Source organism: Phyllopteryx taeniolatus, chromosome 17 (genome assembly GCF_024500385.1).
Source record: "Phyllopteryx taeniolatus isolate TA_2022b chromosome 17, UOR_Ptae_1.2, whole genome shotgun sequence".
NCBI classification, from domain to species: Eukaryota; Metazoa; Chordata; class Actinopteri; order Syngnathiformes; family Syngnathidae; genus Phyllopteryx; species Phyllopteryx taeniolatus.
Window position 1 is genome coordinate 21,496,053 of NC_084518.1, and position 124,797 is coordinate 21,620,849.

At 40.2% G+C, this 124,797-nt stretch overlaps 1 protein-coding gene across 5 annotated transcripts; it reads right to left on the minus strand.

The window, feature by feature from the left end:
* Positions 1-508: 508 nt before the first annotated feature.
* pcdh1a (protocadherin 1a) lies at positions 509-78,314 on the minus strand. Of its 5 annotated transcripts, none has more exons than XM_061752170.1 (5): positions 77,710-78,309; positions 68,934-69,748; positions 66,524-68,707; positions 22,964-23,183; positions 509-4,307 (listed from the first exon to the last, which is right to left on the minus strand). In XM_061752170.1, exons 2-5 carry the CDS (start codon positions 69,726-69,728, stop codon positions 3,937-3,939), a joined length of 3,570 nt encoding a protein of 1,189 aa, XP_061608154.1. In that variant the 5' UTR covers positions 69,729-69,748; positions 77,710-78,309; the 3' UTR covers positions 509-3,936. The 5 variants fall into 5 exon arrangements, with proteins under 5 accessions (XP_061608154.1, XP_061608158.1, XP_061608156.1 ...); XM_061752172.1 differs by lacking the exon at positions 509-4,307 and adding an exon at positions 10,915-11,572 and having other exon boundaries at positions 77,710-78,313; XM_061752173.1 differs by lacking the exon at positions 509-4,307 and adding an exon at positions 13,719-16,746 and having other exon boundaries at positions 77,710-78,312.
* Between the last annotated feature and the right edge of the window lie 46,483 nt (positions 78,315-124,797).

The window sequence follows — 124,797 nt, forward strand, 5'->3', positions numbered from 1 at the left end:
TCTTTGTAGCTCATACAATACCAAAACAACAAACCAATAAGGGATAATCAAACTAATAGGCATACCTTTTCTAAAGCTGTTACCAGGTCAGAGATCATCACATAGTTTTTCTACCAGTTACATTACTGTTTGAGTGAAATCCCACAATATCAAGACGACTATGTGATTTTTGTACTAGACCGATTTTCTTTACTGCCTGCACCATTGTGTGACATGCAGTATACACCTTCAGCGTTGTCTACTCTGTTTTGTCCTGTCCCGGGTCACAACACAGAGGCCTCAAGATGAAAGTGCAGATTACACCATAGACTTCTCTCTAGTCAAACTCATAGTGATTGTGAACAGGGCATTGAGTGGGAATCTATTCTATACCAGGAGCACGACAGTGACCTACCGATACGTACCACCACACTGCCAAATGGCTCCATTTAGTCTATTAGTTCTATTTCTCCAGTCTTACCCTACGCGTGACGGGTGGCTTACAGGACAAACCACAGACAGCATTAGGTTGTTTTTTTTTCTCCCTGAAGTCATTTTATTACAAAGTTCATGAGGACAGTATTACAAGAAAAGTTGTCAACATGCTAAAACAGAACAAAGTTGAACACAGGAGTTTAACAAACTGGTAAGATAAGACAATCCACTGTTCACAATTATCATAACTTGATTAAGTCTTCAGGAGATGGGAGCCAGTCAATGACTACAGTGCAGGCATAGAACGGCCACATTCACACCGACTCAGCAAAGGTCAATCCAACCAAGGCAAAGATGTGCACAGCTCAAGAAAACATGTTACAATTTTTATATGCCATCGGCTTTTCTCAGAACTTTTAGAAAGCATCACTTGTATGTACATAAAACTGTACAAAAACATGGCATCACAAGCATTTTTGTCCTATATAAATATACCAATAATTAGGATAACAACTAGATTCTCTCTTGCAAAGACATTCTCGAGGCAATTGTCTTTGTTTTCCATGGACTGTGAAAAACATGAAAATATATGTGCAGTTCAATTTCTGTTTGAAGAGTTTGGAACTTTTGGAATATAAACCAGCACTGACATGTCAGAAACTGAAAGAAAAGAAACAGTGAACAGTTTCTACCAATTATCTTTGGAATTCATGCGAAAATCCCAGCCTGCTTTGACAGCAGACAAAAGGTCGTGGAGATCTATGTACACTAACACCACCGACAGATTTTTTTATTTTCAATTTTTTTCTTCACACAACCGCTTTGCTAAGAGTTTTTGACCGACACAAAAACAAAACCGCTTGCCAATTTCAGCACAGTAATTTGTCCATCTGTCCACAGAAATGATCACTTTACAATACAGACTACAGAGAGGCAAAATATACTCAAGTGAATTCAACATTAAATCAATGCAAAGTACAAATTAAACATTATTCAACATAGTTTGTGTATTTCAGTGCTTTGTGACCTCCTATCCTTTTGATCACGGTCATCCTCTTTCTATTTCAGAGGGGTCATATGAGTGTGACTTCAAATCCAAAGGTGACATGAAGGAAAATTTAGTTCCAGGAGCAAAATGAAGGTCCGACTCATCGAGAGAGAGAAAGAGAGAGAAAGAAAAGAAAAGTGTGACTTTGTGGACGACGCACAGCAAATCAGCCTCCTGTTATTCCATTCAAAGCAATGCCTGATCATCCCTGCCCCAATTTGGTGATCAAGGAAGAGATACATTTCAGATCTGTGCCAGTGATAAGCAGCGACTTAGGCTGGGATCAGGTTAGGATTAATCAGAGAAGAAGAAGAAAAATATTGATGCAAAGCAGTTCCTGAATAAATGAGTCAATACACATAAATGGATAAAAGTTGTGACTGAGGCGATGTGGCATTGGCTTTATCACTCCTTAGCATCTTTCAGTTCGTCGTTAATTCCGGGTCAGTGATCGCACCCGCTGCTTCCGGGCCATGAAGCGACTATCCGAGGGATACTCGTGGGGGTTTAATCACAGTGCATCATGGCTGTTGTTTGAATTTGATTTCAGTCACTAAATGGCTTTGAAAATGGCATAATGCGCTCTCTCTCTCCCTCAAGGCAGGATAATCGCGCACATTATTTAATCATGGCCATGTCCAGTAATTTCCATATGTATTCAGTTCAATTACTCTAAATGCAGTTTTCAATGGCGACGTGATGAGGTAAGTGCTGATATCCTTTTAACTGATTGTAGTGCTGCGGGTAGATGTGCATTATTTGGTGGGTGCCTTGTCCTGGGGAGGTGCCTCACACATACACACACACACACACACACACACACGCCACAGCTCAGGATCCATTACTCACCCTAATTAGGATGCTTCTATTCGGGGATCTTTCTTGCTTACTTAGAGACACAATCTCACCGTGGAAATTTGCTGCAGAGGTGAAAGGTATCTACAAGTCTAATCAAATCAATGTTTGAATCAAAGACACCGCCTGGCGCTGTACCATGTTGCAAGACAGGCTAATGTAGTCTTTACTGCCTTCCAATTACTGAGTAATACGAAGTGTCCTTCAGGCATATCCTTCAGATTGACTTGACTATGGAACCAAATCCCTACATTTTATTTTTGTAGCCAAAGGGGGAAAAAAATATTCACTGATGTATTGCTGGATTGAAAACAAGTCTGTTTATGTTATGCTAATTACGATCTACTTGAATGATGTTCCTCAAGGACCACGCACCTTTCTCCCATAAGTGGTGACATAGCTGACACTGAATTTACCTCTGAAAAAAGCTAGCGATATAATAAGATACTTTGGGAAAGACAAAAAAGTGCTCAGAATGAAGAGGACTACATAAGTGCAACATGAACTCCAATTCACTACTTAAGATTCAAGTGTTGTTTTTTGTATTTTTTTTTTTTTTAAGCACTGATAAATAACCTTACATATTCATTGACTCGAGCCACGTCCTCATAGCTTGTGAAGGGAAAGCCCTAGCAAGTCGATTGTCTGGATTGAGAAGAGCATAAAAACTCAATAAAAATATAACACTGGTATATTTTGAGTGAGTCACAAGGATTTGAAGCAAAAAAAAAAAAAGAAACCCAATCCAATTTGGTGTTTGGTCATTGTGACTCCAGGGGACTGTGGCCAAGTCAAGCGTTCCGATGATAAACTATAGGTCACAGTGCTGAGAGTCAATGGAACATAATGTCTGTTCAAATGTTGCTGCAGAGCTTTCTCCACCCATGGTGAAACTCTGCGGGGAGCAGAGGTAAAGGCCATTTTGCTATGATTAGGGGCTGAAGGTGTGTGTGATTATATGAGGCGGATAAATGCTTTCCACAATATTGAGCTCACCTCCTGGAGATGTTTTCAATCAAGTTTTAAACAGCAGCAGCAGCAAAGAAAACCTTGACGACGCCAAAATTCTGAGCCAAATGACTTTTTTTGGGTTTTTTTGTTATCAGCTTCTGCCAGACAAAAGTATGTAGAGCACACCATTCAAAATGTATTTACAGCACTATACAACAAGAGAACATTTCATTTGATTGTTAGTTAAAAGCAGAATGCCATCTGATAGGGCCGTATTGGCTATCTATCAAAATTCTCTAACAATGGCACAAGAGCACTGATCACAAGTTTCAAATTGAAAAGATCACTCGACAGCGTTGGACTTGGCTAACTACGACAATTATTAGTTACTACTTTAGTAGTAATGACCAACTCATTTTGATCCATGTCCTTGTGAATAAATAAATTAGAGTATATCAATTAACCTTGTGGAATTTGTAATAAATATGCTAATAAATTATTAGACGGTGGCGATGGCAAATGACCCAAGTGATCACGCCGGTAATTGAATGAATCACTGTCTACTGTTAATTTCAACTGGACCCTGGCATTGGCAGGAGGGCGGCTTTATTTGTTCTACTGCCACGGTTGATCTTTTCTTCATTTCTGCACTGATTGGAGGGTGATATTCACAGATAGATTTCTCTTTTAGGAGTGTGGGCAGACGGCGAGGTGGGCGGGAACTCAGAGGTTACACTGAGGGGCATCTCCTCCAAGGGGCAGTCCTGACTGGCATCGTGACCGCTGCTAGAATAGGCACTGCGAGAGGGTGGAAGGCGTGACCGGTGCTCTTCGCCTCCCAGAATGGCGCTGCCATTTGCCAGGCGTCCCAGACTCCCTCTTTCCTGGTAAGGCACAAAAGTGGAGAGTTTCGGGGGGTTCCTCGTCCTGCGTACAGGAGAGGGATGCCCGGGCATCCAGCACGCATCTGAGTGGCCCAATTCGCTGCACTCATTTGTACAGTTTCCGGTCATTGCCACATCGGGAAGCGAGCGAATGTCTGTAAGCAGAAGAGAGAATAAAGCATTGTTAGTTTGTTATAAATGAAATATAAAATAGCATATTAATCATACACCAACATCTTTAAGATAAACCTCTTTAAACTCTATCTCCGATCAGAAATGGTGTCATCCAAACACAAAGAATCCTCCCTCCCTCCTTTCTTTTGAGGTCTTTGCAGCTGTTGCTAAGCACTGAGCAGCAGTTGCTATGTAGCTGTTGCTATGGTTGTGTAATGAGCACTACTGTGTGTAGTCCACTAGCTGATGTGATCCATTCAGGAGATGGCGTGCTGTGTTTGTGTCATTTGCGAGTATTCAGCAGCAGTTAGTCTGGCATGCTTGAAATACTACATCACCGGACCATTAAAGGTTTCAACAGCAGCCTATTGATTTCGATTACTTAGAATTTGTATTCTGAAAAAAAGGCCCCCCCCAAAAAATATGCCGGCATTAAAAAATTAATACATTCGTAAAAGAAAAGGACAGCGAGGATGTGATGCCATGGACACGAAGAGCAGCAGCGATAGATTTCTTGGGGCAAAAGTATTGTTATTGATTGACAGCACACACATTCTCTACCCTTCATTAGCAGCCATTTCTATTCAGCTGTTCCGAATTAAATAAATGAGTCCATGAACCAGTGACCTCATTTCCATAATTTTCATAATAATTTCATTTCCAAAATAACTCCTGATAAAATAACTATGGTACATCAGTAGCTTTTCTTCATCCGTTAATCTAAAATCTAATACAGAACGAACTAAATAAATACATACATAAACTAGACAATGACTTATGACAATGCCTTATTAATAAAGGCTTCTAGAATTCTTGAAGGTAAGCTAAACCAAAGTACCCAATCCTACGTTTGCGTGAAATTTAAATTGAGGTTAAAACCTCCTAGTAATAAACAATAAGCCATTTCTTTTACAAATATGTATTTTTGTAAAATGGCTTATCACACAACATACCTGTTGACAGACTACACTTTTGTCTGCGGTTAAATACAAACAGTTCGGTATTTGTCTTTGTTATTCCTTCATGCTCTGACAAGGACAGGCAATCAATGTTCGTAAAGCAACGATCACACAATATCACTCTGACACGAGCCATGCGCAACGTTTAGATTGCTCTGATAAATACCTTCGTGTGATGTGATGTGATGTCATGCCAATGTCGCACGTACAATAAAAAGAGCATGCCCATCAGTGATGTCAGAAACAGGGCAGTGTTGGAGTCAATATATTTGTTGGGAATGCATTGAGCTTTGTGGTTCGGGGGTAAACCAAAAGCCAAAAAAAACAAACTAACCAAAAGGCTGCATGTGAATGATGCAACAACAAGAGATGGCGTAACAGAGGCAATTCAAGCAGTCCATAGAGGAAATGCCATGTTAACAGAGATTCTCCATCAGTATTATATTCTTGACCGGAAAACGGCAAGATAATTATCCCATCAAATGTCAGACCCCTGTGGTTGGACTCTGGCCCGCAAGGGCTTAAATCAATCAAACGGCTTGAGTTGTCTAAGCCTGTTTTCAACCTATGTTCGGTTTTACATCTCGAAGTACCCATTTCAAGTAGAAATAGGCGATCCCTCAATTATGAAAATGAATTTAAAGCACTTCTTGTCAATATAGTTTGCAAGAGATTTTGTTTATCTGACCGTGGGGAAATTAGATATTTGCCAAATGTTTGAAAGACATTTGCTTCTAAACAGCCCCAAAAATGAAGGCTTATGACTATTTGGTTCAAATTGTTCTCTGGCATGAGTAATAAGCTCTTTGCAAATGGGGGGAAAAAGCGGTATGTTGCATAACATTTGTTTTATAATTCATTAATAAATCTCTTGGTCGGACGGAAACATCTGTTGAACATCCTGTAGCTAACTGAATTCGAGCTGCAGAGAATGGAAATAAAATACATGCTCATGAGAAGCTGAGAATTCCAAGCCAATGAATGCACATGCGAAACGCTCATGAGCGTTTTCTGCGTTGGAATGTCCTGGTTTGAAATAAACACAGAAGTTTGCTCCAGTTCAGCAGTCAGCTGACACTCGCTAACATGATGTGTCCTAGTTGGTCCCCCAGTATTATCGACCACAACGGAAGGCGATACAGGGTTGCCATGGCGATGACAGATGCGCTTCTCTTGTTTCACACACTATATCTCTCTAATTTTGCAGCTTGTACTTGAAGGTAAAATGATCCCACGTTATAGTTTTAATATACACAATAATCCATATTGCATGACCAATTGTTTGTCAAAACCATAATTACTGTTCAAAGGCTTTTGTTGCCCTTAATCTCATTGTTCCTCTAATCCTAATTGCTGGTTTTAAGGCGTCTCAAGGCATTTGAGCCACAACTAAGCAATTCTTTTTATATTCCCTCTTAATTACATCGTTCAGTTACAATTATAGTCAATAAAATGATACTTTTCGAATTAATTCAGCCCAAATGTATGCCGGCATGAACACAAAACGCATGAATGTAAGGCAAGGAAAACAATGTGAGGCTGTATATCTCATGCATGATAGACTGGAGTTTATTTCTCATCCCTTCCAAGAATATTGTCTGCATGCATCACTTTGGTGAAATGGACCCCTGCTACAAAATATATTTCAAGGGAGGAGAGTTGGGCAAATTGTTGAGCGTCAGAGCATGAGCACATTTGTGTAGGCAAAGACTCCAAAAGGATTTCACACTTGATTAAAACCTCTCTACAACTTCCAGGTTTACTCCACACCAAGCTCCCTCGTGTCAAATTCTGCATGGCTGCAAAACCAAAGATCAGTCACGCATCTTTATTGAAACCTGTTTTTTTCATGCTACAATTAAGGATATATCTTCCTTATCACTGTATATGTACACACATTTATCTTTAATGTGCTGATGAACTCCAAAGAAGGTAAAAACTTTGACACATCTTTACCGATTGTCAGTTTTACTAATTGCCTTCTGATTTTAAGGCACTGGGCATGTTTAATGAAACTAAAAGCAAGCATGTAATGCATCCTGATGCCAAGGACCACTGAGTGCTCATCAACATCAACAGCCATAAAATAAGCAATGACAGCTAAATACACTGCATAGCCTGCCAAAGTCTGACGTTTTCTTCTTGCAATGTCAAAGTGCATATTGCAGCGCACCAGGAGACAACATAGATGTTCAAAGAGCCGCTATTTTAATAGCATCTCTATTTGTGTTTCATTTCAGTTCACACATGGTTTTATTTGTGAAATCGTGTTGATAATCAAACGAGCAAGAAGGTCGAAATTCAGCGGTTTTCAACACGCAATAACACTAAATCAAACGGTGCTATGAACTTTTTCCCTTTCGTTAATGCACTGAAAGAAATTAATAATTCAATATTAGATAGAGGTTGACTGAGGTACACAAAAGAGCATGAACTGCTTTGCTCTTCAAAGCAAACGCCTAAGATGGTGATCATAAAGGTTAAATATCTGAGGATGAGGGTGATGAAGTGAATGAGACAAGTATGGGAGTGAAAACAGAGTATGGAAGGCCAAGGTCAAACCTATTGTGGAAGCAGCGAGAATTAACATCTTCCTGAATCATGGAAAATGGCCATGAAAAAATGTGTCTCATCTTCCATCCATCCATTTTCTACCGCTTATCCGAGGTCACTTCGCGGGGGCAGTAGCTTTAGCAGGGAAGCCCAGACTTCTCTCTCCCCAGCCACTTCGTCCAGCTCTTCCGAAGGGATCCCGAGACGTTCCCAGGTCGGCCGAGAGACGTAGTCTCTCCAGCGGGTCCTGGGTCGTCCCCGGGGTCTCCTCCCGGTGGGACGTGCCCGGAACACCTCACCAGGGAGGCGTTTGGGAGGCATCCGAATCAGATGACCCAGCCATCCCATCAGAGCCCAAACCGTGTGTGGAGACGAGCCCGACTATATCTAGTCAGAACTTCTCGACCTCACGCACCTCAGAGGGTGGCCCCGGTGACCCGCGTCCGGGCAAGGGAAACCTCAATCCATTAACATCCTTCATCATAGGGGTCTTTTTGCCGTGCTTTGTCTGGTCCCTCACCTACGACCTGTTTGCCATGGGTGACCCTTCCTGGGGCGTGAAGCCCCAGACAACTTAGCTCCTAGGATCATTAGAACACACAAACCCCTCCACCACGATAAGATGACCGCTTCCAGGAGGGGTCTCATGTTCCTTTCAATGAAATAACAACAAATAGTAAACATGCTGTACATGAGAAATCCTATACAGGAGCTGTTATGAAGCGCACCTTTCCCACCATTCGACCCTTCATGAAAGTGGCATTCGTGAAAATGGATGCCTTTAATTTACACTGCTGTATATTTTTGCCATCTAATGTGGCCAGGTAAAATGGTAAAAATGTTCAGTTACCAAACTAGTGCAAACAACAATTAATCATAATTATTCCTAAACATTAACTCTTAACTGATATTTATGAATTTATATAATCAATATCGAAAAATTGAATGTTACCTTCTCCAAGATGTTACCTTCTCCAATAGCAACACCTTAGTTTTGCCGTTTGTTAGATTGTTTTGTTTATAGCGCAGGTAGGTAGTAAGGCACGACATTTACTCTGTTACATTTACTGAAGTAACTTGAATAATTTGTACTTGTCAGAGTAGTTTTAGTACAACAAACAACATGTTGGCGACACGGTGGACAACTGGTTAGCACATCTGCCTCAAAGTTCTGAGGACCGGGGTTTGCATGTTCTCCCCGTGCCTGCGTGGGTTTTCTTCCCACATCCCGAAAACACGCATTAATTGAAGACTAAATTGCCCGAGGTGTGTATGTGAGTGTGAATGGTCGTTTGTTTCTATGTGCCCTCCGATTGGCGGTGGACCAGTTCAGGGTGTACCCCGCCTTTCGCCCAAAGATGGCTGGGATGGGCTCCAGCACCCCCGCGACCCGAGTGAGGATCAGCGGAACAGAAGATGACGAACAACACTTTGCACTTTTACTTAAGTATTTATGTGAAGAAAGGCTACTTTTACTCCATTACATTGAGCTATATTCAGCTTGCTACGTTTATTTTTTCATCGAGTTATTATCTCTTGCACGATCTGTTTGTTTTGGTTCGCCAGAGATACGTGTGCCCCGGGTGCTGTCACATGACGCTGTTTCACCTATCCGACATAACCACTTGCGATGTTTGACTCCATGTCACCAATCAAACAGGGCCAGGCAGTCACACGAAACACAGAAGGAAAGCTTTCAAAGTGCCTAATTTGCGTGAAGCGTGGGACTCACTGTCACAACTACAGACTCCAAACAAGAACAGCTGCATGTTGTCATTGCGCTGAGCTGCATTGTTCCTGTTTTTATATGTAATCTCTGCCTGTTGAGCCTAATGTGCTCTTTCACAATTATAAATAAAGTTCATTTAAAAACCATTTCTTGTGGCTCATTTTGCCCTCATTTATAATAATTCCTAATAGTTCAAACGATATTTTGGGGGAAATATCTGAATTTGCACATTCCTTTTTTATGTTTTCTTTCTATTGTCCATGTCTGATTAAAAACAAGAGTACATCAGAAGTTACTCACCAGTTAGCACTTGAATGTTTTTTTTCACTGAATACTTACTATTACTCAAGTAAACATTTGGAGGACTCATTTTTACTTTTATCTTCGTCATATTATCCAAAAGTAACAGTACTCTCACTTGAGTAAAATTTTTGTCTACTCTACTCACCTCTGATTAGTAAGCATTATGATGGAGAAAATACATTTTTTCATGTTTGTAAAGTGGCATACATATCCAGAGGAATGATTCAATCAAATTTGAATACACATGAAGATACAAACAGATGAATTATTTTCTTTTTGCAAAATAGTCCATAAACCAAGTATGGATGGAAAGAAAGCCACAAATAAGGCATGCCGTGATTTGTTTAGTTTTTCTTACAAGAATTCACTCTCTCGTTTTATACTTTTGGTCCTGATTGATCGCTTCCCACTGGCTTGGAATCCCAAATTTTTTTTTAACACAAACCAACAAAAAAGCCAACTTGACAGTAGCCAGGAAGCAGACTGGCATCAGTTAATAAGTCGTTGCAAATTATTTTTGCACAGTGGGACTCACAACGTAAATGTGATACAGACTTTGTAATGAACCATTAGATTGTGCGTGTACCTAATGTTGTGGCCGGTGAGTTTCTTCTTGAATTATTTAATGGAAGGAGCGTCAAAGAGAAATGATAATCGGAAATAATTGCAGCTCTATTGAGTTGATTCCAGGGGGTTTGTGATTTGGCTTTAACGAGGAGTTGTATTTCTTCCAATATTGATGTCGCAAAAAAAAAATCATTGGAAGCAAAGGTACCTGTACCACTCTCCATTTATGTTCTCGCTGTCTCATGTGTAATCTGAACGCGTGCATCCCCCCAAAATCTTTTTCTCCATCCCCACCACCGCATCACCAACTCAGTGTGCACCTTCGCAAAGCCCCTAAAAACACCTCCGATGCAGTGGCATAACATGCACTCTGCAGCGCAGTCACCGGGGTAGGGGTATTCGCACAGCTTAACAACACCCCCCCTCCCTCATTCCCTCCCACCCCACCCGTCGGCTGACTGATGCATGCGAGGGGTGGGTTTGCATGCCGCTTGCATCAGGGTGCCAGTGGGAGGTGTCGAGTGTCTGAGGCAGGCTTCCTCATCGTCTGATCCCCTGCCCAAAGGCATTGGGAGGTGGTGACGGTGGGGAAGCTGCCTCTTCCTGAGATTTCACACTGCTGCTCTGCGTTTGATTGCAAATGCTGCGTCTCCCCACCGGCTGCTTTCTCGTGCGTGTGGGCACGCGGCTATGATCGATGGTGGAAAAAATATGAGAGAGCCACAGCTCATAGAGGGATAACAGCCACTATGGTTTGGGAGCGTGTGGGTGAAATTAATGGGTGTGTTTGTGGTCCTTGCTAACAGTTTATGTGGCAAATGACTAAAAAAGTTCCAAGAAGCAAAATACTCCACATCTGAGCAGACATTAACGCCTGGTTCTGGCTGTCAGTCTCGTAACTGGCTGGGAATGCAGACTGTGTTTGTCAAACTTGGAAGAAAAACAACAAGAAACCAAGGTTTTGTATATCTTTAGCCGTGACATGTCAAGCCTTTTTTGTGTTCAGAACAGTTTCTCACAGCAAGTTGAAGGAACCAAAAACAGCCTTTTCTTCTCCAGATGGGTGCTTGTGTCGCAAGACACAAGCACTGCAAGCACACACCCAATGCTGACATGTGTACACACGTTCTCCTTGCTGAATAATGGAAAATACAAAAACAGGATGATGGAGTTAGACACCTGACATTTGTACTTTGACATCTCACAGGCATGATTAAATTGTTTTCGGTCAAAGAGATTGTCACCCCAACTTGCGAGACAAGCAGCCGTTTACCTATTTGTTATAATGTTGAAGTGTTACTCTGCAGATAATTGTATGCATTTATTCCCAAACATGCTTTGTATACAGCGGCTCAAATGCAAAGCATCATTTGCCTTTGACAGCTTTTTCGGTGTAGAGTCTATTTTTAAAGCCTGTAACATATGCGCGCACATTTCATTGCTGGTCGTGTCGTGTCTTTGCTATTTGTTTCAAAAACCAAAAAAAAATGTAAATGATTCAACATTTTGGCAGAAACAAGTTGACAATTAGTTCTCAGTCAGTCAGTGAAGGGCTTGGTCGTTGTTTGGATAAAAAGTTTAGAGCAGCAGTACTAAGGACATGTGATCAGTTCTGCTACAGACCAAATTATATGGCTCGCGAACGGCTTTGACGCTGATCCAAATAAATGGATGCCCATCGACCAATCGATATCAATGCTTATTCCTTTATTTTTCCATGTATATTTACTAGGAAATCAGGGGAAATTATATGATATTTATAAAAAGTTAAATCAATTCTGTGTTACTCTATCGCAACCCTCTTATTTTCAGTGGGAATTCGTCAACAATAACAAAAATTGATGACAGAATAATGTAGCAACTTTCTAAGCATTGCCAAGGTACCCTTGAGCAAGGCACAAAAGCCCAACCAAGCCCATTTCAAGCCTCAACCACATAGAAGGAACAAAAAGGGGCAAATGACAACTCATGATTGATTGTGCAACCGTTACTAGATTTTCCAAACTAGTGTTAAGTTAGTGTTGTTTTAGGCATTAAACCAAAGAAACTACTGCCCAGACATACAACCTGAGCAATCATGTCGTGACTCTCACAGTCAGTCGGTGTGAGCTCTTAAATTGTTATTCTCGTTTTATTTTGAATGAACCTTTATTTATCCGGGTCAGGCAAATTGAGACCACGTTCTCAATTGCAATGCCACAAACTGTACAATGTTCTTTGACCTAAAGTCCACATTGGTATGAAATGCCACTTCTAAAATTGCACTTAATTGTGCTTGTGTGTGGATTCTGACTGCGTCAAGCGAAGCTCCTCTTCGGGGATTAATAAAAGGATCGTTCTTCTTCACTTTATGGATACAAGTTTGTAGTGTTGGCCTCCCTTAGCAGGGAAGGCCGCATGCTGACAGCGCCTGATGAGCGGACATGACGGCCAGCGGCACGTCAGGAAGAGCTGCTGTGGATGGTTCACTGAGTGACGGTACAACACCTGTCAGTTCTTCCGACATGCACAATTTTGTCTTATAAGACCTTTATTTTGAAGACTGCTTTGTGAGGGCTCGCGTTTGACAAAGTCTTAGCACCTTCTGACAGATCACGCTATGCACTGGCTCCTCCAATTGAGGAGTTGATATGTGATGTGTCAGGCAATACCACTGTTGGGCAAGCTACTTGGAAAATGTTGTGAGTTATTGTATATTGAATGAAGCTTCACGACACACCCGAAAAATGTAACAAATGAAGCTACAAAAGTAGCTAAAATACATTTTTTTAAAAAGAACAACAACATTTGTACCATTGGGGTATGAATGAACACTTATAGCAATATTATGAACCCCAATTCCAATGAAGCTGGGACTTGTGTAAAACGTGCATAAAAAGAGAATACAATTATTTGTAATTGATTTTCAACCTCTATTCATTTGATTATGCTATCCATTATGCTTGAGTTGTAAACATCCAGCAAAATAGTTTCATTTATCTGTATTGTTTGGATGTCTGTGCATTAAAAAAAAAAAAAATAAATAATATATATATATATATATATATATGTATATATATATAAAAACTAATTACTATGAATGTGACCTCAGTTTTTTTCCCCAGTACAGATTAGATACTGCAAATATTTCAGACTTATTTGGCTTTTTGACAGCACTAATGTTGGACCTCAAGATACACCTGAATAAAATAACCGGCAAAAATGTTGTATGATTCTTAAAAGGTTTATTTCAGCAAAATACTGCCATGATTGTTAAACAGAGTGTTTAATCACCCAGGGCTTTGCTGATGACTGTGACATTTACTTGGAGAGACCAAGAATGTCTAGTCCTCTTGTTTTTTGTTTTTTTCTTGATTGGCCCCTGCCTCTGAAGCATTTGAAAGCTTTCAGGTGTTTTATGTCTTCACTCTATTGACCTGTGTGCCATAGTGACATCACCCTACGGCTCCAGCAGATCCATGATGCCTCAGTGTGCAACAACTGTGTGTGTAACCCCACATACAGTGTATTTAGGCCTACTGCTAATGTGTTTGTTTCTTTGAACCAAATGTCCCATGCACTTACAGTACACATACATTGATTTTTTTCTAGTTGAGTGGCATTGGGTTCATGTTAATGTCATTCCGCAGTGCTTGCATTAAAAACACACACAAACACACATTTTTCATTTATTAAAAAAAAAAAAACAATCATCATCAGCATCATCCAATATGCTGTCAGAAAAAAATCCCTTTTAGAATTCCAGGGACAAAAAGCTGTCTCCTCCTCTATCATTCATTCATTGATCGTGTCGACAAAAAAAACATGTTTTCCATGAGCCATTTGCTTTTTTTCCCTCCCCCATATTGATCGTCACGTATCCCTTGGTTAATTCTACCTTTGATCGCAACAGTGTGAGACCCCATTAACACATGGATCTACCCACCTCCAAGCTGTCTGAATGGACTACACGATGAAGAACAGAAAGGTTTCAACCAAATGGCCTCGATGTATATTGAGTTGTAGCTCTGGTTATTCCTGGACAACCCATCATTTGATTATACCTCATATCCTGAAACTAGAGGCCAAGGGGTATATATATATATATCTTGTATCTGGATATATCTTCACATTAGCAACAATATTCAAACAATAATTGTCGCACTATTAAGACTCACACAAAGTAATTAAACAACTGTTTCAGTGTATCGTATTACATGAAATGCAAAAACAGTGTACAATCATCTCAACTTTCTCTAGGGAACATTTTTATTTTCTTGATGTGGCTAAATTCATTTTAGAACATTACATCATAATTAGATTTTCATTACGTAGTAACCATGAACCAGTTTCAGAATGTCACTTCAATACTGGAGACCATGGTCCTCCGTCGGAAAAGGGTGGCATGCCCTCTCCAGTTCGGGGATGAGATCCTGCCCCAAGTGGAGGAGTTCAAGTATCTTAGGGTCTTGTTCACGAGTGAGGGAAGAATGGAACGGGAGATCGACAGGCGGATCGGTGCAGCGTCTGCAGTGATGCGGACTTTGTATCGGTCCGTTATGGTAAAGAAGGAGCTAAGCCGAATTGTGCTTGTGTGTGCATTCTGACTGCGTCACTTGGGCCACTTGGGCCACAATCTTCAACTCTCACTGATTGGTTCACAGCCGAGTGTGGAAAAAATTAATATGAGAATCAGCACTTCTAAATCCGAGACCATGGAAACACCTTGGGATATCGGTGCAAGAACTGGTCAAAGTGGTTGAGGAAATGGAAGTCTGACTCTGCTTATCCTGTTGCCCCCCCCACCTCCCCCCCATCAATAAAAATAAGATGTGTTTTTTTGTTGTTTTTTTTTTTAATAGCAACATGAGTATCACTTGACTGCCACAACACGCTCCACAATGGTGTACGTACTGCATTGAAAACAAATATGACACCTGCACTTTAGTCCCTGTTTTAAGGAGCATTAGCATGGCTATATACTCGTACATGTTTATCAAATTAGAATACCAGCAGGGGACATACCACACTTTTGGAGCTACTAAAAAGAAACGTTAATCATCATGCATATATTTGGTCATGCACACTGGATTAGATTGCTTTTTCAAGTGTGATGTCAATGTTGACATTGTGGCCATTTTTAAAAATAATAGTAAAAAAAAAAACAACAATGGTAGACAAGTTCGTAAGTATTTGAATATCTCTATACCTGTAGTACATTAAGGTATTCAAATAAAGATGTGGCAATAAACAAATGCACAACATGAGTAAACATCAGTCTTTTTTATGGCTGTACTTGCCATCTGTTCTTCAGTGCCTGTGTATGATGGCCACCTCATTTCCCTGCCAGACACAGTAGATAGCTCATCAAGATGAGTGACACGTGTAGATGCCTTGCAATGCACCGCTTAAAGAGCAACAGACCTCTGGCTTTCACCGATGAATTGCAAGAGCCACAAGAATCTCTGACAGAAACCCTCACAAATCAGTGACAATATTCCAGTGTCATGGAGTTGACTGCCTAATTAAAGCAGACATTCAATAGAAAGCTGGCATGGGAAGAAAGTTTCATGATAGAACATTTCTGTCAGGATTGTTGCAGAACAAGAACTCTTCAGGGAGAGCTCATGTGAAAAAGTATGCTTTGAAAGACAGACTTTTCAAACAACAGCCAAGGGATTAGCGAGTGAGATTTGACACTGTTAATAAATAAATAAATAAATACATAAAATAAGATTGTGGCATTTAGTTTTAACTGCACAGTAAAACAAATGTGATGGCACCTTGGATGCATAACATAATAACATGCATTGCACGTAAGCTTTGGAAGACACATTTATTTTTCATTTCCTCTATTGCTTGAGGCGTGTTGACTATAGATTACATGAACACAATATTGTAAATTAGTAATTGATCCTTTCACTGGGTGCTTATTTTCATCTGGAAGGAAATGTACAAGAACATACTGCTGCGTTACATTACTTTTGACACTGTGTATAGTCATTATGAAGTATGGAAGGCCCTTGAACTGCAATATCCTCCTTTGACTGTGAGAGCATCTAAAAGACACTCCATTCTACTCGAAATCAGGGAATTCATGTCACAGCGATACAGTGTGAATCCAATCCCTCAGGTTCCATCCATCATTAAGGGTCAGAACACTAGCGAGAGCGAGTTTCAGTAGCTCTTGGTCGCCGACAACGTAGTGTGGCGGGATGACACTTCAGGGCTTTATTATGATGCCCGCCTGAACTGCTCGACAAAGTGAGGTCGAAGAGGGTCTGGCCCTCCACTAGCATTGCCGCCAAGACGCATAGCACTCTCCCTTGTCTGCAAATCACATATTCGATGATAGTTAAGAGAGCAAACCTCTAAAATCATCCTTAAAGTTTAACGCCACCATCTCATGATTTTACCAGTAGACACATAGCATCAAGGACCACTCATAACCACAAGAGATACCAGGGATACTTACTTACTTTCTTCACGTACCATGTACCAGTACTATAATCATGACGCATCAGCAAATGTGTACTTTCAAGCCCACGTTCCAAACACACTACTAGCTCCAAACCTGCTGCTTCAGTACACTGTTGCTCATGTATGTGCTTAGAGTTGACAATATAATACTATCGAAATTCATCCCAAAATAAAGCAAGCCATTCCTATTTGTTACAGTAACACATGAGCACATCTGAAGCTTAGGGACACTGATTAAGGCACCGCTCATTCAGTTCACAAGCTTAGTGCAAAACCCCGAAATGTTGAGCAGCAATGCGGTGTTGAAACCACATGAAGTCTAATGTCTGCTGTTATTTTTTTTGTTTTTTGTTTTACTTAGCTTTTTTTATTTGGGGGGGGGGGCAGTAATTCCGAACACTAATCATGGATTTCATCATTTTAATAAAAGCCAGTGTTAATCAACATTTACTGTAAGTGAAGGTGCTTTAACTATGCCCCATGAAGACATTGCATACAGTATATGATTTTTTTGAATGCCCTTTCTTTTCTCTGACATTGCTCAAACAATATTACATTCAAACATTACACAAACATAATCAGTATTTTCATTTTTTCATCATAATTGTCAATATAGCATTCTTAACAGTAGGTGAACTAAAACCCAACAAATGTCAGTTTTTTTTTAACCCCCCCCCCAAAAAATATAATCATCTCTATTGTTATTCAAGTCAGCAAGACACAATGATGAAACCACAGAGAAATCACTTTAATGCACAAATGAACGAGGAATGAATTTGGAGGGGGTAGATTTATTGGGATAATGGGGTTTCTATTCTGGTCCCCTCTAGATTTCACATGTGGCTGCAATCTCCGCTACTTTAATCGATGTCAGCTCATATTTAAAATCAGCCAATTTCATAATTTGCTTCAGTTAATAGTTTGTGTCTCACATTACCTCATTCAAAGGTTTGGCCTTCCTGCTGTTGTTTGGCAATTACGGTTATCTGCTGTCAGGACCACATTTTCAGTGTGTAGTCACATTTGCTTTGCGATCACACAAGCAAGATATTTAAATTCAGGATATTGTGAAGACTTGACACATCATTGGTTTCATTTCAGACCCAGACGTGATGTTGCTGAAGGCCCCTGGTAAACTAGGGTGATGATAAACCATTGTCTCTCTGTGGTGTCAAAACCTAATCCAGGTTAGAAAGTTTAATTCTGCTCCAGTTAGGCTCTTCCAGTGACCTATTTGCTCTGCAATAAAATTACAAACAAGCGGTGGGGAACGAACAGCAGCAGCACAATGCGTGTGCGAGAATGATCTCGGAATTATAGGCGTACTCAAGACAACTTGCCACAGGGGATCGCTTGATGGGGCTTTTTTCCCCACAAACGTCTCTAACAAAAAAACAACTTGTCCTTTCTGGTCGCAGATCCAGCAGTTGGTATTGACATAGTCCGCTCCATTATCAGCTAGAAAAAAAAAAGACAGAACACCTGTTTGAGGACACCTCCACCGGTGTATTAGTGTGATATTATGGCACCAGGCAGGGACCCAAGATGTGACTCACAGGACAAAAAGCCCCATTAAGGTGACATTCTCTATCAGCACATTGTCTTCCTCTACAACTCTTGAAGATGCTCACTTGCTTTGCTCATTATTTTACTTTAAACAGAATAGAATTTTACCAGGATGAGGCAATGAGCGTTGAAAAGGTTGATTGCGGCATGATACTGGGATGGTAGCCATTAAAAGCAGAAGAAAATCCCTGACAGGAGTTCAAAAGGAACAAACATTTGACACTACATGCATCATCTGAGAGATCTAAGACTGAAAAATCAGACAGCATTTCTAAAGAACCTCATTATCATGCAAATGGAATTCATGCCATTTAATCTCACCCTACTTGGTGTCCCACATGGCAGTGAGTCCGTAAAGAAGAACAGACAGTGAGACCGCATGCGAGGCAAGCATCCATATGAAAATTCCTCCATCTGTGGACATTATTAGTCTGTCGTACAAAGGTACTTACAACCAGAAAATGTAACCAATGATCAATAGAAGAGTTGTTATGCCCTTACATTGTGTAGGCATGACAAAATTGGTGGTCTAAGTAATGCCCCAGCAACAGAGCAAGGTCAATTATGAGTCATACACAAGGTTCAGCTTTGGAGCAGCAAATCTATTTAATTGTTGAGACTTTGCTTGATGGAAAGCAATGGAAGTTTAAATTCTCAATAAATCATTTGTTTAACAAAAACAAACAAAAAAAACTATTTCTAAATTAACAGCCATTTTCTCTTGCTAAAATCATAAAGCCGATCGGCTTGCTGTCATTTTCAGTGAGAAATGTGACCTTATTCTAATAAAACTCCTTCTATGTTGTGTGCAGCATCTAAACCACATCTGTAACTGCTAGCGCTAGCTATTCAAAGGGCACTGCATGGTCTGTTCAACATCAATCGTATCAGTTTGACTGTTGGTCAGATCCAGCTGGCTTGTTCCAAGAATGTCGGGTAGAGAAACACTGGGATTAAAACTAATTAACGGTGCCCGATAATATCATGGGTGAACTGTATAATCTCAACTTTAGCTGGTAGCTGTATAATTTTTTTCTTCCTCACAAACATGACAAAACATGCAGTGTGTATTATAGTAATCCTAGCAATAATGACTGGCAGAGGCAAAAATGTCAAAGTATCTGTCCACTAATCAATATGCACTGTCTTGATAGTGGCTGGACAGATGGGGGGAGGGAGAGGGGACACATCACAATCACAGACAAACCATTCTCCTTGAGAACAACAGGAGATACAAGATTGGATGTCTCATGGTTTTCAAAGCGAGTTGTTTAAGCAGAATTACTGAGGGCAATGATTGTGATGAGAGTTCATTAACGTAAAGTAGCAAAGCAATCAAAATGATTTGGCCATTCGGGGGTGTGGTGAGACAACCTCCTCTCCCTTATGTAAATACACCCCGCTCCAAAAGAATGGGAAGAATGAGAGTGATCTCTTCATTTTTGCTGAGACTTTATATGATGGTGCACCGCTTCCCACTCTTGATATGCTGGATGGTGAACCGGAGTTTCCTTCGAGCCATTGGGAGACATTCTCAATGGCCTCATCGAACTAACTACTCACCAGCCTCTGTGACCACCAAAGCTGCATTGCTCTTGGCCTGCCGATCACCATCAGCTGCCTCGGTGCCTACCATCGGGTTCAGGGATGATCGCCATGATAGGCACCAAAGCACCTTTCCAGCCACAGTTCAGGTTGATTGCCTCCAACAATGGAAGCACGCAACATGGCCCACTCAGACTCGGTGTCCCCCGCCTCCCCTGGGATGTGGTCAAAGTTCTGCTGGAAGAGGGACTTGGATGTCCTTCTTACAGGGGACTCTGACAGATGTTCAATAGACCAGACCCCCCACAATACGTTTGGGTCTGCCAGGCCAACACATGGTCCATGGTCACTGCCTTCCCACCTACAGGTGATGAGCTCAAGGAAAGATGGACACCTGTTGACTCCTCATACTGTGGTCAGGTGGGACCCCAAGGGTGCAGAGCCTCGCCATCGAGTTCAACTCCAGGCCTGGATCCAGAGGGCAGCCCGGTGACCCGGGGCCAGGCGAGGAAAAACATAGGGTTTTCTGAGCTGTGCTTTGTCTGGTCCTTCACATTCCACCTGTTTGTCCTGGGTGACCTTACCATGGGAAAACGTCTCGGGCAACTTAGCTCCTTGCATCATTTGGAGGAGTGAACCAGACCCGTAAAACATTTTTGAGTAAAATTTGTATCCAATTCCCACACCTAATTTTTTTAACCTCTGACTAATGCCACACATTTGCATCAGATATCACTCTTTAATATTGGCCATAGGCAAGCTACATAAATATACTTGCGACTGTTAAAGTTTTACTTATAATGGAAAAAAAGGCTGTACATATTCGCGTGGCCCAGAGATGTAAAGGGGGACAGTCTGTGGTTCATATTGCCTTTGATTTAACTTTAATAGAGTGACACATCATGCGCCCCGCCTCATTTTATGCCTGCCAGTCATCTCTACAGTGATGAACACATCCCTGCACCAGTGCAGCCTGTCACTCTGTCACTCAAATGCTTAAAAAAAACTTTGTCACTATTCAGGTGGAGCTGGGGAGAATTTCAGCTGTCTCTTTTGATTTTCTGTCTAAACCTTCCTTTTATCTGGGCTCTGGGTTATTTCCCTGAAGTGGGAATCACATTTTAATTAGGTCTATCCTTGGTTAGCGCTTCATTGTCACATCTCCCTATCCTATGTGCATGCCCTATGGGTTTGCATGTCAGAGACTCTTAGTCCCCACTTCCTGTCACAATCTAACATCTCCTGCATCTTGTGCCATCTTTTCATTCTGTAACGGCTCCATCTCCATTCACAGTCAGGCTCTCCTGCTGCTGACAACAAAGAGTACCCTGTCTGACTAAAACCTGCATTCTGCAGATGGGCAAAAGAGGAGCAGAAAATAAAAACTAAAAAAAGGGAGAGATCATATGGAAATATATCAACAGACTGAAAACACCAAGTGTAGATGTATCAGTTGAATTTAACTTAAGCAAGGTTTTATTTTCTTATTTAGGAGCATTCGTTAAGCCAAGGTAATGCAAAACTGCCGATGCAAAACAAAGTAATGTGGGATCATGCAAGGAATACATGTTGCCATAGGTAAGATGCACCCCAGCATACTTGCGGTTTGGTACCCGCGGATTCACCTATTAGTGGATTTTATTTTATTTTTTTATTTAATGTTTTTACAATTTTCAAAAAAGGTAAAATAATATTTTTTTCAGTTCGGATTTTTTCCTTCTTTCTTTCTTTATTTTACTTTTGGGGGGGGGGGGGAACCAACCCCAAAAGCACATTTTGGCTGTTTATCCCTACTTGAAGGATTTTCTTTGGGGGAGGGTGGGGGGGGGGGGAGTGAATTTTTTTTTCTTTCATGTAATGTGTACCAATTATCCACTGATTTTAGCTAGCAGTGGTCCGGCACGGTCCCTATCCCCTGCAAATAGCGGGCATCCACTGTATAGAGGTTCATTAACCAAAGGTACAGCTGAATATTTTATAACTGTCAAAAAAAAGAGGACCATGTGTATCAGTGGCCCCGCTAGGCCTGTTTAGGGGGGGCTGAATCCTCCTAAAAATGTCTTAAGCCCCCCTGAAATTGTTGGGTTGTTTGTGGTATGTCCAAAATTTACCCAGACAAATACAGAATTTCTTCTTTTTTTTTTTTTTATCAGTCTCAATGTATGTATGTGTTATTCCATGCATCCATCTTCTTTACCACTTATCCTCACTAGGGTCGCGGGGTAATGTGTTATTTTTTCAGCAATAAAAAATATATATATAATCAAATGTGTAATAGCTCTCAAATCTATTTTAAGCATTAAAAAAAGAGCCGACCACGTTTTTAAGATAAAACTATACATTACCACAGATACAAAATGGAATTGAAAGATGGCAAATGGTCTAGGTGAGTGGCGAGAAATGTCCAAGTAAAAATTGGTTGCCGTTTTAAGATCGACTGATATGATGCTGAGAACAACAATTTTCCTTTTTGAAGAACAAATGTAGATTTGGGATCCAATAAGCAAAGGGGCTACTTGTTGTGAGCCCAGTGTTGTCAGATGTCATGGTTCGAATTTATGTAGAGGGCAAATGCGCCATGAGATGGCTTATTAATTAGCACTCTTGTGAAAGAGGGTCATTAAGTATCCCTGACCTGCTGATGAAGGGGACAGAGACCTCGCTAACTCCAGATTTGATACCACGTTCAGACAAGGGTTCCTTCAAACAAGGGTTCACCTACACAAGCAACAAAACAGTTGAAAATAAATAAAATAATTCATGCAAATCTTCGATAAACATGCCAACTTAACATTGACGGTGCCAAAACATTTCAACTCTTCAAATTGCCAGGGAGCAAAAAACAAACCTCACACAAATGGCTCCATACATACACAGGCAAAACCCCTAATGGATCCATTTGCATTTAAATACATATTCATAGGAGCAAGAATGAAAGGGGGTGTTATCAATGTACCGTTTTCAGGGTGCTCGCTCTCTCCAATGCTGCCATCTGGAGTGGTTCGCTCATAGTGGTCTTCAGGCAGGTTCAAGGGTCCGATGCGAGGGCCAGACGATGACTTGCTGCTGGGTGTCTCTGATTCTTCCAAGCCGCTGTCATAGTAACTGTGCTGAGAGGCATCCTGCAGGTCCTGCACAGGGTTGGTGGTGGAGAAGGTCACTCGCCGATGGGGATGCTACAAAACAGAGACATACAGTAGACACATGATCTTTTTTTTTTTTTTTCACAGCTACGCTTATCCTTTTGTTTGCGTGCTCCACTGAGAGACACAACAGGTTGCACGCTTGCAGTTACAGATAAAATACACTGTATAGAGAAAAGTATTGATACACCTTGCTGTTGCACCCACAGGAACAGAAAATGGAAGACAATATCAAGTTGTTGTCCCCTTGGCGGCTATAACAACTCATATTCTTCTGAGAAGACTTTCTGCAAGCTTTTGTAGGTGGAAACTGTAAGAGTTTTTTTCTCAACCTGTGATTGATTAGTTAATTTAGCAAACCAAAGGAGTGTGTCGCGATACCTTTGACCAAATGATTTATTTGGGAATATGACTGAATGTTTCTCGCTCTAGGGAATTATGCTTTTTTTTTTTTTTTTTTTTTTTTTTAGATTGTGACAGTATATTAAAGGACATAGTCTTTTATAGTCTATGAACACAGCAGTAGAAATTGAGATAATTGGAAGAAGCATACATTATTAAACAGAAACTACCACATTAAATGTAAATGTCTTTTTATTTAAATGTGCTCTGAGATAATGTTTCCATTTTCAATACGCAACTAGACCATGTGAGAGTCTCAACTAAAACACTAACCAGACCTATCCTGCTTCACAATAGAGCGGGCAAAGTTTTGTGACGTACCGTAAAAGGGTTAGTCAGTGAGTCAGTCAATATATATTCCCAAAACCGTACACTACCTCTGGCAACATTGCATTGACCACATCAATTTTTCCATTCAGTTTTTATTTTTATCTCAGGTGAGTCTCATGACTGTATCTTGCACAGCTATGATTATATTTTGTGAAGTAGAGTACTTTTGTAGTGACAATCATATAAACTCCTGCTTGCACCCAAGTGGCAAAATTTGGATGGTAATGTTGAGAAAAAAATATCTTATTGTCAGATCGGAATCAGAAATCTTCAAAATATGGTGAAAATCCGCTGTGAAGCGTCTATCTGCTTATGCAAATGCACTGTAAATGGATAGTTCGGATATACCGTGCCAATGTGTCATCACGATACACAGATCAGTGATGGATGAACATCTGCAACTACACAAACTCACCATCTGTGGTGGGAAAAAAAACAAAAACAAAAAAACCATCTGTGACAACAAAACAAAGTATAGACTGTTACATTTGGAACAAAATACAGATGGCAGGCCAGTGGAGTTTACCAAAGTAACTTACTTGCATTCAATCAGAATCACAATATTTTCTCTAAGTTTTTTAAAGCAGACAATTATTTGTACACAAATACAGTCATTGAGTCTGGAGTCCCCACCCCCCCAAAGAGTATGGAATAAAAACAATTTCTGAAAATGTGTCTATTATCGAGAATTTTGCTAAGTAAGATGTCACAATGGTGACATTGGCTAAGCCTAATTGCCATAATAACTGGCCCCACCCAACAAAAAATGGCCATTGTCAGGCGACGGTTGGAGTCTGGTCGTCAGACGTCATGTAAGCACTTTCATGTCAAGCCAAAATGTAAGCAGAGCTGCAGTGTTAGGACAAACGGCATGCATAAGAACAGTGTTACCGTTGGTACCGTCAGATAATCGGCACTTATGCAAATATTAGGCTAAGTTGTAAACGCAGGACGGGGGATATTTGTATTCGCTCATGCACGGAGCCGCACACAAATTGACAAAGTATAATTTGGCGGCTGATGAAGTGGTGCCTTCACGAGTAAATATTCAATCAAATATTTATGGGGGCTGTCTGTATGGGGGGAGTTATAGTTAAATTAGACAGTGGTGCTCTTCGCATGAACGAGATTAATTTCAAGTCTGGATGCTGAGGGGTGAGCATCTTCTGCCTGGAAGGAGTCTCAAAATCTCCCAAAGTCACCAATAACACCAGAAAGGGGCTACAGTTGTTGTTAATTGCTTTTATGAAAACTAGTCCCCTAAAGGGGTCTGAAAAGTTTCGAAGTTGTTAAGTTGGCAACACTGATGAACCTTCGCTTCTTCCAATGCATTGAATTCAAGTTGTATTCTGCATTCGCTTGAGACAGAACTATCTTACCCAAAACCAAGTGATTTAAGTGAAGTTTGCTCTAATTCTTTATCCTTTGTGTATGGGATGTAATGTTTTCAATGTTATTATTTATTGACTATTGCTCAATTCTATTGTTTACTGATTCTGCTCAAAACAGCCTCAAATCTTGGATTATTATTAATGTATTTTTTTGTGTATATCTTACTACTATTCCGAAAGCCCAATGAGAATCCAAATCCCCATATTAACATACTTTTCCACGGATTTTGAAGTTTAACAAAGCAGAAAAGGCAGGAAATATTGCTGTGATTTAGCGGAAAATTAATCCTTAAGGTCTCCACGCTTGGAAAACAGGAATAAAAAGGAGCATCAAAATTGTACTTTGTGACAGTCACGAGTTCCTCGTTACATGCTGATGAGATTTGATGAACGAATAAAAGACCGAGTGCATGAATGCAAGTACCAATGGAATCTTGAAATGAATGGCTTGAGGAGGAACAGGGCGGCAAATAATAAATCATTCAAGATCACACCCTTTATCAAATTGAATGGATTGTAAATACAGTTAGGGGACCATTAAATCCTGTCTTCTAAAGATCAGATTACTAATGGCGACCTACTGCCGATCGACAACAGAAAGATGACTCTGTACGCTGCACGTGTAATCGAACTCCCCAACCCCACATGCGCATCTCAGGAAAGCAATGAGACAGCAGAACAGGTCTGCCTCGGCGGGACCGGTCGGCCTGGATCGATACGACAGGTCTCTGCTTTCCATCGTGTAAACCACTTTTCTGGCAAACGCAAACCCCTGTTGGAAATCACGCAAATCATTATTCCTTTAGTGCAAATACCAGATACGGAGAAATTGCTTTAGAGTGTCGCTAAGTGCTATGAACATTATGTCCTTAATATAGTTCAAGGGCTTCAAAATGTTTTCTGTTCATCTTTGGCTATCTCAGCTTTATTTTCTCCGTCTTGTATACTTTCATCTTATGTGAGTTTTAGTGTGCATCATATTTTTTTTCTGCAAGTAGTGCTGCTATGTTCATATAGCAAACACAGTTCGCAATATGAAGCTGTCTTCGGCCTAGCCGTGATAGTTCAGTGGAAACGAAGGTGTGTTTCCAAAGAGAAGTGAAGGATCCTTGAGCAAACAATCGCTCCTTATAGTCCTTATGATTTGTATGCATGGTGCAACATCAAGAAAAGGGAGTTGAGGTTCATATTGACCAATAAGAGTAAACCATTTGTTTTCCTTCAATTATATCGGGCCTTTTAGGCAGTATGGTTGAACAGAAACATTTTCGAAGCAAAATCTGAGGGCACTTGAACTAAGTGTTGTAGAAGGGTATCTCTTACAGAAGAATCACACTATCATTACTTTGAGAACTTACCATCATTTTCCCCAAATGCCCTCCCGTATCATTGATTTTGTGCTATTTAATCAGACATCCCATGCAGTCGACCCAGCAATATGTATTCTTTTTCAGTGGTGCATTCTTAAGATGATGCTACGGCTCAGTGACTATTTAAATGTGAACGTAACATTTAGTTGTTCAAATATGGGTTCTTACTTAAACTTCTCCTCAAGGCTTCACTCCACAGAGTCAGCATGTTTCTAGGCTATGATAACTAGCAAAGGCTGGCGAGATGGGAAATAGATTCTCTTTTTAGACCGAGCACAAATCCTTTGCCAGGCCTCAGGGCTGCAGGGATGTGGCAAGACAGAAGGATTGGAAGGGGAGGCCGGTCAGGAGCGGAGAGTTGGTCAGGCAGACAAAGACAACACTTTGGCTGGAGGGGACAAGCAGAAGGATTGGATTCTGGGAGACTGGAGGTGGTAGTGGGGGATTCTTTCGGCATTGTGGGCAGCAATGGGACAAAGACTGAAAGAAGGAACATTTATGATGACAACTACACTCTCCCTCAAAAGTATTGGAACAATGAAGCTAATTCCTTTATTTGTGCTTTGAACCCACCAAAAAGGCCTGATGCAGTTATTGCAACCAAATCTAACCATATTCACTTCAATCTGTGTGAAGTCTATTTGTTACAATACTTAACATTTTGGTGATGTAGTGGTAGAGTGGTTCACTTGCTTGGCTTCTGTTTAGACATTTATTCTGAATGGGGTAGGTGGTAAACAAAATGGATGGATGGATAATACTCTCTTCTCAGTTGGTTATCAGGCTCACAAGTAAATGCCTGGCCATAAACCGGAAATGTTGAGCGTAAAACCCAAATATAAAGGAATTGGCCTCACTATTCCAATACATCTGTAGAGGAGTTCAAATGCATCCCAGTCCCTCCAAGTAGCCTGATCTTAAATTGCTTCATTGTTCACATAATATTTGATTCTAAAGCAGGTAGAAGGATGGTGTTTTTTTACGAGGAGGCCAAAACACATTTGAAAGTAGTAATAAATACAAATCATGCTCAGCCTCGTACACAGAGCTCCCACAACATTTAGAGATTGTTTTTATTGTATTTCTTTTTTCAGGTCACACTGGCAGGAATTCTAGCCGCAGCCTTCTGCGTTTCCACGAGCACATTTATATTACACACCGCCCAAAAAAGATACTGGCTGCGACTATTTATCTTTTCAATGTATTATTATACACATATCAAAGTCATGTGCTGACAAGCAATCAGATGATATTTTTAGCACATGTCCACCCCACTGCATTGCATTTAAAAAAAAGATTTAAGAATGATTGTAAATTGTTATATTTTTCTGTCATACATAAATACCTAAATAACTAGCATACCATATACAAGACCACACAGGTATCAACACTCATAGAGGGAAAGTATTCTTCGATTTACGCTCTTATCCTTCTTTCTACATCATCAATTTCACACATGTCATTAAAAATATATATATGCACTTATCAGCCTTATGTAATAGGTCATCATATTTTCTTAATCATTTTTACTAACAGCTTGAAAGATTACACAACTGTAAATGCGCAAATGCGTATTGTACCGAATAGTACCATCGCATTCCTTGTGTCTACATATGTTGTTTCCACATCTAACATAAATGGTTATATGCGACTGCATGTAAAATATAGTCTGGGCCGTGTGCGGGGTCAGATTTGCGGACCACGCTCTAAAAGAAACCATTTTGGTGACAGTGGAGAATCTGTACTGCGTCTGGTGATTTGCACTACTGGTCCCGAGTGGGACATCGGACCCCACTGCTGCCGTGCTTTCCCACCGCACCAACTATTCAGTCCACTTCTGAAAGCCCCCGAGCTATCGGACACCACTCTGCCGTCAGGTGCCCTGTCACTCAGCCAAGCCTCACTGATCCCCAGCACTGAGCTGCCGGTACTTATGCAGATGCGAAAGCTTTTTCATCAACTCCATCACCTTTTTACTTTCAGCAGTGGTCGGGGAGGTAGACTTAGCATTTGAATCTCTCATGTCGATGGGACTGCTGTGGAGAGAGTCAGCAGCGCGGTGTATCCGGGAGTACACATTGTACACCTCAACCACCCATGCCACAGCAGTAACCAGGAAAGCACAACGGTGGCTTCATTTATACCACTAAGTCGGGGAAAATGTTCTTTCCAGCACACGTCGCTTGCTACAGCACGCACCCTAACACTCAGTTTCACTTCCTGGTTCCGATTCTCTAGCGTTTATATAAAATCAGTCAGGTAGAATAGATTGAGCAGCCAGCATCAATATAAGGCGGTATACTTATCTGATTTTTTTGTTTCCACATATAGCTTTATGCTTTTTTATTAACTCAAAACATTGAATACACAAGTTTATTCCATCATACCATCTACTAATATTGTGTTGTACACCCTTTAAGGTCCACAAGACAATTCAAACCTTCAAAGAGGCTAATCATTAAGACATGGAGTCAAAACGAAAGTTCGTGTAGTTATTGTTTTTTTTTTTTTTTTTTTTATGAAGCTCACATTCCAAATGTTGTTTTATTTCTTAACAAACTATATAATCTGTTAGATTGCAGGGCTTGTGAAAATGATTGCGTGACCATCACACTTGCATATTGCATTTGATTCCATTTGGTCTTCTACATGTTCGAAAGGAGATATTTTGTAGTGCTTTTTTTTTCTCCATGCATCTTTATTATGAGTCTAACAAATGTTATGCAGAACAGTGATACTCTGTATGCTGTAAACATAATTTCACTAACATGCTCAAAGCACAACAACGCTTCATTACCCTGAACAATAACCAACACTGGAAGTGCAATTTCCAACTGGAAAATACAACTTCTGCAAAAACAACTTTTCTTCAAATAAAAATTAAATGGGGAGCTTCAAGTTGAATATTTCGAATCTGTATGACTTCACACAATAAGACAGGTGAATGTATAAGATTGTGAGCAATATTCTATGACACTAGAGAGGGCCCTTATCGTTTTTTTAAAGCAAAATAAAACAAAAAAGTGGTAAAGGATATTCTTCTGTAACACACTTAAGATGTCAAACTTGAGAGAACCTATGTGGCCTTGTTTATCAACCTTCAGTTGCAGTATAACCAGTGTGTGGTAGAGCTGGAAGCCAGCCATTTCCTAGTGATTCATGGTTATGTGTCACTCAGATATTATGGAATGGGTTTCCTCCCCATGTTAAAGGAAACAACGGATGTCTCAGTGCCCCCCGTGATATGAAAAATTCAATTTAAAAGGGTGAGAAAAAGAATGGCGCAAGGCCTATTTTCATTCGTCCCACACTGAGCGATATGAGAATGATGTTATATTGTGTGGAGGGAGTGATGCCAATCGTACTGCAGAGAAATTCCTTCATAATTCAATTCAATTTCTTCAAAATCCCAGTGGCAAGCTCCCGTGCCAAAATGAGGCGGTATGATGGAGTCAAACAGGGAGGGCTGCAGACAAAGATGGAAGAAGAGCAACTACAGATTGAGACGGAAACAACGGTGAAAATAGCAGCTGAGTCGCAGAGAATAGCCAGACCCGCTGAAAGGTAAAAGAAGGCTTGTGAATCAAAGTGGAGGAGAAGTGGACAGAAGAAAATATTTTAGCAATGATACATTTTGACCGTGGCGCAATTCAAGAACAGTCAAACTAATTACATCTGTGAAGCATCTGACAGCCATAGGAGTACGTAAATCCATTTTGTATAGCTCTACAGTATATCGGAGAAGCTGTTCCAGGTTATATCCGACAGTGCTTAAACCAGGGGTTCCGAAGATCATATTTCAGGCGGTATGAACACTTGGTTTTGGAAATGTTCCAATTATATCATTACTGTGTATTTCTCTTTTTTTCACAGTTACCAAAAGCATTGTCCACTCGAGGACATATCTTCCTTTTAGAGCTGTTCATGCTCTTCGTATGCTACAAACATGGTGTTCAATATCCAAACGGCACACTGGTTATGTGATTCCAAAAACAATGTATATACAAAAACTAATGAATGGAAAACTTTGATTGAAACAGAATTGCTTGTTTTAGTCATAGAACTTCAAAGAGCTTAGAAACAAAGATATTATTTTCATTAATTATGACATCTCCAAAATAACAGAACGTAATTTATGGGTTTAAAACAACTTACTACAATTATAAAGTTTTTTTTTTTTTGTGTCAGGTGGTAGACACCAGTTACAAAAACCTACTGTGTGTTGATGTGGAGTTAGCTTTCTCTGGCATTTACTGTATGTATGCTGGGGTCATTGATGAGCCACCTGACAAGCCCCAGAAAAAACTCAGTTGACACTTTTTAAATGTATTTTTAATTCCACCATCACGTACTCCATTCATATCCCTTCCACTGCTCTCTTGCCTCTCCTTAGACACGTCTACACACACGCAAACACACAACACGGTTGTTTTTTGTAGGTGCAATAGCTCGGAGGCAAGCAGTGTGGAATTGGAGTCTTCAAAGAGTCTCGGATTATCAAAGAGACACAGCTACCAGAAAACTAGGGGACACACTGCAGAGGGGGAGGGAAAGAACATAAGCGAGAGGCGGGGAGGGGAGAAGAGTGCAGGAGAGTCAGCATGGGTTTGGGTGGAGGATGAAGTGATCAGACAGGGGGAAAGGAAAGGGAGGTGGATAAAGACCAGAAGTCCCTTTGTTCACTTATTGTTAATGGAGAGAAAAAACGGCCAGAGTGAATACATTAAAAAACAATCACACAGGCCCTAATGGTCTTGATAGGCAAGACTGAATTCACATCCTTCCCTGTCTGTGTCACCACCTATTCAGGAATGCTTATTTTGCACTAACCCCCCAACCCCAAAGAGAATTTCATTTCACTGGAAGCACTAGCCTTGAAATAGCATAATGTTGTTACAGTAAAATCAAGTATTACTGCAGCGGGACCCGCCGAGTGTGAATATAGCTGCCACATCTAATGACAAATTGGAGCGTTCACGCCATTCCATGACAGGATGTGGGAGTGCTGCCGTGAATGCATCAACCTTTGACAAAAACCTCTTCGTCAGCCCCTCTGTCCTGCGATGAGCAATGGATGTCGATTCTCCATTACAAGGACACGTCTCACTGTGGAACACATTTCAAGCCAGTGCGGAGAAAATATTCTGGTTGGTTTATTGTTGTGAGCTGCGGGCCATCATCTTGTAATGATTCCGGCCCCCCTGCTCCAGAAAACTCATACAAACCTCCCAACGCTGCTAGCTCAGTTTGAAGTAAGTCATAATAATATCTGATCAATTGTGAAGCGCACAATGGAAAAAAAAAAAAAAAAAGGAATATTTTCTCTGCAAGAATAAAAAAAAAAGTGGTTTTCTGTGTAAATATATATCGTACATCCATGGTCTGACACAGGCAGGACGACAGCATGTTTGGGCAGATGTTTGATGTTTTTTCGTGGCAACGGTTGGAAAAAGAAACCAAAATAAAGGACGTTCAACAAGTTTGTTTTCGCTGAATAGCTGTTGGATGCCCAAATGTGTAAGACGAACACGAAAAATAATTCCGACATTTACATTTAGCCAGTTGATTAATTCATGAAAAATGCTGTTTCCCACTAACAACATCTGTTTTGATTGACACACAGTCCTCTCCATTTTGAATCAACTTTTTTTTTTCAAGCTAATGATTGATTTTTAAGACTTAATTGCAATAGTACTGTGTGTCAAGATCCCTTTCAGCATGTTGTTGCCTTAGCTTTGGAAGTTGACACGAGCGCTTAAGATTCATGTTGCTTTTGCCGCCTTGTTCCCCACATATTTTAAAGTAGAAGTTTATAAAATGAGGGTAATCAGGGTTAATACTGACAAAAGTAGCGGATGTCCAACTGGACTTTCACAAAGTTCCTCAATTACAATAAGAACACTAACATGCAGTACCATACATAATTTGACCAAATTGAATGATTCAACAATACAGTATATTTCCATTTTTACTGATTGCACTCCGACTCCACATGATATATACCTTCAAGAATTGCATCTAATGTATCAAATAAAAAATGGGAATCATAAGTTCTGCTTTTTTTCCGTGTCATTTTGATTGTATTGATGTTACAATTTAACAGTAGAGTAGGACAACACTGCATTGCATGTTACAATATGGCTTGCCCAAGATTAGATTCTAACGATGAGTCTGTTTAAGTGAAGACGCATTGTCGTTAAGAGCCAATTAACAACACAAAAAAATAAATTAATTTATATTTCTTGTGACAAAATGAAATGAGATGATGGGAAGTGGTAGACAAATATAATATGCTTTGGTGTCAGGGGAGACAGGCGCTGTCAGCTTTTGGAAAATGTAAAAAGGATCAGTGAGAAAACTTAATTGGGAAAAGCACAGGATTAACATTTTGATTAGTTTTTGGGTAAAGAAAATGAATTCCCTGTTTTTATGTGACCCTCATTTTCTGAAACAGCAGGGACCAACTATGCTTATCTGAGCCCAAAGGACAGGAAAAGTCATTACTTGAGGTTTGTAGGCAACATGCCACTACATTCTAAAAAAGGATAAGTCCTCAGTGCAGAGAAACAAAAAGGTAAGACACCAGCAAAATGGATGACGAGATGGAGAAGGTAAAAAAGAAAAAGGAAAAATTGCAGAGAAAAAAAGGAAACTCAAGACGTCACTGTCTGCCAGAAAAATCCAGAGAGGTTGACAGATTGCCATGGTGATATGATGTGAGAAACTATTGTTTATGTTTCAGACAAGAGGGATGTTATGAAGATGAATAACTGAAAGTTTTGCTTGTTCTGCTTTGAATTTGAACACCAGCATTGTTCATACCTCAGACCCATATAAGACGAGGCAAGCACGACTCAAGCGGCTTTTGAAAGAATAAATACAACTCCAATTCCAATGAAGTTGGGACGTTGTGCTAAACAGAATACAATGATTTGCAAATCATGCTCAACCTATATTTAATTGAATACACTACAAAGACAAGATATTTAATGTTCAAACTGATAAACTTTATTGTTTTAGCTAATAATCATGAACTTAGAAATTTATGGCTGCAACACTGGGACAGCTGGCAAAAAAGACTGAGAAAGTTGAGGAATGCTCATCAAACACCTGTTTGGAACATCCCACAGGTGAACAGGCTAATTGGGAACAGGTGGGTGACATGATTGGGTAGAAAAGGAGCTTCCCTGAATTGCTCAGTCATTCACAAGCAAAGATGGGGCGAGGTTCACCTCTTTGTGAACAAGTGCGTGAGAAAATAGTCGAACAGTTTAAGGAGAATGTTCCTCAATGTACAATTGCAAGGAATTGAGGGATTTCATCACCTACCGTCCATAATATCATCAAAAGGTTCCGAGAATCTGGAGAAATCACTGCATGTAAGTGGCAAGGCTGAAAACCAACATTGAATAACCGTCCTGTTAAAAATAAAGTTTAATCCCCCCACCCAAAAAAAAATGTGGTGCATGCAAGCAGGTGAATGACAATCTTCTCTATAGCAACTGTCTTGAGTTAAAAAATTTTGCGTGAAACCCAAATGACCCAGTACGACTAGTAGAAGGAGATGGATCACAGATTTGTTTTCAAACCATACAACTATATTCAAATAGATTAAAACATGAAATATAATCAAACATATAAGAATGATTGAAAACTTATTGTCAACCAAGGACAAGAGAGACACCAACATTAAGACTTAAAACGTTTGCAAGTGTATCTGAGAAGCCATGCGTAGCATTTAAAATCGTCAGGCACAGTAGAAGGCTGTGACGGAAAGAGGTGGAGGTGACTAAACTCAACGATGATGAGCTCAACCTAATTACTATCGTGTCTAATGTCTGCGCAGAAAAGTGATGATCAAAGAGTGACTTAAGCACGAAAACCAAAGAGGAATTGAACAGAGAGCAGGTAATCACAGTGGCTACTGTTCATGGTGAAGTCCCCACTACAATGGCATAAGCCAGTGAGGAAATATGACTCCAACTGTATCATAATTTGGTTTTAGGAGAGAGGAGAGAGGAACAGTGTGGAAGGTGGCACATTAAAATAGCTGCATGGCTTAATTTAGCTGAATTTAGATTTAAGAATATTCTCATTACCATCCTTCATTCCTACCGTGTTTATTAAAAAAAAAAAAAACACACAACTGGGAGGAAATCAGGATATTCAAGAGAGTTTAAAAGGATTGATTGATTGATAAATGATTACTAAAGTGATTCTAGAAGCCAGAAGAACCACTACTGTCTTATCAGTCAGGTACATTACAATTGGCATTTACAGTAATTTCTCGTGCATAATGCGCACCCATGTATAATACGCACCCCCAAAGTTGACCTCAAAATTCTGGAAAACGCTTCTACCTATGTATAATGCATTTTTACAATGCATGATTTTGCTTCTACCCATATGATCAAAAAATGAAGTATTATCTGTATTTTGTTAGTTTTGTCAAATAATTATTCTGAAGTTAAGCACTTTATTTGAACACATCATCCTTTTTTTAATTGACTTGCTCTTATTTTGAAATTCACAGCCCTACTTTTATTTCGTAAATGAGAAAACACACAGTTGTGATCATATGTTTGATTACCGAGGCAGAATTTGTAAGATGGGTACAATTCTTTCAAGAAAACATGAAGGACCAGGCAAAACACATTTTATTTTATTTTAATGGGATTCAAATTAAACGGTCAAGCATTTCAGAAAAGTATTATCATTAAACAAAACATAATCATAAAGAAATGAATGATGGTTGTAGTTCAGTCATCAGTCTTAAAAAAAAACAATATTTCACAAATTCTCCAAGGGTATGTAAACTTATGAGCATAAATGGACATATATGCAGTCATATGTACCCCTGTCATATTGGAATGAAAGTGGAGGCTAGACTTTTTATATAACCACGAGGTGGCAGTGGCATTTTAGAATGAAAGTGTACAGCTTTTTCATAACCACTAGATGGCGGCATACATTTTTAAAACTGAAAGTTTTTTTCCATTTGCCCCTATGTATAATGTGCACAATTGACTTTTGACAATTTTTTGGGGGAAAGAAATGCGCATTATACATGAGAAATTACGCTAAATGAGCCATCTGATTATTCTGCAATGTGTGCGTAAATGTAAAAAAAAAAAAAAAACTACATATATGGCCTGTATACACTTTGTCAGTGTGTTTATGTCAGCAAGTAATACTGAACTGATTTGAACAAGGCTCGCTTCAAGGACTTACCTGAAGTGTGTACTTATGTAGAAGATTGCCAGTTAGCCTCTTGCTCACACACCACTCAATTTCCTTTGATATTTAGTAAAATAAATCTTCTACACAGACTATGGAAAGAGTAATAATGCCAGGAGGGAGGTAAAAACAAAGAAGAAAATGGGCTGTAAAGAATCAGACATGAGAGAAATTAATCCTCAATATCCTCTCCCTACTGGATACCTTATTGCCTCTCAAAGTTCCCATCGTCAGAGTTAATATCTATTGCTGCAGCATCTGGATGAGAAGCATGCATACACTTACGTTTTGTTTGAACTAGAACATAATTGGATTGGGAGAAGGGATAAAAATCTTTCAACCGTGCTTAAAATTTTGTTTTTCCCCTCTAATATTGTCTGCATGTGAGTCACTGTTTCACAGTGCGTGTGCATGCCTGTGTTTATGCTGTGCTAATAATAGTATCTTTTATGGTCTTGCTTGTCAAAATTTGTTACCCTGTATTCCGATTGGCAATACATTTCGAGTGTTGGATTATTTCGGAAGTGTGTGTGTGTGTGTGTGTGTGCGTGTGTGTGTGTGTGTGCGTGCATCTCATTCTTGCATTCAGTGTAATTATTTTGACGCAACTAGATGGGGAGCCCTCGTGCTCCTTGATTTTATCAAGTTGCTGGAGAAATAAGATCACGCTTAATTAGATTCACAATGACCTTTTTCACATCTGGCTGCAAGCGTCCAGTCAAGGCAGGAGGAGGATATGTTTTCAAAATTCCACCAGTCAAGAAGAATCCTGTGCCGTGAAGCGAGGCAGGAAAAACAACAACTTGTCAATCATCAGATGAAGAGATTAAGCCATTTGAGTGAGCTGCTTTGTGTGTTTAGTTTGTGGCCTTTAGGAGCGAGAAATCTGTAATCCAACTATTGCATCTGAAATCATCTCGGAAAAGCAATGGAACATAAGCAGGGAGTCCTGCCCTCTGCCTCACTGTCTTCATGCAAATTAAATCCTACTGCGCTTCTCAATGACTGCCTCAAATCATTTCCCCCTCTTGGATCCAACTACCCTGCTTCCCACCAAATGCAAGGGAAGCTTCACCCCGTCGTGTTTAGGGAGTTAATGAACACATATTTGATGCATGCCCCATATTGCCTTCGATTCTCAGCCTCAGCTAAAGAGATACTATTATTTATGCCACATTTATCCCAAAAAATTATAAAAATAATTTTATATATATATATATATATATATATATCCATCCATCCATCCATTTTCTGAGCCGCTTACCCTCACAAGGGTCGCGGGAGTACTGGAGCCTATCCCAGCTATCATCGGGCAGGAGGCGGGGTACACCCTGAGCTGGTTGCCAGCCAATCGCAGGACACAAATAAACAAACAACCATTCCCAGTCTTCAATCAACCTAGCATGCATGTTTTTGGGATGTGGGAGGAAACCCGGTCCTCAGAACTGTGAGGCAGATGTGCTAACCTGTCGTCCACTGTGCCGCTTATATATATATATATATATATATATATATATATATATATATATATATATAAGACATCTAAGTGGACTGCCTTGAGCATATTAAAAGAAGCGCTCATTTTGAAATGCTGAAAAAAAAATGTGCGAGTAGATCACAGACCTTCTCAAGCTCTGATACTGTGAGGGGGATAGACTAGACCCAGTTGATACAGATATGGTATGATATTGATGACAGATCTGATTAATCTTCCGATGATTTTTTGGCAGAGTCTTTTAAAATGGGCTTTAGACAAAGCCCCAAAGCAAAAGCATCTAGCATGAATACTCCATTGCCATCTCCTTTCAGAGCTCATTTGAGTCAAAACTGACATATTTATGGCTCATCGTGCCGTATCGTAGACATCACAGTACAAGCACCATGAACCTTTTAAATACTCAGGGCCATGCTGTCATACTCTGTTAGTAACATATGTCTGAAAGATTTGTAAGAAAAGGGAGCTCAGCTAGATTTCTCTGATTATGTTCCAGAAAAAACCTAAAGCATAATGTCGGTGAATTTACTGGTAGCAAATGATTTTGTGAGAACATCTATTCAGCGAAAACAAACTTGTTGAACTTAATAGATTGTAATAGTGACAGCAGATACAGGTTTATACATTAAGTCTCATCTGGACACCAATTGTGCCCTTTTTCATTAAAATGGAAAAGTTAAGAGAAGCTCCCAAGAAATCTATAATGATGATTTTTTTTGTGTTGCTTGGCAACAGAAGTAGAGCTCGGCAGTGAAGGAGGTGTCAAAAAAAATGTAAAAACATTTAGAATCCAAAATCAACATGGATTTATTCAGAATACTCATTGAACAAACGGATATTGCAAGGTGTAAAAATTGGAATTTTGCTTGACTGTGATTCAATGATTTTCAGAAGCTCAAAATGAAAGCCAACAAACTAAATGTCCTAGTTTAAAATAGTCATCCTTAACGAATGCAGTAATACATTGCACACATATGGAATACAGTATATCACAGGCACGGACATGGAGCTGATAGACTATGATAGGATATAGATCTATAGATATAGACCTTTGTCCTCTGAATTATTGATTTATTGAGCTGCTGCTTGAAAACACATTTCCTGTTTGCTTACGACAACGGAGAGTTGGTTGACATATATCGCCTTAAAATGGGTTAGCGGCTAATATCTATTGAGTCCAGATTGCTTTATGGATATACAAGATGGAAAATCTCCTTTTGTTATTTCATGCTAAACAAACTGGAAATTTACACCAAGGGACCCAAATGAGCATTTGATGGAATGGCAGAATCAGTACTGAGCAAGCCATCGCGCAGCCTCCCAATCCCACAAATGCATCTTTAATATGTTAACCAACATCAATTGGAGTTCCTCATCCACTTTGTCAATGGGCACAACCACAATACAAAGTATGTGGACAAACTTGCATAAACCCACCATGCACAATAAGACACAATGTAGCCAAATCCTCCCAGGACTGTGAACTAACAGACCCTGCCCTCTTCATCATGGTTAATACATCAAGCGGAATTAGCTTCCCAGATTCCTGAAGCTTAGACAGACATGATTCTGACAGTACACGATTCCCCGCTACTTGCTGCCTCGTCCCTCCAGCATCTCCAAACTTATTTTATGCCCTATGAAGTCTGTTTTAGGTGGTTAGAGGACTTGCTGCCAAAACAGATTTCTTCATACGCTACCTCTTCTTTTTGTGAGCTTGCATAACATGTTAAAAAGACATTTCTATGATAGGATACAACTCGCTTTGGAGCTTTACAGACTTGAGTCTTTATTTACAACCCCAATTTCAATGAAGTTGGGACATTAAAAAAAACAACAGAATACAATGATTTGCAAATCATGTTCAACCTATATTTAATTGAATACACTACAAAGACTAAGCATTAACTTAGAATTTTATGGCGTTCCAAAAATGCTGGGACAGGTGACAAAAAAGACTGAGAAAGTTGAGGAATGCTCATCAAACACCTGTTTGGAACATCCCACAGGTGAACAGGCTCATTGGGAACAGGTGGGTAGAAAAGGAGCTTCCCTGAATTGCTCAGTCATTCACAAGCAAAGATGGGGCGAGGTTCACCTCTTTGTGAACAAGTGCGTGAGAAAATAGTCGCACAGTTTAAGGACAATGTTCGTCAACGTACAATTGCAAGGAATTGAGGGATTTCATCATCTGCCATCCATAATGAAGAAGAAGAAGAAGAATCATCTTTTATTGTCATGAACATGCATGCATGCACATCACAGTGTTTTCACAGATTGAACATGAAGTATCTTGTCTTTTTAGTGTATTCAATCAAATATAGGTTGAACATGATTTGCAACTCATTGTATTCTGTTTTTATTTATGTTTAACACAACGTCCCAACTGCATTGCAATTGGGGTTGTAATATATGGCATCTATGTTCTTTATTTTACACACAGTATAAACACATACAAGCTAAGAGTGCGGTAAGTTGAAATGAAATCAAATTTGGCAGAAGAGTAATTGTTAGAACTTGTTGCAGGGGAATTTCAATGTTAAATTTCAATGAAATGTGGAATATGAACCTGGAAGACACTTGGGTTTGCTTCTGATACTGTATACATATCGTACATTTGATTTGATTTGTTTTTTACACATTTTTATTTCAATCCGATAAAACTGGACAAATATTTTTCTGAAAATTAATTACAATTTTAATTAAAAAGCAAGAATTATTTTTTTTTGGGTTGAAACTTGGTTAGTCATCATGATTATAGAAAAATGCATTGACAATTTACACAAAACCTTTGCAGTGGGGGGTGGGACATGGCCCAGGAAATAAATCAATCGGTGGTGGCATTGCAGATAAAGTTGCAAATCTTGTTGCAAATTTGTACTTTCATATTTTTTCATTGAGGGCACTGGTAGTGTACATGCTGCTGCCTTTCATTCAGACAGCGCACGTTTGATTTCCAGCCTGTGTCCCATTACCCAGCCACTGCTGGTCCCAAACCCCAGGAAGGCCATACGGTGTAAAAACTGTGCCAAACAAATCAGCCCAGTGACTTGCAGTGGCAACTCTTGATAGGACGTCACAAATTCTGTTAATCAACCATTTGAGCAGACTTACCAAAGATGACATTGTAATCAAATGGACATCCACAGTGGTATTTACCTTACAAAGTGCTCAGTAATTGATGTCCCTAGGTTTCACTGTGCTTTTTGCTGCATATCGACTTAAACTTGACAATCTGGATGGCATTTGTTTGTGGAAATTAAAAAGCAAGCATATTTGACTGTGAAGTAATAGAGCTCAAATGTTTTTTTTTGTGCCCAGCTTTCACTATGGACAACAAATGCATGCCTCACTCATATCTAGGAAAACAGACATTTTTCGCACAGTTGTGTCACAAGCTTTAATTATTAACTTAAAACAGAAGCCATAAAGCCATTTGGTTGTTGATGTTACCATTCTATAGTTTTCCAAAGAGCGTGTGTTCAAATGAAACATACAACTATGAAACGGTGTCCCTGCACATTGATGACAGCCCACTGGGCTGCTGACAGTGAGGCTTAAGTGCAGGGAAACTCACATGTGATCTGCTATACTGCAAATCCTCCGAAAGAGGATAAAGAGGCTTTAGAATCACATTTACAGCACAGGAACAGTATCTTGCTGATAAATACAGATTGTGGTGTTTGACCCTGTCCGTCAGCATACTGAAAGGCTCATTACAACTACATGCTCTCAGAGTAGCCGGGATCACTCACAAACGCAGGTTGACAATGACTCGAGAACACAAGTGCAAGTTGTTGTCAGCCCTGAAAATGTATTCTATTGGTTATCGCTACCATTTCCATGCTTAAGAAACAGCAAGTTTCACTTCTCAATAGGTCAGACGGCACATGCTGTTGTTGACTCCACTATTGAACCTACATAAACGTATGTGGGTTGGTTCCTGTCTCTCCAGTAGTTCGTGCTACATGCAGCACTAATTAAAGTTATCTGTGTGGTTTCAAAGCTAATGTTCAAGCAATGCAGTACTTTCCATGTCCGACTGTGACCTCATGTCTAAGTGGAAGCTAAATGTAGGGTCAGAATGTCTTGTCAGGGGAAGTAGAATCATAAATAAATTTGATGGTAAAATACCATATATGAGTTGTGTGTATATATACTGTTAATACATTTTTTATAGGACAGATATGCTGCAAAGGCAAATGATATTCCCTCCATCCATAGGTAACTGGAGCACACACACACATATATATATATATAAATATGTATATAAAAAATCTGATGTTACACAATATTGTATAATGATTTAAGACAGGGCGGCACGGTGGCCGACTGGTTAGAGCGTCATCCTCACAGTTCTGAGGACCCGGGTTCAATCCCCGGCCCCGCCTGTGTGGAGTTTGCATGTTCTCCCCGTGCCTGCGTGGGTTTTCTCCGGGCACTCCGGTTTCCTCCCACATCCCAAAAACATGCATGAATCGGAGACTCTAAATTGCCCGTAGGCATGACTGTGAGTGCGAATGGTTGTTTGTTCCTATGTGCCCTGCGATTGGCTGGCAACCAGTTCAGGGTGTACCCCGCCTCCTGCCCGATGACAGCTGGGATAGGCTCCAGCACGCCCGCGACCCTAGTGAGGAGAAGCGGCTCAGAAAATGGATGGATGGATATTATATATTAGGCCCGCGACCCTAGTGAGGAGAAGCGGCTCAGAAAATGGATGGATGGATGGATTTAAGACAGCCTTGACAAAAGCGATTATCCCATTACCTTTATTGTACAGTATTTCTGCTTTTTTTTTTTTCCTCAAATGAAAACGATACAATACAAATTAGTTTAATACAGTGTGCAATTATATATTTTTTACACTATACCTATAATAGTTTTAATAGTTGGATAACAAGACAATATGATAAAAATAAGCATGTATGGAGCATGCCAGCTACATCAGACACGCTAAGCTACATTGTTTATATTAGAAATCTAAACTGAACAGAAAAGCAATCACCAGATATCCCTGGTTTGATAGCAATGTTATTTGACAAAGATAATGAACAACCGCTGCAGGATTTTTCAACCGTTCTCCTCGCTTCAAACATTCGAGGCTTGTGAGAAAGAAACAGCTCAATTTCCCCAGTGGCATTTTAGTGACATTTTGATGCGAAGCAGAAATCTGGTACAGTATTTTTATACGTTCAAACAAAAAGTTGTTAGTGCATGATAACCATCTTGTATCATCAATCTCAGATCGATTGCAGCAGCCAAAATCCCGATGACCACTCTAAATCAATAAAACAGAATTGAATGCATGCTTCTTATCTAATCTTGAACCAGGTTTCCCCGTAAGCAAAGAGGATTGTGTGTGTGTGTGTGTGTGTGTGTGAAGATTGTAATGGTGACTTCCTCTGTTCTTTGTATAATGGAAGCATGTAGCGATCATAGAGAGAAAGTAACCTTCTTCCATAACAGTGTAAGGCATTCCCTCAAAATGCAATCAAATGCAATCCAACGTACATGTTCATAGAGCTAACATAAATACATGTATAACAAAATGAATTGGGTTTTTTTCTCGTTTTTTCCCCCAGTAATACGACAAGGGATGGGAACTGATAAGAATCCAGAAACTCCGGTTCCATTATCGCCATTGTTTATCAAGCCGATTCCTTATGGATCATCAAAGACAATCAGTTTTCGCTTCCCATCCTTAAATACAGTGAGCCTTAGATACTGTATATGAAATGTTATGATGATCTTATATCAAATAGACAATGTTTATTTAGCATGAACAGTCACCATCACGAGGACTATTGACTATTCATTATTCACAAATTCACCCATTCATGTTTTTTTTTCTGTCGAACTCCTCCTTAGCTATTTGCTGAAAAACTCTCCTAATTGTAGATGTAAGGATGCCACAAGAGGGAGCAAAGACCCTGACTAATAGGAAAGTAGTAATTGGTGTCAAGGAGGTACATTGAAATGATGCATCTTAGCTGAGAGACTAACAAAGTTGTATGTCAAGGAGAAGCTGAGTAACGCCTGGCTTGTTACCAGAAATTACGGAGCGTCTTGCACATGCACTTCCAGTAAAAAATTTTCAAACTCAAATAATTTGTGAGCCATTCATTTTTAAAGGGATTGTAGTAAAATTAGTTTTAATTAAATTATATGAAAGTGTTTTGGGATCATAGTTTGTGGTATGTTTATGGTTAAAACCCTAACCCTATTCATATAGGCAATTGGAAAGATGTTTGAGGGACATCACTGATTTACAGCTTTATGCTATAGCAGCTCGATCCCTAGCCCCTGTGAATAGCAAGCGTTTACTGTATAATATTTTCATTGACACATAACATTTTTGAAATGACCACCATATTTTATAAAACATATGCTTGCAGGATTGTAATTGTTTGTGTCTGAGTGTTACTATGATGGCTTTTGCACAGAACTTGCAAAGGTGCAGACACTGATATCACTGGAAACAAGTCACAAGTGCCTCTTATGTACATAATAGAGAGCTTGTTTTTTTTTTTTTTTTTTTTTTTTTTGGTACAAATTTGCTCACCAAAATGGAAATACGTAATGGGAGGTCTTGGGTGGTTTAAAATACTTTTGCACCATCTCAGAAGTGAACGGGAGCAGACCTGAATGACTCATTGGCACGACAGCAGTAAGTTGCTGCTTTATTTATGAGGGCTGGTGGTTTTTCTCCTGTGTGTCTCCAAGGCTCAGTGATTCATAAATGGACTAGACTGACTGAGCCTTCAATAGTAGAGGTGCATAGGGAGCGGTGGATATTCAGGATTAATTTCTTTCGTGTCATACTATTATTCGCACCCCGCCTTCCCCCGTGCACCCATCAAAATCCATCGCTCTCTTGTACTCTATCTGCAAAGCATTTCCCATTTCTTGGTTTGATAGCGCAAAGCATAATTATTTGTGACTAATGGTCTGAGCATTAATTTTCCCTCTGATATTTGGCAGTAGATATTTGGTTGTTGCGGGGTAATGATTTTGACGCTACCACTTAAATAGTAGATATGCTGCGGCAGACAAGATTTCATTACCTGACGACACAGATATTTTGTTGGGCAGGGTGATGCAAACTGATGGCTTAAAGATTCACTGAAACAGAAGATCTGGTGAAGAATGCTGCTAAAATGAATCATGTTGTGACTAAATTGCGTTCTGCTGGTGGTAAAAGAGGGAATTGCCCACTCATTTGATTGGTTTCAACAGCCAAAAATGATTCTGCTTTCTGTCACAATAGGAACTGTTCGAGAGGTAACTTCAAATGTAGCCTGTGCCTCTCGTTTCAGTGACACAGTAGGAGTCCAGAGGGCTCTTTGAAATAGATGAATATGTCCTGGTTTCAACAGACTAAGTCCCTAGATATTCCATTTTGGCACATTGTTAAATATTCCTTTCTAAGTGATGTTCCTTCTGCATCCTGACCCACAAAAATCAAACCATAAAACAAACAGCTATAACCCCATTTGGGGTTATTTCAGCAGCTGTTGATGGTTGCTCTGTTGCTGACATGCCAGTCAATCACAACAGAAATAGTCTGAACCATACAACATCTGAAACAACGCCTGCTGTCTGCTGGGGGAGAGTGCTGACATTTTGCATTTCACCTCACAAAAGACAGTTTGTTTTGTAACGATCCCGAGCTAGAATTCATTTGTCTTTGCCTGATGCATCGGAGCGTGATAATATCCAAATAACAGTTGTAATGCCTCACGAATGCACATGTAGCGTTGGTTCAGAAGGTTTCTTTAAAAATAAAACTCTTACTAGTTGCAGTTTTGTGCACATGCATCTATATTATGACACCACTAAAATCAAGCATTGCAAAAAAAAGAAAACAAATTCCCAGCAGACCAAAATATGGGGTTTGCACTAACTGTAAATGCAGCAAAGTGCTGCTAACGTCAAAAGACTCATGATGCTATTTTCACCAGGCCTACTCATTGTTGTTGTAGAATGGCTTCCTGGTAGATCAATGTGCTAACTTGATTTCTAAAGAACAAGAGGTATTGAATTTTGTAATTACCAAGGTTGAACAAAATAACTGCAGAGATGCTCTGAGCACAACCTCAGAAAGCTGTTTTTGCCGGCTACCGTTGCTGACAAAACAGGAAATTGTACTATGTATTCATATAAATTAATGGCATTTTTAGTTTTTAGCAGTCATTGTATCACACAGAGATTCATTTCATATTTCAGCAAATTAGTGTTATTCACCGCTGCTTTCCATTGTTGAACTGTCAGAGAAGAGAGGAAAAAGAGAGAAAGAGAGGAATTCCGATTCCACATTCACATTTCAGTAACTCTTACTTTTATATGATACACTAGTGGAGCTAACAACCCTCAAAACAACACATTATGTGCCTCTTTTCTTATGCTGTCATGGTGAAAATGGAATTCAAGAGTGCCTGTCAACTGTTGACATTTTGCTGGGGTGTTGCATTGCTCAGACAGGAGAAGCAGAGCACAACACATCACTCTCGGAAAAATCATCACAGTGATAAAAAATGCCAAGGGAAGTGGTGACACAATCCCTGCAACTATAATGGAGAAAATTTGCCTCCGATTTGTCAAATGATTGATATTATTGTTTGCCATTAAGAGCGCTAAATGGACTGTGTTTAATATGTCACTTCTCCACTTCACGATATTGAAAAGCGCTTAATGTTAAGACTGGCTCCTTTATAGTCACATTTGTCACACACATTGAGTTTGGAGGTTGCAGGGTTCAGTAAATGCCAAATGTCAAAACGCTACGATGCTCAACAGCTGGCATTATTTAAAGCACACTCATCTCTTGCTGTATCGCAGATCACTTTTTGCAGCTGGATCGCACATTTTCTTTCATTGGATTTACATCGCGGATTATTATTTCACGGGATTTTGCAGTGATTATTTCTCCACACAGACTGTTACTGCAGAGTATTTCGGACATAAAAGAAGCTCACGTGAAATTTGCCAATTGAAAAGCGCAACTGTCTTAAATTGCACTACTGCAGACCTATGCTGAAGTAAACATTGTTAGCTAATTCTCTATAGCCTACCACCGTTGTTGTATAGTTAGAACTACTTGAAATCCCTCCACCCGTAGAAGGATAGACACAGCCAACTGCCCACTTTCAATTGCTTTACTGAACTAAGGTAAGACAATAAACAATAAAGTATAGCCACATGATCTGCCGTTTGCTACAACTACGCCGAGTCACTCACACAGCGTGGCTAACAGTTAGCTAGTTAACAGCCAGCCAAGTCTAAATTCACTGGGTCTCATGTCACTCAACAGGCCAGGCCCCGCCTTCAAAAGCCACACGCATTCAGTCACAGATACAGTACTGCAGAGTGTGAGGACGGCGACCCCAAGTGGACGTAACGTAATGAGAATTTGGGTCCCAGGTGAGAAACGTTGCTTAGACACCATTTTTACTTTAAACACAATGCTAAATGTGTAGCTGACGTTCGTCCAGCTGCCCCACCAAAATTCCCACCAATTGCCCCACTGGCAACCACCCTGTGAGTGACTGGAGACCAATGGCAGGGTGCAGTCCGTCTTTCAAACAAAGACAGCTGACCAGCCCCTTGTGTGGCCCAGAACAGGATAAGCGGTACAGAAAATGGATAGATGGATTGATGCTGTTATGGCAACTAACTTGTGTGTGTCAGAATTTAGGTTATGCTCTGCACTCTCATCCTTTCCTGATTAATAGAAACCAATACACAAATTATTCTTTGGTCAATAGATTGAATTAAAACATTTGAAAAAAGTCCTGGGACTTAGTTCTTAGTCTCTGCACCAAGTTACACACTCACAATTAGTTTTTGAAGTCATCCATATTTGTGTAATCTCTGATTAAAGTGTGGGTGGTAATAAGCTATTGCTTCCTTATATTTCTACCAACCCATTGCGTTCTTGCATAAACAAAAGGTAAATCACATGAAATAAAACCTTGGTTTCTGCTTTATTCCTAATTTGGTTAAGCGTTTTTTTTTGTTTTTTTTTTGTTCTGAGCTTTCATTATTTATCTTGCAGGCGCTTTTGCCGTGCCTTCCTCACTATAAATTCACAATGGCTCCCTGTGTAGTAATGCTTTGAAGCTGCCTTTTCTGGAGCTTGGTGACAAATAAGACAGACAACATGCCTTTCACTAATATGCACACAAAACGCATGCTCCTGTTAATTAAGAGTGACATCTTTACAGCTAGCCATGCCAGCATCTCCCGCTAAATGTAACATTTTACCCTGTGCGCGGCCTAGCTAGCATGTTGGAGTGAAACACGGTTGAACAAACTTTTAAACTGTTGTTATTATTATTATTGTTGTTATTATTGTTATTATTATTATTATTGTGGTTGTAGTTTGTAGTGATAAAGAACTGCACCGCAGCTTACTGAGAGTTGGTCCAAATATTTGCTTGCTATGTAGCTTGATGAAGTCAACCAAATATTATGGTAGATGTAGCTCGATTGTATTGTCGTTCTCTTAATATTGTCACCGGACATTACTGCAGAAGTGGGGGCATCAATTGTGTGGGCATCCTTTGCGATGACTGTGGTCTGTAGAATATTCAATATCTACTAGTTTTCAACGGAGTTGGGTCCATAAATACATGTATATTGCTGTATTTAAAAAATAAATCAATAAATCAGTATTGTGCCCATAGTCAAATATGTTGGTTGTAGTTGTAAATGTACCAAAATTGCTTACAAAAAACACAATTCATACTGGTTATTCTTGCCATGAGTAAGGTTCAGGTTATGATTTTTGTTTGTTTTCTTGTCTGTTCCCTGGTTGATGATGGTTCATTCCAACACACGGGAGGTTTTGAGGCATTGTTTTGCACACACTGGGGGATGAGACACTGCGCAATAGATAGTCAGTAGAGAGCTGTGAATTGTTATCCCCGGCTGTGTGGGAAGGACTTAGTACTCTGTTTCTGTACGACATAAACGCATTATTGTACAAAAGCATTGTCACTTTACTCCCTTATATTGTAACAAGTGGATAGGATAGACAACATGAACAATGAGGTGTTTCTCCATGTGTCAAAAGGGTTTGATTAGTGTTACACATGCAGCAGGTGCATTGAATAAAGCCAGCCTAAGTGGCACCAAATAAAAGATTGCATTATACATTGCACATAGCCGTCACAGTTTCTACTCTTAAGCATGTTTATTTGCACTGCTGATGAAAAGATTCATTATTAAAAGAAGGAAGTCATCCCTCTAATTCAAATTTTATGGCCCAGGCGATTCGATCTTTTCTATCATTTGTTAGATTCGCAGAGTATCTGTAAATACTATATCTTTCCTCAGTCTGCCGTCAGACCTAACTAAGGAACCCGGGGGGCTTTGATGAGAACAAAACCAACAGGACTTGGATAGCCCTGGAGCTAACTGTAAGCTTATCCTAAGATTAATATTAGATAAAAAGAAGGAACAGCAATGACCTAGCCACTCTTTCTCATCATGATATCTTCTCCACGGCCAAGCAAAATAATAAGTTAGGACTCCCTCTCTTCTACTTTCAGTGTCTCACTCACTCGTCTCGATGCTCCGTCGCTCACTGTCTTCAGTCTGCTGGGTGAATGAATGGCTGTCTTGACACATTTCCATTAGTGAGAAGACTATTCAGTTACCATAGCTCACAATATCACAACCTTGCCAATTCTGAATGCATCTTGAGAGATCTGATAAGGTTCTCCTCCTGATTTTTTGGATTAGTGGAATTTTGTATTGCCACATTGCCATTTTCTTTCTTCATTTAAGTTCAACATTAATGTATAACCCATTAAAAATATTAATTAAAAAGGAAGTATTCTTGAAATACTCAAAAACTAAAAAATCAAAACGGAAACTCACACAATTAAAACATGGATGATTGGAATATACCGACCGACTATACAATGTGTCCATGTTGTTTTTGTTAGTTAACCAGATGATGCAGAAACTCTCTCAACCACAATTTACACAATACTTGGAGAAGGGTTGGAGCATGAGCGGAAGAGGAACTCATCGAACTTTTGTGATCTTGATAATGCTGCAAATGCAGGAATGTGTGCAATTTGGTGCTGATCAAAACCTGGACAGAGGTTTGCATAAGCCTGAGTTCTATGCTAGTTTACTAATAAAATATTTTTTTTTCAACAGATTTGTAAATTTCATTATGCTATGCAGGTATCATTAAGACAACACTGCATATCATTGTTGTTATTACACTGGGAGTTCCATCTTGAAGACTCAAAAAGTGTCCAACAACCTTGCATATCATTACTAATGTTACTACACTGTGGGAGTTCCATCTTGAACACTCAAAAAGTGTCCAACAACCTTGCATATCATTACTAATGTTATTACACTGTGGGAGTTCCATCTTGAACACTCAAAAAGTGTCCAACAACCTTGCATATCATTACTAATGTTATTACACTGTGGGAGTTCCATCTTGAACACTCAAAAAGTGTCCAACAACCTTGCATATCATTACTAATGTTACTACACTGTGGGAGTTCCATCTTGAACACTCAAAAAGTCTCCATAGATTACATTTTTTTCCCCACCTAAACATGTAATTATAGTTGTCTTCATTTGGAATCAGCAAAATAAACAGTGTGTGATTTCAATCAAGAGCATGTTATCTAATTTCCTGTATCCTAGCAACAGCATCTGCACTTTAAACACCGGTAGTAACAACCGCAACATTCACACACAATCCGCCCACTCCGTGAGCCCACTCATGTCTCGGTGCCCTCTGCACCTGCCCGAATCCCCAGGTGAGCCACTACCGCCGATCTCTGACAACAGTTTTTCTTCACCTCAACCCACTCACTGCTGCTTTTTTTTGTCTTGATGCCGAAAACATAATGTGCGTTACCTTTTCCCGTCTCTGTCTCCCTTCCCTTCCAGTGCTGGGCACCGTCTTTATATAGCGAGCTTGTTGCCATTTACTGTACGGCTGCTGCTCGAGTACCGCTTGATGGAAACAAACATTCTATAACATTCATATACAAGATAATCATTTCTTTCATCCTTTCCAGGAACTCACAAATACCGAGACACTGCTTTTATATTGTGATGAAAGAAACACAAAACATGCTGGATTGTAAGAGCACAATGGTGTGTATAAAGGTGTACTGATAGACTGGAATGGCAGTTGGCTCAAACGGCTTCAAGGGAGAGTCATTCTGGTTAAGTTGGACATTTCAAAATGTATATTTTTTATTGTTTTATTAGTCTTTAACGGCCCACCGTAGCAATGCAATTACACAATTCATTGGAATAAAACACATTTTAGTTATGTAAAATCATGTGAGCGGCACTAGAATGACTCCACACCAATTCGTTTGGACACGATCTGGAAAAAAGCCCTTTTTTTTGGAGAACGCTATGAATTACTATGTTGTGTTAACAATATCAAATGTTGACTTCGGCCTTCCTGTGTGGAGTTTGCATGTCCTCATCGTGCTTGTATATGTTTTCTCTGTGTACCATCCCATGCGTGTGAGCTTAATTGATTGGTTAGGTGCAAATGTGGTATAGAAAATGGATGGCTTGGTGTGCTCACATTACTGATATATATGGAGAAGGTATGGAGAAGGAACCGCAAAAAACTCTCGGGCATCATACAAGAGGCCACCGAACCCCTAAACTGAAGTTGGAATAACGATCAATCGCTTATGAAGAAAACGTTTTTGCTTTTTTTCTTAATGTGGCAAAAGAAAAACGCATCCAAGCTTAGAATTGAGATCATATCGGTGTCAAGTTTTCTGCAATGGGATTGGTGCATCCTCGTGAACATATGACATCTTTAAGTGAATGAGGAGCATTTCTTTTCCAAACATATATTGCATCACCATCATTGTAACCAGCAGGGTACAAACACATTTCAAGGCAGAGATGGACAAACATAAAGCCTCACATTTTCTGCTCTTCGGTGCACAAATGGAAACGTCTCTATTTAGGGGCGGCTGAATAGAAGCCAACAGCATTCATACACTCGCGAACACTATGTGACACTTCATACAAATGAAGCAATTATCTGTTATTAATTGTGAAATGAAATTAATGTAATTTTGTTATTGTTATGTTGTAAGAGTAATTTTTCTGAGGCTGACAAGCTGTCAAACATTGAACGCTTCCAGCTGGAAAGGATCATTAAAAAAAATGCAGAATTTCGAAAATGAGCCTTATAATAGATATGATAAAATGCATACCAGAAGATTTTTGAAAAAAAACAAACAAAAAAAAAACTCATTTGGCAGGATACAGTAGCCTTTGACCCTTCGTGCACCTTTGGCTAGATACCTTTAACAATCAATTGGGTTCTTGTTGACAGAGCAATCATTCCAGGAAATTTGAGATCAAGGTAAAGGAAAAATAATGATTTTTGACCTCTACTAACCCTTTCATCTGTAGTCAGATATCACTGAAAAAAGAGGTTTATCTTTGACATAGAGACATGATACCTGAAAGACAATTGGTGGAGAATCGTAACTAGTAGATCACTATAACCTCAATAAATAGCAACATTTACAATGTAAGTCCGCCACAGAGCACATATTAGAAAAGTTGATTGTATTAAAGGTGCTACGACCTTAGCGTAACATGAAATGCAAATAAATCAGCTTAGCTGATAAAAGACACACCGTAACAGACAATAATCCATAGGCTTTACGAAAAAGAAAAAAAAAAGCACGCCACAATCAGACGCAAGCGCTTTATGCGGGACTGTAATCAAATGTGGGCCTTATCACACATTTGCAGAACATTGATCTGATACTTATGCTTATCGAGCACATACAGAAACACTTAGAAATGCATGCATTTAGTCAAACCTTTTCTTGGATAAGACTTGGATAGACTTTTTTTTTTTTGTGCAAAATCTGTTGAACTGTTTAGTTTCCTGATACTTTATATTGTGAGCTTATCTATCTTAGCAGACTGTATAATGTCTTAACAGGGTGGAGAGACAAGGTAAAGGGGGCACTGCTATGTACTGGTGGGCATACACGTTCTCTATCGGATCACATTTATTCTGTAATGGCTGTTTCTTTTATGTTGCTTTCAAAAGAACAGTAATACCTACGTTTGTACTCTTGAGACATGGTGGAACCTTCCAATATATATTTTTTTCATAATAAAGCAATGAAACTGCCCGTTTTGGGGCACTATAACTTAATTACTGAAAATGTGCTGATAAGCGGTGATGCCTTTGTGAGTTCAGTGTAACCAGTGCTACCATTGTTTTACGTGCAGCCAACATGAATGGCCTTTACTGAAATTGGTCAAATGAGCCTTCTGTGTGAAATGTGCTGAGCACTCAGTTCTGCCTGAGATGTTCTGTTGTTTTTTTTTTTTGTTGTTTTTTTTTTTTTTTCAATTCATGCAAATTCAAGGCTAATTTACACAAGCCTTATGGCTGGTATTGCATATCCCATTCACATTCTCTCAGTTCGCATTCAATTTCTGAGAAGTGTTATGAAAGCTCAAGAGCCAAAAGCCTCTGGACAAAATTGGATAGACGAACAAAGAAGCCACGATTGATTGATTATGCTCAACCTTAAACACGTCCTGAGGAGAATATGGAGTAGTTTATGTGTCTAGCAAAATGCAATGAGAGATGGCCTCATCTGGGAAGATAAACAACAACATTGCCTTCAAAATTATCTGGTTTTGGTATGTATTCGAAATAGGAGGTAAATCCAGTGCTCATTTGACTAAGCGGAATTATTTTTTGCGTAGAATTTGACACCAGCTTTTCCACATACTGTATTTCAGTTTTAAACATGGATCCAGATGTTCAATTTTATGATAACAACTTTTTTTTGGAAGAAAAGCAGACCCTGCTATTTGCACTTTGTCCATCTGTAATGTGAACATTTTGGACCATGCCTCCAGCATGGAATGAGAATTCACGTATCAATGGAGGACAAATATCTAAGAGTCAAGGTGGGCCGGTGCAACTCGTTACTGAGATTATACATTGAACTGTAAAGCTTTTTCATCTTTTCAAGTTTCCTGAATAAAAACATGGTGGTTGACCCAAGTACCCCTCTCATTTGTTTTATTTTGCTACATAATATAAGGCATGTTGCATTGATCAGTACAGCTTTCTTTCTGCTACACAGTACTTTGCTCTCGATGGCGCAATGAGTATTGAGATGCAAAGTGCCGACCTCCTCTTTCCATGTATGACACGAATCAGACAAAATGTTAGCTAGTTTGATCAGCCTAATTTGCTGCTGCGACGATTGAATGGCAGACTCAGAATTTGGCAGAAGCAACATGAAAGTATGCATCTCTCTTTTCTCCCCATCAACGGCTCATGCTGGTGGTTTAATGTAGGATATTTTCTCTTGTTTCTCAGCATATCTATTCCTTGAATCGTTTCTTCTTTTTAAACACGACAATGAGCTCAATCGCCTCAAATGGCCTTCAGAGTCACCCGTTATCAATCCAATATGTGAGGGACAAGCGATTTGCATCACAGATGTGCAGTCCACAAATCTGCCCCAACTGCATAATGCGATCACGTCAATTCTAGCCTGTTAGTGAATCTATGCCAGAAAGAATTAAGGCACTTGAAGATGACAAGAGCGGGGTCCAAACCGGGACAAGCAAGGTGTGCTTAATAAAGTGTCTGGTACTGTGGGGTTCTTGCAACGGCGCAATCTTCAACCGTTATATGATGTGTTGCTCACTTGTCTCAACGACTGTAATGCGGGTCGGTGCCTGCAAATAAAAGTAGACGCTTTGCTTAACGAAGTCACATGACAAATCCTTTTTCAACTGACTGGGGCGGGAGTAGCTAAGTCTGTAAGGCCTTGGGCTTGCTGGCCACCTTCGAGGTACCCTTGAGCAAGGTATCGTCCCCACCGCCTCAGCTCGAAGGGGCCAGCACACGTTGCTCACCTCTTTCACTCCGACTCTCTCTCTTTGCGTGGTGTGCTGCAACACGGCGCATACAGTTAGTGTGAGAGTTGCATTTTCCCTTGAGGGACACAAATGCGTAAAACAAATTCCCCCTCAAAAATATATTTTTAGGTTGTAAGGTTATGCCGATCTGCAGCACATACTATTTTAAACATCAATAGCATTTTTATTGAACTTTTTTTTCCTTTTCTTTTTGGTGTGGTTAAGGGTCTTTGTTGGTAAGCCGGCACTTGCACTAGCTTAAATGTCTACTAGATGCTAAAACAATGCACGTGTTTCCTAAAGTGAGTCTCTTAGTCTAATATGGAGCCAAATTGTTCTATACGAGGTGTGGCATTAAAAGTAAAATGATCACAAATGGGCCTGAAGATCATACCTTTAAAACCAACGTGCCATTAAAAGAAACAAGCCCGTCTGACATTGTGACATAGATTTTGTCGCAACAAAGCTACCAAAAAAAAAAAGGAATGTGATACATGGTCACATCATTATTGTAACAAGGCAGCTAACAGTTATTCTGACCCGAAGACAGAAATGCTCGCAGTAATTCTTCTGGCAAATAATTAGTTTTATCTCCGAACGACATGGGTCACCCGTAAGGGGCTCAATTATAATGCGGGAACAATATCAGAAAATGTGCAGCTCAGTGGAGCTTTCAAAGGGGATTGCTTCTTCATATCTTGTCAAATTTCAGATGACATTTCATATGGCTACAGACCAGAAACGGCCCTCTTCCTGCGTGAGTCACTGCAGCTCCAGAGTCATTATGTGGAGGGCTAAAATTTCACACTGCACTACTTTAACACATTCATATGTGTTAAAGTAGCAGAAGGAAAACATTAGATCAGATTGGTAAATCAATTATGTGAGAATAATATATTTTAACATTATCCATATATTCACTATCCACAAAAAATACTGAAACTCTTGGCAGGCAATAGGAGTATGGTGCGTGCACATTTAACTGAATGGCAGTATTTATTTGAGATTGTATTATTTATCAGACTTTTGATTACCGGCTGCATGCTGTCCTCTCGATAACACTGCTACATTGTGTGTGCACAAATGAACATGGTGTGGTAAACATTTTGCCCTTTTCTTATTTCGTTTTCGACTGGATTCTAAGGTGTACGTACGGTGTTGACCATTTGTTGAATAGCACAATTACATTCGGCTCGCTATATTTCTTAGCGCTGCCTGACGGATTTGCACTCATTTATTCTGTGCTATGTACTGCTGCTTAACAGACTCACATTTGCATCATAATGATTTAGAAGACCGATGCATTTTAATGTTCATAAACAGGAATGTGTGCAGTATTACACCAGCATTCAACTGTTCATTTGGCGGCCGTAATTGTAGCAACTCGTTGGTAGGATATTGATATTGTCATAAGACACTAAAACACAAAGATGAATGTTGAGTTTAATTTTAGGTGTGCCACTTGTTAACAGTTGAGTTTAAATTATTGGTCATTAGTGGACCACCTACGATAAGAATATATGATTGCCTTTGGTTTTGATACCAATCATCTTTTGAAGGCATTTGTTGCATTTTTCAGACCTTTTCAAAATCACACTGATTAGTTGTTTCCTGCAAGCAACACACAAAGTCCTGCACGCAGCCGCGACCAGCCATGTGACCCACATTAACAATGCATTGAGCATTTTAGATGCAGATCGGCCCATAGGGGAAGCTTAGGCCTTTCATATGATAATCGACAGTATTTATTAATAACCTGTCACTAAACTTGTACAGATTGCACAGAGCCGGAATCATAAATTCTACTTCATGATGTTTTGGCCCAATTTGACAAAATATTCTTGCTGGAAGGAAACACTGCAAAGATTTTTTCTAAATGAGTTCCATCTATATTATATATATATATATATATATATATAGTATATTTTCATACAAGCTGTATATGCCATTGTGGACCTTGAGTATTTGGTATTTTGCTCCAGCATATCAAACAGCAGCACAGGGCCACCTGACTCAAACAATGCACCCACAATAAATTCAAGATAGAGAGATGAGTGTCTGAAGGTATTAGGGTGGCCCTAAGCCTTTATCTTAGCAAGTTTCAGCCCAATACACATGAGGATGGAGGCAGGGACAAAAGGAAGCCAAGCAATTAATTGTCTTCTCTACTTGGCATCTCATTTCAACAGCCCAGAAGGTCTATTACAGGAGCAAGACAGTCATTAAACCTCAACAATAATCACTGCTGAGCTATTCCTTCATCCTTTGTACTACTTCACCGTCTCCTGTTTAATGACACTCTTCTGTGTCAATCCTACTCGCTAATACAAGTTTTGATGCATGGAATCAATTTATAGGCTGTAAATGCCATGTTAGTTGCATCAGTGCTATTGGACAGAGCCTGGGAAGATCTATTAAATGGACAGGATAATCCAACACTATATTTTATTATTATATTGTTGCCATCCAAGGAGCAATAAAAAGCTGTTTTACTGTACCGTATTTTATAAAAATACTCTACCAACGACTGTTATGTGAACGATTTAGCACCAGAAATACAGACATTTTCAAAGCAATCATTTTATGTTGTGTGTGCGTACATTTAAACCTTTTAGTGTTGTTATTACTTTGAAGCAGACTCATAACTTTAAACGGGAGTTGGCAATAATAAAAAAAAAACGTCTTGTCACATTTGTTAAAATTTGACCAGACAGTAGTACAATAGTCAAATTATTTGTAAAAAAAAAAAAAAACCTGCCCCTCTGGCATCATCTTGTACCGATGTGGTGTCACGCTGACCTCTTACTTTGGGCTTCAGGAGCTTTGCTGAAACCACGGCAGAATGTCCACCACCAGAAAATACAAATGTAAAAAATCCCATCCTTTGTTTACCAACCGCTGGGCATCAGACTAGCAAACAGAAGCAGAGCGAAGAAGCAACAGAGGAAGGAAATGGTGACCGATCCCGAGACAGAACAAGGATGAACATAGGAGTTGCCTTTCAGAGTTTGAGAAAACTCAGGCGGCCGAGAGGATTCAAAAGCGACGCGGAATTATCAACATTTTTGCTCGAAGTACTTTCATCACCTCTTTTTGAGTCATATGTTTGTGTGGCTGCAGACTGTATGTTAACAGGACATGCAGGAGAACACGTAAAATGTAAGATTTTCGCTGGAAAGTGACATTATCCAACATGACGCATCTTCTGGTGCAAGGTAGTCCAATACTTTACAAGCAAAAAGAAAGGAGAGAGGCGAGGAGGGTTGGCGATGGAAGGTAGAGATGTGAAAGAGCACCACAGAATGTACAAAGTGAAAGTTAAAAATACGTAGCACAGAGTGGAGATTGAAAGCTGAAAAGCTCTCAGTAGGTAAGAATAAAGAAGACTTGAAGAGTTGAGGGCGCTTAAGAATAAAGAAGACTTGAAGAGTTGAGGGCGCCCAAGAAGAAAACAGTGGGTGGGTTGTGAAGAGACTCAAGTTGAGAGGCATAAAAGTGGCAGTTGGGGGACGTGGGGATGGTTCATTTGTCACTGTCACATCAGTTATAGTTTCTCCTTCATAACTGCAAGGACGGGATCTGGCCCACGACCCGGGCCTGGATCTCCCCAGCATCTTCCATCCTCCAACCTCTGCCAGCACCTGCCCCGTCTCCTCTCACTGGGGGGGGGGGGGGGGGGGGGGGGGGGTCCATGCAACAGTGCACTCTCTACTCACACAATTGTGTCTGCCTGTGTGGACATGTTCATTGAGCTTCATCAAATGCATGTCCGAGCAGCAGCCGCAACATATAGCCTGAAGTTAAATGATCTAACCAATGACATGCCTGACTGATGCGAACATTTCTTTGATGGGATAAATTAATGTGAAATGTTTGTCCTTTAAATGACAGCGATATAAACAGATATTACAGTCAGATTGCATACCATGTAACTACAGCATATCGTGTTATACACAATGTAACTTTTCTTCAGAGGCAGTAGCATGTTGACAAAGTCGCAGAAAAGCTTTTATTGGCCGGATGTCTACCCCAACCCAGGGCCTGTAATGCATACCACGGTGGTGCTTCCTCAACAGAAAGCACTCGGTCAAAGGTTTCAAAATGCTCTTTGGCTTAAGAAGCGTGATGCTGGAGGCAATTATTTTGCATGCTTGTTCGCCTGTGGAAAATGTGTGTACGCAGGTGCAATTGACAGGAATTGTCTTTGGTATGTCGGAATGCCCGCAATTGCTGAACCCACATGTAACATTTTTTGGGATGGATTTTGCTACTCCTGCATTCATCTGGCAAGCAATTTCCAAATAGCCCATGAAATCACATTTTCCCCAAATATAGCTAGCTGTTGGTCTGTTTGTCAGCATACTATGTCTCGCTTGAGAGTCTCACTTTCCTTTGACGCGAGCATTTTTCCCAAAGCACCTCTGCCATTTTGACAGCGGGACTATTCATTTTATAAACATTCATTTCTTTTTACCATCGCTTCATATACATTGACATTAATCTCTCCTGCTGATGATTTATTCACAGTGCTTATCTTTTATTTTCCACCAAACATCAATAACACAGCCATGGCCGCTCTGTTGCTTGGTAAGAGGAGCTTGTTTATTGAACAGCTCTGAGAAGAATTTGGATGTGACAGCCAACATCAAATTACTATTTAGAGATTGTTATTTGTTCATTTACTAGCACAATATTCATTATTCCAGCTTCCCCCTTACTTTACAACACCATTTTACCCGCCTACCCGCACACGCACACAGTCATTAGTGCAGAGTACTTTGTCAAAACTTTTCCCCCTTGATCTAATAAAAATCATTTTGTGAGGTGGTAAACCAATACTTCTGTTTTGATGGGAGCATGAGGCATTTTGAACTGCTGGAAAACAATATATGCACATTAGTATCTGTTCTGACAATGTTTATTCATTTTATGTCCGAAAAATACCCGCAAATACCCAACAGTAAAGCGGATGTCAACAAAGGCTCCCCGAAAAACCGCATCAAATCTGATTCACAGCCAAGCCAGGTTTTCGCTCTTGAGCTGATCTAGGCTTTACAAATTTAAAAGTCGCTTTGAATAATGTGTGGGTCTGTGGAAAATTTGGGTCAAGCTCATCAAGCAATAATAAGCAGCGCGCCAGTCACGGTGCTGAAACCTCACAGCTGCATGGAGTCGTTCCCAATAGGGGAGGTGACCGAGCTGGAATTTGCTAAAGAAAATGCTCGGAAATAATAAAAGAGTGTGTGAAATCTCAGATGGGATCTATTTAAGCGCAGTAATTCTTGCGCTGATTCACATTTTATGATATCGTGCATTATGTACGGCCTTTCTAATGAGAAACATCATTAAATGAGTAACAAGTTAAAACAGCTGTCGCCTAACATCTTTGATTTTGGAGTGATTATGACCCAACAGTTGCATTTCTGAAACTAAAATGCTTTTTGATAAACTACCACTGACACACTGTTGGGTATAAACATAATAAATGACATTTTAATGGCAAATCAAATAGATTTTATACCATGTGTAATTGTGCACCTTTGAGGCTGACCGGCCTTAGAGGTGTCTGTGGACCAGAGCGCTTCCCTAATGGACCTTAATGGCTTTTATAGTGCGGTGCAGACTTCTAATGGGGCGCTATGTCTGATGGGGATGCTCCTCTCTGGCCCTCCTGGGCCATTTCTAGGTTCCTAATGTGACCTGAAGAGAAGGATACATAATGTATCAGTAGTTTCCCTCAGTGAGAGGGTTAAATAAAGTGGAAAGTGTTGCGGGAGTGAAAACACAGAAATGGAAGGTTATGAGAATTTGTAATAGTGGTGGCGAGTTGCGGGGGGGAGGTGAGGGGGGGGGGGAACACCTAAAGAGACATTTAAAGCTGCCAGAGGAAGAAAAATACCATGGCGTATTATTGAGGGACACTTTGGTGCTAAGCTGCTTATTGATAAAAGCAGTAATCTGCCTGGCAGAAGGTAAGGAGGCTGGGATGGGTGGTGATATAATATCGCAGCTGAGGGGAACGCCATCAGAAGGCTGAGCCTTCACACAGCTTTACCTAAAGGAGTTGCTTGTTTGATTGATTGATTGATTTTTTTAGCATAAAAAGAGAGAATCTGACATGTTGACAATCACCCCAAATCATATGAACCTGAGGGTTGGGAAAAAAACAAAAATGAGGACTTTTATATTTATGGCTTTCCCTTAGACTTCATCAATAGCGAGAACATTTTTAAAGGTAGCTGTATGATTCAGTGGTATCACGTTAAACGATTGCAACGATTTTATTTTTACTTGGAGTACAAAAGATCTTGGTTACAATTTTCATTGTTTTTCATTTTGCACTGGAATTATTCCTTTGTCGAAAAGTAGCGTGTACACAGCTTCGACTAACAAATTTTGACTGAGCGGTGTTGGGACGAAAAGCCCAAATGGTACCACATGCTATTTTGCATTGTGTTTCTCGAACATCTGTGGACATTCCAAATTCCACAGTTTGTTTTGTGTTTTCCTGCAATGTTCTTATAAACTTTGCTTCACTTTGCCAACGACGAGAACACAGTTTGTCATCTCAGACTTTTCACAAGGCATTTATAAATAGTGGTATATGCCAAGGGTATGTGTCTTTGAAAACTCTAAAACAGAACTTGACATCTATGGTCACACAAGGCTAGTTTTCATGGCTTATGGCATCTGAGTTATTAGGAAATATATTGACATGAACACACAGTCAAGTAGGGAACGTGAATCAAGACATCAGCAAAAGGGTAAAAAAAAAAAAATGCTCTGAGAAAATGCAAATATGCTGAGTATAACAGGCGGTCGGTCATCTGCATAATAGAGAGCGCTCTTTTATGTCATGAAAAGCCAGAGCCCCAGTTGACGACATCATCGTGCATGACTCAAACACACGCCTCGCCCATCTGCCCGCAAACTTCAAAGCATGTTTGGCAATGCGATGCGAATATTTGGGGGCTGCTCCGGCTGCATTAAATAGAAGACTTGTTAACATTCTTAAAAAAATGAAGTTCAATTCTTCTCACTTAGCACTCTTGTTGTAGTTAGCTATTGGTAACAGTGCAACACATCTGTGTTGTGGGTGGAGATTATTGAGCTCAGATAAACAGTCTTCAACAAGTGATGGGGGACATGTTCAAGGATTCAACGAATTTATTTGTCACACCGTTCCTGGCTCAATTAGAATTGATATTTAAACTGTCCTTTTCATTACGCAATTCGCATTTCGACATCGTGAGACCAAGATAATGCCGAACATTTGATCAACATGTGTCATGTGTGTCGCCGTTGTGAGGCTTCAGACAGGATGTTCTGAGGGGGAAGTGGCCACTGAGCTCAGGGTGTCACTGAGTGTCATCAGCAATTAGCAACGCACATACAGAAAGACTGAAAGCATAGAAATGTACGTCCTTGGAAATGTATCGCTTGATTCATGGATTGTGATTGTGAATTTTGCTCTTCAGCTCCTTGTGGAAGAAAAGCAACTTGTGCAAAAAGTCATGAAACACTGAACAGTTGGACATGTTCAAAATGTCAAATGAAGTTCACCTGTAATGGTTGTAGTGCATTTAAGTTCATCCTTAAATTTCACCCAAAAGCTATTGAATATCCATAAGGTTTTGTGAGTCGTGTATATCATTGTAATATGAATAACATCACCAAGGGTTTGGGCCCCTTGTGCAAAGCATGAATGTATTATCGCTATTAAGATATTCTATTGCTTTTAAAAAAAAAAAACAATTATTCAATCATTATGTTTTTAAAACAGTTAGCTCACTTAACAACGCATGTATCTCACCAGATCTGGTCAGTTTCTGACTCAAAAGGGTGAATGATTTGAATCTCCATCTGACGTTTCCAAGGTGTCCATGAATCCAGATGAGGATGAATCCTCTGGCTGGTTGTACACAAGGCGAGGTTACACACTCACTGGAAACAGAGCAGACTCCAATCTTTTGGTTAATTAACTCGAGCTCACCAGAAAGCGATAACTTTAGTGAGTGAGTCATCGTAAGCATAAAGTTAGTCCATAAAATAAACCAAGTTTACCAACACTATATTGCACGGTGTTTTTGATTGATCTTTGTTCACATTTGGGTGGCAGTTTGTTGTTGTTCAGGATATTTATTACCTCTTCCCCTCAGCCATTATCTCTAAATGATTCCCACCTTAAAATTGTGGTAGATTATACAAGCATTATCTGCTTCTTTGATGGCTTTGGAATTACATGTTACTGGTTTGATCATTCACAACATGACTATTATGCAAGATGACTGGTAGTGTAGTGGTACACATGGGCTGACTTTCCTTCGCCCTAGTGTGGGACGGATTCCTTCTCAACGACTTGAGGTTTGAATGCGAGTGTAATTGATTTGTAGGTGGAGACTTTCTGGACATTATGGAAAGTAAGAGGATTTTAAATACATCTAAAAGTATCTTTGAACTTTAGCTTCCTTGTCCAATACCCTGGTTTTTGTTTTACACAAGTCACACGGGTTCAATTCTTGGGGGAAAAAAATGTATTGAATTATAGTCCTCGAATCGAATGGTCGTCTTGAATTGTTTGAGCAGGATAACCGTTTTGAAACACATTTAGTCTATGTAAAATCCCCAAAAGAATTGTACCACACCTCAGTAGCTTGCATATTTGGGTATGTGATTATTCTGCACTACTTCCCGGTAGCCTGACGAACCTTTGAGTATCTGTAGAGGGATAGCCACTAAAGAGCTGCTTTACATTTCTGGAGTAGGTCAGACATTTGTCTTGCTCGTCCTAGTGCCTGCCCGGAATGGTTTGTTTCCTGATTGAACTGCCTGCATCCTGCTCATTAACTGTTCTGTCACTATGGATGTCTGCATTGTTGATGTCTCATCCATCCTGCCTGCCTACTTTGCCATATTTAACTTACTATAGATTGTGTGAGAGAAATTAGATGCTCTATGAGACACAGAGACAAGTCAACAGTGTACGTCACTCTAAACCCCCATCGATGGTTTGTTGTTCAAAGACAAATATTACTAATTGAAATCATTTAAAAGGTACAGTTTGAAAGCTTCCCCCTGAGAGTCCGCATGTATCATCTTTACGATCGTGTGCCTTAGAATCCGCCACACGACTCCGTCCACATTCATTGATTACCGATCTATATACTCGTGTCTATTTGTATTACTTACATAATATTTAGGTATCTCAATTTATATTATCAGTAGTAAAGTTGGGTTCCACTTCTGAACCACTACTACTACTTGATATTTTGTACAACTGGTCTTTTTTTTCCCCCCCAAAATACAGCGTGAAACATGTTTCCCCTCGCTGTGTCAGCATTACGAATATTGTCTTAAATGCAGAATTTCATAGCTCCGTTTCACTCACTATTCTGTAAACCAAACTTTGCTGCTCTAACAGGGTCTGCCATGATACATTTTGGTTCGTATGGATTTGGTACCCTTGTACTCTGTAACATTGGCCTACAAAATATTCGCTATTTTCAATTGCACCACGGTGAGTCACAAATTCACATGTTGTACAAGCAACAACCAGTTGGGAAATTCCTGTAAGCATATCGTTAGTGGAGAATGAGCAGGGCGGTCAAAACATTCATTTCCACTTTGCAGTTACTTTATAATAATGCCCAAAATAAAACAGCTTCAGCAAACAATGTATAGTTGAACTAAAATAATCAAGGAATTCAAAATAACGATTTAATTTGAAGTCTTGCTCCATTTACGACACAGCTGGTACTTTTTTACTGCACTAAGACTTCTTGTTCCTCGCTTTTTAGCTCGCCCGTAGAACATCTTCGATGCTCGATCCTCGCGCCTCGATCCACATTTAAGACAACTGAGACGCTCCTTAAAATGGCGGTGAGCGAACAATTTCCACGTCACTGCACTTGAGTATTTTTTTCCACTGAGTACTTATTAACTCTTACTCAATTAATTATTTGGAGGACTACTTTTTACTGTTGTTTGAGTCCTATTTTTGTGAAGAAACAGTACTCCTTGAGTGCATTTTTGGGGTACTCTCCCCACAACTGGAACTGGCCATTGGTCTAAATTTGACATCATCCCAGTTTAAAGGAATGACTAAAGTGCCCAAAGTTCCCGTTGGCTTTCGGGAACAGCAGGAAGGAAATTAGATGAACATCCAAAGTGAAACACCACTCCTTGACTTGTGATTTTCAAGACACATGGTTTACACAAATGTGGAACTCTCATTAGAGAGGTGTGAATAAAAGGTGCGAGCGTTTGGACCCAACAGGGCTAATTATCAGCTTCTAATTACTGATGTGAGTCATGGGTTCCTGCAGCAACCATCTTACAATATCACACGTTCAAATGTGTTCAAAAGGGAAAAAAAGTTGTACAAAGGTAGTGGATGTTAGCCATCTCCTTGGTTGTTAAAGCAATTTCTAAAGCAATGGTGTGATAACCTCATATGACACTTGTCATCCATAATGACGAAAAAGTAACTGCAGTTCAAAAAAATGTCGCATAAAATGAATCACAGGTTGATTTGAAAAAGAATCCCTCAAACTCAAACATAATATAAAATCTGAATAAGTCACATGCGGACAATTCATCAGGTACACTTGCACACTACATTAGCCAGAGAGGAGCAGTGCATCATTAACACAATATAATCTGCAAGACATGTATTGTACTATACATTTACACCTCACAGCATATAAATATATATATTTTTGAATTTGTATTTGTTTTACCTTGCCCAGACCTGAGGAAAACTCCCAGTGTCTCCACTTTAATTAATATTACGCTAACAGATTAACAGATACGCTTACCTCATATTTGTAAGTCACTAAAAGATTGCATTCCCTCACCCAATGTATAGCTTCAGTTTACAATCTCAACTATGCATTGATTTCGTTTTTCATTTAGCAAACTAAAGACTGTAAGTGAACCCCTTTTGCAAGACGATGTATAAACTGAACACAGACCTAAACATCGTTTTGGGACAAACAAACACTGAGACACAATAGCGCATTCACCATAAGGAACAACACGGTTAATATTAAAGTAAAGGGCACTGGGTTACATCTGTCACATTACTTGGCAGTTACTTTAATTATATATTTTGGTCAATCTGTTCTTCCTGATGTGAGATGGGATGCTGTACATGAAACAACATCTGTAGAGTTATGTCACAGAGCTTCAACATCTGCCTGTCAGTCATTGGGTATTTTCTCATATGCCTTGATGTTATCATATTAAAAAAGCAATGTCAAGTGCTGAGAGCTTACATCTGTGCCGCAGTTTCATCTTACACTCTTTAACTAAGAGACACATTTACACGCAAAGGCTGACACGACTCACGGAGACACACCCCGTGGCTTTTGTTCCCTAATGTTGTCATTCAAGGTGACAGTGGTGATTGTTCGCTAAACTGACACCATCCACAAAGACTTGTGATCGCCTAAGATGTCAGGTAACATCTGCTTAAAGTATCAACCAAGCCAACAGTGAAACTGGGTCTATTCATGTCTTTGTTTAAAAAAAATCTAATCAAATGTCTGTTGTCTATTTTTATGAGCCATTTTTTTCTTTTAAATGAATAATCCCTAAGGGAATTTCAGGGGATTTTGAATGTTACAGTATTCCATGAAGTTAGAGAGTAGTTGTGATGTGTAATGTGACAAATACTGTATTGGATAATATTGTGATAATGACTTCTGCGAAGCGAATTGTGCAGAGAGACAATCTTTTGATTGTCATTTGCTGGTTGGTTAATTTGATATTAATTTTTAAAAAAAATCAGTCATGCAGTCACATAAATATGAAATCCGAACTTCTGTGTTTTCTTTTTTAGCACTAAAAGCAACATTTTATAAATTAAAGGTGCTCATGTCAACTTCACCCACTTATAGTTTCTACTTTTCCAGTTAAGACATATGTGTATGTACTGATGTAAGAAACACACAGGCTTTTAATCCCAAGATCATACTTTTCTTTTCGTAATCCCCTCTGATTCTATTAATAATTCTGTTTCCAAGGTAATTTGCACCTTGCCAAATACTGAAAAGATAAGTGGATAAGAAGGGCGATATGAGCCTATGCGTAGATATTATAACACACACACACACACATATATCCAATATGACTATTGAGTAGAGTAGGGGCATTAATTTGCTGGTGACTGACTTTCTGTTACATGTGATCATGATTATCCAATGACCTTACCTGTTTGTTGTACTTGGGTTGACTGGTCTTGTAGCTGTAATCAGAGTACTGGTCTGACCCAGTAGAGTTGTCATCTCCTCCAGTGCCGACAAAGGTATTAGTAGCCGGAAGGTCTTGGACTGCCTGATGTTTTTGTGAGCCCGAGGGAGACTGGGCCTGTAGCTGAATGGAGGGCAGCGGGGAGTTGGAGCGATAGTGCCGACCTATATCAGGGCTTTCTGGTGAGTAAGTCAGGGGCAGATGTATCCTTGGGCTATCATTGACTGCGTCAAGGTTGAATTTGAGGCTTTTTTGGAGGCTGACCTCCTCTTCTTCCCCAAGTGGTTTTGGGGATTTCTGAGGTTTTCCTTTCCTACCTCGTTTCCCTTTGACATTTTTTGGTGCCTGTTTAGGTGCGTACAAGTCCTTTGTTTCCTTCTTGCCCGCTTGATATCCACTCTTTGTTTCTCTTTGGATGCGGTGTCGAATAAAAACCACCACCAAGATAAGCATCACAACACCTGCCACCCCAGCAAGGCTTCCAAACAAAATGTTGCTCCGTTGTGCAGCAAAGCCATTGTCAGGATCACCAGCAATATCCCTGTCTAGCGGAGTGTAGAGACTGTGTCCAATTAGAGCCTCCACTAAGCTGACGTTTGAAATGGTTTCATTGACATAGATATGGACCAAGGCAGTGGCATGACGTGCAGGCTTCCCTCTGTCAGTCGCTTTTACCACCAGGCGATGGAGTCCGCCATATTTTGGGGCCATCTCCTTTGCTAGCGTAATCTCTCCACTGGACGGCGAAATGCGAAATAACTGGTAAGGGTTACCACCTGCAATGCTGAAGACCAGCTCTGCGTTGACCCCACTGTCAAGGTCTTCAGCTTCCACCACTTCCACATGACTATCAGCGGACGCAAGGGGTGACAAAAGTCTGAAGGAAGAATTGGAGGGTTTTGTAACAACTGGATCATTGTCATTTTCATCCAGTACATTGATGGTAACACCCACATAAGAAGACCGGGGTGGTTGCCCCCCATCCACTGCTTTTAGACGGAAAGTGTAGCTGCTCTCTTTCTCCCTGTCAAATGAAATGCTTGAGAGAATGGTCCCAGTTCCATTTTGAACAACAAATTTCCCTCCATCAGACTCTACAGAGAGTTGAACATGAGCATTTTCACCTTTATCAGCATCCATGACTGTTACCATGCCAACAGGGCTCAGGGGAGGCATGTTTTCTAAAACTGAGAAGCTGTAGCCACTCAGCATAAATTTGGGGTCATTGTCATTGCGGTCAAGGACTTTTATTACAACAGTTGCTGTTCCTTTATGGACAGGTGAGCCTTTGTCAGCTGCAGTGACCCGGAACTCATAGTGTTCTTTGTGCTCACGATCAAGTGGGTTCCGAGCTTTGACTTCCCCTGTTTTTGGATCAATCTCAAACAGACCCTTGATGGATGTGTCTGCTACAATGTGATAGAGAAGGTCTGCGTTTGTGCCGCTGTCCGCATCTGAAGCTATAACATCCAAAACCTTTTCTCCAGGTTGATTTTCTTCTGCAAAATCTACCTCAAACAAGGTTGGGGAGAATACTGGAGAGTTATCATTTACATCAGTTACCTGTACTTTCAACGAGTTAGTACTAGAGAGCGCAGGATTCCCAGAATCTACGGCCACAATCTCCACTCGATAATCCTTCACCCTTTCATAGTCGAGGAGAGTGGTTGTTTGTAGGAAATATTTCCTCTTGTTGTCACTGGATGAGTCACTGATAGGGCGGAGCTGGAAGGGCACATCCCCCGCAACCACACATGTGACCACAGCATTCTCTCCCTCGTCCTTGTCAGACACTTGCACCAAAGCAACAGCGGTTCCCACCGGCATATCTTCTGAAATGTTAGCTACTCCGTCACTGTGAGTCACAAGACCAATGCCACGAATCTCCACAGCTGGAGCATTGTCATTTTGGTCATTCACCTCAATGGTAACAAAGGTCTTTGAGCTCTTCGGTTGTGGACCCTTATCCCTTGCTACCACGTAGAAGGACAGGCTGTCAATCTCCTCTCGGTCCAGTGGTCCTTTGACATAGATGATACCAGTGGACCGATCTATTCGTAAGAGTTTTGGCACTGGGTCTCCTGCTTGATGAAGTGTGTACTCAATTTCTCCATTAGGGCCCATGTCAGAGTCATTTGCTTTAACCTACAACAACAACAACAACAGCAGCAGACAAAAACAAAAACTGCAGTTAATTTATGTGAATTACGTATGTGCCAAAATGTGCCGATGGCAAACCATTAATTATTTTGATGAGGGCAAAGAAAGAATAAACCATAATAGTGTAGTTTGTGACGCCGATTATTTTTATTTTAAAATTTGTAGGTAAATGGGCCAAAAGAAAATAGTTTCAAGTAATATACAGTCTTACCTGCAGCACTGAATGCCCCACTGGACTGTTCTCCGATACTTCTGCTTCATATGTCAATTTTTCAAACTTGGGTGAATTGTCATTGGCATCAGTGACGACCACTCGCAGCAAAGCACTGCTGTAGCGCTGTGGGTTTCCTCCATCCACAGCCTTTATGGTAAGGTCATAGGAATCCTTTATCTCGCGATCTAAGTTGCCCAGAACAATAAGCTGTGGGAGCTTGCCACCCCTGTCATCTGCCACTTGTAAACCAAACAGTGTTTCTGCATCTTGTCCTGCTGTCAGGGCATAATCATTCACCCCATTCCTTTCTGAGTCTCTGTCAGTTGCTAACGGTATGGAGAACAGTGCCCCCATGATCGTGTTCTCAGGGACGGATATAGTGAGCACAGAAGACGGGAACTGCGGGGTGTTGTCATTGATGTCCTGTACCTCAATGCGTCCTTCAATGAGTCTAGGGCTCTGGTTCTGTATCAGATCTGTTACGGATACTTCAAATTCCAGGTAGCAGGGCTTACCCCTAACAAGCAACCGGCAGTCTCTCAGTGTCTCTCTGTCGATGGGGATCTCAGTGGTGAAAATATCTCCAGTCTTTCCATCAACACGTAGATAAGGGGCACCCACCTCCAGCTTGTAGAGATGACCTGAGTCTGGCAGCCCGTGGTCTGCAGCCAGACTACCAATAAGAGTGTTGGGAGGTTGCTCTTCTTGGACCCGATACATAATGCTGCCTTCAGCGAAGCTGCAGAGCAGCACCGGGAGCCAAAGTAGCATCACTAGTAAATTCCGTTCCATGGGGTCATGAGAAGATCTTCCTGTAAAATGACGAAGATAATTTCTGTCAATGTTTATTTTCCATTCTATACACTATACAGACGTAGCAGTGACATGTATTAGCTATCAAACGCCATAGTCAATAATAACATATATCATTGACACAAAAGATAAGGTGAGAAAGTCAGCCCAGAATAATAACTATATCATGCCTGCAAGCACCGTAATATTGCACAATAATACAACTATGAATCATAATTGTATTCCCAATGTTTCCCTGCAGAGATTCGAAACATCTGAGGGGCCATGTGGGTTGTTTCAGTTGCATAATCAAATGCAAATGTAATCAATGTAATAAGGACTAAGAACAACAGAATAGACACTTAGGGCCTGGTTTACTAAGATCTCAAATATCGGCTGCAAAATTGCGTGTTCACTCTAACAGATGTAGCGCTGATGGTTTTCACCATGGAAAGTTTCAGAGAGAATTTTGGGGAAGCCAGTAACTTTTTAAAAACATTTTTATTTAACTTGTTCTGAGTGTCCTGAGAATTGCATTGCTGAAAAGAGAACGTGTAGCAATAATGATTTCCCCCCATGTGGCATTTAAAAAATATTAACACAAGCATAAAAGACAAGGAACGTTGTGATAACATCAGATAAAGTCCTCAAGATTTGTGATTTTGATCTATTCTCATTTTGCCTATGCGTTCTAGCCACAATAACCACAATCATCAGTTATGCACAGCAGTGCTGCTTTTCACCTGACTTTCAAAAGCAATATTTAAAGATGCAAAATCAGCCATCACAATTTATTACAGGTTTGATTAGTCACATTTGCATCTACTCCTCCCAGTAGTTTGTGCATTCGGGTATAGAGACCAAACAAACTGCGCTGCAATTTTGCCCATTTGACAGACGCAAACCTGGGTGGGCCAGGTTGCTCGATCGACTTCCACATCTCTGTGACTGAAGAATCAATTTGCGCCCGTTGCTAAAATTGTAAATGAACACTTTATTGATTTATTAACAGTAAGTTAAAAATGGGCGGCAGAGTGGCCGACTGGTTAGAGCGTCTGCCTCACAGTTCTGAGGACCTGGCTTCAATCCCCGGCCCCGCCTGTGTTCTTCCCGTGCCTGCGTGGCTTTTCTCCGGGCACTCCGGGTTTCCTCCCACATCCCAAAAAACATGCATGGTCAGTTAATTGGAGACTCTAAATTGCCCGTAGGTGTGATTGTGAGTGCCCTGCGATTGGCTGGCAACCAGTTCAGGGTGTACCCCGCCTCCTGCCCGAAGATAGCTGGGATAGGCTACAGCGCGCCCGCGACCCGAGTGAGGAGAAGTGGCTCAGGAAATGGATGGATGGGATGGAAGTTAAAAATGACTTTGGCGACTATGCTATCTGGCAAACGAAAATTCACGGTCAATATAAATTGTGGTTTTCAAACTATATCCTTACTAAGCTGGCAAAGTGTGACAAAGTGTTATTATACAGTATGTACGTATTTAATTTTGACTGTGGCCAATGACGATATTAGTTCGCTGGAGGTGTGAGAGTGTCCTTACACACCATCGTATTAGTGTTTAGTCCAACTTACCCTGCTGTCCAATTCAAATGTCTTTGCATGCTCCATTGTTACAGATAAACTCAAACACTGAAATAATTTTGTTTGAATTCCAACCTTTGAAAAAAATGTAATTACAGCACATTATCTGCGTGTCTTTGATACATTTTCCCCCCAGCATTCTTTTTTTCCTTTTACGGTAAAATAATTTTCTGCGTGAGTAAGCTACGTGTCTAATTTAAATAAGAGCACACTTTGGGTTTAAGTATCCAAGTCCAGTGCTCTGAAAAACTTAAGTGCATGAATTTGTATGTGCATGTGGGCTGTTTAATCACTGGATCATTACACTTGATTTTGCCTCAATTCATGGCATTTGAGTTGAGCACTATGTGTTAGTGAGGCATTAATCCTTTAAACGATAGGGTGGGGGAAATAATCGACCAGCCCATAATAAGCACAGCTTCGTTGTCAATGATTTCCCAAAGCTGTAAAACTGCTGTTGGTTTTTTTTCTCCCATTTTGAATCATCAACCACACAATACCATGAATTATTAATCAGGATTATGGGGGGGAAAATGTAATGAAATGCATTTCTGTTATTATGACAGCAATACCGGACCAGAGACATTTGATTGTTGAGCTTCAGTAAATTATACAGTACATCTTGTCATATGGATCCAATTCTTCAGATATCAACGCAAATATTTGTTTAGCTCAAAAGCAAAGCACGAACCTAAAACAATACATACAAATGGAAGGACTGGCTACTGATGGCTAATGGCTTGGTTATTGATGTGTGTCATTCTACTTTTTGGAGGAGGAGCTTTAGTTGATATACAATTACCATGACAAGGGAATATATAGTATTTCTATGTGTCTTTGGATACTACAAAGTGAATTTGGGACGAATAGACTACAATCAGTGAGGACAGTCCAAATGGCGTCCTCTATTTCACAAACATCTTGATGAACAGATTATCCCCAAAAATACCCCAGGATAGGAAAGTGTAAGTTAGTAAGTAAGTATGTGACAAATTCAAATATTTTCTTCAGTGTCGATAGTTAATAAGTATAACTGAAACACAAATTGTCTTGCTAAAGTTTTTTTTTTTTTATTTTCATTCCATCTATTTACAGAAGTAATAGATGTGCCTTGATTGTGACATGATTGTTATGGTTGATGACACTCATGACTTAATATCTTCCAGTTGGCCTCTTGCCTGTCTTCCAGATGGCACCATGCCTTGCAGTCACAGCAAATTGATCCTATTTTCTTTCCCTTTGTTTACATTTACATTCCACATCATGTTGTTTGTGAAGTATGTTTATACTGTGTGTTAGGTTTAAGCAAAGATTAATCAACAATCTCACAACGTTTTTAGTGAATGTTTCGCTTAACTAACAGTGGCGGGAGATTTTGGAGCATAATTTGCAGGATGTAGGCTTTATGTTTCACTGAAATGATGAAACGCAATGCAGAATGGCAGCATTTAAAACTGTGACAACTGCAAGGACTGCATTTTCCGGCAAGTCGGCACCTTATTCTCCCTAAAAAATGTGATTATCATCTGCCGACCCAGATGGTGCGCTAGACCTGAACAGCTAACAGCTGATTCAGGCAGATCGTGCCACATAACTCAGCGTAAAAATCAAATTTATGTTTTCTTTTTTTCCTTTTTGATTGTTCAGAATGGAAGACTTAGTCAAAGTCAATTCATGTGGTAAACACGAAGAAAACTTGCATATGTATAAATTCATATTTTCCCCACAGCTTTAAACAATAACATAAGAATTGATGCAAAGTTATGTTTCCAGGCTAGTCAACCACTTTATATACCAATAGGGCAGACTATCTGGGGTTGCCATGGCAATTTGATAAAAGCTATGCTCCTTATTACACAAGCCAGCCTTCTTTTTTGTGTAGTGAGGCTTTTGGAGGTAAAATCATTAAAAAAAAAAAATCTTATCTGACTTGGTTATTGCACTAATAAATCAAGCTTGCAGCCTTGCTGATGCCCTGCTTCAGTACTTTCAGATGTTGTTATACAACTTTTGCCTTTTCCTTCATATAACAAAAGGATCATGTTTGGAGTAGGAGGGATGATCCCTTGGAGGTTTGCATATTTCCAGATCATTGTTTAGCTTGCAAGATTTAATTTTCGAGATCCAGGGTCACTGCGCTAATTGTACGTGGCACCGAACAGCAACCAGACAAGGTTATCAGTTACCTCAAGAACTTAACTCAAAGCAAAACTGGCTTACTGTGCCAGAAAATGTGATGAATAAGATGAACATTGGACTGACTTTCACCATGTAATCAGAAATAATGCATTATTTGAACTACAAAATGTTTATATACTGTACTACATATGCATATTGGTACCCTTATCCAAACGGGCCCAAAGTTGTGGCCGGTCGGTAGACAATGCAGTCTCGAGAATGATTTTCTTTTTCTTTTGTGAGTGAACGTGCTACTAAGCAATAAAAAGGCAACAACACATCCAGCGACATTTACCTCTACCAGATCAACATTCATCATACTGTATAATCTCATGCTGTGATCATACTATGGTCCAGACGGTTCCCTCGAAGAGGGAAAAAATATGGGGTGGACCTTTAAAGGCTATCTATAACTGCCTAATAGGAGTGGGCTATGTGCTTTATCTTCTGAAAAGATGTTTAACTTTGCAGAAAAGAGTGCAGTCAAGGCTAAAAAAAAATAAAAAAATAAGCTCTGGGGTTTAGGACCCTGAGGAGAGCAAAGAAGAGGCTTGCCATGCAGAAAGAACAGTACCTGGCCAAAAGGCAGCTTATTCAAACCATCAGGGTGGCAAGTCTGATGAGAAAATGGGGCGAGAAAGACCCTGTCGCATGATTCATGCACAGCACGGCCGTCACGCCGCAGACCTACAAGTCCCAGGAGAGGCTCACCCGAATACACCCTGTCACTGGTCAGTGACCTGAATAGATAAGGATCGCTCAAAGTGGAAGGAAAGTGTTTTCGCACTTTCTGCCCTTCCAATGTGTCACATGAGAGTCAGTGGTCACTGAGGAGATCCACAAAATAGCACCCGCAGCACTTTTACATGCCAAAGATCGAACGCACAAATTTCATCTGAACATAATCATGATTAATCTAATGATTTGTATGGAGCAGTATCAGACCTGGAAAAAAAAAAAAGATGATGACTCAGATAGGGGACCACGTGACATAGCGTAACTTTCCAAATGTATATCCTGTACAATTGCTGGAGCACACCGTGTTTAAATTGAGCTTATTTGTTACATTATGCATGATTGTAACACCGGTGGTCAGATACAATCATGGCAGGATAGAACAAAATAATGACACAGTAATTTGATTTTGTATTTCTAATTAGTATCCAAATGTTCTCGACGTATTGGAAGGTAGGTGCAAAGTCCATTAGGAGCTCTGTTGATTTCCCAATATGGCTAAACCCAAAGCATGGAAGCGTCTTTCCTTTCCTCTCCCTTCTGCTGCGCCACACATGACTTCCAATGTCATTTTGAATGACAGCGAACTCCTCCAATTGCTTTTAGCATCTGACCGCAAGGCTCCATTTAGGCAGCCCTCCCTCGAGGCTTCAGCGCCTTCAGTGCTTCTTGCAGCAAAAACATCAGCTGAACGGCAAGGTGATTGATTCTCACCTGGAGCCCTCGCATCGTGCGCCCGCCACCTTTGTGACCCCAAGGTTCGGGAGCAAATTTCAACTTCTACAAGTCTATTATCAACTTTTAGCTATATATGAGACTGTGCACAGTTTGTGTCTCAAGAGAGCCGCACTCTCAGGTCTTATTGCACAGACGTGGCTGACCTTAGTGGTAACAAGGTCTTCTGAAAAGTTTGTAAACAGTACAAACCCTGCATGAATGGAGGATCTGTACCACCTCGGCACCGAAAGAAACTTCCTTTTTCTGTCTTTACAATTACATAATCACATCGCAGCTGTCAAAATGTACATCAAGTATTTTTCAGTACTTCAACTACACGTCATTTAAGGACGGGAGGACATAGAAAAGGGAGAGTGGGTACATAAACTGATTTATACGGGCACAGCAATGACAAACATGTTACCTCTAAATATTGTTCTGCCTTTGTGGTCGAAAATCGTTGTTAATCACTGGCTTGCGTAATGTCACCAATCCTTGGGAAAATATAGTACAAAACATTGAGAACTGTCACCGTCATGGGGAACAGAACGATAGCCAATCAGGACGCAAACTGAAGCTTGCACTGTGGATGGGGACCCGACTTGCTGAGTGTTTGTATAATGTCACCTCCAGGTTGTTTACCATAATGGAAATAACAAGGAAAAAGAGCTCCCAAGACATTGGCACGACAAATAAGCGAACAGCTATCCTCGGTTCTTCTCTTCATGTTCCGTCAGTCTGGATGCCCCGTAGCATATTGCTGCCTGTCACAGGTCAGCTGGGCTGCGACGTCAGGTTCCGTTTGATCACGCCGGACTTCTGGCTTGGGGGGATGCGACTCGTCATTGTTGGTGGGTAGATCGTTAAGCGTGCGCTTTGCTGCGTCGATCACATCGATTACGCCGCACACTTTCGGAGTCGTAAGAGCACACACAGCCGTGTATCATTTTTCCGTGCGGGGTTTGTCACCTTTTTCAATAAATGTTCAAATAATGCAAATCCTTGTATGTACCAGGCGACATGGTTTCTTTACCTTTTATGTTGCGATTATTTAACCTCTTAAATCTTAATTAAACGTGTAGCTCCTTTTTGTTGCCGTGCGTATCTGACGTTTGGGACAATAACGGAGGTATTAAAAAGGAAAGTCTAAGATAATTGTGCTGCAGACCCTGCGCACCTGTTCCGGTTACCATAGAGACAGATGATCTACGACTCTGTGGACTGAGTCAACGCAGTGACTGACTGGCTGACATTTGCTGCGCTACAGGTACGGACGAAAGGACTCAAGCAGAAAATCGAGCGAGGCATGTTAGTAAATTAACAATAAGCTGTTGCAAAGGGGCAGACTAACATCGGTAAATGTCATTAAAGGAATAAATTAATCATTTTCTACATTTGTGTTGCTTTGAAGCAGCTGCACGAGAGCGGACACAGCGGTATCATGAGTTCTCTGCACAAGTGGGAAGGTTCACCTGCATGTTCCGAGCTCAAATGTTTTCCGCGGAGGGTCTGCTCCTCCGCGTCTACTCGGAGGACATCATGATCATGGGTGGTTTTATGATTTTCTCAAATAGGGTCATTTTCTTTATTGGCTGCCTGTTGCCTTAAAGAAAAGAACAAAATCCATTACCCTCCCCCACACATACTTTAATGGCTGGCATCACACTGAGTGACCTTTTCAAATATTTTTTTGAGACTGTGAACATTTGTGTTCCTAACTGTCCATTCGTGGACATCACTTCATGTATCATCAATTATAGAGAGTTCTAAAGAACATTGCTGCTCAAAACACTTTCAACTCCTTTAGTTTCGCGTGAGTGCGAGAAAAAGTATTTCAAAATGAATCCTTCTAAATGACAAGCAGTTTGTAACGTCACCTGAAATCCCCAAAATAAAGCCGCAGGACTTTTTAGTTTTTTGTGTGCCCCCTAATCAAAGCTTGGCCAAATCTCCTCTCTCACCATGCCCACTGCCTTGAGCTCGACACAGATGAGCTCACCACATTAAGAGGACTCGCGTTGCAGGCAGTTTGTGGGATATGAGCTAGAACGCTTTACAACCCTGTTGTGTTTGTGGACTGCTTTGACGGCCTTGTAGCGTGTACACTATGTGTCTAGCAGACTATTAAAATGAGCCGAGTGCTCGGTGGAGTGGGGAGAAACAACACCCAAGACTCTCACTTGGAGCTCAGGGGGAGGGGGGGGGGGGAGGGGGGCATTTCCCATATGGACGCGCACATTTTCTCTCCTCCGAATGGACGCACAACCGTTTCCAACATGATTATTTTTCTTATTTTGCGCACAAAATGTTACACTTGAGCAAACACACCTAACTAATGCACGCAATTAGCGTCAGATTTGTAGCGAGAAAGAAAGGACCACAGAGAAATGTTTCAAATGGATCGCATTTTCTGCTTCACAGGATCATAACGCTATTATAAAATGCAATTACCGCAGAGCATTCCGTGCAATTGACTTGTACTCTTGAAGCTGAAGTGCAGCGGTATGCGCGCATGCATTCCTGCAAAACCAAGGGTGGGATTTTTTCCCCCCGTTTTTTTTCTCACACAGTGCATCCATCAACCATATGATCTCTCATTCCTCTGATGCGTTTAAGTGCGTAATGTAAGGGGGTGGGTTGGGGCAACTTGTTAGTACTGGACCATGACAAGTCGCAAATATGTTCCAAATTAGCTGAGACACGGCAAAAAAATGCAACTAAACAGAGTTCATTCTTAATGTTCTAGTGCGGATATTGGCATTACCTGAACCAAGAGACTTGGATGAGCGCGTGGCCGCAATCCGTCCAAAAGCTGCTACATCCACCAGCCCGGAATGTCGCGTCAAAATAACTTCAGCTGCCACTCAATCCGTTTAGAACTTTCCCGCATTCAAATTCAGAAGACTGCAACCGCGTCTGGTCTGCCGACAGTCGTCAAGGGAGATATATATATGTAGATATATTTTTTTTTTCTTTTTCCTCAGCCCTCAGCAGAAATATTCAAAGTTTGCGGTTAGCCTTCAATTATTTGACGATTAACCTGAGAAATGAGTGGCCTCATTTCACTGGGGATTGCTCTCCTGTGAGCCATGTTCAGTCCTCAGCCAAAATGCAATGACTGGCGCATCCCTTTCGGTCCGAGTTTGTCCACCAAAAAGTAGTCTGGAGCGGACTCTAAGGACACACCTGGTGGTTAAATGAGAGCAACGCGGACAAGGACAGCTTCAAAAATAATAATAATAATCTAAAAAAAAAAAAAAAAAAAAAGAGCCCATCTGAAGCAGGTCCAGAGAGCAAGTGGTGATGAGATGCTGTGGCTGACTTGCTCCCTTCGCTGCCTCTCTCGTCTCATCAGAAGGTTGGAGGAGGTGGGGCTCCCATCAGCTGCAGAACGCAGCAACTTCACACTCAACATCGCGTTATATGCCCACCAAATTGCTCCATTCCTGCACTTTAATAAGATGGCATCAAACTGGGTCACCAAATGCTCAAACGCACTTCATTTACATCAGCACACTATTTGTATTTTTATTTGTATTTATTTTTTATTTTTTATTTTTTTGACATTCCTGCATGCGAAAGACTCACCCAAGATCAGATGGAAAAATGATGACGCCACTTGTTTGGATCGGGAGGAGTAACAACAGGTTTCATGTGCAGATAGTTGACTTGTTGATATGCATTCCATGTTGAACATGAGAGTACCCGAAATAAATGCAGCCGCTGGCACTGGCTGCTCTTTATTCATTTGGCGCCACCCTCAGGCGGTTATTATAAAGAGGCCATTCACCATATAGCCATGTTATTCCACAAGAGAATGGGATTCAATACAAGGGCTTTATTTAAAAAAAATAAAAAAGATATACAAATCCTCAACTGTAATCGACGCTGTCTGAGTGTTATCAATTTAACATTACATTGACTAATATGGTTGTGGAACTGCATGCGCACGTGATATCTTCATGCAAGCTTGTTTCTAATGTTTGGATCGCAGGCAGCGTGGGTTCATCCCCACTCGATGACGACGTGAGTGTGAAGGGTTGTCTGCATCTCTCTGTATGTGGCCGATGATCGGTAACTAATTACATGTAACTAGATTACATGTAACTGTAAACCATTACATTATTGAGTGCAAATGTGAATCTGAAAATAGCCGAAAAAGCTCAGATTTTTTTTTTTTGCTTTCCATATGACGTCTTCCACGTCAATGCTTGTGATTGGCTCTCTCTGGTCATGTACCATTCTGCCGTCGTTTCAAATATGACCTCAAAGCACCACCTTGTGGTATGATCTATTAGTTTTTCTGAGATTTTGAAAAGGTTCAATTTATATTTATGCTTTTGAAACCTTAGACGAACATTGTCTTTTGCACACTTTTATCGATATAATTTTGGACTTTTATGGAACATTCACTGACATGCAGTTGTTATGAAGCGATCTTGTCTAAATTGTGCACCTTTGTCATTAGGTCAACATGGTATGGTGTTGTGGTTTTCCACATGCTGTACACATATAAAGCAACAAACTTACAGTATTTATGTATTTAACTGTCATTATATTTTGTTACCAGATTAATATTTGTGTAAGGATCGTTTTTTTAGAGGACACATCCAAGTGCTCGGTTGACGCATTCATTCCAAATGAAGTCATCCAAAAGTAATGTATTGTAACCAACTACATTTCCAGAAGAATCTTCCTAACACTGCCAACCAGTCCAGGTTGTAGCCAAAGTCAGCAAAGATACAGCAGGCCGCTGTGTCCTCGGTCGAGTCCGTACACTCCAATTGATCTGAGTGAAACAATGGTGAAATGGGTCAAATGTTGGCTTCAACTAATTTGGAATCAAGCGGTTCGATCGACACCAGGCTCAATTGCCCCAGTAGAATCATACACATCCTATACCTTTGCTCAAGGCTGGAAATCAGCACGGCTCTTGCGGGGCATGAAAGCCATCCCACACCACATGACTCTCTCTCCCTTTCTTCCAAAACACTAATGGCAACAATCAAAAACGCTTAGTCATAAGTAATGGACTCGGAGCAATGAGACAAACAGTGTTTTGCCACAATGCAAACGCCTTGAGCGATGCATGCCCTCTGGAGAAAATGAGATTTTCTATCTCCGCCCGCCATTCTGAAACCGGAGTTTATCCGAAGCTTTTCTGTCTGCAATTCTTTACCCCCTATCTCTCATTAGCTACAAACACACAGCTGTTGGGTTACCTCTCCAGGGCTCCATTAAGGGCTGCCACTCAGGCTTACAATGTCCCCGAGCCAATCATATGAGAGCACCCACCTACGCACGACTACTGCAAAGCTGCTCCTAACCAGCCAAATTAATAATATTAAAGCAATTTACGCAGGTGGTCAGTGCCTTCGCCTCAAAAGAGAAAAGCATACCGGGAAATATGTTTTGTCTCACGATGTGCAATACAGCTCTCCAGCTGTCATCTATCTATCTGTCCATCTATAGTGTCTATCATAAAATGAGTGACAGCACATAAACTAAATGCTCAAACCAACGGGCCACAATCCTCCTCGACAATGACATTCAAATGAACCATTTCGGTGAAAAGACATAATTATAATTGCACTGTGTCTGTGTAAACACTTTTGTGTCATGTGACTATTTTTCCCGCAGCATGACTCAAAACAGGCTGTCAAGGCCGTGTTTTAACGTAATGAAATGTGCTCTAAGTATATGTATCAGGTGCCACTGTGTCAATAAGAGCGTCTCCAATGAGTGTTATCGCAATCACGTGTAGGACAAAATATTGAATTGTTTATGTTTTGTAATGGAAAAATTGATCTCCCTAAAGCAACGGTGCTGCTAAATATTTGCATCTACTTCGTTGAAGATCTAAAATACATTTTAGTCAGCGCAAGAAACCACTTTGGTTTTCAATGCTATCCGACAAGAGATTACCGCTATAGCTAAGGTGGAGCTCAAATCAGTACGTTTGACCTCAGCTGTCAATGGATAAACAAATGGAATTTTGCATGTCGCTCTTTCAGCTGTCTCGCTCATACCTTGAAATTCCATGTATTCAGTATTAGATATGATGACAATAAAGAAATATTTCATCTTGAATCATTGGTCGAAGTGGCCCAAAATGATAGCGAGCTCCCCCTCAAGGCTTGAACCTATTAGTCCACGAGTCGACTTTATTACTCCGCATCGACGTTGATGCTTGAAGTCGACTCATAGCTAATCACATGTTTTTGGGATTTCGTCTTTCAATCGGCCAATTTACAGAGGACGTTCGACTTGCCCGATTGTTGCCATCACTGTACTGTAACACTGTGGAGTAGAGAAACGAAAAACACAGTCTTAATACGTCCGTGCGTGTCCGAGAGTACGAAAATAAAATGGCAGTGGATGAGCATTGCTGTTAGCCTCACGTCGCTAGCTTTAGCTATTCTGATTTCCAACTCGTCTTGAAATATTGACGGCGAGGAAGTGACGCGCCATCTTTGTCGTCAATATATTACAACCAATAATGCGTGGACAACAACAATGTGCTAGCGAGAACTTTTTTCACCGTAGTTGTACAGTTCTGTCGCTTTACGACACTAACGTCGCAGTATATGGCTCACGTATGTATGTGTATATATCAAATGATCCTGGTTAGCATGGCACACGTAGAGACGGACAACCATTCGCACTCACATTGTCACTGAGTGGGAACTGAACCCACGCGGCCCACACCAAAGTCGGGCGAGCGTACCACTACACCGTCATCGATTAGTCGACCACAATTCAACTTTTATCACATTAGCGTCGACTACAAAAAATCTTTAGGCGTCCAACCCCAACTTACCCCCACAGTTATCAGATTGCTGTAACGAGGTCAGGTAAAAGGTCAAAACATACTGGACTCTGCCAGGTTGTGTTTTGGTGAAATATTTGTCTAATAAATGTATTAAAGATATTTCAGTTGATGATTTGCAGGCTCTCCTAATTCAAACGCTTGAAAATGTGAGTATTACAGGTAGAATGGTGGAACTCCTTTTATTTGGGTTCAGATTCAGAGCAAGACACTATGTGGCTGTGATCTGCGCTCATTTGCATCTTTCTAACCTCTCTTATCACTCAAGGCACCTGGAGCACATTACCCCGCCTCCGCAAACACACACATTGGGCACATGTGTCGCATTGGAGGGGACATTTAAAAAGAGGAGATAAGTCGACAGAACGTATATTGGAAAAAAAAACACACACACACACACATGTCCACACACAGAGGAGTGAATCCACGATAAATGAAAATGTGACATCTGCTGCTGTACGCCTGTTTGAGGGCACAAATCTTCAAGCACGCTTTCACAGCATGCGTTTCGCCTTTGACAGCTGATTGAAAACACACACACTCACATCCCAAGGTGTGGCAAGACATGCTCGAACATTTAAGCGAACGGGAATCACTGGAGGGCCTGCTATGCGAATTAGCACGGACATGGATTTACTTCTTAAGAGTCGGAGAAAACTTAAGCCTCTGAAGGAAGAGACGGTCCACTAAGTAGACTGATTGAGCAATGAAGAGAAAGAGAAATAACATATTTTCAACTATTAAGCACTGATAATCAATTGTGATTTCACATTATTTGATGCAATGAGATCAGCGGGGATGTTGCATAAGGCGCACGTGGAGCCAAGCGCTACACCAGAAAAAAAGCATTGAGATTTTTCTTACAAAGAAGTGATGTATCTGCTAATTTAGGGTGTATGAGTAAACAATGTATTATGGCATTGACGGACTTTTACGTTGCTCCTTGTAAGAGAGAATTTTGTCGTTATGTAGCTGTTGTGTAGCCTGCCTGTGCACAACTTCTTTGAAAAGAATAAGCTTTGAGTCAATTTCAGTTCCAAAAACAAATTTCAGAACTTTAATGACGTTTGGTGTCACTTGTGGTTGAATTTTTAATTGTTTTAAATTGAAAATTTGGTTTTTCTAAGCGTTATAGAACATTGGTGTCTAAAACGTATGTTTTGACAACTTCAAAATAAAAAACTGATCATTTGCAATCAACTTCATTCACAGGTGGGCAGTAACACGCATTTAATCCATTACATTGACTTAAGCAACGTTTTGAATACATTGTACTTGTCAGAATAGTTTTTACTTTTGAGTATTTCTGGTTAAAAAGACAAATTCTTTACCTCTGTTACATTGAGCGACATTCTGCTCGCTGCTTTTACTTGTCATCTATTTTTGCTTGAGCAATGAGGAGAGAGATTTCTGCATCGGACGCTGTCACGAGACTCTGTTTCATCAGTCCAACGTAACCACGAGCAATGTTTGAATTCAATTCACCGAGCAAACAGAGGCAGGCAGTCACATGACTGCACACCGAGTCTCTGCTCTCCTTCTCTTTTCCCACCTCTCAGTAAAGTATGCCACAGAAAACTCAGGGAACGTCATCTTCACGAAACTGGACTTTAATTAGGTAAGCCTGTGATTGTGATGAGTGTAGTTCAAGTGAAGTAATCCTCTTGCTTAGCATCTCCGTGTCTTGTACAGTATGTACAGTATTCACAATGTTTATCTGTTCAGTAGTATTTGATGTCAGTGTTTGTCTTTTAGGTGTTGGGGGTTGAGGGATTTTAACATTGCTCAGAGCAATGGTATAGTTTGCATTTCTGTTTTTAGTTGATCGTTTATATTTGCCACTGGGCTAGGATTATATCCGCATGATCCTGACAGTTAGGCATGCATCAGCAGCAACAATAACATTTGCTGATAGTCAAACAGTCAACTTTAAACACTCCAGCAGTCATTTATTGCTAACTCTTCAGCATCCAAAATGGGGTGGGGGGGGGGGGGAAGAATATATTAAAGTAATTCACATTATGGTATTTCATTTTAAAAGGATTAAAAATGTGTAAAAAGTCATGAATAAATTGGTAAGCAGAATCCATAGTCTTACAGTCTAAGTCAGAGGTTCACCTAATTGAATTATTACTCCTCTCTCGTGAAACCTTTTGGGGTTATTTATCATGCATTGTGTTAAACCAGTCAGTCGATTACAGGCTGCATTTAATGACAGTGCTTTAAAAGATGTTATCCTCTAATGATGTGTGAAATTAAGTTCCATGTGGTGTGATACTGTATAATATGTTGTATAAAATTGGAATGGCTGAAAATGAAATGCGAGAAATGTGTTGCAAGGGCTTGCGGTGGTGATGTGGAGTGGCAGGGGGGGGGGACACACACACACTGAAGAACAGATACCATGCCTCAGAATACTTCTCTGTAAAATAAGCATTATATTCTGATACTTTTTATTGGTTCATCCCAAATGTAGATTCTGCAAAATTTCTCACATTGAGGGGTTGATGCTAAAACAACACATGGTGTTAGAAATCTGCTACTTTGAGCCCACACGAAAAGTAAACATGTTGGCTTCAGCAAAAACAACAATGCTTAAGCAAATTTGTCCTCTTTAATCAACGCAAGCATGAAATACAAGACCAAAGTACACAAAAACAGAAAACGATGATGACAAAAGGTCGTCACGAAATAGAAACAAATATGATGTACTGTAAAGCACTAAAGGAAATGGGCAGAGGCACAGCAGAAGGAAGGGGCCTCTATAAAACAATGCATGTCTGACATTTCACGACTGTACATAGATGTCAAGAAGATGAAACAAAAACCAACTCTAAACTACAAACATGGAAAAACACAGCAGTTTATGTGCACTGTAAAAAAAAAAAAAAAGGTTTTTATAGAAACAAATCAGGCAGCTGGGTTTCCAGAAATTTTAAATAACAGATGGCAATAATTGCCAACAAGTGCGACAGGGAAGCTCCGCCCACCAGCACTTCCAAAAGGTAACTGCGGAAACAGAAAAAAAAAGAAAAAGTGAACAGGAGATACATAGCAGCTCAGCTGAGGTCACCAGATGAACATGCTCAGTAAAAGTGTCACAATGCTGGGCAGAAGGTCCAACGCTGAAGGTTATTTATATGTGACACATTGTCACTCAAATTCAGTGTCAACATTCGTCTCAGTTCCTGATGTCAGAATGGCTTAACAATGCCATCAATGACGCTATAGACGCCAATGACGCCCTGGATTCAATACATTTTTCTTGCTTTCTTGTGGATCCAAACAGCTTCTTGAAAAATGCAGAAGCCAAATGTATTCATCAGGGTAAAGAGTGAAGGCGTAGCATCTGGCCTCCAATTTTTAATTAGATTGAACCACTCGGAGTTCTTTCATTTTACATACTGGGATGCCTTATCCCAAAGGAATACTTGATAACACGCAAGTCATAATTGATCAGTTTTTAATTTAAGGTGGAAATCATTTCTCCTTATTACTCAGAGGTAAACAATTCTGGGAAGTATGCAAGGATTTAAATGAATGCATTCCATTTTGTACTAAAACCACAAACTTGGGATTTGGGGAACAATTTTCTAGTCCGTGTTGGCATAGTACACAAGTGAATCCATTTTGTTAGGTTGTTTGTTTGATTTGAAGTTTTATATGCGCAAATTAGTCCAGTTCAATTGGAGTGCAACTGGCAATGGAGCGGGGGGGCTGGGGGGGGGGGGGGGGGGACGACACATTTTACAGCACACTGGGAGGTGAGCTGCTGCTTCACTGCTCTAAAAGGCTTCAGTGTTTTCAGCATCAATCTCTTCCTCAAGCCTGATTTTGTTCAGTCAATATTATGCATGACATTGCAAGAGCAGGTCTGACCTTGCAAGCTTGAGAATGCAATACCGTTGCAAAGTGTGGAACCAGTAGAGCCTTGAAAATATGCAGACAAAATAACTTTCCCTCCAACTAAAAAAAATATTTTTAAAACAGTTGACTTACTGAAACTTTCAAAGTAACGAAATACTGACAATTTTCAAGCGGCTATTTGCTACAGCTTAAGGTGTTGCAATCGTTGTTGAAAACGCTCTGATCAAAAGCATTTTTCATCTCAATTGTTAAAACTGTGCTTGTCTCAATCTGAGTGATGTGTGTTTGCAAACTCCTCGGCCAGCTCCCCGTGGGTGTCACATGTGGACTGTACAAATGTATTTTGCAGCTACAGACAACAAGAATGATGAGCGTTTAAACTGGCTTGTCTTTGAAAGGGTTGGCCTAATGATACATCAGCTCGTGAGTGACAACAAACGACTGTGACTTTGAAAACTACTTCAGTTGAAGACGCTTGGTCAATGCCAGTCTATGTGATTTGTACGTGAGTCTATGGATGATCCTGCAAGATTACCTTCAACACGCTTGCAACACTGTTGGGCAATTTAGAGTATTCAACTGACACGAGAGCCTGAGCTGAGATTTGAACTTTTCAAATGTGAGGCAGATGTGCTAACCACTTCAAACATCGTGCTGTGTTTCTGCATTATTATTTTTTTAATCCATATATGATCCCAACACCAAAAGTTACAATAACCACAATAAAGAATTAAGAATATGGATGAAAGGAAAGTATATTTAACACTGCTCACAGTCTGGATATATTTTCACCGATTCAAGTGAATCCACGACATAACAAACATTCTTTTTGCTGGGGTCTGATGATTTCACTTGTTTTTGCGCTTCCTGAAAGTGGGGCTCCATCGAATTGATGTCCCATTGATAACAAAACTGTTCTCCTCCTTTAAGGGAAAGTGGAACAGACTTGGCGGTTGATTGTCTGTGGAGAAACAAACACGCAACAAAGCAGAAGCCAATTACCTGTCAGAAATCTGGGCTCGGCAGTCTATTACAATGGTGTAAGGCGCATTTTTGAAATACTTACAAACATGTAAGTACATATATGTTTTTGGTTATTTTTTACTTATCTAATAGATGCCTCAGACTGAGATTGTGGTGTTGAAGGAACTGTTTGGTACCCATGGAGGGTTTATGTGCTGGACTTACTATGATTCATTAAATATCGTGAGATAGTGGGCTCCCGCAACTCTGAAGACTGTCAGTCTGAGCTGTTTTGAAATAGATGCCATGAAACAGAGGAAATGGAGCTTTTCATGTTTAATTAATAATGCTAATGAAACTTAATTAGAGCAGCTTATGAAAAATGCATTCAAATGAGAGATGGGCTTTATCCTTAAATAACAAGCCTCCTGTTCTAGATTGGGTGTCCTATTACATTCTAATTAGACTGCACTAGGGACTGTTAATAAGCATAGATCATCTCAAATTTAGCACCTTGTGCCCCCCAACAACTGTTAATGGCCGTATAAGTAAAAATCTCTCTCTGCATGTGTATGACTAGTATTGTCTTGCAAGCCGTGTTGGTTTGCAATAGAAAACATCATGGGAGTTGCGGCTGATCAATAGAGGGCGTTAGGGTGCCGCCCCACCATGCACCGTGGTCACCACATTACTTTCCTTGAAAAAAAAAAAAATTCAATCCTAATAATAAAATCGAAATATTTTCAAAATATATGTATAAATATTTTTGGGATGACTTGGCAAAATAATATACAGTTGTTGAGCAAAGTTGTTTTGTCCGATGGCGTGAAGTACCTTTGTGATACCACACATTTCCAGTGTGGTGTGAATTTGCAGATACAATATATGCAAATGTGATATGTTTGGTGATGCGCTGTTCTTACTATTACAACAGCGATGTGATCATGCATAAATTCCACATTAATTGCTAACGTAATGTACGTATTGAGATTAAAAACAACTCAAAGTCCTTTGGGGGTGCCTATTAAGAACACAGCAGGCTCACATCACATTTTACAGATCTGGGAAAAATGTCATCAAATAAAGCATGGCTCATTGATTTGTTGTTCACTGAATTGGATCCAACAGTTCATTCTGAGGTATAAAATACCCGATTTTAAAAAAAAAGAATTATGGATGTCAGCTGTCACAGTCATAGTGTATGAGCAACAAAAGAAAACCGAATTTAATACATGCCTTGTCTTCAAGTATGAGGATGATCTTTATGCGGACAGTGGTGAACTCTCCCTCTGAGTGTCATCGCCAGCGTTCTAACAGCATACCAACATCACGACTCAGTAGTTGAAAATGCTCGTGTGCCCTGCAGGTAAGAGTCGATTAAATCCTCCTACACTGTGATCCAGCTCATCTCAACCTTTAAGGCTTTTGGTCAGAAACCCCTATTGCAATTGGCTTCTCTCAAGAAAACCAAGGAATGAACCATTGAAAGGGAACAAGTCAGTTGATGACTTGAGAAGATCTAGAAAAAGAAATTATCATAAATATATATGTACAGAAGCTAATTCATTATACAACCGGTATCTTTGCTTTAAAGAGGGTAGTGGGGATAGGGGCTGAATGAAGGGGTGGCTGTGTGGGTTCTGTTTTACACTGTCAATTTGTCAGACGCCTGTAGGGCCTGCTATGTTGCCATGGTGATATGCACAAGGCATGAAAGCCTAGAAAGGTTCTGTTGAATGCAGAATCAAATGCACACACATACACTATATATATTAGTCTGTGATCTCTAAGCACTTGTCAGAGTTCAGACCAACCTGTTCAATGAATTGATTAATTTGCTGGAAGATCAATATATCAAATCAAAACAATTAAAATTGGGGATTTTTTCTTTTCTTTGATTAGACACCCAAGAATCAAATGCCTGCATTGGGCCGAGTTGCTGTACAAAGAATGACGGAGGTTTATTCAGCACTCAGTGTGCGAGATTAGTGTGTTAGCGAGGTATGCTGAGCGTAAAACCACCAGGGCGTCTCTCTATTAACCCTGAGAGACCATCATTGTAACTTATGTTCCAAAGTCGCTTCAGTCAAAAGTAGTTAATGTCCTGAGTTTCTTCTTAAATTACCTATAAAAAAGCCATTGTTGGTTAACACCTATTCACTACCTTGAAAAGCGCAATTTTTGGAGAAATGCACTCAAGTCTGAAGCTTTCAATTTAATAGAATGTCTTTGGAGGAGGGTAGTGTTGTATAAAATGATGAGTAAAACATCCTCTTTTGGGAGAGAGTGCACTGAGTCGGAAGCCGAAAGCCGGGATGGAGGCGTGAAGTACCTTTGTGATACCAATTAGCTCACATTTGGAGTTCAAGTGACTCTGCGCAAGCCTGATTCTGTTCAACTCTATTGACTCTTGTTGCCGTCTTGTTCTCGAGTCACACCACACGGAGGAACTGTTTCTCAAAACCTGCATGCTAAGTGAACCCTACAGACGATGGGCCTCGTTCACTAACTGTGCGTGCGCACAGATTGGTGCTTAAATCGTGCGTAACGCACCAATCTGTGATTTATCAAAATATTCACACTTGCTTTTGTTTAGAAGCTCCTCGGACCATGTAATGTGCAACTTCCAAATACTGTGAAGTTAATTTGCGAATAATGACAGGCGTTTTCAAAGAAAATAGCAGCACAGGGCATGCAATCAAATAACATTTCTGTCTCTTTTGAGGGCTGGCCTGACTTATCAAACACTTATCAAAACTGAAAATACTAAAATGTCATTAAAAGCCAAGGGGCAGAAAACAAATACCAATAAGAATGCCATGGCCTCACCTCAAAGCGCTACATTTCAAAATAAATGGTGTAATGGAATTCAGGGACTTTAGAATAAAGTCTTTACTCAAAGACAAATAAAAGTGAGAAATGATTATTTGGTATGAACCGAAGTTGAGAACGTGTTTTACCTGCCGCATTGTGGTTCGGAAAGGTACGTCGGGAAAAACCTGTCCAAGAATCAACGATTCTTGTCCGCACAGTTATGTTCAGATACATTCCTGCTAGCTTCATTTTGAAACTGGCACACAGGACAACAGATTCCATGTTTTCGAATTCAGGGAACATTCAAATCCATTTTCTTTTCTATCGTCTGTTGGAAAACGATCTACGATGACACAGTGAGTTGGTAGTAGAAAAAAAAAAAAGTTTAACCCAACTTTAACATTATTTAAACTTCTTTTTGATAAATGACAAAGCCTGGAAATGAACAGAATGTGTTGCTTGTGTGGTTGAATTTCAATTTGAATGCAATCTATAGTGTGTAGATCATGTTGGTTGTGCACCTTAAGTGTATGACACTAAAATAAAGTACACTCTTATTTTATTAATTCAAACCAACACACCACTGAGCTTAGTGAGGATAAGAGGTGAAGATGATAAAAACATGGATGCATTGATGGGATTTTTGTTGGTTTGGATGAAAAGGACCTTATCGCATGTGGTTGACCTTTGACTCATTTAAAAATAATAAAATAATTTGGGGCACTTCAATATTTGTACTCGAGTACACCGGCTGTTGCGGTTATATTTGTATGGTGTCTAGTGACTGTCATGATATGTTACGATTTATAGTATGTCTCAAATTCAAATCTGTCTTTGGCATTTCGAGTCAATAAGGGAAAATAATGTACCTGAAGTCTAACAGCTTTGAAATGATGACAAAATGCATTACATAGCCAAAGGTATCCAAACCCAAGGCTTCATAAATGTAATAATCAATCAGGATGTAGGCTGGACCCCTCCTCAAGAATGTCATTTTTGACAATTGTCGCTTCCATCTCTTCTGGGAGCACTTTGGACATGGCCCTTTGCTGTTCCTGCATGACTGTGTCCCACCCGGTACACAAAGCAAGGTACATAAAAGCATGGCTGAATAAGTTGGCGTGGGGAAGAATTTGAGCAGAACCATCAAACAGCTTTTGCTACAACTTAGATTGTGAGGCCTCTCGCACTGATGATTGTCTTTTTTTTATATTGTGAATATGAAAGAAGCACATCGTGGCCACAATCTCAAATTTGAAATGGATAATTGAGATTTATTGGTTGAGATAGGTAACGTAATTCATTGATGAATCTTTCCCCTTCTATCCATGAGTTTTTTTTCAGATGTTTCAGGTCCACATTGGAGTATTTAGAATGTTTGCAATTGTCTGGTTTTCATTGTCATCATTTTTCCTGTGGGCTTTCCAATCCATAGATATATTCATAATTAGAAATTCAATCATTCGATTATAATACGATTAGCGTGTGTGTGTGTTTGTGTGAGTTGTCTGGCAATCCCAAATCCATGCGTGTTTCTTTTATAATGACCCCAAGTCTAACCCAGGAGAATTGTATTTGTTTTGAAGTAATATTTTTGAATATTTCTACACACATTTTTAACATAATTCACTGGCTTAATTCTGTGTTAACATGTCACGTAAAAGTTTCATCCCTCACTCCCTCCCTCCATCCATCCACCCATCCACCCATCCATCCATCCATCCATTTTCTACCGCTTATCCGAGGCCGGGTCGCGGGGGCAGTAGCTTTAGCAGGGATGCCCAGACTTCCCTCTCCCCAGCCACTTCATCAAGCTCTTCCGGGGGCCAACCCAAAGACGTAGTGTCTCCAGCATGTCCTGGGTGGTCACCCGGGGTCTCCTCCCGGTGGGACGTGCCCGGAACACCTCACCGGGGAGGCGTCCGGGAGGCATCCGAATCAGATGCCCCAGCCACCTCATCTGGCTCCTCCCGGATGACCGAGCTTCTCAGCCTATCTCTAAGGGAGAGCCCGGACACCCTGCGGAGGAAACTCCTTTCGGCCGCTTGTATGTTCTTTAAAATTGTAATAGCATTAAAGCAGGCTGGCAATATTCTCCTTTCATCTTCTAGCGATCCTATGGAACAATTCTCATTAGTGATGTGCGGCGCCGCAGTCATTATTCCAGCTGACAGCTCTGTGTACCCTTTGGCAGAGCCCGGTTCCTTTTTCATGCGTGAGTCTGATCATTAATTCTACCAGTACTCATGGCCTATAGCATAGGCAAAGGGAAAATAGGAGGTTCATGCCACTTTCCACAATTGGGACACATTGACAAGAGTGTCTCGTCTGGTGGTGGCTGACACGCATATGAACATTCTGTATCGAGGCCAAGACAGGACCTGATTGGCTAATAGAAAAGTTGGGAAATATTTAGAATTGATGACGTTATTATGGATTGAATAGTAACGAAGCATGCGGTTCTCAGCAGTGGTGGTAGCTGAGGCTGGATTTACACAGCAGTTCTAAATGCTCAACTAATTCAATGCCTGTATCTGATTGCAAACATTACCATCAGTTGAACCTCCAAAGTCAATTTTAACCAAAAATATGCCTCAAACGTCAAATGAATGTCACCTGGGTTTTCTTGTGTGCCAAAAAAAAAGGTTTGTCATTGTCATGTCGGTCAACAACAGACCCTGAAATTGATAAAGCTCTTATGATGGAAGCAATTCCAGCCAGGGCTTGATTCATTTTTTGAACACGATATTTTGCAGGAAAAAAATGCCGAAAGCAAGAAGACGATACACCCAATGGAGAGAAAAAGAAAAAAAAACAATTTCAAAAATCAAACACGAAAGAACGGATTTTTGTACATACAATAAAATACCGCATTGCCCCTTATGTTCTTAATGCAGAGTCGCCATTGCTTTAAGTTCCACTCTTTGAGGTTCAATCCACAGATTTCCGATTTGAACTATCCGACTAATCTAGCTCGGGTTCTTCCGGTCCGTCCGTCTCAACGCAAAATGACTGCTGCATTCAACAACATCGCTCGAGACGTAAAGCGTATTCATCCAAGTCAATACATGAGTTCTATATCGACTGACGGTGTAATGTTCGTTCACGACCACTCATGATTTGGTCAAAACTACAAGACTACACGATTATTGAACTTTGACGAACATCTTGAAGCAAAGCAAACTACATCAACACCTCCTACATCCTCCTTTGATGGTGACTTCCAGTGGCAAGCCGTTTGTGTCTGTAAGGGTCCAGGTGTGCCTCGTTGTCTCGTCAGTTAGCTTGTATTAAGTTCCCTGTAGTTTCTTTCAGTCTGAGTCTATTCAGTGATGTTGTTGATGTTGCTGTTAGCTGCGTTATTCTGGTGTGAGTTTGGTCCCGGAGTTTATTTGTTGCTGTGAACCTTTTCTGGACTTTGATGATTTATTGTTTTGATTCTATGACATACCCTTTTTTTTTTAAATAAAATACCTTCTTGCGATTCCTGCCTTCTTCCCTGCATTTGAGTTGCCTTAACAACAGCAAAATCTGCACATTGTGAAACTGTACGCAACTGTTTGTACAGTACACCATTTATCCATGAGTTGTCACTCCTCTGCTAATTGTTAATATTTCTGGGTTCATATATCTTACATTTACAGTACCGTAGATGAATAATTTGTTGAGTCGTGTAGTTATACAATGCCACAGCATATTCTTGATACTTTTGTTCAGATTCGCAACTGCACTTTTAGTATCTTTAATATAGTAAACAATTTTTTTAGTTTTCAATGCACTGCTAATAACTGATAGTGCTAGTGTTTATTTTCAACTTTATTGATACATGTGTAATTTTTGCTGAATAAAATGCTGCGCGGCACGGTGGCCGACTGGTTAGAGCGTCAGCCTCACAGTTCTGAGGACCCGGGTTCAATCCCCGGCCCCGCCTGTGTGGAGTTTGCATGTTCTCCCCGTGCCTGTGTGGGTTTTCTCCGGGCACTCCGGTTTCCTCCCACATCCCAAAAACATGCATGAATTGGAGACTCTAAATTGCCCGTAGGCATGACTGTGAGTGCGAATGGTTGTTTGTTTCAATGTGCCCTGCGATTGGCTGGCAACCAGTTCAGGGTGTACCCCGCCTCCTGCCCGATGACAGCTGGGATAGGCTCCAGCACGCCCGCGACCCTAGTGAGGAGAAGCGGCTCAGAAAATGGATGGATGGATGGATGGATAAAATGCTGCTGTTTATTCTTGCTAATGTTGATGGTCACAATATATACTGCACTTATTAATGTACAGTTACCATTTATGTTTGCATATATTTATTATTCGTTTGCAGTGGGCACATTTGTAGAAAATGAGAACCAAACAGCTGCACTGCTCAGTCTTATTGAGGTACATTTGTACAAAGATTTCAATTATGTCTATTTTTAATCTTTGATTATGATTATTCTTTTGTGTTGCTACTGTTCAATTTCCTTGTAAAACCTACATTTCCCCATTGCTGGAGTTCTAGTCTCTTTTATCGTAATTTAATCTGAGAAAAGCGAGCATCTGGTCAGTAACATAATGTAGCGTTCTTTGGCAAATTGCCTGGAACTCAAAACAGTTTACTTTGGAAAATTTTGTATATCATACATTGAAACCTCCAAAGTCCAACACCCTAAAAGCAGTATGATTGGAGTCTAACCCAAATTTTTTTCAAAAAATATTCTACAAATGTCAAATGAAAAATTACAGTATTTATGATTGGTCATTTTGTGAGAGGGTAGGCGAGACATGAGCAAATCCTGTGAGACTTCACGTCAGTGAACAACTATAGGATTCAGTCCACAATTAGTTTGTGCGAATCACTGAGAGGCAAAGTGTGGTGAAAACCAGAGAACTGGAAATTCAACTGATTTTAACATAGGACGGTGGAAAATGGCGTGTGTGAGGGATTAGAAATTTGTTTGGCTACGTGTGTTAAGGACAAGCGAGGAGCGACACAAAATGACACGTACTGTATGCGACTGCCTTGTTAACGAGACCCATTTGGGCTCTCATAAATTGCTAGCACCTCTCCTAAAGTGTCAGGGAGGAAAGTTTGCTCACAGTATTGCTCTGTGTTTATGCTAATACTGTGTGCAGAAGGACAGTATTAACATTTTCAGCAATGACCTCCAAAATGGACCCCCGGTCCACAGAAATTTTGCATGATTAAATGAAAAATCATCAATCACTTGTTGCAAACGGAGTACTTTCCACCACCCAGCGCAGCTGTGCCCTTTTCGAGCTGCTGTTATCTGAAAAAGTCAAGTACTGCCACAAAACACTTGGCATGATGTGGATATGCTGCTTGACCCAAAAAAAATAAAAATGCTGCAATTTGGCCTGAAAACATGTTTTATTCATATGCACATTGACTTAATGCTTAGGGCATATTTTTATTAAATTCAATGGTTAAAATCTTTCAAAAAAGAAAAAAACAGAGCAGCATAATGGATCTTAAATATGGCAGCAGGTGGAATGGGAGACCTTGAGGGCATTTGAAAAACCTGACTATTTGCTTTCCTGCTTTTGGTGTCATATGTTGGAGACAAGGTCATTTATTTGTGTAATGCCTCTGAAGTAGTGGAAGGGTTAACATGCAGTAAATTTAATCAAAGAAAACAATTGACTAAAGTGGGTATAATGGCAGAATTTTTAAAAAAATGACTACTGTATGCAATATAAATGAAAAGCCAAACATTTTACTTTTAACATTTTAATAAAGGTGATGGTTTTATGGCTAGAAGGGCGCTTTTGCACCTTAATTAAGAAAATGTTGCGATTCAAAGTGAAATGGAGACGGAAGCTAATGCAAAAGGGAATTCACAAACAAAACAACTAGCATCAACAGAGCATACAAATATTATCATGCATTGCTTGTATGGTAAGAAATATAAAAAGTATGTGTTTTCATATCATAAGTGCTTGTGCGCAAGCACACAATGTAAAATTCGTCATACACAGATTGAAATGTACATTTTAACAGGGTGTGCTGAATTCCACAAGCGCTTTTTTTTGAATTGTTGCAATTATTCACGGAGAGCTGCTTTGTTGAACGTTTTGGCTTCTCATTTATCGTCCAACCGCGAGTTGTGTATCCTCATCATTTCTCCTCACACTTTCTCGAGGATGTTCACTTGAGTTTAAACCCTTGTGGTGTGAACAACTTCCCCCATGTGACAATCTTTAATTCGGGGAGTGTCCAAATCTATGAAGATGGGAGCGGCGGCAAGAAGGCTTTATATTTTATTTATTTATTTATTTATTTTTTTGCATGTTCATAATTAATTTGTGTTTAATTTTGACAGATATTTGTATGGAGAGCAATCGATTTGAAGTTATTTTTAGCTTCAGTTGATTTATTTGGGAATAAAATTGTATCCTGTTCATTTCAATTAACATTATATTCAAAAAGGATTTCTTTTAACCTGTTCAATAAATGCTTCTCCTGTTTAGCCCTTGACCTAAATTGGGCTTGGAGTTTTGGCCCCATGATAAGGTGATGACTTCTCCAAGAGCTAATCATAGTCAAGAGTCAGCCAACCTCGTCCATTCAATGTGATTGGACTGGCGATTTTGGTTAAAGCTGTACTGCTCTAAAAAAAAAAAAAAAAAACACCAACAACTGTGACTCATGGATCTCCCGTCAACAGACAAATGAATTATCCAATTCAACAAGATTTTTGCAGGAGAACTTAAGACCATCTGACCAGTTGAAGCGCAACAGAGGAAGAGCGATGCAAAAGAAACCACAGCATCCAAGTAAAGTCAATTTACAATGAAAGGGCTACAAAAGAAGTGTATACACCTTTTTGGAGTGGCCTGATTGAGATGCTGCGGCATGACCTCGAGAGTATTTCACATTAGACATCCCAAGAATATTGCTGAACTGAAAGGTTTTGTAAAGAGGAATGGTCCACAAATCTTCTTGACTAGGAAATGTTTGGTTGTGGTTATTGCTGCCAAATGTGGCTCAGCCGGGTAATACAGCCAACGGTTCACATGCGTTTTGGGTTTTTTTTCCCACCCGCAAATATGTTTACATTTTTGTTTTCAATTCAAACTGTGAAATTGAATCATCGGATCGCCTCATCATACACCTCTGTAACTTGAAAGCACTTTTGGATTTTTTGGGAACACTCGGTATTTCAGGGTAAGATTCTAGGTTGTGCATCTTGACTTTGCTTCATTTCCCACTCTTCCTTGCACTCCAAATGACTATGGTGATCGTGAGCTCATCTCCTTTGTGCAATTCTCTTCTGGTCAGCCCACAGATTTTTGGGTTATTTTATGCTCATTGTGTAGCATGGACTTTGCTGTGAATTCCTGAGTCAAAACAAACAAAACAAACATTCAGCCGAGCATTGGGGTTGGAGATCTTAAAATTACTATTGCAGCACTGGGTCCTAATTAGTTTGAACAACTGAATGTGAAAAGAACTACAAAATGAATGCACCCACGTTTGAGTATGAAATATATATATTTTTTTAGAATTCACAAATTACACAAAGCAGGTACATTGTATTGCATGTGTCAGATTTTTGCTTTTTTAACCTAGCAAAGAGCCAAGGAATGTTTGTTAGTGACACACATTTGTCAGTCATCTTAAGTATAGTCTCCATGGGAGTACCATATTGGAGCATGAAATGTGTTTATTTGCACATTAAGGCTATGTTCTGTCTTTTAGTAGGAGAGGCCATCTGTGAATTTTTGTCCTGGCATTACCTCCCTTCGAGATACCTTAGAGGCTCAGATTTCCCAAAATGGTTTCAAAATACCTCTGTACGACTGCCTATTAAACGTGAACATAGACCATATTTAATGTTGTTCCTACTGTGAAAGGTGAGATAAATTGTTGCAAGTTTAAAAAAAAAAAAAAGAGTTGATTTAAGGCATTCTAAATCTCTAAGCTTTTACCATGGTAGATGTCCAGTAATATGAAGTTATTATGAATTTCAAAGCAATTATGACCCCAGTATTCATAAATCTGTATTTGTCTGTCATAAAAAAGTTGAACAAAGATGATGGCAAATGAGTGTAATATAATTCTCATGCTTCTCTGTGAGGATTTCATTGATTTCCATCAACATGGTGAGGTGAGCAGTTGAACCACTCTTTGCATTTTTGTTTTGTTTGATTTTTTTCATATAAGGCTACTATTAGACTGCAGTGTGTGAAAGGCGGAGGTGGGTAGAGTCGCTAAAGATTGTACTCAATTAAGAGTACTGTGACTTCTGAAAAAAAGGAAGTAAAATGAAAAAGTAGCTCTCCAAATAGGTATTTGTGTAAGAGTAAATAAGTAATCAAGTACTGAGCCGGCCCACTCTCAGATCCTCCGGGCTGCGCTGGTCTACGAAATTACCAACACCGTTCTTAACCTGCCCCTTCGTGCCGCCCACTGCGGATTTACGCCGGTCACGACAAAACGGACCTTAACTGCTTAACTCTTGGTTGGTTTTCGATGGAAATCTTGAGAATCTCTCAGTTCTATTGATAAAGCAATTGGATAGGATCTTGTTTTACATTAAACCTCTCAAGATGAGGCTTAGTTGTAATTGTGACATGTTCTTACTCACTTATTTAACCATCTCTCAGCAGAGAACAAAGATTATGGCTGATAGCTATGAATCATACAGGAGAATATGCTCATGCCAACTTGTAATATATCATTAAACAGACGATTCGAATTTTCCCGATCAGCGAGAAAGAGTGTAACCCAAAGGACAATTTGCCTTCGACAGACGTGTACAGGTCTCATCATGCCAGTAGCGCAGCCTGCAGTTAGGGAACGCCACCTTGTCCACATGCTTCCGACAGTGCATATGTGACACTCGAATCCCAGAGGGCATGTTCTCAACAGATGCTGCTGCTGCCAGACAAGTCCAATGCAAAGGAAAAAAGTCCAACCTTTTTCTATCCCTGACAGCTCATTACTGCAGACACAACCGTGGCCTGCCGTCGTCGGCCAGCACTCCTTCCTGGAGGAAACGTGCACTAATGCAATAGAATGCAACATTAACTACCCCAAACGGGTCCTTAATTAAAAGATAATTAGCTGCAGAGAGGGAAGGGTCTTTCTTCATTTTGGGCGTGACGACAGCCATGCACCTGTGTGTCGTTACAGCTCAGAAATGCGGTATAAAGTGAAGACCACTTATATAGGCTCAACAAACAGATGAACTCATTTGGCACAAAATAGGTTCACTTGCTGGTTTCTGTCACGGTTCGGCACACTCATTGTTGGTTTTAAGTCCTTTGTTCACATAGCCAAAGCAACGAGGTGATAGGGTGAGGTGAGCTGGGAAAGGATGCGCTGGACTCGTTCCCAGCATAGTGAGATCACAAGCTGCTCCATATCGAGGGTACTTCAAACTGTCTGAACATCTGCGAAAGGAAACAAAAATGGAAGGAAGCCAGCCAAAAGGAATACATAATATGCCATATACACTACACTAAATATTTCAGAACTTTTCCTACACTGTCCCGTATTTTAAAGCTGTAGGGGATCTAAAGTAAGATGGGCTTTAAAAAAAACTAGCTGCCCGTGATGGTTAATCGCGACAAGTCGAGTAAGCACCGTGCGTAGAATAACGCAAATTGTTGGAAACTGGAAAAGAGCAAGCCGTATTTCAGCTATGCAGGAGATGGGCCGGACGGGAAAACATCACATACCACTGAAGAGTAGTTGGGTACGCAATGCTCACATTAAGTGGAGAACTTGTCACACAGGCGCGCAGGGAGGCTAAATATCACATCTAGTCTCCACATACAGTGTTGAGCCTTTTTTGACCTAACTCGGTTTGATGGCTTTAGGGTACGTCCCACGCATCAGCAGCAATTCAAAAATACACAAACACACATGCTTTAAAGCCACTTATCTAGCCACACAAGGTAAAACATGATTTAACCTTCTACCCATGTGTAATAGTTTGGTATTAAGTTCCATAAGTAGTAAGTAACTGACTGTTCCAAGGGTCTTAACATTAGGTAAAACGGGATTCCATCGATAAACGTATGCCGACTCAACTTGAAGCCGTAATATGTAGCGTTGATCGTGATTGATAACAATTTTGCATGTTTCAATGGCATGAAACAAGAAGAATAGCATTGTTATGTTACTACCGTGGCAATCTTTGATCTTACTTTCGTTGTCCACAGCATCGGCGTACCAATGACATCGCCTGTTGGTTTGAATTGTATTCACCACTGTAGTGATATTAGTCTCTGTTAGCTATATTATCCAAAGTGAGAAAGAGTTTTTTATTGATTTCAAATTTCACTGCGGTAAAACTTGTTGCCAAATTCATCAGACCTTAAATATAAAATTACTTGTCAATCAAATGTTGACTTTTTCCATCGACAAAAGAATTTTAGAGATGGGTAAATACAAAGGGTGACAGGTATATTTATTTTCCCACCTTCGATAATGTCCGACTTGGAGAGAATCCTACCAGTGGCCAACGTGATTCTGTCTTTGACCTTTCACACTGCAAAACTCTCATCCATATTTATGAGCGAATTCCACGAGGAGATGTCTGAATTGTAGTTCTTGTGGACAAAGAAATTCTAAAGTCAAGCAGCTTTGGCCGCTAAAGGGGATATGTTCTGTAAATAGTGTACAAACATCTGTCCCTCTAATTTGAATTTGCTTTGGATTACAGGCAGACATGAAATCGTCTTCATGCCATGACTTTTTCCCTTTTTTGATGCCCTCAATTTTTAGATGGTGCCAGAGCAGTCAAAAGCAAATAAACCAATAGTATCCATTTGTGAAAAAAATATGTATCTTACCAAATTTGGACATAGGACGTTTCTGACGGATAGTGATGATATTCCGCTTGGAATTTTATCGGAGGTATTCTGAGGCACACATTGTTATCTCTTTTCAAATTAGCCTAATGGGTTGAAGTCTTTGTTATAGTGTATCAACATAATTGAACATACATATTAAGAGCAGACTATAAAATATAGTACACAGGGTTACAGCTAGACTCGAGTAAATTGTGTAACCCAGGCTGCTATTACTTAAACATACGAAATTGATTAAATTCGATATTTTCAATTCAATTCAATGATATACACTTCATCTCGCCCCTTCCAGTATGGGGGTGAGTTTAGCTCTATATGCACTCACGATCTGAACAAAAAAAGATCAAATGTGCTTATAAAAAATAAGTAAAATAAAATACAAAATGCACTTTTGTTCATAATTTGTTATCATAGCGGTCCTGGGAGTGCGTGGCCACTTGAGACCATACTTTCCACTATTGGGCTTCCTTACGAATGTAAACATTGTCATGAGTGAAAGAAGAGGCATTTGGAGTGGAATTCGAAAGCGAGCGGTTTCCTCATCTGTCACACGGCAGTGAGGAATCGACCGGAACTGCCGTGACTGTGTCAGTGAAGGTCGACTCTGGTTGGTATCTTTCTTAGACTGCACGGTCTCCTCGTAAACAATGTGTGTGTGTCGTGTGGTGAAACATGTGGGGAGAGCTGGATCAGATGTTACGATATTGAAAAAAACGATTGCGCTTCCCTGGGGGTCTGTTGGTAACCAGCCTGGGCTTTGAAGCCTGTATCAGAAGTACAGATGCAGTGAATGTGCCTAATCGGGTTTAGAGGCAGACTCCTCTTCGCCGCAACAGAATTTCTGATTCATCTGTTAGGTGGACTATCGAAAAGAAAATTCAGTGTATTTGAAATAGCTGGATGAGACAGAGTAGATATCTTTTCAAACAAAGTATTTGGTAGGCAAGTATTGTTTGGCATTCAAAATGAACTGACATTCAGAAATGTTCATCTTCATGCTCATGCCTGATTATTGGCATTTGTAGAAAATGAGAACCAAAATAGAAATTTTAAAAACTGGATGCTCAGAATTGTTCAATAGGTTCCCTTCAAAATAGATGTATTCAAAGATTCATTGCACGCTGGACGACTGCCTCACAGTTCTGAGGACTGGAGTTTGCCTGCGTGGCTTTTCTCCGGGTACTCCGGTTTCCTCATCCGCATAACATGCACGGTAGGTTAATTGAAGCTCTCTAAATTGCCCGTAGGTGTGAACGTGAGTGAGAATGGTTGTTTGTTTCTATGTGCCCTGCGATTGGCTGGCGACTAGTTCAGGGTGTACCCCGCCTCTCGCCCGAAGATAGCTGGGATAGGCTCCAGCGCGCCCGCGACCCGAGTGAGCAGAAGCAGTATAGAAAATGGATGGATGGATCCTTCATAGCGACTGGAGGGAACTGTTTTTCTCACACAAATGTCTTCACAACAAATCTCTGAATGGCACAATGGACATCTTTTGAACAGGTGACAATGTTTCTATAACGAATTATCGGGGCCTCTCTGCTACATTCTGTGAACGAAAATACTCTTCACGTGAACATTTTACATTGTACAGCGTTCTTGGCAATCGGTTGATCAGTCGGTTATCAATCGAATGATCTTCTGGCATACTATCGACTGAGCCCTGCTTGTGTGCACAAAAAGTAAAAGAGATCGTGAAATACACCATGATTAATAAATAATCAGAGGTGCAGAGTGACCTAGAAACCAGATCACCATTCTTACTCATGCAGCCGCCGCTACCGACAACAGAAAACTTTGCAATTAAATATGTTGCAGGCGTAAAAAAGTAAATATTTTGATATATATATATATATATATATATATATATATATATATCCGCGACCCTAGTGAGGAGAAGCGGCTCAGAAAATGGATGGATGGATGGATATATATATATATATATATATATATAGCTGTATCTGCCAATCTAAAAAAATCTCTTTGATAGTTTTGCAACCAGTCTAAATAGCACATTTGAACCCAAAACCTTGCCTAGTCATGTGAGAATGTTGTGACTTACGATGCTCAGTTGTGTTTTGGAGACATCGCATACGGACAGATTGACATATTTCACTGCACAGACTGCAGTTTAATCTTAGAATGTCTCATTTACATAGCGCGGCATGTTTATTTTGAATGGGGTCCTCTTGAAGTATATCACCCTCTTTGTCTTCTGCCACACTCAGTTGGCTGGTCATGGGACAAATGCGCTATGGCTAACATCTTTTCAGTACAGTACATGTTGAAGCAGACAGCTAGTTTTCTAAACATATGCACCAATTAAAAAATCCATTAATCTCCATAATGTTCAGTCATAAATCATATGCTGTATCTGGACAGCTGGCCTAACTGTAATTATTACCCAGCAAGAAACAGAACTATTTGATTTACTTCCCTCGTCCCTTTCGGTTCAGATTAGAAACAATACGTGAAAAATAAATCCCTTCCATGTTAAACATTCATGAATAAAACATTTGATCATGACACGTGAAATGTTCAAATCTGCTTACGTCCATCTCTTTTGTGACAAAAAAAAATATTGATTATGGCTTTGTGATATTGTTTGCAGTTGATCTAAGTCTTGATTGTGAACATGTCAAATCAATCAAGCCATTAAGATGCAAGAAGTCACATTCAATCGAGACCCTAATTCAATTCACGATGCACATTTGTCATCATCACAGAAGCCGGTTCACTTTGAATCTTGATCTTGATCTATTTATTCGGCAGTTTCTCTCCATTATGGAAATAATTACCTTAGCTTATATGTGGAATTAAAAGCAATAACCTTTATATTACACTGGCAACGTGGCGTTTTTTGTTTTTTTTTTTTTTTTTGTGGCGGTTTGCCTTGCGGACTATGCTGACTGATGCCGTGAAGCACAACGGGTTCTTGGGAAATCTATTTTTGCGCGCAATAATGAGCCCAGGCAAGAATCTGCCCTGTGGAATGACGGAACGCACATTACCTTTAATGCAAACCCTATGATCAACGACACGCACATACATTATTTAGTCAATTCAAGTTTCGGAAAGGCTGGTTCCAAAACGAACGTGAATAATTTATCCAAGAAAGAATGGGTTCGATCAATCAGCCTTTTCAAACATGACAAGCAGATGTACACTCAACATTTTTCATTCATTAGTTTGTTTTTTAAGAATTGGGATCATATTCGAACTCAGAAGCTTAATGGGTGTACAGGTCTTTTTCATGGCAAAGGGGGGTCCGGAAAGATTTTGATCTCGGTCCAGGTTAAAGGTCCAGCTATTGTTTATAAGTGGAGATCGCCTTTTATGTCCAGGAATCAATGAAGAAGCAGCGGCCATACAATACTCAAAATAGACACTCGACTCGTCAGCACGTCCTGAAATATAACCACCGTGCCAATACAACTTTTAGGAGCACTCATGACGGTCAAATAAGCTGTAAACACTCCCTGCAATAAACACAACTGCTGGAAGAGTTTCACAGACAAACTGCAATTGTCTGCCAACAATTTGCCAATGAGCCTGCCGTTGACAATAAATAGGATGGCAGGAATTGTCGTCACATGGCCAGCATTTTAAATGAGAAGGAGATTTATTATACAGCAAATATATTGGCTTTTGAACATGAATTATTCACAATTATTGGGGTTACTTATTCAACGTGAATAAGTGTTTTTATGGAAACAATAAATTCTGTTCTCTCTCTGTATCATTCAAATGCACTTGTTAATAAGAATTTAACACTGTGTGTTGTCAGGAACACGTTTTTTTTTACATGTATATATATTTGATGAGTGCACCATACAGGCCACCATGTGTTAGATGTGTATTTTAATACACACAAACTGTAAATATCTGCAGCCTGTATATATAGTTAAATGTTATATACTACAACATTTTAAAGATAGTCAACGCACAAAAAAATACCACACCACCAAGGACAATTTTCTTTGACATTCACACGCACTATCCCTTGAGTTACATCCAAAACATAATCCCGCGGCTATTTGAAAACATACGATATGTAAAAAGTTACAATAAAATGTGACTTTTCTCGATGTGCCAAAGACACATCCTGAACATCAGGCGGTCTGAGAGGATAAAGAAGCCCATCAGCCAGCATGTGATGAAGAGAAAGTGGGGGTGGATTGTACATATTTTACAAACGCAACAGACATTGCGGCAGGCACCGTACAGGGGAAGCGGAAAGTGGCGAGGCTAAGACAGACTGAGAAGATGTGTCAACGTTGAAGCCAAGGAAACCAGACAAAGATGGACGCCAGCTGAAGAAAACTGCTTAAAGGTAAAGGAACGAGAGAGAGCTGGGGAAATAACATCCATTACTAAAACAGCTGTGATCAAAATCCTTAAATATGATGTACAAGTCAAAGGGAAAATAGTAGCATATTTGTTTGCAAATGATGTCTCACAAATTATTTGTTGCTCTTCAAGCGGGGCACGGGGCATATAAACTCAGTGCGAGAGTTCGTAGTTTCTCACTGATTGTTGTGTTGCGGTTATTTTTCCTTGTTAAAACATGAATGACTAACTAAACTTCCTTAAAACCCGTCACACAAATCCTACAATAATGGGCTGAGCCCATGCTTGAATCAGCACATGAATCAGGCTACTGGCAATGACGAGCGGTGTAGGCCATGTCCCGGATTTTCTATGAGGCATACTCATTCAGCGACATACTGAGACAATCACTGCAAATGGTTCTGTGATCATTTGGAGCTATGCTGCCCTTGCTCGGAGAAGTTTCAAATATACGCAATGGAAATAAGCAGGCGAAGCTTCTTCATCATTGACTCCGCCTGCTGCTGGAAGTAAACCTTTCACTGGCAATCCTGCATTCTATTATTCCTGCCCATAAGTAAGGACTGTTATCCTTGTCTCTAGTTCTCCCTGTCCGTCTCGTCTGTCAGTCTTAAGGCCCATTGAAAATATTTGTACAGTGCAGTAATCCCCCGCTATCACAGATTCCGCTTCACAGTCTCGCTATATCGCGGATTTGTTCATCAGCGTTATTACAGTTGTTACTCTAGTTCTTTTTTTTCCCGTTATTACAGTTGTTATAGGGTTGCAATAGGGTATCTTTATATCACGGATTTCATTTATCGCAGGCGTGGTCAGGAACACAACCCTAGCAATGGAGGGGGAATTACTATATATATATATATATATATATCCAGAAAGAAAAGAAGGCTAGTAAGACTGTACAAAGCAACCCCAGTTCAAGTTCAGCAGACGCTATACACTTAATGAATTGGGAAGTTGCTGCTGATGTTGTCATGTTTACAGTTTGGGAGTACTGAAACCTCAACTGTAAATAAATTCACCTGTGTGGGCAAAAGCGCACAATTTATTCAATTCAATGAATAGATAAAAGAACATGTTAAAAAAATCTCCCAAACAACAGTTCATGCTCATTATGCGATACCTAGAAAACAAGGACAAAGATTGCTTCTGTTATTTCTTGAATTATATTCATTTCCTTTGAACAAAAACATAGCTTGGGATATTATGATATTAGGTTAATGTATTCTCTTTCATGATTATGCGCCAGAGAGTGCCTTGATCAAATGCTGATTGTTGGGGAGACCCTTCGTTATTTATGGTATAAGATACTGGTGCTAGAACATCATTGTGCTACTTTTGCTTTTCTCAACTTTGGGTTGGAGGGTAAATAACTGAGTATCGAACTTTTGCAGACAGCAGTTCATTGGTATGACACGTTAGTGAATGCACTCTGCGAAAAGGCTTTTGGTTTTCATGATAGGAGGCGCGAAATCAGTTGTGGGAATGCTGCAATTGGTTGGAAATAGTTAAAAGACAAGTGGGCCATTTTGCACCATAAATGTTACCAGCAATCAGATGGTTAGAACTTGTTTCTTGGCACAAAGTTGAATAATTGCCTCACGTTGAGGAGGAAAACTGATTGTTGTCACCGTTGGCATAAGGGCTGGTACTGTTATAAACGCCTGAATTATCTAAGTTACTCAACTTAATGTTAAATGATGACGGCATTGTATCCCAAGGGAAACACTTTGTGTTCTTTTGCCTGTGTAAATGTTTTTTTTTTGTATACAGGTAAGTACTTTAAAGTGATTACTAAAGCCACACATACACTCCGAGCGACAGCTGACTATCAGATCGGGATTGACAAAAAAGGACAGACAGATAAAGAGACAGAGCCAGTGACTAAGCTTCAAAATAAAAGTTTATCCCCAAGGCGCAAAGCGTTTCTCTTTTGCAAACAAACAAACTGTACATCTCCTCAGTTTTCTGTCTCACATTCTTGTTTCCTTGGCAACCGTGTCAGATGAATCGAGAGGGCAGTGGCCAACCTCCAGGGAGCCGATCCTCTATCATTCAAAGTTTGTCTCACTCTAGGTCATGTGATAACTGTTCCTATGGCAACCAGGTAAGAGGGCAGCTTGGGTATCGGTGTGATCAAGGGAAAATATCAAGCCAGGCTGGGATTGAGGAGGGAATGCAAATATATACTTGCCAAAAAAAAACCAACTCATACGCTAATGTCTCATCATTGATAAATTGGATTTTCCGAATTCTAGCAGGAAAACAAAGTTCGTCAAGCAGAACCCAGCAAGCAAAACAAACCGTCACTCCTGGTTAAATGCGTAGTGACTTTTCGAAACTTGGCAAATATGTAATTGAAGCCTGACGGTGAAAAGGGACCAAATCATTTAAAAACTGAGCGGGGTGTTTTCTTGTCCACTCGCAAGAGCATTAATCACCACCAGCAGCAGAGAGAGTCACGAAACCGATTTAATTTTTTCAGCAGGTGGCCTTAAAGCCTTAAAGGTCTTTTGGTCTATGATAAGCATTTGGCCTTTCTGAGCCTTTGAGCGGCCACAAACAAAGGACCACCGCAACCCTCTGGGCTGAACTAAATGGTTGACTTTTCCAAGCCTTTTAGTCTGCACAAAGCTGTTGGAAGGCATCCATCAGATAAGAGATTCCCATGGGTGTCCTTTTGATTAAATATGTGACGTGCGACAAATTGGCATGAGATACCTCACATACGTAAGAGGTCTGCCTTTTTTTTTGTTTTTTTACATTGATGTCAAAAGACTTGTATAATTTCAGTCACTGTAAAACAACAGCAACAAAAACACAATCCAAGAATAATGGTCAAAAGATACAGTGCCTTCTTACAAGCTATTTGTAGTAGACTTAAATGTACTGCCATGTGTCGTTTGAGCACATTTAGGAGTGTCATGAAACTCTGGTGTCCACCAAACTGAGGAACTAAAGCTGGTCCTTCTAGGTCCGCTTGCAAACAACCAATTACACGGTTACAGTCAATGCAACGGAAATGTTAACATATAGCAGTGCAAAGACACAGACCAATGTTACGACAAGAAGAAGAAGGAAAACCAAAAAATAAATAAGCGTTAAGTCCAGAGACGTGGGAAGGGCCACATAATCGACCATGAACCCCAGAAGGTTCCGTATACAGCCTACAAACTCAACACTGTGGTTTCAGTTAACAGATATCCTGTCCAACAAGCAAGACGTTGACCCATACAGTTGCAGATCTCTCTGCAGATACGTTTCATCGAGACAAACTAAAAGCTTTTTGCTGGCTTTAGGAAGCAAGGAAGAAAATGGCCATTGGAGGCAGCGACTTAAATGTGACCTTTCATGATTCTTGGAGGGTTGACAGGTGTTCATTTGATCTCATTTTCACAATGTCCGCTGCAGCAGCATGAGCCTTTCTTATTTTGAAAAAAGAGAGGTATATATATATATATATATATATATATACGGTAGACTTGTACAGACTTCTCGACTTATTGACTTTGCTACTCCACAATGACGTTTAGAGTGTTACGCCAACTACGCCAACTACGTCAACTATGTTTTTGGCTTGAGGAAGAGGCAGAGCTGCCTTGAGCAATGGATGAGTGCGCTTATGATAATTAGACTGTTAGCTTAATTGATTTGAATTGTCTTTTTTTCTGAATGCGCAGCTTTGGTAAGGGAGAAGCAGTAAACTGGAAAAAGGACAGACTGGAGCAGTATTTTTTTTAACTCAGTGCTGTGGTGGGCCCAGAACGAGCACAGGTTTGTCCATTTGGCCAAGTTTTGCAAACGTTATCTGTCCGCCCTTGTGGCAGGCACACCGAGAAAGAGGAATTTTTCTCTGGCTGGAAACACCATCGCACGCCAACGGGCGCCTTCACCCGGCCCATGTCGATGTTGTGGGGTTTCTGACGTAGATATTCTGCGTAAATTCGGTCTACGAGCTGTCCATTGTCAGTGAACGTAGATTATTGCAAAGCATTCCCTCATCCTGTGATTTATTTATTAGAGCTGTACTTAAAACAAATATCACTGAACTCATCGACAACTAGTCAGCGTGGACTTGACTTGCATTACATTAGTGTCAACCTAAAATAAAATCTGTCGTGGGACCACTTATATGGTGTGTGTGTGCGTGTGTGTGTGCGCAGGTTTTTTCGATATATATATATATATATATATGCTTAGTAAAAAGTCCATATAAGTACGTCTACAGTATTGTCAAGTAGTAATGGATGTGTTGTTTTGACCAACTGGTGACTTGTACAACAAATACATTTGATGCAAATCCTTTATAATCAGATTAGACATACATGCCTGTATAGTACAGTATTCTAATAGAACACAATATGGATAATTAGTTTGTGCTGAAAAGTATAATGTTGCATACATTGTGTCTCATCGGGTTGTCTGTCTAGGAAGTTGCTAGGTTAGACCTTGACTGTGCACGTCATAGTTTTATTAAAAGCAGTGAGGTGGACTTGTTTCTAATGATTCAACACTAACTTGAACACATGCCTCCGCCTGTATTCTACTGAGTGCCATTTTAGTATGCTTCTTAAAAACGGGTTCTTTACTTTCATACCACATTCTCTCCCTTTGTGAATAGGCAGTCTTTTAAAAAAAAAAAAAAAAAAAAACAGGACAGGACAATGCAGATGGACCTGACATCAAAATGTTTGCGTGTATCTCTTTTAACTGAGGTAATGAAAGCACTCAGCCAGGAAAACAAATACTAAATGAACATCTCATGCTAAGAGGAAAATCATAAGAGCATACCTCTTTATGTGACATACCTAGCAATGTAAAACTCAGCTTCCTGTTTTTAAACCATCCCACCTTGTTGAGGTCGATGACTCCTATATTCTTGGCATGAGCTCTTGTGCAAGCTAATCGGCCTAAAATGATTAGCTCCACGGCGCTGCTGTCCGTTGTTGATACTCCATGAGCAGAAAACTAGCGTTGACCTTGGTCACTCTCTCCTAAAAAAGAGTAAGGACCGGCGGGAGACAGTGGTGCTGAGAGACTTCACAGACATGCAGCGAACAGGGAACTTCAAAATGTCTCTGAGATGTGAAAGAACAAAATAAATCAGATGAATAGTTTTCATGCACTAAATTGTGTATTTTGGGAGAGATCGAGTGTGTTCATCTGATTTTTCATAATCAGATAACGGCCGCTATCTGACGAAGCAAATCACATTTTGCTTTTTATGTGATATAAATGATATAATAACAAAATAAATTGGAAAATGATCAAATTATTAGTGTGCAGGAACCGGTTCTGTGTCTCAATAACCTTCGTCTGAGAATAAGTTTAAGCAACATCTTTATTGCTCAACTTTTGTTTCACACTGCTGTGTTTTCTCCTTCGAAATGGTGTATATTCATAAGATGGAGCACTGGAAAAAAAATAAAAAGAATAAATCAAAACGTTGTACTAATAGCATACGTCCTTCCAAAAAATGTCACGGCTTATCCCGTTGCGACATATGCACTGTTAGAATTGCCACAATTTCTTCACTTTGACAAAGAGAATAAAAAGCCCACCTCAGTCGAGGTAATTTCAGCCAGCTTCAAAAGATTAACAAGTCTGTGTGTTTTTCTTTGCCATTTTTGGGGGGCTTTTTTGCAACGCTGTCTAACAGGACGTCAAAGAGAAGAGAAGAATAATGACTAGCTGCAGGAGATAGCGGAGTGGAATATTCGTCACCATGCCCGGCTCACATTTAGGAGATGCGGATTTCCATTGGCACGTCTGTCACGTATGTTCTCCTCATGCTTGTGTGGGTTTTTTCTGGGTACCCAAGCTTCCTCCCACATGTGGAAAAAAAATGCTTAGCTTAATTGAAGACTAAATTTCCCATAGGTGTGCATGTCAGTGTAAATGTTTGTTTGTACTCCACCTCTCGGCCATAATCAGTGGGCATATATGCTGCAACTCACCCATGACCCTAATGAGGATGAAGCAGTATCCATCCATCCATCCATCCATCCATCCATCCATCCATCCATTTTCTACCGCTTATCCGAAGTCGGGTCGCGGGGGCAGTAGTTTTAGTCTTTACCACAACGGACCGATACAAAGTCCGCATCACTGCAGACGCTGCACCGATCCGCCTGTCGATCTCCCGTTCCATTCTGACCTCACTCGTGAACAAGACCCCAAGATACTTGAACTCCTCCACTTGGGGCAGGATCTCATCCCGCCCTTTTCCGACTGAGGACCACGGTCTCAGATTTGGAGGTGTGGATTCTCATCCCAGCCGCTTCACACTGCTGCGAACTGCTCCAGTGAGAGTTGGAGATCACGGCTTGATGAAGCCAACAGAACCACATCATCTGCAAAAAGCAGAGATGCAATACTGAGGCCACCAAACCGGACCCCCTCTACGCCTCGGCTGCGCCTTGAAATTCTGTGACAAAGGGCAGCCTTGGCTGATTCCAACCCTCACCGGGAACGAGTCCGACTTACTGACGGATATGCGGACCAAACTCCGAAGCAGTTTATAAAACAGAATGATGAATGGATGGAATATCAACAGGAAATCAAAGTGACCAGCAGCAATGACTGATGTATGTTATCCAAATACATTTTTTCCAGTGTCACCAAATATTTCAGTGCCTTGTGCAGTTGGATTTGACAGCTAATAGCCAAGTGGGTGAGTACTCGTCAGCATTTTTAGCGCTGTTTTAAAGCAGTTTTATTTCGTTATGTTGCTACTTCCTATTTCTTTTTCAATTGCAAAGATCGATGTGCATCGTTCCGTTAGCTTCTCGCGCTGCTTGTAAACAACAGGTGTGTCGGAAAAGTACTACGACTGACGCCACAAAACACATTTCAAACCCAAACTACAAGTTTTCCCTTTCAATGTAGGCCAGCGAATCTATAAAGGCAACCTGCAGTCTTTGCTTCGCTTTGTCCACCAGAAGAGGGCAGTTGACCATGACAACATGCCCGCTCACAGTACCCAGAGCTGGCTGAGAAGAGCATCGCCGTGTTGGAGCATACTTTCCTATTTCCCAACATTGTCAAGGGCAACCGTTTTGAAGATGTGTATGACATCAAGATGGCCGTAATGATGAAGCTGGAGATGATTCCGAACGAATCCTTCCAGGAGCGCATGACGGTGTGTTCCAGAAGGCTGGGAGAGTGTGTTCGACTCCAGGGGGGATTACTTCCAAGGGAAAGAACGTTAGCAGTAGTTTGGATTTGAAATACATCTTTCAGTCCTGGATTTTTTTCTGAAGTTGGAGGAACCACAGTAATTCTCCAAGTAACCTCTCTAAATACGTGCAGGATAAGAGGAAAGATATCTTGCATTGAGGTCAATATGTTCTAGTAAGAATGTAGAAAACCTCAAAAAGCTCCCTAGACCCCTCAAAAACCTTTGTCTCTCCACTCGTATTTTGTTCATTTTACACATTTTTCAGCAAGAACAGGCTGCGCAGTTTGGTGAATGTTTCATCAAGCCTCAAACAAAACCATATGAGATATTGTGGACAGTCAAGTGGAACAATGGGGGAATTTGGCTTTGGTTGATGAGCTGAATCAATGACTAATTAAAATGCAGGATCATCAGGGGAGAAAAATATCAGTTACAGAAGAAAGAAGCAGTGAGCCTTTAATAATCATGACAGTACAAAACAAGCTAGACCTGCCTTTGTAACGCTTGTTGTTGATTATTATTTTATTGAGAGAATACTTGTTCTTTTAATTGTGCCACACCCTAACTGGCACAAAATGTCCACGCCATAAATACTTGAAACACCATAAAAAAAAATAATAAAAAAAAAGACACATTTTCAGTCACAAGAATACAGTATTAGTATTAGTTATTATTATTATTATTATTATGAGTATGCACAACACTGCTTGGTTGACATGTAATGATAAAGATTGAAACAAGTTATTTAACGATGAATAGACCGCTTCATTGACATTTGCTTTAATTAATTATTATGATGATTATTGTTATATCTTAATTTTCTATTCTGCAGTTGACTTTAGAGGGGGATTTTGTCCAAGGGCACCTGTACCCGCTTTGGTCTAAAAAACACACACTGCGCATTATGTGACCCACGATGAGGGCATCTTCAAATGCGCTCCTTTGTACCATAATGATGGTAGGGTTGATTCTATTCAGGGCAAAAAGAAAATCTTATTTTAGTATTGTATTTCTTTATTTCTTTATTTTCACTTTTAATTACATCTGGGATTTGCAAATGAGCCCACCACTATAAGGCGTTTAGTTGTATGTTGATGCCTCCTGCACTGTTGGTAGGTGTTTAGGGAATTTGATGTTCAAATCTTGTAGCACCAGATTACCTGTAGTCCCTGAAGGATAATAATAGGATGGTTTGCTGTTCTCGCTCATATCGGTCTCTTTGGAATGAAATCCAAGCTTGTTACAGCTCATAAGCGTTCCATATGGTAGACAAGGAAGTGACGTACTGTTGGCTGCTTTGTCGATGAGGCGTTGATGAGAGTGTTAACCACGCTCAGGTTGGGCATTTTGAATAACAGTAGATTTGATAAAAGACGGTGTGGTGTGGTACCTTTGAATTGACTTCGCAGTTTAAATGAGGAACTGTTTTCCAACATGTGGTAAACGACATTAAAAAAAAAAAGAAAATGGAGGTTGGCATCACATTCTATTGTATTCAGGCGCAAGTATCTGCCGTGTCAATGTTACGAGTCAAGTTGTGATTTATTGTAGCCCCGTTGATATTGTGCAATTCAATTCTAAACTGCAATGCAGCTTTTTGCTGAATGCGTCATATCTGTTTCGACCAATAACTGTAAAAAGGCTTCCATGGACATGCATGGAGCCACATTTCATTTCACTTCTTAAAACGTCATTTTCCAAAAAAACACAATGAAGTGAAGAAATGCTTGAAGAGAAGCACAAAGTTTATGCACAACAGAGACCATCAGTATCGCAGTCAAACTAAAATTGGTCCTGACTCATCGCCATCGCCATCGCCATCGCCAGTGGTTCCCCAAACTGCCCACCATTGCCTCTTGTTTCATCACTCGAATACTTAACTTGTTTTCATAACCCAAGAATAAGAATATACATTAATCACAGGCACCTAACGCACCAGCCTGACTAGATATAAGTATATACATTTTATTTAGTGTTCCGTATTCATTCTGCTGTTTCCTTCAATAATAAAACCAATTATTCCAAGATTAACATATTTCCTATATTTAAAAATTACATCTCCCTCCAAAAAGATTGGAACATTGAGACACATCACTTTATTTTTGCTGTTGACTTAAACCATTTGAGCTTGATTTCAATATAAAACTAAAGATAAACAGTTCGCCTTTTATTTTGCAGGAATTTTTAAGTCTGCATCTGATACACAACATAAAAAGGGTTAGGATTAGTACACTAACCCTAACACTAACCCTAACACTAACTGATACACTAACCCTACACCTTTTATTTGAATCCATCCATTTTTATTAGTATTCGGACCGTCTGACTGACACTTTGTTTTACACTGATTACATAGATTTAGAGTTGGGTTTTGCCTCTGAAGACTACATTTATACTTATCTGAAGTGTAAAACACATTGGGGAAAAAATGTTATTGGTCGATGGGTGAAAACAAGCAATTGTTAAACTGAGAGAGGACTGAATGTCAATGAGAGTCATTGCACAAACACTGGCCATAATCTGTACAACCGTTTGGAACGTCCTGAAAAAGGAAACAAAAAAAACACTGGTGTGCTAACGGGTAAATAAAGTCAAACAGCAGCAGTTGAGTGTGAGTGCTGAAAAGCAGCTGTTTTGCTTTATTTCGCTGCTTGTATTTGGTGAGAATCCTTGTCAGCTGTGGCACGGAAAAAGATCCTCCAAAAACTGCCGATCATCTTGGGCAACGACAAGCACACGACGCAGTCATCAGGCTGACAAGCACGCTTAGTGGCAGCCTGGCGTGTCGCTGTCCTGCTCGACGGATATACTACGGAAATCTCTCCTTCCGCTAGCTACACGGCTCTCCTTCTCCTCCCAGCGCAGAAGGGGGAGCCAACTCCTGAGAACTTAAGCTGGACAACTGCCCTTGCACGCACCTTAAGGTCTTTTAACTCCCTTGCGCACAATACACAGAATGCAGATTATCTTGTCGATTATCTCTGTGGTGTTTTTTTTTTTTGAATTAACATTTCAATTGTACTTTGCACTTTTTGGGGTTTTCTTTGAGAACGTATTGTTTGCATTTTATTTACTGCTGCCACTCTGTCACACACTTGCCTATTAACTATTGCCTCTGACTCTCACAGTACACTACATAACTTAGATTTCCGTGCTATATTATGTTGGTGATATTTTGTTGCTTGGTTGCTGCTCCTGGATACCAGAATTTCCAACAGGAAGAATAAAGTACCTACCGACCGACCAACCTACTGACTAATCTACCTAACACAGACACACACATACACGCACACACAAACACACTTGATTGAAAATGCAGGTTTAAACGTGGAGGTACATGCATGAGAAATTCTCTCTCCTTCGGAGACTGCATTTACTTACCCGGCAGTCTCAGGTAACACTCCACTTTTCAATTCATTCGTGAGGGGTTGTAGTTTACACACTCATAGGAAATATACAAATTGAAGTCAACAATTGTTCCTGCAGCTCTCTGGGTTACTTCCGTACTTTTTAAGCAGACACAGATAGCAAAATGCGAGCGTCGCTGTTAGGAACAGTGTAAGGAGGAAGCCATGAATAATAGACGATCAGAGTAATAAAGTAGTCACACTGCCATAAGTCAGTTATGTGCTGTGTCAGCGTGAAACAAATAAGACTCGCTTTAAATGCCTTAATTCCCATTTATTAAGTGCAATAAATGTATTTTTTTTATTTTATTTTTTTTATAAAAGACATTGAATGACACTTTTTAAACCTTTGTCACTGCCCTAATTCCAGTGCTGTGCGTTGTGTGATTGTGGCCCATTTAAGAGGCAAGGGAGGGAGAGAGAGCGGTACCACCACATGACGGAGATGTGTGAGAGTGCATGGAAACAAAAAAGAGTTGACCTCAATTTTTTTGAATCGACTCCTACCACGTATGAAATCGGATCTCCTTAAATTGGAATCGGATGTCTGCCAATGCGACTGCCACTTCAAACGGACTGTTCAGATAGCCTGTCAAGTTCGAGTGTATATTCACACGTCCACCTAAACAATAAACCCAGGTTGAATAAAAATGATGCCATCAGCAAATCAAAACTGGAGCAAAAATGTAGACCTTATGAAATATGGTTTGTTGATGAGAGCAGACCTTTATTGTCAATAAGCAAAACTGTTTAACTTAATGGAGGAATGTCAGGGTTATCAGCATGTAAACTTAGGGAAGGGTCCATCCAGGCCCAATAAGTTCATGTAACATTTACATATTTATTTCAGATGGCTTACTACCATGTTATCGCGGCCCGATGTTGACACACATGCATGTTTTTCCCTGCTTGTTGGCCATGTGCACACAGATTGTTAAGGTTTTCAGTGAATGTCAACAGTGATCTTGGGCGGGGGTCACTTGAAAGTCCATGTCAATTGTAAAGAAAGAAAGAAAAACAAATATTTTAAAAAAGAAATTGCTGCAATGTGTTCCCGTTATAGAAAAGTACTCATGTGATAATGGCTGGAACACTCACATAACAATTGTCCTTGGTGGAAACTAACTGTAATGGTTTGCTGAAGTGCAGAGTACAAGAACGAAGCTGACACCGTCTCACTACAGCCAGGTAGGTTTCGTTTTGCTGCACGTTCAAAATAAAAGCTCACCGCAACAGAAGTGGAGAAACGTTTATTTTCTATTATTTGGTGACACAGCACGTGTCCCCTTTATGCTACCATTAGATTTCAACAGCTTTATTTCTCCACCGAGCGGTGATTATACCAGATTGCTGCGCTGTGCTTCTTGTCTGAATGCGTAATGAGCGGTGTTAATCGCAATTGTATTGTATTATTGTACACGACCGTGCCAAGGACTGCTTGCACCAGCGCTGAATTCCTCAGTGGAAAAGCAGTAACACTGGTGTGCATCTTCACATCATTAAGCCCCGCTACCATGGATACGAGGTAACACATCTAACCAGCGATCAATATAATTTAGTTGCCTGCGCCCGCACAGCATTCATCTTAACATTGAATGTGTCTGTCACCGTGCAGACTGAAAGGGACGGCATGCAATGAGGCGCGGCCCAATGCTATCATGAAAAAGACAAAAACAGCCGATCCACAAACGTACATCTCCCACCCTCTTACGTGACATTCATAAACATTTGCTTCATGATGTCGAAACAATAAACAACTCACCTTGGAGTACTACGCGCTTATTTTTCTTAAATCACTAGTGGAAATACAACGTTCATTATGGCCAATACTATGTGGATGAAAAGGATGTTTTTTTGTTTTTTGGGTTTTTTTTAATGTCAGGCTGCCACACCACGTAAATTTGTAAATCTGACTTCAATGTCAACGCGTCACCGGCCATGAATCTCAGCGCACGTCACTGAATGTGTTTGCACGTGACTGTGGTAACAACATATTGGGGCGGAAGTAGCTCATCTGTCAGGATCCCGGTTGGGGTCCCACGGTGGACGACTTGTTGCATGGAGAGAGCCACCGCTTCCTGACGACTGTTCAGGTGCCCTTGAACGAGGCAACAACGTTTAAAGTGAAAAATAATTTCTTGAATTTGGCCTCATCAATACATGTAATGTATTGTGTTCTAAAAGAAGTATGTCACTCATTCATGTGGGAGGGATATCTCGTCATGCAAATGAATTCATGAATCTACTAATTAGGTATTTCTAAATGAAATTCATATTATGTATCCACGCTTGTATAATAGGGCTTGTTACTCAGTTTGTACTGTAAATTAACCATTTAAAACATATTTATACTTTCAAAATGTCAACTCCATGGCGGCGGGCGGCCCCGATGGCTACGGATGAAATATTGATGGCAATTTTTCATAACAATCTGCTTCGGGTTGTCTGTGCAATAATGCAAATTGCAAACATTCTTGATTAGAAAACATTTTTTTTTTTCCAATACATTCTACTCATTATAATCCCTCAAGAGAAAAAAACATTTCCACCGATTTTACAAATGTTTTTGCACACCACGCACATGAGAAATGTCAGCGTTGATGAGATGAAGTTGGGGTGGTTCAGCGCCTTGCTCAAGGGCACTTCGATAGTAGTAAGGATGCAGACTAGCACCCCTCCGACAAGTGGTTGCAATTTCTTTTCAAAGACCAAGTCTTAGATACTGTCGCCCCCCTGTCATTGATTTTGCAGGTGCATTGAAAATGAAATGCCGCTCGGTTGTCTGCTACATGTCGGGAAGGCTGGAACCTAATTAATGCAGTCGTTGCAGCGCTTATTTAAGTGAAGTTGTTCAACTTCTGTCGCTCCCCCCCACATCCCACATCCTCATCTCATACACTGTTCAGCGACGGTGTGAGCAGTGTGATCCCCTCTGCTCGTGGCATAGATTCTCTCTCTAAATGTAAACACCTGCAGTGCCACTGTGCTCCTAATTAAAAGTCTGTCTGTCTAATGAGAGACGTGCGTGTCAGGCCCCTCCACTACTCATTAAATCACTGCTATTCAGGGCCGCTTTTACCCCAGTGCACGGTTGGGATCTATCACGCAATCTCCCGTGCAAGTGTTTGTTTCCAACATTCTCTCGGAGAGTTCATTGTCCTCTGTAAAATGTAGAGCAACATCTCAAACTTTAAATCTCAGCATTTAAATGATCCATATACCAGTAGTTCATGTTTCCCTTCTTCTCCACGGACTAATCAGTGATCACTAATCAATGACCCGCTTTGACACTACCTGGTTCAAGTCGAGTTTAAGCTTCATAAGTACACCCAATAATTTAGGGAAGGAAATATAGTCTACCCCCTGCATTTTATTATAATAAAAATAAACACCATTAAAAGGCTTGATGATATCCAAATGACGACAATCTCAAATATGTTCTTATATTCTTATCCGAATGCACATAGTAAGTGTTTCTAGAGTTCCACTTGGCTGCTCCAGAAAACAGCACGAGAGCAACATCTATTCTAATCAGTGCAGCACGATACACAAGCTGCATTACCACTAGTATGTTGGATATGCATATCAATAATTACATTTCACTACCTGTTGAAGCTGATTTCCACACAAAGTAGTATGATGGTTGATCATTAAGAAAGCACAGGCCTCTGCCTGAACATTTTGGATAAACACAACCGAGAGGTCGGAAGCTGCTGCGTGAATTCCAACACATCGTGAAAGTGAAAAATAAGCACGCGGTAGACTAGACACAACAAAGGATGAATAAGTTTGCAAAGAGCACAAAAGATGAAGAGACCGAATACAAGGACAAGCAGGGCAACATGTGGCAAACTGCCTTTATAATGTGAATCCTGCTGCTTAGGATTCCGATTCTTTCAAGTGATTGTTTCTATGTCCAGCATACCTACACAGTGTGTGTCAAGAGTCAATTTGCAGACGTCGCTTGTGCACAAAGTCAGCCTCTTTGTCTCGGCATGAGAGATTAAAGCACAATTCTAACTGCTACATTACCCTTTACCGGTGCTCTATGACATCATGACTATGCTAATGAGAGCGTGCTATTTCTGTTTTATAGTCACCATCAGGCATAAGAGCCATAAAACAAACCAAAAAATGAAATTATACGCAGCAACCTAATTCAATGGCACTGTCTGTATGTAGTACAGCTATAAAAAAAAAAAAAAAGTGTCTTAAATATTTGACACTTACTTCACCCCATTAAAGCTGACTAATAGTGGGGAGCAGCTCCTGAAATAGCCATCTGTAATTAGCAGCAATAATAATAGCAAAAGTACTCCACTATATACATTACGTCCATATTTACAAAGTTTGTGTTGAGTGAAAATGGGAACTGTTTATAAGAAACAATGTCGAAAGTGTGGTCTTTCTGGCAACACGACAATTGAACAATCAGTATTAACTGTGATAACAGAAGGTTTTACAAATCTCATTTTACCTGTGCGAATTGCTTGGAACCAACAGGGAACCTCGGCAACAGAAACGCAGCCTGATGAGGGTTTACCAATGACACCGTACCATGGCAAATTGAATTGTAAACGATATTGCTTTGGGGAAAGCTGGCATAAGGCATTTAGCCAAAGACTGACATAAGGCCGTCAGCGCTGAAAAATGCAAGCAAATGTTCAAATTAAAGTCATAGCTTAGCATTCTATTATTCTTGTATTTAAATGGTATTGCAATTATGATAGCGATACAGTATATATGCAGAGGTTAATCTTATACAGTATTGATCCTCTGAGTATCAACATTGCCCGAACGCCAAGCAGTTTGCGGGCCCAATAGCGAGCTCAAGGGCAGCCTGACTTTGAGAGTTGGTCAGTGAACTCCTGTTCAAAGGCATTGACATGTTCCAGACCCACAGACAGCAGGTGGAAAGCCACGATACAGAGATAGCTTTTTAGATAGATTTATAGCTCCCACACATTTATTTGAACAAAATATTTCAACAGTGTGCGTACATTGTGTTTTTGTTTTACTGTTCTCCCTGCGTTCAGTGATTGAAAGTGAACTGTGACTTTGTTTCCCGACATGCAAGGGGATTACAGATCTACGAAAAACTCTGCGGTGTAGTGGGGCCGACCGAGGTTGGTGAACCGAGATATATAGATTTTTTTGTTTCAGATATTGTTCAAGATTCTATGCTGTACTAAGCTAGATCTCTGAGACTGAGTGAACGCCTCCTGTCCCATCCAATAATGTAGTAGTTAGTGTTGCTGTTTTGCTGAAAGGCAAAATAACTGGAAAGTAACATGAATCGTAATTTAGTAACCTATGAATGAGGCCAAGCAATAGTAAAAAAATAATAATAATAATAATGAATGCATGGCCCCTGTATCCTGGCTTGAAGAATACAAAAAAAATAATTGCGAAGACCCGCAGGGATGATGAGGAGGCTGGGGGCAAAATGCATTTATACTGAGACATACAGTATAGCTATGTAAGAATTCATTGTATGATGGTTGTACTGTGTTTGTTTGTTTTTTTACACTCTAGAACTATGCCACTACATGTTAGTCTTGGCCTTTCAATGCTTTTTTTGGAATACACTGTCGTTAAAAGAAAATGCACCACTGCATCCCTCACTCATTGTGAATTAAACTGAACATGTGTAATGTGTTTTTCTGCTTCACCAGGTTCTGTGTCACGGGGCTTTGGATAATAAAAATAAATGGCCTAAATAACCTTCTGTCAAGAATGTCTTCGACAGATTTGGAAGGAGGAAAGAAAGATTTTTTGATAAGTGCCTGATGGGACATTAAGATTAGACAAGCTATTCATATTGCTGCAGAGAATTCATTACGGACCTCACAAGATATGAGCCATAGATTGCTTTGTTGCTTGAAGCTACAACGCAAACTGCTGCACTTCTCTGAAATACACATTGGAGGGGGAAAAAAACGAATCACCGTCATTGTCCCTCAGCTCATTCTTAAAGTGCAATAGGAAAATATTGAAGACCAGCAATCATCACCGCACAGAAACATCGCTAGAAAGGAACTGCTTTATGTACAGTATGTACACTATAGAATTAAACGCAACTAACTCCACTGACTATGCTCCTTAAAGTCACTTGCAAATCCAAAAGGTTACAGACAAGATGCTGCATGGATTCAGCAAAGCGACATTATTTGGAATTGATAAAAAAAGTGTATTGAAAGCACGATTTGTACTTCACTGGTTGCTACTAACATATTTTTTTCAAAGCTATGTGTAGTATTTGCACGATTGTTGCTGTAAACCCATCAATGTTTGCCTAAAAACAGTGTTACAAAGATTGTATTATTATTTATTATTTGATATTTGATATCCATTAGCTAGGCTTCTTAAGTGTCTTGTCTGGGTCTTTTTTCAGTCAGCTTATATATCCAAATAGATCCCAATGGAAATGTAAGCGTACAGCCAGGTATTATAAAGTACCGGTGTGCACCATTTTTCACCCTGAAGCTCCAAAGGGAGCAAAAAAAAAAAGAAGTTAGGGAATTACCCTAGGCAGTGCCCCACGGAACTGCCCCGAACACTGTACACATTCCAGTATCTCCGGGATTATTAAGGAACCTGAAAACAAGGTCAAAGACTTGAAGAAGAGCACATAGCAAGTTAAACTTAACTTCCACTTCATCCCCGAGGCTCTGAAAATACTTAGAAGATAGTTGAGGCGGGCTCTATTGAAAGCTTCCCCGTTGGCATGCAAAGCTTTACTTTTGATGTTAATTCCTTGAAAGCTGTTTCTTTAGCTGGGGATTAGTGGATGAAGCGCTTGGCTTACCATACTCCGGCTAATAAAGATGAAACATCGACAACACAGGTACTCATACGTGCGCTCGCCCGGGAACAACGTCTATAGGGTTGGCTTAATTATAGTGAGTTCACCTCGCTTCACTAAGTAGAAGAATTGAGCGACACGGTCTTTGACTCGAATGCAGCGTTGAATGCGGAGGTAAAATAATGTGTGGGACACATCACCTTAGTTCATGCCGTCGACGCGACCTGTAATTGTCGGTATGCTCCAAGTCTTCCCGTGTGGGTGTTTCAAGCATACTGCCAGAGATTGACAGTTATGAAGTGTGTCCATTAGAGCTGCTGATTAGCCCTCGTGTATGCTGCGGAGTGAGCGACTGTGCTCGCTAATGATTCCGTGGCAGCGGGCACAGAATCCCCACGCTGCAATTCATCTGCGCAGCTAAAAAATCTCAGTGATTAATAGGTTTTTCACAAGAACATTCACCCCGTTGAATATTTGAAACGCTTCGGCCCATCACTGAATCCTCTGCTTTGACATTTTAAGAAGTAAATGAATCACTTCAGCCACTGCACTCATCCTGCTTCCAAGAACAATGAAAACCTTTCCACTATTTCCCAATAATCAACATTGGAAGGATGCTGAAAGTACTGTGGAGGTAGTATTGGACACCACGACACACAATTCCCATCTCGCCCTGACTAATCCTAGCCATTTGCATGCAGGAATATATCCTGTCAAAAGGTATAATTCAAATATTGGCGCCACTGGGAAAATAATAATCAACATAGCGGGGTCGGTATTGCCAACTGGCATATAGATATACCATTACAAGACACTGTATGGCAAACCAACAAGGACTATTGGGAGAGCGGTAAATCATTTTTCTATTTATGTGACGATGTGGCTATCAATTTCATTTGTCAACTTGGCATAGTCTGTATTCTTTCCATCTTGAAAAAAAAGAATAGCATAATAATTCATGTGTCAAGGACATTATTAATTCATAACCTTACCTGGCAAGCAAGTCTTAATATTTGGAGAAACAGGAAGATTTTTTTAGGTCTGCCCGGCCACTTGTTGCCGGGCCAACTGACGCATCATCCAACCAAGTCGGACGTTTCCACAGATAATTACCTATAACATTGACGGATGGATGGATGGATGGATGGATGGATGGATGGATGGATGGATATGTTGATGCCCAGATGGAATATCTACAAAATAAACTGACTGCTGATGTTGGTCAATACGTCAGCGAAATCCATATCGTGGGACTAGCACAGGCATGATTGCTTCATCACCACAAAGGTGAATCAAACTGCCGCCAAAAAAATAAATAAATAAATAAATAAAATAAAATAAAATAAAATAATAATAATTGACAGGTTATCATCTATTGACTGATGGCAGTGGTATTCAACTTTTTGAAAACATGCAGAAGATGTATTTCATCTTCACAAATGTTATGACTCGTGCTGACACCAAAAAGAATGAATGATTTATTATGTAACCTCAAAACCAAAATACATTTTTAGCTATTAGCAGGAGCAGTAAAGTACATCAACGGAATTGCGCAGATTTAGTTTTTTCTCTGGTCACCACACACATTTGCACAGCCACGTGTTGCTAGGCAGAATTATTCAGGCTCAGTCATGACTGCCCTATAGGCCACTTAATACATTTGCCAATGAAGTTAAACATTTACACAGATAATTACCCGTACAAATAGCTCTCCGAGCACATAATGACTTTCAAATAGAATTACAATTCTGTGTTATACTGTGAATAAAATGCTTATTGCAAAACTGAGAAACACTTCATACAGTTATGGTCTGTGGTATAATAACCTATGGATATTTATTCTTCTCGCAAATGCTACCAGCTCTCAAGTTTACAAACAGAATAACCTTCGTTATTTCTACGATTCAAGTTTTCTGAATGCTTAGCGCACATAAAGCGATGTGCAGTTCTATAAACGTCATTGAGTCTGGGTTTTCTTTTCAGTAACATAATTTAACTACAGTGGGGGGGGGTTTTTTCTTTTCTTTTCACTTTCACAATTCAACCTGATGCCCACTACTGATACATATTAGAAACTCTGAGTCGAATGGAGAATATCTATGAAAAGTTGAATATGTTTTATGAAACCCATTTCTCCAGGGCAACGGTTTATCATTTTCTCGACACCTCTGCAGTCCAATGTCACCCACCTGTGAATGAGGCACTCCATCACTGCATACAGTGAGCAAATCACAATATACGCAGAGGAAGCAGTGGTCCGACATGTACAGGAGCCCAGCAAGTCATAATCCTTTGCGCAATGTATTTGAATTTTGCTTCAAGTCTGTCAAAATATTTGTATTTTTACATTTGATATTTACAACACAATACCTGTACATATTTTACCACTTTAAAATGCATATGTTATATGATGAAATACTTCTGGGGTAACATGTATTTTTGAAAGTTAATATTTTGCATAATTAAACATGTTTGATTAAAGGTAAATGCGTATTAAATATCGTTTCAAAGAGAAAGAAAATTGTCCAGTTTCTATTTTTACCTGCTGCGGTCCCACACGATAATTATATTGCTTCAAATTACATCAGCGTCTTTAGATTAGAATTCCTGCATGAGCAAAATGGGAGCCACCCATTACTCCATGATGACGTCAGATATGTTGGCACTGAAAGGCTTTGTGAAACTATGACCGCACGTAGCATATGTTTCCTGGAGGCCAGATCGGTGTCACATCATTTTCCCGTGACTTGCGGTTGGGCCATTTGATCTTGTAAATGGTGCCAAATGTGTCAATTCAATATCCAAATCAACATCTTTGC

Excerpts from the sequence above, each read along its gene's own strand:
- pcdh1a (XM_061752170.1), bottom strand. The coding sequence starts at position 69,728 with ATGGAACGGAATTTACTAGTGATGCTACTTTGGCTCCCGGTGCTGCTC. Across the intron at positions 23,184-66,523 it reads AACCCAAGTACAACAAACAG|CATCCCCATCGGCGAGTGAC; the intron begins GTAAGGTCATTG and ends TCTGTTTTGTAG. Across the intron at positions 4,308-22,963 it reads GAGCGAGCACCCTGAAAACG|ACATTCGCTCGCTTCCCGAT; the intron begins GTACATTGATAA and ends TTCTGCTTACAG.